General features: G+C 37.7%; 3 protein-coding genes across 8 annotated transcripts; 2 read left to right on the top strand and 1 right to left on the bottom strand.

Moving 5' to 3' along the window:
- Positions 1-14,846: 14,846 nt before the first annotated feature.
- Positions 14,847-24,959, top strand: shha (sonic hedgehog signaling molecule a). Its single transcript, XM_006634437.3, has 3 exons — positions 14,847-15,462; positions 20,192-20,453; positions 23,267-24,959. Exons 1-3 carry the CDS (start codon positions 15,154-15,156, stop codon positions 23,959-23,961), a joined length of 1,266 nt encoding a protein of 421 aa, XP_006634500.2. The 5' UTR covers positions 14,847-15,153; the 3' UTR covers positions 23,962-24,959.
- Positions 24,960-40,813: 15,854 nt separating this feature from the next.
- Positions 40,814-102,032, bottom strand: rbm33a (RNA binding motif protein 33a). 5 transcript variants are annotated; one of them, XM_069190982.1, is made up of 19 exons: positions 101,875-102,032; positions 95,462-95,540; positions 88,068-88,116; positions 87,488-87,561; positions 86,518-86,824; positions 84,737-84,859; positions 82,527-82,695; positions 81,294-81,517; positions 77,238-77,520; positions 75,997-76,055; positions 72,413-72,533; positions 71,577-71,890; positions 70,522-70,794; positions 68,434-68,790; positions 66,273-66,956; positions 61,638-61,877; positions 59,970-60,152; positions 49,889-49,977; positions 40,814-49,731 (listed from the first exon to the last, which is right to left on the bottom strand). In XM_069190982.1, the coding sequence occupies exons 1-19, from the start codon at positions 101,891-101,893 to the stop codon at positions 49,683-49,685; spliced, it is 3,696 nt and encodes a 1,231-aa protein (XP_069047083.1). In that variant the 5' UTR covers positions 101,894-102,032; the 3' UTR covers positions 40,814-49,682. The 5 variants fall into 5 exon arrangements, with proteins under 5 accessions (XP_069047083.1, XP_069047087.1, XP_069047085.1 ...); XM_069190986.1 differs by having other exon boundaries at positions 61,749-61,877; XM_069190984.1 differs by having other exon boundaries at positions 71,589-71,890.
- A 15,650-nt stretch (positions 102,033-117,682) lies between these two features.
- cnpy1 (canopy FGF signaling regulator 1) lies at positions 117,683-140,437 on the top strand. Of its 2 annotated transcripts, none has more exons than XM_015354625.2 (6): positions 117,683-117,882; positions 121,182-121,290; positions 132,018-132,133; positions 137,326-137,538; positions 138,824-138,920; positions 140,241-140,437. In XM_015354625.2, exons 2-6 carry the CDS (start codon positions 121,191-121,193, stop codon positions 140,279-140,281), a joined length of 567 nt encoding a protein of 188 aa, XP_015210111.1. In that variant the 5' UTR covers positions 117,683-117,882; positions 121,182-121,190; the 3' UTR covers positions 140,282-140,437. The 2 variants fall into 2 exon arrangements, with proteins under 2 accessions (XP_015210111.1, XP_015210112.1); XM_015354626.2 differs by lacking the exon at positions 117,683-117,882 and adding an exon at positions 118,256-118,383.
- Positions 140,438-144,179: the final 3,742 nt, after the last annotated feature.

Below are 144,179 nucleotides of genomic sequence, written 5' to 3'. Positions count from 1 at the left end.
GCGAGGTGCAGACTTCATGCAGTTATTGTCTCAAAGGGTTTTGTGACCAAACTATGTGAAATTTACCAGAAGTGAATCCAAGTATCCAATACCTATGATCAGTTGAAATCAGTGGACTGAACACAAAGTGTGTGTTTGTTTTAATACAATGAAGTGATTATCGTTCACATTAGTCACATGACCACATATACAAATTGCTTGACTGTAAAGGAAAAAAAGTGCCCCAGTGTTTTTGTCCCAGTACCTAAGGGGGGCGCTGTATGTTATTCTAGTGTGTGTCACGGTGGACCGGACTTCGGAGGATTGGGATCCTATGCGAGGCTCTTCAGAGAGGAAGGTGTGGAGTAGAGATGGGATACGAAGACGTGGTCGAGTAGAAAAGCAGGGTCCAAAATCCAGGAAGGCGTCTAGGGTGCGTCGGTACCAAATCGGGAGGCGAAGGCGTAATCGGAGTGAAGCGTTGAGTCAAATTGCCGGGGATCAAACACTAGTAAACGTGTGTTGGGAATGTACAAGTACGGAGCTCAGGGAGAAGACCTCAATTGTGAGCAAGGAAAGGAAGACTAGTGAGGGTTTAAATAGTGCTGAGAAGATTGGTGCGTGAACATCTGGGGAGAGAAGAGCTCGAGGAATGCAGGAGCGCTTGCATGCGCGAGTGCGATTCGTGACAGTGTGTTTGTTTCCCCATTACATGTTCATGCTTATGTTAGTGATATTTTTCAAGAATTTTGCAACTACTTTTACAATAAAGAAACCAAAATGGTATGATATGGTATGATATGACCTACTTTAAAGATCATAGCAAATATCTTGGATATACAGTATATAGTTTTAGCTAAAGTAAGATTTGAGGAAAACATGTAGATGATATGAAGAACTTGTGTATTTCTACTAGTTATTTTGTATTTAAATTGATAAATAAGAGTACATTATTTATTATATATAGTACATTCATACATCAAAGTCTTCTTATGTGCTAAGAACTTTTAAGGGGCTTTGAAGTTTGCGAACAGATGTATACAGTCTGTTAATGTCAATGTCTTACTGACTGCTAACATTATACAAATAATATAAAAGGTGTTGTGATCTCTGCTCACTAAACAAATAACTTTAAAAGGTTTTGTTCTGGAGACAGGAGTTTTTATTAACCATCATAAAAGGGATTTGGGAACTGGCCTCCTTGTTTGAAGTGTTTTGGAGAAGTCTAAAAGTTGAAAGCCTGTAAAAATGTTAGTAAAGGATAATCCACATGCTAGCGCACTTTGCCGTTGTAATCTTTGTGGATACTCTTCGTAAGGGAAAACATTGTATTCACTGGAGGGTGATTACTGATGAGGGTACCATAGAGGAGAGCCCTCCACATCAATATGTGACACCTTTCTACCCAACTCACTCACAGTCACCCCTCTTTTCATCTTTTAACTGAAATGGAGCAAGCCCTTCTACGGGACTGCTTCCACAAACCAATATGCAAGCAATCAGTGAGTTTGCTAGGCTCTTTTTTTGGTGCTCATTTTTAAAATAGCTACATCCAGACACAGTTCACACAGGGACATCCCTTTCACCAACTTGCTAAATAAAAAAATCTCCTTTCCTGCACTAATGTAAAGTCTGAATAATGACAGAAAAGATTCATTCCCTGCGACGCAATGCCATTCCATTCAGGATCCATTCCCTTGTGAACCTCTAACCTGTACACAGTATGTACTTGCATTTCCGCACACTTTTGGCAGGCTTCATCGTATTGCAGACTCTGGCCACAGATGTTAGGCCCAGAAATGAGCAGGATTGTGTCAGGGCCGAGTGTCCTACACTTGCCTTCTCTGCTGAGTGTTTGGACCACACAGCAGTGAACAAGGAATCCTTATCTCTTGCTGCTGAGTCACCTTGAACCCAGGCAGGGGGCAAGACATCCAGCATCCTGCAGACTGCAAATGCTGATCAGCTCTAGTCTGCATCAGCTAAGTGAACCTGTAGTGCGTCTGAAGCACGAGACTCACAATCCTGAACTGCCAGCACACACACATAAACAGCGTACCTCACTAGGACCCCATTCTGGACTGACCTTTCTCATTTTTGAGCGGTGCAAACCACTAAACCATTTCAAAAGCAAGATTGCTTGTCAAGATTGCTCGAGCGGCCTAGGTTGCAGTATGTATTAGGCAAGAACGACATAGGAGTGTGTTATCTGCAGAGGAATCAAAATGAACCTATAGATGTGGATGTATCAAAAAATAAAACCGTCACGACCGAGGATTAGTTTCACTATGATTCAATAAGAAAATGGGTCTGGAAAGTCGAGGTCATGAAGTTACTAGTAAACTGGATGTAGACACAGCTTGCTAGGGAAAATAGCCCCCGTTTTGTAATCTTTCTAAAACAGTAAGAAAACATGACTTTCTGCTATAAGCAGAAATTCATGCGTGTTTTTCTTGTTATTGATTAGCTGTAAATGTAATTAATATAGAAAATATACATTAATTACACATTAGTTATATAATATTAAAATTTTATGATATTGACAAGTTTACAGATCAGTTATGGTACATTAAATTAATGATATCCCTATCAACAAAGTTTAAAATACATTGTAAAAAATCAAGTTTCTGCTGTACTATTTCACTTAGGTCATCTAGGTGGGGAATTATAAACTTCTGAATACAGCAATTATTTGTAAAACCTTGCAGTTACCTTTTAATGTAACAGTTAGGCCTAGGTTGATTTTTCAGTGTTCTGTCTAGATCACATTTCACACATTTATTATTTGTATTTCGTTTGAATACGGAAATGCCTTCATTGTCCAAGCACAGAAAAGGATTTTAAATGTAAATTTTCACAAATGGCTTGTGTTTGAAAAAAGCCCTTCTTGCATAGTTACACGTCATCATGGAATGATATTGCAATGCATATTATTTCTCACTGTGATGATGCAGAGACACGGGCGTGTGCTTCTTCGTGCAAAGACCTGGATTTGTGGCTACACAATACTCTTTGCCTGCTGGGAACATAAAAAAAAGATGCAACAGCTTTTCTCCTTCTGTCTGGGTCGCTCTGTGTCAAGTGGGAGTACAGCTGAATGTTTTCAAAGAGCCCTGGGAGGACTGCAGTAGCACTTTATATAGGCAGCTGTGTTCTGCAAATGAAGGAAATGCTGGATGAGCACGGCTTTGATGAAGGAAGATCTGACCAAATTCTCAAAAACCCAGGAACTGTGGTTCGGCTGCCGTATCAGAGAATGGGTTTCAAAACATTCTGGGACAGAAAGTGATTTTGTTGTTACCTAAAGCAGCCCACAAGCTGTTGTTTTAAGGATGGGAACAGATGCATACTGGACAGGCCAAGTGCAAGATTGCCTTGTCAGATCAAGCTAAGAAAAGCCAGGTACTCTATGTCATCTGAAGCTGCTGAGAAACCAAAGCCTGCATCTTCCATACTAATCCATCAAGGAAGAAATACAGACAAGACCACTGTTTCTCATCCAGAGATGCAACCTCTCTTCCCACTTCCATACACCTGTCACTGAATGCAGATGCTCCCTCCTTCCACAGAGAAACCCAAACATACAGATGACACGTTTGCTGGTGACTCTGTTGACTCTGTCCACTAGCATAATCGTGGAATTCAACAACACCTCTTTCCTGTGCTTAATCTAACTGTTGTCTCATAACAAGGCAGCGTTAAAAGTGCCGGGAAAAGACACAGTCATTACCATCATGGATATCAGTAAGAGGTAGCATTAATTTAAAGTTCACTAGGAATCAAAACACCCCAAACGTACGCATATTGAAGGTTTATGAAGTGTTTCAGTCAAATTTGACTTAACACGCTTAAACACAGGCAAATGTGGTTAAACTCACCTGGCTGAGGGCTAACGTCCTGGCCATAGGACCCCCATCCAGAGTGAGGAGTAACCAAGGGGTAGTTGCAAAGGAGGAGATGGGTGGAAGTGGGATGCAAGGGAGAGAAGCACATTATGTATAGTATGAATAATGTTTCAGGAGTGATTACAAATTACTGACAGGTCTGAATGATTGAACTTGTTGTCATCCGTCTCAAACTTTATGATCACTTGATTAGCCCTATACAATCTCTTGCATTAGGAATTTGTCTTTTCACAGACCCCAGCTTGCTCTCCATAAGACACACAGACAGGGAGAGAAGCTTGGGGTCAGAGCGCAGGGTCAGCCATTTATACGGCTATATTTTATTATTTACATGATACACAGAGGTTTAAATAAAGTAACTGAGATAAAATAACTTTTATATTGATGGTAGACTGGAAGAGCCAATCTGCAGGTTACCTAAACTTCATTTGGCGGGACAGTCAGTACGATATATCAGTTGTCTGTTTTACATGTAAAATGGCGGAATATAACATGTAAAACCCAAAAAAAACTAGAAATGAATTTCTGAATTCAAATCATTTACAGATGTTGCCCTAATTCTTGCAGTGTACCCATTGTTTCCCAGGATAAAGTCATGTTCACCACAAACCTGTTTTGGAGGAAGTGCTTATGGAAACGTAGAAAATAGAACTGTTCAGATGGATGTGATTATCTGATTAATCCCAATTATTACGTGGCATCCCAAATGTATTCACTGGGACCACTGTGTCTTCTGTTACTTCTGAAGCCACAGTTGTTTAATTTTGCCCAACTGTGTTAATTTGCATTTACGCCATTTAAAGTTCAATTAATCACTCAAGAACAAAATCATGTAATACCGTACCTGGAGAACAGGTTGTCAAGTCTTTTAATAATATTTCCTCTTTTTGGACAGTAAGATAGGGTCCATCTGGCACACCACACGGCAGTGGCGTATATTGTTCAACAATTCCATGTGCTTTGGGTGACAGCAATTACAAAAAAGCCCATAAGGCTTTGGGGTACATCAAAGCCTTTCCCCTCCAGCTGACTCATTTGGAGTTTGCAACAGTGAGGTGACATTTGCAGGGGTGTGTATATTACTGTCTGTAAAGACTCTAGCTTAGTCAACTATGAGACAGAGCGAGGCATTCATTAAAGTGTCACTCTGACTGGTTATGAGATCAGTTTATCAGTCTGACGGTGCTGTGTTGATATCAAAGTTCAACTGGCAGTAAAAGGCAACTTTGCCTTGTCTGGCCTGGCTTAAAAAAGGGCTGCAGAGTGTTTAAATAATGGGAGCGGTCTCAAGGAACAAATAAAACATCTTTGTAGACATTGGGTGACACGGTTTAGCACCGGCTGCTATCACAAGAAATAACACTTCGGTTCTTCAGAATGGAGCAGTATAAAGGAAAGCTGAGCAATAACACATAAAAAAACAAAAACCAGCCCTGTTGGAAAATCTTTGCCACGCCATATTTGTCTAATGACAGAAAAATGGTACGGTATCTAATCTGTTATAACATCCTGGATATAAAATCTCCGTAATACGAATTTGAGAGCTAGTGTTCCGAATTATATTATACATTCTAAACACATAGACAAAAACTAAAAAAAAACACTTCTGATCCTGTATTGTTTGTTTTCTGGGTTCTGAGAGTACCACATTGAAGTGTAAATATGTTGACTATGAGAAGCAGGAAGTAGTGTTTAAGGTTCACGCATTTAACAGAAACAGAGTTGGAGGACTCCAGTTAAGACTTTAAAGAAAACTGAATGGAAGTTCCTACTGTTTGGCATGAATTTTAATGTGTACAAAATACAATATATTTCACGAATTACCTCCAATAAATCTATCCTTCTTTTTCAGGGTAAAGCTGTTAAAAATAGTTCCAGGTTTAAGTGTTTTTCTTGCCAATGTTATTAGCACACAACCAACAAATGAATGATAAAATACGTTGCAATCAAATCAATCTCTGAAGATAGATTTTCAGTTATATACAGTACATCGAATGGGTTAAACTAAAAAACGAGGCACAAAAAGTGCCTAAAAAATAAGTTGAGTTAGGAAAACATACACCCAGGCACAACTTACAAATAATCATTCAGCAAGTGAAAAGCAGTGTTAGGCTCTTCGCTGGTGTTACTGATATATGGACAGGAATGAGTACAACAGAGTGAGGCAGATGACAAATCATGTACAAATAACCTCACTGGGCAGAATGTGGACATATAAATGAAAACTGATTCATGGCAATAGAATACAATGCAAAGCAGTTTGCTGACCCATGTGCATTAGTTGAATACACTTTCTTTTACTACTAAATACTTCACTTCTGTGCTGGAATCACTAAGATTATAAGTTAACATATATATTCTCAATTCGTCCACCCAAAAAATCTTCAGGTGTATCGGCAGTTTCTGAAGTTTCTAAACATCTGCATATCTTAAATTAGCATTAGATTAAACCTAATGCTAATAATAACAATCAATTTAAGCCCAATTCTAATCATAACCTTAAAACAGTGTTGGTTTAGACATACTATACAGTATATACAGATTTATGATTCTACAGAGGGTTTGAGTGCTTGGATAGGCTACACATCCTTTTCAAATACTGAGCTGTTTCTGTGTTTATCTAATTTTGCTATCAACAGCAACAACAGATTACAGAGATTCTACAGGGTTTTTGCTAGCTTGGTTTTGCATTAAATCATAATAAAAGCCATTCACCAGGTGAACACCTAATGGAAAATACTCAAAAACAAGCGTTCTTTGCAAGGTTAAAGATTTGTATGTAATCATAAGACATTGGCCCTTGTCAATTTTGGACACTTTTGCTGTTGGTCTAAATCGTGTCTAAATTAGCCTGCTCTGTCTGCGGCTCAAGTCTGCATTGTCCTGTAACTGGCCAACATGAGGTCCAAATGCTTTTGACGAAAGGAGTTTGTTTTCTTATTGCAGCAGGTTTTTTTTTTCAATGGTAGAAAAACAGCAGTCCTTTTCAAACCCTATCAAAGGATGCCTTTACCTTACATGAAGGCACAAGGCGCGAGTGCCACGAAACAGTATTTTTTTTAAGATTCAGACATCGTCCTTTCCCAAGGAACTTACAGCCCAACAGTCTTTCTCACAGGTACTGAATCCTCTGCTTCATATGCCCGCAGCTTCAAGAGATTCCTAGCATGCTTTCAATGTACAAGCAATGGACTTCAATGAACGTCAGGAACTGTGGATGATGATATGCTTTTAAACACTAATAGCCCCGTGACTACGTGTGTGGAAATTGGCTGGGGGTTGTCACAGGTTAATATCCATCACTTCATGTGACACTGTGTGAGGAGAGGACAGCTACCACACTGTACAGATGAGGCAGATGGGAAGGGCAGGGGTGGAGGTGAAAGCAGGAGCTGGTTTGACAGTTCAAGCTGTGAAGGGAGATTCTGGAAAAGAAAATGGAATTTTAATTCATGACAAATCACAGTGCTACCACTCGCCAGAAAGCAAACAAAATGCAGCACAAACATGCTATGATGTAGAACTGGCAGTATTTCACCAGGAAGGTATTTCACCCTCAAATAATTCGAGATAGCAAGGAAAAGTTTAGAAAATGCTATCTTCCTATTGACATTGTTTTTAGGACTTGTGACATTATTTATTTCTGCACAAATTGTGAATATTCGTATAAAATCAAATTCAATCTCTTTTTACGACCTTAGAGCCTATAGAAAACATGATGACTTTCAAAGACATTTTAAAAGCTTTGTGCTCAGGGTCTTCTGGTGTTTTTTGTCCACAAAGATGATTAGGGCATGACATGTCAGAGGAAAGCTTAAGGAGCAGTGCTAGAGGTTCACATTTACATGATTACTTCACAAACCACGTAGCAGCAGTAGTAAAAGTAAAACTATAAGTATATATGTATGTATATGTTATTTTTGAATACAGTCAGAAAACATAACAAAAGACCACCAAGACTGGCAAAAACAAAGAACCTTTATTTTGGTGCACAGAAGCTGGTGCTGCCAACAGCTGGTGACAGATGATTTATTTTCTTAAAGTGGATCAGATATTAAAAGCAATAAAGTATTACCATCACTGCATGAAACCCATTCCATGCTTAGTCCAGAACACTTGTGCACTGAAACCATGGTCTTACCTTTATTACTGGAGTGAGTCTACAGAATGGGAGCCTGCAAGTCTGGCCAAAGCAGATCCTACCACTTTAATGATAAAGGAGAACAGAGACTCAGGGTCAGATTAAATCATAGTTATCACACTGTCACAGCCAGTATAAAGTAGGGTTATTCTTGCGTAATTAGGTTTTTGCTCTTATAGGAGGCCTAGGTCAGGACAACCACATTTTCTTTGGTCTCAACATGGTCTCATTATCGCCCCCTCATGGTACTTATCTGTGCTGGAAGAGGAGTGATGAAGCAGCCACAGTCAGCTGTAGGCTGGTCCTCTAAAAAGAGAGAATGTAGTCAGAGATAATAAAGAGCAAAGACCAGGCTGTGGGAGAGAGCACTTTTTCACAACACATTTGTTTCGGAGGAGTCATTTTTCCATTTTTCTTATTTTACGACCCCGTCACTTCGCATCAGTATTTAATTTCTGTACCCCAAAGTCAACTTGCTCATTAGTGGGTGTGTACTCTGAACTTTCCAGAAATTTTAACTAATAAGAGTAAGGGTGCTCACAATTGATAAATTTTGTTTTACACAACTGCAATAATAATAATAATAATAATGCAACTCTTCTCTGTCTCTCCAAGAACCAGCTGTTTCCTATTTCCTCCATCTATTAAACATAATAATTGTCAAATTCTAGTGTGTAAATGGTATGGGAATATTAAATATTACTAGTAGTGGTCTCTGAAAAATGTACAGTTCATGAGAACATGCATTTACTTAATTAAATTATCATTCGTGCACAACATGTGGTACTATTCACATTTTACAGCAATCCTAATGTATTCAGACTCTCAAATAACGAAATAGTCCTGTAGTGTCTATTCCTTGATCAGACATGCACAGAAGTGAAATGGAATAGGTATAGCTCAGGGCACTACTGCTTCACTACTGAAATTAAATGCAAATAATTTTGTCTTTCCTCAAATTAGTTAAGAGATGGAGAGCAGAACTTAAAGATGAGAAAATAAAGTGGACACATATTAGCCACTTAGCATGAGCAGCACATATTAGCACTTTTAAGGTTATGCATCAACCTACCTCTGCTCATGGGCTGCAAATCAAATTTGTGATGTTGATTCTACAGATAATCTTCAGACATAACAGTGTACGTTGTCATTGTCAACAAACATCATACTTAACATGATAACACTAAAAAATGTGACCTTTGGATGTCTGCTATATAAACACAGAGAACAACATGCAATGTTATTTAAATGTTATTGTAATATGTTCTTTGGAATTTGATAATATAGCATATTCTTTAGTGTGTAAAAATATTGTAGAAGAGCATTTTCCCTTTAAAGTACACTATATGGAGTTTTTGTTATTAAAAACAGGTTTATTTAAATTTTATATACATTATTAAAACCATACTGCAGAGACAGATCATATAAAAGGATATCTGAAGTATTCTGGGCATAAATCTACAAACAATGGCTGTTTAATGAGCAGATAGGGTCACAAGTGACCAAACACTAAGTATCCACTGAATTTTCAAACAAATTCAGAGCATCACAGTTTTAATTATTAAGTCCAATATGATTCTGCAAACAACTACATAATTACTTAGAGGGGAAAACATTATAATTCATAAGGATAAAAAAGAAGAAATAGCATTATATGAAGGCGAAACAAACATCTGTTACTCCTAAAAGGCTACAAAAACAGTACCAATAGGTACACATCCATCAATTTTCTAACCAATTTATCCAATTCAGGGTCACAGGGCAGCCAAAGTCTATCCTGGCAAACAACAGGTGTAAGGCAAATACACCCTGGAAGAGATTCCAGTCCATCACAGGACACACTTGGACATAAATAATAATAATAATAATTACACTTATATAGTGCTTTTCTGGACACTCCACTCAAAGCGCTTTACAGGTAATGGGGACTCACCTCCACCACCACCAATGTGCAGCCCCACCTGGATGATGCGACAGCAGCCATAATGCGCCAGAACCCTCACCACACACCAGCTATCAGTGGGGAGGAGAGCAGAGTAATGAAGCCAGTTCACAGGTGGGTTTTATTAGGATGCCATGATTGGTAAGGGCCAATGAGAAAACCCTGAACACCCTGGGATTTTTAATGACCACGGGGAGTCAGCACCTCAGTTTTACGTCTCATCTGAAGGACGGCGCCTGTTTACAGTATAGTGTCCCCGTCACTATACTGGGGCATTAGGACCCACATGGATTGCAGGGTGAGCGCCCCCTGCTGGCCCCACTAACACCTCTTCCATGCACACACTCACACCATGGGTAGTTTTCCCAGAAGCCAATGAACCTACCAGTATGTGTTTTAGGAAACCGGAGCACCTGGAGGATATCCACAGGGACACAGGGAGAACGTACAAACTCATCACAGATAGCACCCCAGGTCTGGAATTGAACACAGGGCCCCAGCTCTGCAAGGCAGCAATGCTAACTACTGAGCCACCATGATGTCTGTAAGTACACTTTCACAGTGAAAATCAGGAACAAACAGAGATGTCAAAGGCCCAGAAAAACATTTCTAAAAGCAAGTATGATAATTATCTACTAAAACCCAACAGATACCTAATGATTTTGGGTAATCGTAAGCTTTTCTGCAATACCACTTAGTATAGAAGTGTACAAGTAACAGAGCAGGCAGTTCTGTTCTTAAAACTACACAAATGTACACACACAGTATAACACATTTTACATAGGAAAGTCTGATACGTTGATTTGTCATTCAAAAATACAATTATTTCCACAGTAGCTACCAAAGGCCATACTGAAACAAAAAAGCTGCATTTTGTGTCTAGCATGTCGGTGGTTCTCCTTAGGGTGCAGGCCTGTTTGATATCTTCTGGAAACTGGAAATTTCCTTGTGACAAAAGAAACAAACTCAGCAAGCTAACAATACATAATAAAGACTACAATGATATCTTATGGATGCAGACATCACATTTCAGCAACACATTGATAGAACACACACAAACACAATTTGTATACAAAATAAAATACTGAAGACATTATGAAGGCCATCACCTTAATTGAGAGATTTAAACTTAAATATTAGAATTAATTAAAAAAGTGAGTGAATTATTCCGTTATTACTTGTTTTGTACAATAGATTTTTTTTAAATAGGTAATCTTGTGTTTTATTTTTGCATTTTACTTTTTTTTTCAAATAGGAATGTGATTGTTATTGATTTGCAGTAGGTCTGAGCTCAAATCATTTTGTCTTTGACTGTAAATTTGTCTGACGGTTTCTTTGAAAATGACCTAAACTTTTATGATCCTGATTGCTCTCTCATTCACAGGCTGTGTTGCTAACCTTTTCTCCGACTAACCATAAAATACTATCGTTAAAGCCAACAAAGGTATCAGGTTGAAGATAAGATAGCATTCAAAGGGTGCTAAAAATATTGGAAAACAAAAAAGGAAATGATTATTAGTCAAAAAAATTTTACAGCCATATAATAATTCTGAGGTTCCAGAAGGGTTCCTTTGACAATTGCGGTTTGATTAAAAGCTAAAAAAAAATTCAAGTCTGTAGTCAGAAGCAGTAGAGAAAGTAAACGAAACACAACCTGAGTATTAATCAGTCAAAAAAAAACAGGAAAAAGGCAACTACCATGTTTAAAAATACTCCGCAAATGTATGAAAACAAGAGAAAGTAAGACAATTGTGCACATACCTAGCCTGCTGCTATGGGTTAGTGAATACGGTGGTTACCATGGATAAATCTGACTATGAAGTGTACTTTGGAAGCAGGCTTTGTGTCTGATCTTTCCCCAAACAGAAAGCTGTGATCCAGGCAGTAGGTTTGTGTACACTGGGCAAGCCAGTTCCAGTATTCAGCTTCCTAGGAGCCATCTCTTCGCATAAGTACATGACTTAACTGACGTTCATCCTATAGCTACTGTGTTGGACGCCGGCAGTCGCATTTCAATTTGGTCCTTACAAATTTTAACTTGTTAAGAGTTGCTTCTGATAAGGTGGTTTGGGATGCATACGTATAGTATGTTGCTTCTATCACTTTATGGATGTTAGGTGTTAAGATTGCAATGTTGTCTGTTTTGTGTTTCCAACAGGCAAACTAGTCCCTGCAAATAACCATGAATGTAGAAGGCTCAAAAACTGTAAAAAAACTACAGAAGCCAAAAATGTTGACCATTGGCTCCTTCAAAGGTTTCTGTAAGAATTGTCAGAGGAGTTAAAAGTTTAATAAAGAAGTATAATATAGAGAATTAGCCTTAAAAAAAGAGAGGAGGAGGCAGTGGAACCAGTACAGTCGCACAAAAAGTATTGGCACCTTCCATCGCCTGCAATCTTATTAATGTTTGTTTCAGTGCATTTGCTTGTCAAAGTACTATTATATCTCCTCTTAGATCACTGAGCTTTCATTCATCCTAGCAAGCTGTAATTAAAGGCTTTTTGACCGAGTTAAATTATTGAAGATATGGAGACTGAATTTTTAATTCTCTAACTCCACAGAAGTCTATGGAATGGTAGAAAAAGAGACCAGACTGGGCTTATATAACATCTAAAGTCACCTCTAAAATACTTAGAAATGGCATTTTTTTCCATGAGGGAGAAAAGAAGCAAGATTGAGATTTTTTTTTTTGTGTCTTTACATCTTCATAGCTCCTGGACTTTGTTGTGTGCTCTGATTTAAATGTTCACAGTCATTTTGCTAGGATGGCACTACAGAGAGGACGGACACAATGTAGCACATTGTAAATAGTATATCTCTATTCATGTAACATTAGCCTGTCAGTATACTGTACATTGAGGGCACAGAGTGGATTTTGATCATTTCCATGGATTGTAGCCTACATTCAAAAAAGCAATCAGGGATATTCTTTAAGCACTATTTTATATAGGTTTCATTTATTTGAGTGAATATTTAAATAAAATTAGCATTAACAGGAAGCTTGCCAATGCAAATAAGAAATTAAAGACAGCAAAAGAAGGCTTTACTTTTTAGTATAGGGTACACATCAGGAAATTAGTCATTATGTGGAGTCTAATGTTAGAACTGATTAGAAGCCACCAAGTCTCTCAATATTACAGATTTCCCATGATCTTACCTCAGCACAACCTTCATTGGAAATTTAAATGATGGATAATTATAAGTAAATCAAGGCATTTGTTCACATGTGTTGGTGGCTCCATGGCAACCAGTACGGGGTCTTAGTTAAATACTGGTGGAGAACTTCTGAAGACCGCTGTAATAATGGGTTTTATAGGTACCGTCTCCAACATAAGAAATTGATATTCGTTTACACAGTTTTGTGATATAAATGTATGAAATCAATTATATTTAAACGAGATAAAATGTTTCCAACTTTTTAAAAATTTATTGGCAGACAGAGCAAAGTTTCCCACTTAACGGATTTTTACATTCAAAATCGTCTACTATGTATGTTATTCAAATATAATTTGCGATGATGTTTTTTTTTCTTCAGATTTATCCGTGGAAGTCATTAGGAGCTTATGGTTCAAAAGTTTGTGTCGGTACGGAAAGAATATTTTCTATTTTGCCTTTCTCGTTTTTTATCCTAAACTCCCTGTAACAGAGTATTTTTTCTTACACTAAAAAAGTTTGTTTCGCAATTTAAGGAGTTAACGGGTCCCATTTTAACCATTACCGAAAACGTGTTAAAATAGGTTATCTTGGGATAGTTGGTGATTTAAAGTACAAAGAAAAGTTGAAAAATGAAGAGCATTACTCCTCATTAGCTAAACAGCTGCTGTATCCTGTTCAGTAGCGATGTCATTTTGTTAGAAATCGTTTATGGCTGTCTTGTTTTCTGTCATCTAGCAAGTCTTAAAGTTTTACACGATTTTTTAGGAGTCCTACAAATTTAATTGCTTCATTGCCTTTATACCCTGACCACTGTAGCAATAAGCAAATGAAATGATTACTGGCTATGAAACACCTTAAAACCATTAGTCTTGCGTTCTGTTGCCTGCCATAGTCTGTAAGCGTTTGGCTAAACAGTACAATAGTATTTTTTTTAATTAATTAGTTTTTGCTCTCTCCTTCACACAGTCTTAAAATTCAAATCCATAACGGTGTGCATCCCACCCTTCTAAAAATTCAAAACACTACTTAACTTCTATGTCAAGCTAATAACTGGCATCTCTCACGATTCCATGTAAATGTTCCGTTTAAAGCTTTTATCTCCGTCCGTTAGATGGTCTCCGATGATTATTATTATATTAGAGCTCCTTATCGGATTAGGTAACAATAAAGTGTAGTGATACTAACTCGTGGTACTAATTCTTAGGTGTAATGCAGATCAATAGAGAACATCGTACAATCCCTGACACAAAGTCAGGATGATTAGCTAGTAAGTGCACTGTCAACTGTCAACAATTAATTAAACTTTATATGCATACTTTTACTCACAATACCCATTTTATATATAAAATATTTCCGCTTTCCCACCCTCTTCTTGTTCTTAATAGCTATGTATTTGTATTGTACATGTACTTTAGAGCACATGAGGAATCCGGATAACAAAATGTGCCATGCTTGGTTATCGGTTTTTACATATCAGTGAAGATAATCTTATTATTTCTCTGACTGACAAATGTATATTTACGCTAAAGCAAGCTTTGAGAAAGAAAAAAAAACTTGTAATTGATGTTTTCCCTTAGACGCCAACCCCTCCCCTCAAACCCACCCTTCAGGTGAAAAAAAAAATCTTTAAAGATTTTTTGTCTTTTGTGGGATAACATCAGAAAGGGTTCGTCTGCTTGAGCCAATCAGCTCCTTCCCGCATGCTATCGCATGCTATAATACATAGCACTAAAGGCAGACTCTTCTCACAAGCGTCTGTAGCCTGCCTACCATTAAATTCAAACCCTGTTTTAGTCTCTTTTTTTTTCCTGCAACGGCCCAACTCCGATGTATTCCGTTATCAACGACCAGAAGGCTGACATTTCCGCACCTGCCTCAGTAGGGATCGGTGGATAGTATCACAACGAGAAAAAGAAACAAGGGCATAGGAACACAGTGAACGAAAGAGAGCGAGAGGGAGAGAGAGACATAGAGGTTGATCTGGACACGACCAGAGATAGATACACAGAAGCTTCAAGTAATTAGAATCGATGGACGAAATGCTGCTGTTGACAAGAATCGTGCTGGTGGGCTTGACCTGCCTTGCTTTCGTATCCTCTGGGTTGGCTTGTGGACCAGGCAGGGGCTATGGAAGAAGAAGACACCCGAAGAAATTGACACCTTTAGCTTATAAGCAGTTTATTCCCAATGTTGCAGAGAAGACCCTGGGGGCCAGTGGCAGATATGAAGGGAAGATCACAAGGAACTCTGAGAGATTTAAGGAGCTGACTCCCAATTACAATCCTGACATTATCTTTAAGGATGAAGAAAACACTGGCGCTGACAGGCTTATGACACAGGTAGAGTGAACATCTTTTTACTCCTATGCATGATCAATATCAGTACATTGGGGATTAGTATTGTGGCAACATATTTTGAGCAACAAGCTGATAAAGTTTAAAGTCTCCGTGCTGTTTTTAATTTTCAATTTGCTTTGCCTGGGGTGTTGTTTTATGAGTCCTGGTTGTGTGAATTTTGTTTGCTGAAGTCCCCAAGGCTCCAGTCAGATCAATTAAAGTGGATACTGTAAGGAAAGGGACACCCAAGTGAATGCAGACAGCCGGGACAGTCAGACGTTACTATGAACTGCAGTTTACTTGTGCTATCGATCTAAGTTCATGCTCCATTTTATTGTGTGCCAATTCACCCGTTTTTAGAGGACATCCTGTACTTAATCACACAATCTGTAAGTCGGAATACATTTAAAAATAAGAAGAAATAAATCTTCCAGCCCCTTGCAGAAGTCTCGAGGTTACAGTAGCCAGCTGCACGCATTAAAATATAACATTTCGCAGTGTTGCTCATTGGGGCATGAAAATATTGACATTTCTTTAAGCATGTTCTGTACACCATTACTACTTCATTGCTGGGCGGGACTTTGTCAATTAGTCGCGCTACTAGCATAGAACTCAAGACTTCTTTAAATTATTATCTTTGTGACCGGCTTTTGCAAGACGATAAAGGGGGAAGCGGCATAATAAGCATCCGTTTTGAACCTCGGCTACGGTGTCTTTTATTTGCTGTTTGGGGAACAAATCTGTGATCTCTGCTTTTGAATAGACTTCATCTGCATGACCTGCTTGCATAGCTGAGTTCAGATTAAATATGGGTCAGAAATGATCATTGCAGATACTGTGTTTCGTAGACTCATTGGGTGAAACCCTTGCTATTAATAAGACCCGGTTATTTTTACATGCTTCCTCGGACTATGGCTATTATATTTTTAAAAAGAGATGCTCAGGGAATTTATTCGAGTCCAGCCTCCTTAAATATCGCAGGATCCGGAGTGGAGTGATGAGGCGCGCGCCTGCTTTACTGAACCGTAGAAGCACGAGCCCCAATTAAATATTCACCCTGTACTGTAGGAGTGCGTGCAGCCAGGAAAGAATACGTTTCTACTACGCACCTCCTTCATTCTACATCTTCGTAACATTGTAATTCAAAATACCGTCTTGCTAGAGACATAACCTTCCATTCTAGCATTAAAGGAGTCGGCTCAGTCCCACATAGCCCTCGGTCATTGAGACTCTAAGCTGCAAGGCAGTGATCTGCACCAAGTCAGACACATCTTGCATTTTCAGCTCCACTTACTCCTCTTTTATCGATCGGAGCGGCTAGGATTTCAGTTTGTATTTTTATATAACCAATGGCAACCATAAAGCGCCAGCTCCCCGGTGCCTGCGTTTTATAATCTGTCTATAATCTAGCCTTTAGACTCGGTCGCAAAAATAAAGACAGGAGCAGAAAATGTACAGTATGGTGGGGGTTTTTTTGGTGGTGGTAATTCTATTTTGCGAAAGGCCGGGCATCCGCGTTCCCTTTATTTTAGCACGAAGACACATTTCAATTGCCCTGCTTTTAAGAAACGCTACTGTACAAGACAAGCACTTCCTTGGGAATAAGGCAGTCTTTTCTTCTCGGCTTGTCGCTCTGGCTGCATTCGCTGGGAGCATTTGAACTTATGACCTTCTGTCAATTTCTTTCAATTGTATGTCACAAAAACAAATTCGTATTAGTTCTATATGTTGTAGGATAACAGTTTTTAGAACAGTTTGAGTTCAGAATGCTTTGTTTCTTAAACCACTGACATCAGTACCACTGTGGCTGAATAGACTACATCTTCAAATGCCGTCACGTCGAACTCCAGTACAGTATAGCTCTTTAAAGACCGCAAGGTTACTTCATGAACTGATGTATATATGCAAAGGGTTTGAGGGGATTCTAAATAATTTATTTTTGAAATGCACCAGGAAAGACCTTTCTGAGGAATTGCGGACTATCTTTAATTAGGTTAGCCAAATTAAGTTGGCGCAGTTACGAGCGCTTCCAGTGAGTGCTCCAATGTTAGAGTCTGGACACACAGGTGCATGTTTAAATAATTAAGGGATCAAAAGCTACCTTTTTCGTAAAGGGGGAAAAAAAGGATAAGGTATATTTTTGTATAAACGGGTACCCCGCGGGACCTTTTAAAGAAGATGAAGCTTAGTTCTGGTGTGGTTTCCTAAAATGTAAATCATATACCAGTTAAAGTTATTATGGCAATAAACGCGAAGTTGCTCGAGGGCGTGCACATAACAATTTGGATGAGCTTCGTGTTAATCAGGCAACCTTTCAACTACAAAGACACATCTCGTAAGCTTCTGTGAAACTAGCGAGATCACCTCAAAGAAGAAGAAAAAACTTCTTGTGTAACCCAGATGTGTGGATTTAAAAAAAAACAAACAGCGCTAAACTGAATCTAGACTAACATAACTGATGAGCATATTAAAACCGTGCTTGAATTTAAAGAGTTCATCGGGTTGTTTACACTGACAGGTACCTGATAAGTGTTTCCTTTAAGCAATTCATTTGTGAAGAGATTAGGGACTGGCAGCGAGGGCTTGTTGAACAACTTTGTCTAAGCACAAAGCGTAAGCACGGCGAGTCCTGCTGGGTTTCACGGTGACTGAACAGAATTTGGCTTGATTTGCGACACACGACCCAATGAATTAATAAATAGTTTGGGCTTCACGGCTTTTGACTCTGACAATCCTGCTCAGAATAGGAAGGGAGAGCTTTTGGCATGGCCCTTTTTACCCCTTCTGAGCGCTACAAGTGCTTAGGATGATCTGTATATGCATTTATTTGATCTTAATGTTTCATAATCTCTGCAGCAGGTTGATTTTAGATAAGTACTGACGCTTGAGGTTCTGTGATCAATAGGACTTCTGCGTTGTTTCTAGTCACAGAAATACTGTCTGATGTAGAAGGTGTGTGGAAAACACTTGAATGCTCATATAAAAGATTAAAAGCTCCGTTTTGCTTGGTTTTTTTTGGGGGGGGCTTGTCAAAAACGAAACATATGTTGTGCATTTTATGAAGATCGACCTGCGACGCAACTGGTACTCTTAATTTAGCGTGTTAACTGAAACATTTAGTTTTCTGTTTAAACCGCTTGTATTCCTCTTCTATATCGCAATAAATATGATTTTGTATTAAAGCACTTGAGGCGTTCTGATAAGATAAATTATTGCTTTTATTAATTGACATATTGTGAGAATAGTTGTTTATGATCTCCAGACATTGATGTCTTGTTAAGCAATCTCGTCACGTCTCTAAAAAGTAGTACTGCAAGAGTAATGAAAGTGTCTTTCACCCTCCGGGCGCTGTGAAAAGAGTCTTTTGTGATGTTTTACTTGACATATTGGTAAAGTGTTGGGAAGAGTTGTCCTGGAGAAGGCCAAGCATCTCTGTTCTGGGTCTCGGGAAAGATTAGTAAGCGTAGTATCCTAATTATTCGCCAACTATTTTGTGTGTATAATTATTCTTAAACGCCGTCAGTGATACTCAAGCACCAAAAATGAATGAATGTGAAAAAAGTCCGTAAAACGATCGTAATTAAACGATCGCATCTGGTAACTGCATAGTCTTCTAAATCATAGGACTGCTTCTTCTTTCAGTGCATTCATTCAACATCAGTTCTTGTCTAGACAGCCAGACAGATAGATCCAGAGAACAGTGTTCATTCAAAATGATGGATCTATATGTTTCAAGCAAGTGAAGCAGATGAAAAATTATAAAGTATTAATTGCCCTCTTCCTTATCCTGGTATTCATTTTTGAAAATCAAATGTTTCAGACAGCACCCTCTCCTGTCTCTTTTACTAGTCTCTATTCTGTCCAATTCTAATGAATGAGATGATGAGGGACTTGCACCATAAACTGGGCATCACAAAACAGGACTGTAAAGCAAAATAAGGTCTATGGACATGTCCTGGAAGATGGACTGTTCAGAAAAGGACATACAATTTTCATTTTTTTTATCTATAGCTAATGCCAAGAAGAATCTTTGGGGCCTCAGCAGGTTCATTGCAAATATCTGCAAAGTTAAGCACTTTACTGAGTGATTTGTAAAACTAAAGCTTCTAAGAGCAAATAAATCCATTTGTGAGGGGAAAGAAGAAAAAAAACAAAAGTCTCCCCTCCACGTGACGTACTTTAAATCCCCAGAGTTAAAAGTGTTGCTTTCAAACTCGAAGCTTGACAGATGCCTTTGTTGCCTTTTGATGCATTACTGTCCCCTCGTTTTCCTTGAGAACTTTGATTTCTCAAGACAATTCGCTAAAAGCTATACACCATTTGACTACTTTTGCCTGAAAAGTGATTTTCGTTCAGTTTGGTTGCTCCAAAATTCGCCTTTCTTCCAAAGCTTAGTTGGCCTATTTGTGACTTCTACAAAATGGACACTTTCCCTAATTTCCTGAAACTAGGTGTTGGTGATGTTTTTATTTCTCGAGATAACACTTTTACTGGAATCAAGAAATACAGCTCATTAATCGCATTCAAATAGGCAATACTAATCTATATCTGGAATAAAGTGATTTCTCATTATGTCTGCCACATTCAAATGAGACTCTAGAAGAATAATTGCACACGGGTCCAAACACTATACTCTATTTTGCGGCAAAACGGTTCTAAAAGTCACAAACTCATTGGTTTTTTTTTTTATTAATTGATGCCACTGAGTACATCTCTCTCTTTTTCTTATCAGAGATGTAAGGACAAGCTGAATTCCCTGGCTATTTCAGTGATGAACCAGTGGCCAGGAGTTAAACTGCGCGTGACAGAAGGCTGGGATGAAGATGGACACCATTTTGAAGAATCGTTACACTACGAGGGAAGGGCAGTGGACATCACTACTTCTGACCGGGACAAAAGCAAATATGGTACTCTGTCCAGGCTAGCTGTGGAGGCAGGATTTGATTGGGTGTATTATGAGTCTAAAGCCCACATCCACTGCTCCGTCAAAGCAGGTGAGAACACTTATACAAGCTCTTTAAAATCATACATGGATGGAATAAACTTGTGGTTCCTACTGACAGCTCTCAAATTGAATCCCATTAGCTGTATGCCACCAACACAATACAAACTATGACCAGATAGGAGGGCTGAAGCTGCTCTTAGTTTTCTCCAAGCCTTGATGATTCTGATTCTTTATACTCCTCTTTTTGTCATATGTCAAAGGAGAGAGAGTTGATTTTACAAATAAAATGTATTCTGAGGACAAAAGTTATACTCAGTATTAAAAACTGCTTTGCAGAATACAGTGTGACTCTGTAACGAATACTGCTGTCCGTCCAATGCAAGGAAAAAGCTCTGTGGTTCTTATTGTTGTTACTGTTGCGATATGTTGGACTATGTTCTCCCCTATGAAAAGCCTGTAACCATTTGAATCTGGTCAGTCCTCATAAAAGGCTAATACCAACATGTTTCAGACTGGCTTGAGGCATCTTTAATGGCATTACATTGATGGAATTCACATAAAACCAGGATTGGTGTAAACTTTAAAGTGAATATATATTCTTATCCAGCTATGTTAAATCAAAATGAAATGTAGAGTAATGAAAATACAACTAGGCTGAAGGACTATAAATAGGTTCCATTCAAATAGAATTAGATTAATACTTATGTAATTGTGTGGGAGGCATATTTTGCCACAAACTCTTTTAATTAACGCTATTGCTACTGATATTTTATCAGGTTTTTAAGAAAAGTAAACTTAATGTTCGAATCTCGCTTCAGTGGCCGATATTCTGATTTCATAACGTTATGTGTTGAGGGAAACACAATCTCTAGTTAACTCGCCCCTTCTTAGTCACCAACAAGTTACAGAGGAATCGTGTTAGAGCCCACGATTAAGTTGTTGAAATCTGCACAAAATTATCCGCGATCTTACATCGCCCCATACTGTTTTCATAATGAAATCACTCAGCCTGTCATTCCGTATTTAAACAGGGAAGGCTTTAACGTCACCTTTTAAATATTTATGGCACACTGGGTTATAAAAGTGTGCTGTGGCCAGTTTAATATTTCAGAAATCTTTGCGATGTTCTCGGTAAAAGGCTAGTAGATAGTGGAATGGGTATGGATTTTAAGTAGAGTACACACATTTTACAAATACTTAAATCCTTAATAAAAAAATATTATTTGGCAAAATGTAATTGACCTTTGAGGAGATGTTTTAGTTGGTTTTAATCAAACCAGACGTTTGTTGGTATTACAAAGTCAATTTTGATATAAAAGTCAGGATTGTATAAATTATCTTTGCTTATTGAATTGTTTTCCCTTGCCACAATGTTATAGAATTCGACGAGTATTAATAATTACGATGTTTTAGAAGAAACCAACACATTTAACTCAGACTTAGCTTGGTGAATTATCAATAGTGCACGAAGCTTTTCCTTAACACGGTGTTCCTAAAATGAAATATTCTGTGGGCTTTTGCGAGAATACAAAACCACGGTTTAAACCACCACACAAAAGGATAATTGTAAAGGTATACGTTTCGGTTTCAGAATCTCATTTGCCTTTTTTTTTTTGTAAATTACCTCATTGTTTGCATTTTGGTCAACTATGTTAGCACCAGATGAATGTTTTAATCCCACCCCACGCGTATTGTATTTAGTATTAAGTGGCAAATCTGCTATTTAAAATTCAAAACACATTTTGGGCTTTTTAGGTCATATTTAGTCCATGTCATGCAGGGTCGTGTGACTGTACCGAATGGATTTGGACAGCGCAATGCTGAATTCGGTCAACTAAAGCTGGTTTTCTGTTGTCACCGCCTAGTTTCATGCCAGAGAATCTTATGAGAAGATTAAATACTAAAATTCCAAGCAGGAAGAATCCATTCTCTCGATCTCTGTTTGCTGAAAGTATATTCCTGGAGATTGGAATGTAAAGAAGAGTTCTCCCAAGGCTTGAATTATTGTCATCAGGATAGACAACAGAGAGGCAGCGGTGGTAAAGGGGACATTGATGAGGGGATGTTGGGAGCATTTAGAGTCTCTGCCTTCATTTAAAATTCAAATACACATCTTGAGTGCCTTGGAAAAGTGGCTGCGCTGTGCAAATACTGTTTGCAGTGCCTTGGGTTTGGAGAGTATGTGTGTGAATTGGCACATAGGTTTCTGCACCTGAGCAAATACGGGAAAGGAGCTGGGAAAGGCGTAAGTGTCCTTTTCCAAGAGTGAGTCCATCTACAATCTGAATTAGAATGACAATGTCCGCTCTTTATTGGTTTTTAATTAGAGGGCCCAAGCTGGCACTTCTCGGGACAGTGTGTTTTTTTTTACTATTCGCACTTTTCAGTAATCTATTTGTAAAGTTCCTTAACCAATCATTTTATTATACGAGAACGGCAATTGCAAAAGCCGTTTCAACCTGCTATTTTTAAACTTTAGAACTGTGCAGTTGGTGTCCCCGCCTCAATTTCTCACAGAAATCGTCTGTAACGTGCACACTGTTCGACATTTTGTAGTAGAAAAAAACAAAAGAATTAAAATCCGTTTTGCTTCAGAAGAGAAAGGGACTAGTAAATGAATCAGTCAGTACTTCATTGGATATACAATTAGAAAGCAATTTCCCGGTGGATGGTGCAATAATGCAGTGTTTGCAAACTGGCCACCGGCGGAAATCTGTACCTAAAATGATTATTAAGTACTTCTCACGGAAAATAAAAAGGGATGATTTGGAAAGGGAGTTCAAATATCATCATCCCTTACTTGCTAAGGTGGTTAAGGTGTGTTTGGTTTTCTTTTCATTTTTATATTTCTTTTTTTCACAGAAAATTCGGTTGCTGCTAAATCGGGAGGATGCTTTCCCGGCTCAGCTTCGGTGATTCTCGAGGGAGACAGAAGAAAACTGATCAGGGATCTCAGACCAGGAGATAAGGTCCTGGCCGCAGACGAGGAGGGTAACCTCGTCTACAGCGACTTCATCATGTTCATGGACAGAGACACGGAAAACAGGAGAGAGTTCTACGTGATAGAAACCAAAGAGCCCCGAAGGCAGATCAAACTGACGCCTGCGCACCTCCTCTTCGTGTCCGACAACACGACGGATAACCCGCACTCCCTGAAAGCTACCTTTGCGAGCCATGTCAGACCCGGACAAAAGGTGTTCATCGTCGACGACGTACGTCAGCAGCTGAGGTCCGTGACCGTGGAAAGGATTTATATTGAAGAAGACGAAAGCTCCTTCGCTCCCGTAACCGCCCAGGGAACCATTGTAGTTGACCAAGTGTTGGCTTCATGTTACGCAGTTATAGAAGACCACAAATGGGCACACCTGGCCTTTGCGCCGGTGAGACTCGTTTATGGTCTGTCATCGCTACTGTTTCGCAAAGATTATTTACTGTCGAACGGCACCTTTCAAGAGGAAGGTGTTCATTGGTACTCAAATGTGCTATATCAAATAGGAACGTGGGTCTTGGACAGTAACTCCATTCATCCAATGGGGATGCCAATAAACTCCAGTTGAAACAACTAACAGCAAAGCAAAATAGGATTAATGTAGGATAATAAACGATAGTAGAAATAAAGAGACAGAGACCCCGGAGGAGTTGTGGGATATTTATTGCATTGAACATTTATGCTTTCTTTTTCAAAGAATAAATGGACCTCCAAGAGCCTTAAAACTTTTCTTTGAATAATTTATTCTCATGAGAACTCTAGCTGGTACCACTTGAACGGATTCTCATACTGTGTGACCAGCCAAACGTGCAGAATCTATTTTTGTATATCACAAGCCAACAGCAAAGAAAACTGGAAAAAGGAAAAAAATGAAACCTTCTAGACAGTTTGTAATGTTCTGTGCATATGTGCAACTGACTGTTATCATATTTTGGGGGTTGAACATACTTCTTGGGGTCCATAAATTATATTTTTATACGCAGAATTGTAAATTAGATTTTTGACAGATCGTTACTTACTGAATCACATTTCGTTATTTGAAATAGTGTAAGATATGAGAATATATTATTTTAATTTAAATAGTTGCAGAAATATAAAGTCTTGGCAATCTTGTACTGTTTTGTGTTTATTAAGATTGTGTTTTTTTTAATTATTATTTCTATTTTGTAAACTGGCCACGTTACTGTAAAACAGACAGCCGCCACGAGCTGTCTCTTATAGGCTACACGGTACATTTTTTTTCTTTTTTTACAATTTGTTTCAGAAAAGACTTATAAGTGCACAACATGACGACTTCATTATATGATAAAGTAGTAGTACAAAACCAAGATGTTTCTTTTAATAAATTAAAAATAACTGCTGTAAATTTACTAAAATGTATTTTTTGCATATTTTGTAATAGTTAAATAGTTTTATAGAAATAAAATGCGCCAGATGCACAGTTTGAATAGTATATAAAACATAAGGTGTTCGTGCCATCTAACTTTCATAACAGGGCAATATGTCTAAAGAAATGTTTAGAGATTATTATTTATATGTTTATTACAAAATGAGATAAAGAAAATATTCAAACTTACAACTGTTACATGTTTTTGTTTTCTGAGCAACGCAATCGCATAAGTAGGAAAGTCAGTCATTTCCTGGTCCATATGCGTTTTCTTCCCAAATTTCTTGTATCCTGGGTGTTCGTTTTCACAAAAATGGGTTTAAATCATTTCTATTGGTGACAGAACTTCGGTTACTATTAACAACAAATTGAAATTAATTGAGAACTGTGGGTGCATTACATGTTAGAGGGTAACGACATCTTGGTAAGATTATCAGTCTTTATATTTAAACAAATTGATCGTAAGAGGATGCATTACATTCGAGTGCCTTAAGTTTGATTCTCCTTCTAAAGAGAGTTGAAGGTCGAGTCTTACATTTTTCATTCTCATCCAGTAAAACCAGTGGATTATATTTTGTCATCCTAAACTACTGTAAATGTGACTCATTAGTATCTTTTATAACTATTTGTATTTTCTGGTCGTGTGAAAACTCAGTTTCACGGAGGAAGCTACTTGAAATTCTATTAACACACGTAAGGTTACGGGATTCCATCAGACTTTGAACTCTTTGATGCTCCCCTGCGAAATGTCAAGACTTCGTGTTAAAATGAAGGTTCACGGCCTCCTAGCAAATTCTTTTTCCAAAAACGCAGACGGGTTAAACAAACGTGCGCTTTCTCATAAGAGCATTATATAAACCATTAAAGGCATGAGGAGAAATGAGTTTAAAATTTAGAAAAGCCATGTGCGCTACTGTCTGGCTTCGGTGTTTTTACATTTCTGTTTATTTTTATTGTTAAAGCTTAATCTCCAACAATAGTATTTCAGTATAATGAAAGTCTAAACTGTGAACAATCAAACCCGGTAAACTATAGAAACTATGAGGAAAACATTTTACTATTAAACTGAGATGATGATGAGTGAGAATGTACCGTCAGTCTAGGTGGAGAAAGAAACAAACTGTACTACGCAGCCTATCCCTTTACCTTAATCAAGACAGTTGTATCACCCACCACAATCAAAGACATATAACCTATAATTACCATTGATCTTTCATTTCATTTACGTTTATACCGTTCTGTACTGTTTATCTATCGGTGCATCTACTTATGATTAATTGCATTTGTACAGCGGTTTTCGTTGATCCCAAAACGCTTTACACACATAGGAAAGGACATCTTTCACTACTGAAGTGCAGAACAAGCCTGGATGACATTGGACAGCTTTTATACAGCAATCCACGTGAAATCAAAATACTGTAGGTGAGAAAACCTCACCAACTGAATTAAGGGTGGGTAATACTTCAATCGTTCAATAATTTGCGCGGTTCTAAATGCTTTGATATCTTTTACTCCTACAGAAAAGTTCGTAACCTTTTTGACCTAACTTTTCTACTAGGCTATGCTTTTTTATTAATAGTGATAAAATAAGAATAGGGATTTTTAAAGGGGTAGTATTCGTGCTTAAGAATTGCCGTTAACAACCATGTTTGCCTTAATATGGCTTCAGGGCAATGCGTTAACGATTTAACAATCATCAACCATTATAATTAATAATTTCAGGAAACCCCAATTGGTAATCTCATTACACAATATAATTTGTTTTTGGAACTTTTGGATAATGATCAGAAATTTCCACAGATTACAAATATATTTCTCTTTCTTCACAGAATAAAATGATGCCTATATATCTGACTTTAAGGATTATGGATCACACATTTGAATTAAAAAAGATGTGAGCCCGCTGCGTTTGTCCAGTAACTATAGATATATACGGTATATAACTATAGATATAACTATATGTTCAATTTTATTACATATAGCCTCATTTCACAGCTTACTGATTTTTTTAATAAAGCACTTGAGTATAAACTTGTAGAATCCGTAACATAAATTGGACACTGTAGTTGATATATTATTTTAGAATGAGAAAGTGAAAAAGTGATAAAAACTGATATTTTGGGACAAACCAACGGAACACAAAAGGATACATGATGCAAGCGCGACATCTAGTGTTTTCGTCAATACATGAGCAAAATATTTTATTTTTAATGCTCTATTTAACTAGACAGCCAGTTGAGAACAAATAGGCATTAACGATGACGACCTAGCCAAGGTCTAATTACCGGCACATAAAACAAAGCATTTAGAGGAAGAAAATGGCAATCTGTAAATTCTAGGCTACATGAAACACCTACAAGATTCTTAAATATCAATAAATATAAAAAACAATTAACTGAGTATTGATAAATAGACAACAAAGTCTCGAAGAACATCTGTTTTTTCCAGAACCATACAAAGCAATAGTAAAATGTAATGGGATTATATTTTTTGCATTGATCTTTGCCTTATGTAAGGTAGCATCGTATTTAGGTGCTTTTTAGATGGACAAGGTCATACATTTTTATCTGAGTGACACCAACCTATTGCCTTACAGAATCTGAAAGGTCACGGAAACAAGCTTCTGAAACGTTTTCTTCCAGGTATTAATTGGGCATAACTCAGTCTGTGATTGGTGCTTGGCCAAAGCTACAGCATTTATGATCCAGCTCTTTGCTCATCTCTTTATGACATCAGTTGACTCACCATTTTTCACATAAATGCTTGACAGACAACCCTCCAGACAGAAGAGTTAAACTTTTCGGATCTAATCTGGATGTATTGAGCACAGTTCATAGTCTTGGCCAGCGCCATCTTGTCTAATGACCCAAATTGCACCTCAAAAAACTATGAAAGACCAATCGTCAGAATTGGCACACAGCTGAGTGAACATTTCCTACAAAATATCTATAGGCCAACACAGTCAAAGAACATGGAAAACATGAAGATCTGGAAATGCAGTTTTAAAATAAATAACAGATGTGGAAAGGCAACATACCTGTTGGAAGAAATGTGCACAGAAAGTGCAGACCACATGTGATTATTAAAAATATCATGGCAGGCATGGTTGGTTTTCTGGGACAATGGTTGGTTTGGCAAGTTTGGCATCACTAGATGTTTTCTGGGCAATATTTGACTGCTCCGCGTTTCCTACTGCATAGCAAATGCCCTACTGTATTCCACAACACAGTATAGTACTCAAAGTTAGGGGTAAGAAGATAAGAGTGTCTGCAAATAAGATGAGGCCACTTGGGCTGTTTGGCTATTAGTAGCTACTGTAAATGGCATAAAGATCTCATCCAGCAATTTTGTGAAGGAAGCATTGATTTTGGCTTCAAAACCATGCTGAGGTAGACTCCCACAACCCTTTGTGTAAAGAGGTGTCTTCTGTTCCGTTTTAAAATACAGCTTCCATTTTTGCACAGCATCTTCTTATTGAACTTCAGAAGAATGAGCATCTTGAGTCAAACCAGGGATCTTTATTGTTTAATAAAAATCAGAGTTTTGTTGTGCTGGGCAATACCTAATGCACTCAGAAGGCAAGAGTTTTCAAATCCAACTTTTCAGTGCAGCTATAGAATAGATAACAGACCTTAACGTACAGTTCTAAGAGTGAGAAATCAACAAATTTGTGACCCAATACTGAGCCTTGATTGGTGGTCTAATATGCGATCAACAAATTCTGGATATCACCAACACCACCTGTAGTATAATGACACATTCATAATAAAATAATGCTGCTGAGAAGCCCAAAATAAAGCATAGTACACAGAATAGCAATGGAACTTCACTGCAGATGGTAAAAATGATAAATCTGTAGTTCAGCACACAGCAAATTCAGAAGAAGTTCTTCCAGAAAGTTCAGGACTTCCTACCTCAAATGAACAATTGAGTCCGAAAGTCCGAGTCGGAAACTCTCCTGTTTCGGTGATCCTAGACGGCCAGTGTCTACAATGTCCGTTCGTAGGAATGACACGATGGCTCATGTTTAAAAACACAAGAAACTTGGTGCACCAACAAATGTCAGTGTCAATAATTACAAACCATCTTCTGTTAGGATCATTGCTAAAGAAAAAACTGACAAACAGAGGAAGGCTGAAGGGGCCAACAAATAGTGTTTCTCTTTCTTTGAAGTGGTTGAAAGAATATGTCCTCATGTATTAAGCCTGACAGGCTACTAGCAAACTCAGACTTTCACATCTGAGAACGCTAGAGGTGAAAACTGAATCCCTGGTCAGGAATTACATTAGAAAAGAAAGTCCAGTTACATCCTGAAAAGTCTATGTTATGCCATGACTCTATATAAAAGCTACTTAGGAAAATTGCAGACTGATTTTTTTAGACATTTCTCTGTAAATTTTAGAGAACACGAGTTAAGAAAAAGAATATATCTTTAATTTTCTCTCATTCGATAACTTAATAGTCCAGTAATAAAGGCCTGCAAAACACATGGGTTCATTACCCTCAGATTTCAGTTACAAATAGCTCAATGGCTACATATATATATATACTGAAGTTACAGAACAGTCCAGTGAAGGTCTGAAATGAGTTCTGCTACAAAAAAAAGCAATTTTCCAGAGAACTCCCAAAATGACATGGTGCTCTGACTCCTGGCAGTTTTGCAGGAGGCTTTATAGTCTGAGTACAGCTCTCGTAACCCTCTGTTACTATTACGTATGGGTGTTTAGACGTAACCATTGCACTATACTGTATGTATTAGAACTACACAAAATGCTTCCACACAGGACACAATGGCTATTTCTGATCATGTTAACCCAGCCTTTCAGTTCTTTCAGGAAAATTACATCTTCAGCCTGGGTCAGGAATGAACCCATGTCAGGGTTACGCCATACCCTATCTCCAAATATAAATATTACAATGTCGATTTTTATTTTGCTGATGCATTTAAATATAATTGCTTAACAACAAGCAGACCCTCAAATTCAAATACAAATGTCTGGAGATGCACCATTCTCACATACAAAAGGAGTAGCAAAAACAGAACGTGAAAGAGTCTTTCTCTGTTTAATAGAAGCATTTTCTAATTAGCCAGTCAAAAATGAACATTTTCTAATGTACAAATGCAAAACTGTCTCTTTTATTTTTCAAGTCAGCTTTATTGAGTGACTTAATCTAAATATCGAAGTTTCAGACAGAAAAAAGTAACACATTTTGCTCTACTTTACCTATACTCAAAGAGATCCAACAAGGCCAGGATCAAACTGTTGTTTTATTGAAGCATTGAAGTGTGTAAAAATACAATTGACAGCACTGAATTTTTGAAGCATTCCAAAAAGTAAAGACTCATATGAAATTTTACACTAGATTTCAGATACTCAAATTCAGAACTGCTCAGATAACAATTCCAAAGAATATCTGCTGCCTTTGGCATTCATCAATCTACTTGTTTAGATAATTTAACGTTTTCATTAATTTTCTCAGACAAACCTGTCGTTTCTTTTTTTTTAAACAAAAAACACAGGTGTTCTTTTCAATAAAAAACATTATTTGTGGAATAATTGTTCCATGAACTGAATGGCACTGATGAAGTGTTTCTTCAAGGTCAGAGAGAAACGAACAATTTGTAGTGAACGCAGTAAGCAAACACAAAAGTCATTTTATGCAGGAAAAGAGCTGTGTTTTTATGACAAATGATTATTTTTCTAGCCTTAGTAGACGTAGATTATTTACAACTCCAATCACTTCACTCCCCTTTGCAACTTGAAACTCGGTTTTAGTAAAAGCAGAAAAGTAGATGTCCACATAAAAGAAACCATTGTTATTCCACATTCATAAGTGCTGGATCAATATTCAGAGATTCAGTTCTAAATTTTGTGATGCTGTTGAAGAGGTACTTAAACATACTAAAACGGGAAATTTAGCTCTGCAAGTCACGTAACAACTTGTTAAGTGTTTGATTTTTGTATCATATGTGCTATCCTATTCTCTTCAGACCATTTGTGACACAATTATACCGCAGTACACTCTCAAGCAATTTCTCAGTGCTGACTCATGGCCTGTGCTGAATTCAAATGCCTCGGTGAAACTGATTTTCTTCTCTTTACAGCCTAATGAAGCCTATGTGTCAGATGTTACTTCAGATCATAGCTGAAATTGATCTAACATTACATTCCCACGTTTTAAAAATGGATATCACTAGGGAAACACCCCTAGAGGAAGTTGTCTGTGAGAAATAAAAGCATACTGGCCCTCGACTGACTGAACCAGCAAGAACTACCTGCTCAGAGTGTAGGCTGGACCCTACTGTCTAGACGCCACTGGTTTATTATCATTGCGTGGGTGTGATTTAGCCAGTGTCTTTGGCTTCCCGGACAGCAGTGACACCTGCCAGGTGCCTGCAAGATTACAGCACAGACTGTGGCACTGACAGTACATCCCTCCAGCTTACGACACCTGTGCTCTCTCACAGAGGGGGAAAAAAAGAAGACAGGGGACCTGATATTCCCGAAGATGCCCCCGGGGCTTCTTCATCTCTACTGGGCTGGTTAACATGGGAGGTGGAGCAGCATGCTGAATGGGTTACGATTTTGCATTTCAACAGCGGTGGAGGAAAACGTTTTTAAAAAAAAAACACAACAATTTAGGAGTAAAACTGTAGATACATAGTGATGAAATGCTGTTAATTCTCTTGTTCGTCCTGTGTGAAGATTCCACCCCAAGCACATTAACATTTGAATGTTTTCTTATTTCTTTTCATTCCAGTGAATTACTTAATTTAATCTTGCATAACGAACCCTAAATAGGAGCCCGTACTTCTCAGCATCACTGAACATGAATTCATGTGTCTTTGGCTCCTTCTTTTAAAACCAACATATGTGTATTTGGTGGCAGTTGGCCCAACAGATGCAAAGGAAGGACTGAATCTATACATCACATGATTAAATCAATAAGTTTGTAGTAGCCTTCCATTTTTTTTTTTGCGTTTTCCTAATCTCTTCCAGCAATGGTTGTTTCTCTCATAGAGTGTGACAAATCTGAGAACACCATTCAGGCTAGACAAAATGCTAAATTAAACATTAACAATGTTAAATTCATCAGAGGTTGGAAAGCATGTACAGTACATGCACATACTGATAAGGCATTAAAATGAGCTCCAACTTAATGTTGGAATTAAAAGCATAGCATGTGCTATATATTGAATGCTTACCTGTATATATACTGTACACATATATGCAAAGGAACAAGTAATAGGTTTATTCCATGCTGAAAAAAAAGAAGAAAGAAAACACGTTTCATCCGTGGAGCCTTCTTCAGGTGTGAATATACTGTACACATATATGATTATAATATGCTTTTTTAAAGTGGGTGAATGTAATTCAGGAATTGTTTAAGTATCCGCAGTCCTTGCAATCCCATTTAGTCTCCTATTCCTGCCCCATCTTCTGATGTTATTGAAATATAACAGAGGACATCAGAGAATGATTGGCAATTGTCTTCTGCATTTCTTTCCATTATATAACCAAAATTCTAAATCTTTTCATTTCCAAGTCACTGACCCACTTTTTATTTAATTGCTAAAAAAACTGCCTACAAAAAGGTCAGGGGTCACAGACATGACAGAAGTTGTCTCCGTTAATAAAGTGTGTAGCCCCTTTCATCTGTGTGTACAGTACAGTTGCTTCACACAATGTAATCTTGCGGTTGTATCAGAGTTTGGGGTATAGGACTCAATACTACCCCAACTTTAAATTTAAGCTGGATTTTTACGCACAATTCACATGACAGTGAAAGTAAATAGCACATCAACTTTTGAGTTTTGTAAGACACAATATTGTGCTAAGACCCGGAATGATTTCTGATGCAAAGCCTGAAAAAAGAGTTGACCATAAAATTAATCTAAAAGCACCTATGGATTTAATTCAGTTCGGCATCTAATGAAACGAATCCTGCAACTTCTATAAAGACAGCTACCGCGACCTAGTGTTTTCTCAGTCATTCACAAGAAAAAAAAAACATTTATGTAAGGTAAGAAAAAGCTATTGGCCAGTGTTTTGAGCTACATATTAATGATAATGTATGGAGCTGGTTCAATCAAGTACTGCAACCTCTGTGATACGATTTTTACGAATAGGAACCAGTATTGGGCCGATTAAGTATACAGAAAGGTTGAGAATATCTGGAAAAAGAGTGATACTGGTGTCCACTCTCAAATCACAGTGGTTAAAAACCATCATCTGTGCCCTGCAAACATAAATGCCATTTAAAGACAAAATAAGATGTTCACGGATTTCATTTAATTTAAAATCTAGCCATTTGCTTCTCTGTCATTTCTGCTATTTTAGGCTTGTCTTCCTGTTACTTAACCTGCCAATATGAAAACAACTTTCTTTTGGGTCGATATATGAACAGACTTTATCTCTGCATTTAGCACTTTTCATCTCTGGGTCACTTAACTTTCAATCCTGTCTTGAAATGTTTACAACTACAAATAAATATATGTTGTATGCTGTAAAAAGTGATCAAAGCAGGCTTTGTATTTCAGAAACAACTGTAATGACAGCTGAGGTGGTGCCAAACACAAAACAAAGAAATCCAACCCTTATTTTAAATACTTTGAGCGCAGTGATTAAATATAAATTTACTGATTTTACAATAGTGGAAGAATGTGACTTTCTTTTGATACAACTAATAAAACTTTGAAGTCATTTTAAAAAGTGTTGCTCAAAATGACAATAATGAATTTAATGGCTTCTTATGAGACTAAAATCTCAAATTCCCTTTTTATAGTGTCACAATATAATTATATGGTTCCATGAGACTCAAGTGCGTTTGATTTGCCTGAAAAAATTAAGATATTTAAAAACACAAAAAAATTCCATGCCACTACTCTCTTGAACAAACATGATCAATGATCCCAACATCTTGGGATTCTAAAATAAAAAAGCTGATATTAAGAAAAACAGCAAAGTCATGTCACTTTCCCGGTTGGTATTTTTCCCTGAGAATACTGTGTGTGAAAACAAACCATATTTTCACTCTTTCCATCTCTCCTCTCACTCTTGGTTTTGTGTAAAAGTATTTATACTGTGATGACTGATCCACAAAAGGGCTAACTCCACACCTTCGCTCCCAAGCTGTTTATCCAACAAATCATCCTGACTGTGAACATAAGGACACACAATTTTCAATGATTAAAGAGAAACCATTGCCTAATGACTGGGGCATTCTTGAAAGAGTGTTTATTCTCTCCCAAGGTGTGGAACATTCAAGCTTTTTTCTACCAACATCCCGATTTTAATTATTTAGAAATCACAACCTCTGTCTGAAAAAGACCAACGGAGTGTGCAGCCAGCAATCACAGTGAAACCATGGGGTGTCTGATCTTCCCTGCAAACTGCCCATCTAATTCATATACTGAGGAGGGAACAGTCACAGGTAAATTATCACCCTATTTTACGCAATGCTGTCGCTAAAGCAATCCACAAATTTAACAACATATCTAAAACGGAATCCATTGTGAGATTATCAGATGTGTGATTTCAGTCAGACTTAGTTCATTTAAACATTTTCTACGGAATGTTAAAGGGAAAAAATATTTTGCTTGCAAGACTTTCCAAAGAATGTCTTTTGAACAATATGAAATGGATAGGATACCCGCACAATAAAACTGTTGTATTCAATGGCAAATTGCAGATCAAGGCTGTTTGTTACAACTTTTTACCTCTGAGGTAGAGCTGATGACTTCATGACTTCATCATTCTGGTTTTGGGAGACTCAAGGAAGTTATTATCTTATTATCTCTTAGTAAAAATGCCACACGAACCCTATACACAAATCCGTAGACATTTAATAGAAATGTCAACTAGTTAAACTAGTAGTTATATATTTTAGATCAAGAATATAGATTGAATGTGTCACTGTGTGTCATTATCACACATTCTCACAAACAGTAAACAAAATAATGCAATACTGGAGGTTTAAGATTAAGCATCACAAATTCAAAACATGACCTGTTCAAGGCAGTTATCCAGCAAGACATTTGAACTCGATCATTTCACTCCAAAGGACACGTTGTTCTGAAAAAAAAATTAAGAAGTGGCGGAGACAGAGAGCAGCTACGTACACAACAAAGACGCAGAGCTCTGTCTTGGAAGAGTGACACTAAAAGCAAACTTAAAAAGACACAGTGAAATGCAAAATAAAATAGGATGCAAAAATAAAATACAATAATTGCTGGAGTGGTAATAACCCCATGTCACTTATGTTTCCGACACATTCCTAGACTTCTCATCATGCATTGCCACTAATCCATGAGCTCATAAAACATACAAACATATAACAAACACGAACATAAAACAAAGGAGAATGACCAAATATTGATGGATCATCTGGCAGGCAGGTGTACACAAACATTGGAATGCCAAATTGCAAGCCTAAAAAAAAATGTTTTCACAAACTGAGCAGAAAACCCTTCAAAATTAAAGCAAAATACCTCTAACTACTTGATGGAAAAAGAAAGGTTCTGCTGTTTTTTTTAAAAAAAAACTGTTGCAACACGAATCAAAATTCCAGTCGCATTTTTGAGCGGACTACAATCTGTTGATATTGTAGTCCCTGGAACCTGAAGGAGACAAAGCACTAAAACTCAAGCATGGCTCTGACCTTGGACTATCAAAGATACAAAAGCACTGCAACAAGAGCATTCCTGGGGACCTGTAAAATAAACTTCTTAATCCCTTTGGGCCCCAGTGTCTGCTGGATTAGAAACCAGTTTCAACAAAATGTTGACATTAGCAAACACCAACAGTCTGCTGTTTCAAAGAACTTTTCAACCGGAGGCTGGCAAAAATACGCTCCCTGAAAACAATTAAAAAGGGGCTACTTTGAGACTAAAACTACGGCAAACACAGCTACAAATTAAAAATTCCCATCCCAAAATAAATCCTCCACTTTCTCCTCCGTTTAATGAGAGATTTTAAAATTTAAAAGCCTTTTTTTTCTCACTTTGTACAACCCTTTGAAATTAAACTGACACATAGTGGCCCGTTTTATCCGTTGCTTCTTTCACACAAAGCCACTAGGTGTCACCTGAAAACCAGGAGATGTCTATGACTGACTATCAGAAAACATTTTATACTGTAGAGCAGGGGGTTTTGAACCTTTTTGACATGCGGCCCCCAACCCAAAACCCATTGAGAAAACAATGCAAACAGCCTCGTCACACTCACTCACACAATATAATTGAGATTATGGATACATGCATGCATGCATTTCAGCGCCTTTCATTAATTTGCTTTAACAGTTTCACGTTCACCGCTGTTGTTAATCTCAACAGCAAGCCACCGGTCCATCTTTAAGTTTGTAATCGTGGCATAATGCGAAGTCTCAATTCTGCCGCAGCCTTCGCCAACGAGAATAGACGGCAGGCAGCCTGCTTAGCCGGGGAAACGAGCCATATTGCAACACCCCCCTCTAGTGGACGAATAATGAATTGCTATTAACGACTGAAACAACACGTTCGCTGCAGTTGTTTTCATTCTTTTTCATTTTACTAGTTTACGTGTTTGCACCTAAATGTCTCGTAATCGGAGGGCGCGCCCACAGGTTGAAAACCCCTGCTGTAGAGGACCTGTACACACATTGTATGGTATTCACCATGCCCCCCGTGGATTTTTATAAAATATCCTATATCACTCTGCTGTCAGCCTTGAAAGGTGACTGAAGTATGAAACCTTCTGTCTTATAAATACCTGGTTACATATCCATAATGAGTGTTCCCATTCTTAACTGAACATTGCTGCCTGGCTCACTGAAAAGTTTTTACTTTTACTGCGGTATTTTTCAGGAGCATGCAGTTGTTCAGTTCTTTTTCTTTCATTATTTTTTACAACAAAACAATTGTCCAACCCCATCCCACCCTCAACTAACAACAAACAGATATTTTCCAACTGAATTAGAAACCAAATATGGGTTCCCCAAGAATCCCACACTGCAAACCATCATAGATTTGTCCAACTTTAAGTTTTTTACAATGTTTATACTGATGTTTAGCAAAATACTAATGCAAAGGCCTTTGATGATAACATTAGACCATTTTCACACACATGCTTTAACACAGACTGAAAAATGCATGCATATCCAACTTTCTTTTGTTTTTGGAGAACAGAAATAACCATGGTCTTATTTGTTTTGTTTTTTAAAAAACTAACCCAGAATTTCAAAAAATCAACTCAAATTTCAGAAAGACATTCATGGCTCTCTACTGACTTGATCCTGTAACTCAGCTTTCGAGCTGTGGAAAAGTGCTAGTGTAATTCACTCTGTCTGTCCTGTTCATTTTGTATTCCAGGTAACCAGTACAAATCCATCTCCATCCTCACAAAAAGAAAAACGCTTTTGAATTTAGATTCGAACTCTATTGCCACCTAGTGGTACAATAATGGAATCACTGTAAGTTCAAAGTGAAGCTCAATTAAATTACCTAAATCATAAGGCTAAATTGCAAATGACCATATCCACACAGACCTTCTGAGATGTTTACTCATAATTAAGAATCATAGTAGAAGGGTTTATTTTGATTGCAAGGATATTATTGCACCTCAGTGTTGCAACCTTGAAAAAAGGCACAGTATACCATATAACAAAGATCTGGATGTAACCCTGGGGGTTTGAAAGAGAAGACACTGAAAGTAAAGGAAGACTGCTGTCTGCCGGGCCTTTGTATCAAAACTACCAGAGTGTGGCACCAGACATGGCATCTCATCTACCTCTTGTCTTGGGGATGAATACTGGTCTGATGCTACTTCCTTTCTTATAGGAAGCAGCAGGTATTCCTTAGTCAGTCCACAACATTTACTGCATTTCAAGGAAACCAGGGCTACACCCACAAGCTAGACAGATCTACTAAGGGCAAGCACATCAGATACCTGAATCTATCGATTGTGCAGCTCGTACCCTGCGTCATCACAGCATGTATGTCTTACAAGGAAGCATTCCACATGAGTGATGCAACCAAGTCTTATAGAGCAAGCTGTAACCTTGGCTGGGAGACCTGGGTCACTGTGATTACAACCCAATGAGAATCTCAAAGAGGGGCAGTCAGGTGCCAAGTGTGCATCCTATCTGTTTTACACGCAACGTCCTCAAGGAGCCAAGCATACAAATCCACCTATTGTCTTCAATAGAGAAGAGAGAGGGATGAAATGACTCCACGTCTCTTCACTGGCGCATGTGGAGAGGCAAAATGACTCTGGCAACAAACGGAATTAGTTCTGTTAGCCATCAGCATGTATCCAGCCAAAATACCACCTTCATGGACAGAAATCATAGCCCTTTGGAAAGCCTCAAGTTAGGGGTTTTGGGAGGAGTCCCAATACCACATCCATCCACTATTCTGAAGGAGTCTCCTCTGGCGTGACAAAGCCTTGAGCTCCCAGAGACACACAATCCACTTCAATATAACAGACAGCGATTTCTGCAAAGCAAACCTTTAACATGAGACGCTTGTTCTTCTCCAGGACGTCTTACGTACCCTGCCTGACACAGGTCAAGGGACCACGTTATAGCATCTTACCAGACTTCAGTAACGAAAGATTGTCAATTTACCCAGAGCTGACACTTCCTAGGATAACTAGTCCCAGCTGTGCTAAACTGTGTGCCACCATTTGGAAAATCCCACTTAGAATCATGTGTGACGGACCCGTTCTTGAACTGCAACACTTTATAAACTTACATAGTTATGTATTTTACTCATCTGGATGGTCCACATACCAACTTAATTTTCATCAAAAGCAAGTTTCAGAAATTCATTTTACATTACTTATGTTCTGGACTGATAAATTATTCATGTGTCATCACATTGATCATATTAACATGCATTAATGGTTTCAAAATTCAGCAGTGAGTATGTTTTAGTATCTAAACTTTATTTTTGTGAAAAGAGACAAACCCTCTCTTCTCTCACTAGCAAACGAGAAATGTTTCATATTTCATGGAGTGAAAGTAATAGAAAAAAAATTATATATGGAAAAAAGTAGGTTCTCTTTAGATTAATGATTATATCAGATTAAATTGTACAGAATGAATGCACTAACAAAAAGCTCCTCAACAAAATATCTGCAAGCTCAGAGTCAAAATTATCACATCACCAGGTAACCCAATTCAAATATAACTACAATAAAAAGATCTATGATGAAATATACTTTCGTACAAGTTTTTATCATCCTCTTAAAAAGGTGACGTTTTACTACACTCTAAATAAAATCATTTCTTCCTCATGCAATATAGTATATACATAATATATGCAAGTGTGACAGATAACAGAACCCGTGAATTCAGTCACACAACTGCGGAACAGTTTATCTTCAGCTCAATCCTTACACCGCCCAAAACCTTATTACTTCAATTTCTCCATTCTCTACAGGAGTACAGTTCTACAGGAAGGTAGTTCTGCCAAAACAAGTTTTAATTTCTACTGTTTTGTTTTTTTCCTAACACTTCAGTATCTTGGAGTTTACTTCAAGGAAGTCTGGACTTTCCATTTAGACTTCAGGTCTCCTGCAGTCAGCAAGTCCCAGAACATATTTCCCACTTTCCAATTGTCCATTATCATAAACTAAAATTCGCCTTTCTCACCTTCACTTTGAAAAAATATTCACTCTCATAAATGAGGATGCTCTCCACTTGTTCTAGGATTTGCAATCTCAATACCTTGTTCTTGTATGTCTCCATTTTGCAGTGTGTGCCCATGGTGCCCCCTGGAGGGGATGAGGTAGTCAATACACCCAGCGCATAATCTGCTGGTTTTAAGCAGCAAACCAACTGTAATAATAAAAGTAATAACTGCTTATACTTATATAGCATTTTTCTGGAAACTCCCCTCAAAGCTCTTTACAGGTAATGGGGACTCCCCTCCACCACCACCAATGTGAAGCCCCACCTGGATGATGCAACGGCAGCCATAGTGCACCAGTACTCTCCCCACAGTGGGGAGGAGAGGAGAGAAAAGGAAGCAAATTCATAGATGGGGATTATAAGGAAGCCATGATTGGTAAGGGCCAATGGGAAATTTGGCCAGGACACCAGTGTTACACCCCTAATCTATTTGAGAAACACCCTGGGATTTTTAATGACCCCATCACTATACTGGGGCATTAGAACCCATATAGACCGCAAGTTTGAGCACCCCCTGCTGGCCCCACTAACACCTCTTCAAGCAGCAACCTTAGTTTTTCCCAGGTTTCCATCCAGGTACTGACCAGGCTCACACCTGAAATGGTTCAATAATGCCATTTTGAAAAAAACCTGTTTAGTTTCTCCACTGAATAATCAGCTCAATCAGTTTAATCTCTTACTTGAACAATGCTAATACTGTTACCTCTACAGCTAGTTTTCTAAATGAAGCAGTCTAGGTCTAGTTAGGCTGTAAAAAATTATCAGGATAAATAAAAAACCCTTCACCTGTAAGTCACCTACCTGTGGTTATTTCACTACTGTGAAAACTGGAATTACTTTGAGCAAAACATTCTGATTTTATCATTTCCCTTGCTTATATACTGGCAAATCTCTAAACGTTGTACTGTGAATAATGCACAGGACTGCAATCAAGTAAAAAAAAAAGTAAAATATAATGATCACTTACCATAACTTTCTCAAACAAGTATATTCAATGGGAGAAACTGAAGAAAAAAAGTTTTGTATAGTAGAATAAGGAACTCGATAGACAAATTAATAAAAAAACTCAAAGCTTTAAATGTACATCTTTTTGATCAAAACCAAGCACTGAAGAAAATGTAAGACATACAATTCATGATGAAATGCATTAGGTTTAATTTTAAAGCTTACAGAACTCAAATGCTTATGGAAAACTGTACAGTGCTGTATACATACAATTCTCACCTGGCTGTGAATTATTTGGATTAAGGTTCCAGTTAACCTTAAGTTTTGTAAGTTCTGCATGGTGTTTACATGTTACAGGTAGTGTATGTGTGTGCAGACAAATACACATATACAAAAAATGGCAACAAACATAATATTTGAAAAAATACAAAGTCCTTTTATTTTTTACGTTTACACATTCACACAGGATGTGATACAGAATACAAATTGTTACAGAGATATTGTTTTGTACAAAAATAGATAAACAGTGCAATTATAATTCTAAATGATTCAGTCTTTGTTGAGATCTTTGAATGCTCTGTTCAATTGTCATAGGACCTGTTAACTCATATCATCCAACTGAAGACAAGTGCAGAGTCTTTTTCCATTCAAGTTTTTTTTTTCTTTAGAGTTCCAGATTCAGCGCATCAATCCACTTTGAATGCACTGGAAGAATGTTAAGGAGACTGAACAGCTGAGACTGAGAATGGGTCAGGGCTTTTCTACACCGGTGCAGTCTGTTAATGCAAACCTCCATGATTTGGTCTAACAAACAACGGAAATCCAGGCACCTATTTAACACACAATGGTTTAGTTTATTTACGGACAGCACAAATCTGTTGCAGTTCTGACACCCCAGGTGTGAACCCCCCCTCCCAACACAATTAGCTCTGGTTAAGAAGGACCACATCGGGAACATGAAGATCTGTACATAATCCACCTGTCAAGAAAAGCTTTGCAGTTTAATTCTTCTTTCTCCTGGTAGGAGGAAAGACCTGCAAAGAGATATCAGACAACATGACTAAGTCCACTTCCCTAGGGACACTATAACCTGTAAAAGAATGAGGTGAATTTACTCAGTATCCACAACAAAGTTGGGAGGTTGACGTTAAATGTCCCCTGCATAGCAGCGGAAGTTATTTTCTCAGAAAGAAAACACGTTAACAGCATGCTCTTCCTCCACTGAAACTAAAAAAAGAAACGCATAACCGATTAATCAAGTTCTGAAACGGGATTACAGGACCTCTTCCGTACTGCACTCCACCACCTGTAGAAGTTACAAAACAACCAGATCAATTATCAAATTACGGTGAACTGCCTGATCTTTTGCCTAAAAAGAGGAAAAAAAAGAATGGGCAGATTTTAGAGTAGGACAAGAGCTGCATGTCTTATATATATATGCCTAAAAAACAACTGTTTTCATGAAAGAAAAGGATATTTTCAGAAACACAAACCAAAATACAGATCAAGACCTTATACCATATTTTAGCCAAAAAATGTTTTAGAACCTATGTCCACCATTAAGAAGGTCTTAGATATCACACAGCTCTATGAGAATGTCTATAATCCCTTGATAGTCTAAGAACATGCACACTTTTTAATATTTGAGCCCAAGCCATCTTGCTGTTATATTCACAAGGCAAGCTAAATGTCTAAGACACTTCTGAAGACGTATTCATGCCTGCTGTTGACAATACTGAGTATTTTCTATACCAAAAGAGAGAAAATGAACTTCAAATATAATTGGACTTCAGGAAAATCATTTAACACTTCAACTATTGCAAGCAATTTCTAGAAATCCAGAAGCAAACAAAATACCCATTTCTGTTTCTCAGATATTTCAGACCCATAGTCCTGTATCATTCATCATTTTGCAACGAATGTTTCCCACATACATAAATAGTACAATAATACCAATTCTTCATAACTTAAATGTGCTAAGTTGCTTTAAAACCAGCTACAGAAAGATTCAATATGAACCTGTTATAGATAAGCACCAGCTTATAATAACCTTGCGCTGTAATGTAACATTAATGTAATGCAACATTACTGTGAGACCTTTTAAAATTTATGAATGACCTTGTTTAAATTCATAGAATTGAGATTATTTCCCCCAAATAACACAAAATGTGTTTTGGAAGGTACTCTGTTTTTGGAATTATGAATACCATAACCGATTTTCTTTTCCTCATTAAGATAGGGACTTTAGAAAATGACGAAGCAGAAATAACCCATCTAGAAAAGTAACTGAGCTTTACAGTTACCCAAAGATTTATAGCTTTAAGTAAACAACTGAAAATAAAACACTTATGTAAAATAATGACACCTCATGGCTTATATACAGCACATAAAACCACAACATTACAGTTCAAATGGAAGACAATGTAGACACACTAAAACGGTTACTAGTGCTGAATTTAAAGGAATGCATGAACAAACATACCTTCTTGCCACTGACCTGAGAGTGTACCGGATGCATCTCTTAAACATAATGAAACACCTTATTTGAGGAGAAACAATGCTGATGTTGACTATACGGAAAAATGTGACAAAAAGATAAAATAACCGATTTAATTTGTATTACTTCCTTCTGAAATTCATACGGTTGAATGAAGACTTAAAAGGACTTTTCCTTTGGTCATCTTCTAGGAAACAGACTGAACTAATCAAATTACACTAAGAATTTGAACTGATCAAAATAACCCATTATTACAGTATGCACAATCTCAAAATCTTATCAAAACCTTACCAAATAGAAAACGTAAAGCTCACGAAGACTTATAAAAAAAGTTAAAAATGTCCTTTCTATTTCTAAGATACTCTTTAAAGATTAAGAAAACCCTTAATGTAAGTGTTCGTAAAATATCTTAAATCCAGAATTTGTTTCAACTCTGTTTTATCAGCCATGCTTTAAACTTGGAACTTTAAGATTTTAAGATGTTTTCCTATAAACTAAATTTATATCTTATTTCATGGGTAATATAATGTGACTTGCTTATTCAAAAACAGGAGTAAATAAAAATAGTGTTTATGAAATCAATGGTTAATGGACAGAAGTGTTCTTACTGTATAAAGGAAACAGTATGACCAAGCTAAGGCTTTAGTTATCCTTATCTTTTGGAAATCGGAAAGGTGTTGTTTCTGTACTATATACATAAAGACAGAGAAGGAAACAAATGAAATGCACAATCAATGCAACTGAAACAGGCTGATCAGAATGTACCCTTCAAAAAAAAACCAAAACCACACAAACAAAAGGAATTAAAAATATAAACTGGAAAACAAAATGATGTGCACAAAATGGGGTTATCGGGCTCCACATCTTGTGATTAAACGTATTTTAAAACCTCAATTTCAATACAAATAATACACAAATAACATTTACTTATAGACACAACCTTTATAAAATGTTTTTCTTGATACATACAAGTCTAAGAAGAACTGATCCAAAACTTTAAATGTACATTGAAGTCTACTGTAGTCCAAAACAATGATCAAGAAACAAAAATAAAAACCTAAACATTAAATGTAAATGAGATGCAATTTCTTGCACTTTAACTACATGATAAAGAACAAACTGATAATGGTTGCCCAACACCTTCCACAATAAATTTTACAGTGCGTGACATTTTCCCTCAACTAAGAACAGGAGGGAATAAAGTTAGTATTACATCCCCTGAAAACCTTACAGCCCTACTTGAAAAAGGTAAAAATCTTACCCTTTTGCATTGTGTAAAACAATGAGTTCTCAAAAAATGCATTTAAAAAAGACAGTATGCTTTCACAGGATAAAAAGAGAGGTTAAGAGCATTAAACCCCTAATGCAGCTTTCTTTGTGCATTTCACCTTCAATGAGAAACCCAAATCTAGAGTATGACTGAAAACAACAGCATGACATTTAAGAGGTCTTTTAAGTCACTTACATTTTTTCTGGATCTTGATAAAAAGATCATCACACACCACCAAGAAAAGGTGAGCAAAAAAAACAACAGCCTTACAACACTCAGCGAGAAAAGACTGGGGTTTCTGAAAAGGCTAAATAATGTTACTTATCTTCAGCTTTATACAGATGTTTCCATTTGAGAGAAACTAAAGTGGCAGAAAGCACAACAGCAACTTATTTTAAGACAACTGTAGCCCTTCCTGCAGTGATACACAGATATCTTACAAGCAGAAGTGTAAGAAAATGTAATTTGCTGCACAATGTGACGACAGTTCTTTTAAGACTTTTGAATTCTAGTTATTTTGGACAGAGATAGGCAACTTCACCTCTTCAAATATTCCCTTTGGTCCTTACATGCTCCTCCCTAATGGAGGTAAATAATGATTAACGATTACATGAAAAACATTGGATGTAATGGAATAGAAGAGTGAAGTATGCCTAACCCACATGTAATAACTGCTAAGGGCTACAGCTTTAAAATACTCAAGAAGAGCATGTCTGACTCTATAACTACCTACATTACTGATCGTTTTCTCTTATAAGGGAATCAAGATAGAGTTCTTTTTAAAGTGCATAGCACCTTCATACCTTAACCCTTGGTTAAGCAGAAAATACATTGAGGAAGCACCATACAACCCTCCTTTGTGGAACTGATCAGTTTGAAATGACAATTTTAGCAAAATGATATATGAAGTAATGTTACAACTGAGCATCTGAAAGATTAGTGAATCTATTTACTTGAGTGTCTTTTCTACATTACTAGAAATGCAAACTGACTACTGCAGTAAACATTGTTTTGAAACCAAGACCATTAAAGGAATTCAAAGTACAGTCATACCACTAATCCCCCCTAATCTGAACACAGGTATTTAAATTTAGCAATTCAAGAGAAATGGACACTTTATACTAGTATCCACATCTGATATAAACCTCCAAAGTAGGGTATAATCCCCTGAGTATTTAAACTTGAATTCTGGCATCGTTCTGCAAGGATTCTGTTACATTCTGTTCCAAAACTGTCATATATACTTGTGTGACAGCAGCAGGTCATATTTCTGCCTGGAGAAGATCTTAAATGAGTTATGAGAAGGCAGAAATATAATATTGCTTACTGGCATGCAATGCACCCTGGAAATTGTATATACTGGTACTGCAGTATGTTGTTCACGATAAGAATGCATTTAGAAACCCATTAGGGAATATATCCTGGCCTTGTTCTAAAAACGTTTTTGCCAGTGTAACCACACCTAACGGTCTTCAAACCTGTGCAATACAAAAAAAACAGTTTTCAAAATTCCTTTGAGCTTTCTGCATTTTATGCCCTACATGAACTCTGCAATCTACCAGAAATAAAAGCACGATAAATTATGTTATCAAGAACTGGAAAAACTGACATTCAAATTGTTTTTGAGAATGTTTCAGCTCTTTGCCGCTGTTAGATGTTCACCAGTCTATTACAAATTCTTACACAGAGGACACTGAACTGAGCACACAAACTGGTGCTTGTGTAAAAGTTACTGATTAAGTTACACATTCATCTTCCTTTGTTGCAAATTTGAAACTGTCTTAAATGTACAAATTATGCTTTAAGTCAGAATGATCAGCATAGCCTGATAATGGTAATTATGATAATTATGTTTCTACACTAAATAAAAATCACCCATCTTCAGTATAAGCATACCTTAGACACTAAAATATCAACTGATAGCTGTCTGCTTATTATATAACGCTCTGATTGGCACATTTGTACCAAAGTAAACCTGTCTTTTAGCAACTGAGGAGCAAGCACTGCTTTCCTATTCATCTATGCATGTATATTAACAAAACGAGGACCTAAACTTAGACTACAAGGTAGATACATAATCAGATATTACCAGAATTTTGAATAAAGTGGTTCAGCCTTCAATAGTGGGGAAGACTTATTTTCCCCAATATCGTACATCGCAACACACCTGCCATTGATTCACGAGCTTATGGGTATTTATCACTAAAGTTCCTATCTCTGAGAGTTTTGTGGCTGAACAGTGCAAGAACTGGACTGAAAGGTGGCAGTGTTAAGAATTCCAACCTAGATCTTCAATGCACTGCACTGTAGCCCTCATAGTAAGACAGACTTCACACTGTCATCCTACAGAATGACACCTGTGACGACTGTCCCGTGACGCACTGTACACATTAGTGGTTACAGTTGAGTTTGCACAAATGCAGACTATGTTGCACTTATTTGTTCAAATTTCCACATTGGACTGGGCAGATATCACTCTTCTGGTTCCAGAATACTGTCATCGCTTTCCTGACAGCTGGATTCATCAGACTTTCATCACTTTGACCAAGTGAAGGAAGCTTTCCAAGGCTGAAACTTGTGATGTGAAGATAATTATAATCTTCTAAGGCAGTACAGGAACGGGTAGTGACAAAAAGATTGTTTTCACTTCATGGGCATCCATAAAAATGTGAGGTGGCATCAAAAGTGTGGATGCAGAAGCAGTCAACGCTGACAAACAAGTCTTCGCACATTGTATCTGGTAAATAATCCACTTTACTGAACACTCTCTCAAATATTTACACGCACATATAGGTGCATGCACATGTTGCCTGATCCTATTTGTTTTCTACAAAAATCACTAATTTCTTATAATCAGACATTACAAGTTGAATAAATTGTCAACCGTAACTTCTTCTTGGTACCAAAAGAGATGACAAATCTAAAAGGAATCAACCCCAGGAGATCCACAGAAGCAGCACAGTAAAGGTATTCAATGAAGAAACAGGTGGGAGTCCTATAATCAAGACGTCACTGACTCATGCCTGGGCCACGTCATGAACAGACCGTGACTGCGATTCCTCAAGATGTGGAACACCACTGCTTACGCGGTTGGTCAGTCAGCCACCATCGCCTTGGAGTTTGGTACAACAGGCTCTTGGGGGTCTGAAGAGAGCCTGCAAGCACCCAGCGCAGTGTGGAGCGCATGGCATATCACATGTTGAATGGGTCCCAAGGGTCAGATTGTCACAGGAGTATGTCTACAGCTTTTCATTTTCCTTGTATGACACAAGGAAGCCAATTTCCAAACTGACTTTTCCAGATATGGGGGTTTAAAATAAAATCACAAAAATTTCATACACAATTTCCAGTTCCTATCACCAACAGAACTGAGAGCTCCTAAAATGCAATTACACTAACATTAACTGAACGACTAGAAGATTTCGAAAGAGGTATGCTCATGGAGAGATTGAGCGTCATGGGCACAGCAATTGCCTCTTGGGTATTGTGTACTGCTCTGAAAATGGTGATACTATACAGATTCGTCACACAGTTTTTTTTTATTTTTCTCATTTGTCCATAGCAAATATTTAGAACTTCTGAAAAGGTGTTATGAAAAATATGATAAATTACATATTTTTGTAATATAGTATACAATATATTTATTCTTTATGAGTGGAAATGCTCTCTGGAGAGATCATTGGCCTTAATCAGTATATGACAATGTATGTGAAAACTTGCACGGTCCTCAAAACATTTTAAATTCACCCTGGGTAAGGGTATCCTGTATGCAAATAATGTGCTTGTTACAGGTAATGATTAGACATTATCTACACTGAATACAGTATTATTTTGCCTAGGTTGTATTAACTTACACAACTTTTTACTGTATATATGAATACATACTGTACATATAAACACTATTTATGCCAACAGAAAGACTGCCTGAATTAAGGTATTTGTTGAAAATAAACATTGTAATAGGCTGCAGGAAGGAAGGCGTTGGCAAAATATTTCCATGAAGCCTAAGAGCAACCACATTAATTAGGATTTTATCCTGCAAATGAAAAATGTAAAATGAATCTCTATATGGATGCAGAGATTAAAACCACCAACTTTATTTTGATTGAATTCTAAATTTGAACTTGTCAATCCTTACGAAGACCAGACTATAACTGAGGAACTATATTTGTTCTATAGAAAGAGATGATTTAAAAAAAAAAACATGAAAACTACATATGATAACTGAAATGCAATAGGGCGTCACAGAGTCAAAGTCATTTTCTACCGAAAATGCAGCTCAGACCATGGAACAGTAGAAATTTGGAAATTTAAGTAAAAATGTCAGACTGCTCTGTTGGGAAGCAAAGAATATCTTCTCATTACTTGCTATGAGTTTATCAACCTAGTTACAGTTAAGAGAATGCCAGATGAGATATGCAGCTCTCAATTATAAGCAACTCAAAACTAGACCTTCACCTATTATGTCAAGAGAAACTTTTCATACCTTTGTTGAGAGAACTTATGTTACAAAAGGGAAAAGTATAAGTTACATATACACAGAAAGCTTATCCTGAAACTCAGTTTAGCAGTAACCGAAACAAATAAATCCTCTGCTGAGAAGGCATACTGTCTTTTTTAAAACCACACTGTCTGTCTCATGTTTCAAATGAAACAAAAGCAATTAAACTTAGTCAAATTTTAAAATGTCAGGAGAGAAAATCCGTCATTGAACACGATGGCTTACATTCACCCATTTACGTCCACAAGGTGGCGATATTGACAAAACTAAGGAGGCTTTCATCTGGAACGGTCACATACTGCAAATCAAAATGCAGAAAGTGACCGCTTCGGTTTGATTTGTACTGTCAAATGCTGCCATCTAAAGCCTCTCTACGGCACTGCATGGAAGAGAAAATTTAAACGGGCAGGCCAAATTGTCTTTCCAGAGTAACAGCAGCACCTACATAAAAATCAAAACTTGTTTCTTGTACAAACACAATTAAGCTGATCAATTATCCAGAAGAAACCACCTACAGAGAGATGTCCAAGCTTTCTGACCATGAATTTTCCAGATACATAGACTGAGTTTGTGAGACTGAGCTGAGTTTCTGAGAAAAAGTGTTTTAAAGATGAGAACAACCATTATCAAGTGTTATTCACTACTAATGTCTTTCTTATGCACAGGAAAAGCAAATCTTCACCAGCTTCCCTTGTAAAGTCATCACTGGTAAAGCGAGCACGTGCTGTGATTCTACGTCTGGAGTGAGCATTCATGGATGACCAGAAAATAGTCACAAGTTGTGAGTTAAAGCACAAAATCCTCAGGTAGCAGTGCACATCTTCCTGTGTCGCTGGGCCCGTTTCATCCCGTGAGTCTGCAGATTCCACTGTTCCACAAGGCTGTGTCAGGACTTGAAGCTAGATTTGCCCGTGCGTCTGTGTGCGCTGACATGAGTCTCACAGCGACCTCCCCATCATTCCCCTCCACCTCTACATCGTCATGTCACCCGGCGCTCAGTGCGAACACACAGCATCTTAGTCAGCGATCAGTGACACATTTATATGTGACAAATCTATCATGTGCCTGCAGAACGTGAAAAGAAAAGGTTTAAATGAGTGAACATACCACTACTCGATTTCAGTTTTTTTTTAAATTAAAGGGGAGTCTGTTTTTAGCTACACGGTGAAATGTTTAATTTCAAGGTAGATGGCAGTAGAAATTAATAAGCAAAAAGTTGTACCTGTGGAACCTCTGCTGAAAACTTGACGCATGCTGTGGATTACAAAATTTTGCAATGGCTTTCCTTTGTTCTGGCAGCATTTCAAACATCTGGAACAAAAAAATTAAAAAAAAACAATCAGACTACTAGGTGTGTGAAATGGGAAGCTGTGCTGAACACTGAGAAAAGATCAAAGTCAAAAGGATTTGCATATCAGAACCACAAAGTAATGCAATACCGCACCCAATCACATCTGGTTAGCTATTTAAATGTCAGAAATAAAGCTCAGAAAACAGGGCAATACTTTCATGTCACAATTTCATCTAATTCTGGCCTATCTAAACACACTAAGATGGCAACACTTCTGTTTTCATTGTTGATTTATCAGAAAATTAAAATCAGAAAATATCAAACCTACACCTGCAATAATTTTGGGCAAACCTGGATTTTATCCAGAGAACATAAACCATTTTAGAGGTACTCTAGAAGGTGCATGCCATGCTAAGAAAGCAAATAGCACAGTCACAAAGCAAAAGCTGATCCAATAGATTCCCCCATTTTATATTTTTCTCATTATATCTGATTTATCTTTAATTGATGTAAACAATTAAGAAAGACCACAGGTCAAAAGCTCACAACCTGTTTTAGACTACAGGGAATGAAGAGTTAGGCGAGATGTGGATAAAAACAGGGATTCCACTTTTCATTCAGCATCCCTATGTAACCCACCTTCTTAAAAATATATCACCATGCAGGCGATCCGAAACTCCTACACTGTCAAGAGATTAATGTTAATTGCACCCACTGCAAGGTAAGGGTAGTGATTTTAATTTACATTAATTGCTTGTCAGTGTGGCTAATTGAAACTGAACACAACCTTAGTGTTAATTGGAAAGATTAACAGCAATTAATTGCCACGAATTACTTCTTCAGACAATGACCTGGTTGCAAATAGGGCCCCGAATGGATTGAAACTGAAAGTTGCATTTGGCAGGTAGTAGAAGTTTTAATTAAATCCAGGCCAAGGTCTTTATTTCTTAAACAGGTCTGAGATCAAGTATATGATCTGGACAGAAGAGAGCGGTACTCTATTTGGCAGGAGCTAAATATAGATCACATTGTGCCTGTTGACCTAAGACACTTCAAAAAATGTTCTTTAATTTAGGTTACAATAAATGACAGGACAGTTACAAAATAAACTTGACATACTACAAGTGGGTCATAAATCTGCAGGCACTGAAAATAAGAGACTGTACACGTGAAGGAGGGAAAGAATCTCTCTCTAACACTGCCACTGACAAATAGAGGTGTCACATTTATCATTTATAACGAAGGTTACAAAACCTGATATTATGGTCAAAAATAGCATCTCCTTAAGGATTTTATAGTTAGTACTTCCCATTTTCAAAGGCATGTTCATTTGAATAAAAAAACAAAGGTTAAAAAATAAGCAAAGACCACTCAACATGTATAGCTCATTTAATTGCCCACATTAATCCTAGGATTATATCCAGTCTTTTCTTGAAAAAAGGCAGGCCACCAAAATCTTCAACAAGGCTATCTGGGTAGTATCCCTGCTACGCCCATGACTCGTGAAACAAAATGCTCACTATTACTTTGTAAAAGAACTTCTCTGTAGTTCCCACTTGCTCCCTGTAGTTTTTCTTTCAATGCTGATTTGAAAAGTCCACTGGGTTGGCCTTACTTTCACATTTCGATTTTCTATTTTGTCTGAATAATATGACATTTTAATTTAATATTGGGCACTAAAGTCGCTTCTCCAAAGTATGCTAAAGGATATGACATGAAACATTAAAGCAGCAGTTTGCTACTTCACCCTTAAGATCAGTAACTTCAGTCATTCAGGAAGAGAAAAATCACCATATGAACATGTATTCCCATGAGAATTACCCAAGGTAAATTTTCTGAGCTCTTCTGCCTTTTTACAAAATATTTCAAAAACTGAAATCCCCTGCCTCTTTTATAGCATGCAAGTTGTTTGTTAGACGTGACTATATCTGTGATTTCTATCATGAAGACACTACTACAACAAAAGCCGTGTGACATCCTGACACACCTTAATTCCAACACTGCCTGCTTTTCACCTTAGTTTTTTGGCTTTTGAGGTTGTCTGTCTTTATGTTTCGTACCCTTCTGGGATCCTGGGTCTGCCACGATGTTCCCCTTGTGGGGAACAATGTGCTGTCCTCTTCCTCTTGGACTGGAAATCAATATGGACACATTCTGAAGTAAGGAACCTATATCTTTACCCCTTAATGGTACACTGCCCTATAAGTACAGGAAATACTTCATGAATTATGAATTACAATAATGCTTAAAAGCATTAAAAGTAACTTGTAACTGCCACAAATATACAAGGTTATTAATGGGAAAATAACCTTTTACGAAGCAGGTGGACTATATTATATTCTCTTGAGCAGCCATTATAAAGGTAAATTAATTACGGTGATTAAAATTTGTCATAAACAGGGGTCATCAACAAGGACAATTGAAAGTCACAGGCATATGTAGCCAACATTAGAAGAAAACCCAGCATGATTTACAATATGTTAATATGTTAAAGATGCTGTCTTGTGGGATTCTGTCCCATTCCTTTTGTGCAACCTGGACAGGCACGTGCCTGTTTACTGGTCTCTGACTTCTAAAGGCCACACACCATTGCAGCATGTTCCACAATTTTTCAACAGGTCTGAGAAAGGACTTCAAAGCATAACTACCCCTTTCTCACCTCACAAGAATTCCGCTGTTATACAGGCAACAATGCTGTCATCTCATGATGTGCCCACATAGTGCAGCTTTAGCACTTGACTAATGTAGTGCTTTTGAGTGACATCAATTACTCCAAGAGGAGTTTTATAATACACACTGCTGCCGCCTGCCTGATGCACACCTAGACTTGTCCATTGATTGGTCAACAATTAGTGCATATTTCTGCATGTCTGCACTAAACTCATGGATGTGCATCAAAGTGATGCACAGTATATCTTCATTCACTGCACAAGAGAACCTGTCTCCAGTGATGGCAACTTCGCCCAAGATTTAGTTTTTTCACGGCATTCTGTTACAATGGTGAACTGTTGAGCCCTGTGAGGTTATCGGCCCTGAAAACGCCTTCGCACAACTGAACATCTAATGTACAAGTGTCTCTTTTGCAGTTGAACTGGTTGCAGGAAAATTACAAATCTTGAGCTTGACATTAAACAGGTTAAATAACTATCATATGTAAATAATCAACCCTCTCTCCAAAGAAGTGATTCAGTGCTTCTACAACAAAGTCATTGCAGTGTATCACCATCAGTCGAGAATGACTGATGCCAAATGTTACGTTTTGTAACGTGCTTTTTTTGGAATGGGACGGTATAGGAATAATACAGAGAGGACAGGGAAAGAAAAAAACGGTTCTCGGTAATAACAGGACACTTGCTTCCAATAGTAGAGGTAAACAGAATTTTAGCAAAAAGTGTTGAAAAAGCTGGTCTTAGAGTAACTTATATATTGCTGCAGTGTAAAAGCAATGTTCAGGCAGTCTTTTGTAGGTGCAAAGGAAACAGTATGCTTCTGCAGCACATGTAAGTCTGTACTTAAAAATTTCAACCCAGGATGGGACCAAATGGCCTTAAGGGGTATAAATGCTGTACACTGACAAGCAGAAACAAAAGCAAACTAAGATCACATCCTAAGATCTGACATACAATTAACATTTTGAAAATGTATACATTTCAAATCATACAGCTTCTTATCATTTATAGAAATCATTGATTAAATGAAATTATCTATCATTTCTCTTGCATATCTTATTGCATGAGGCAGTGGACACTGCTTGCTGAACATGGTGATTTACCTTTCAACCTCATATTTAGAGCACACTGCTCAAGCACCAAAAACAAAAGCTAAAGAAAGATTTACTTCATTAATGAGATCAAGGGTTGTGATTCCTAAATAATTTAGGCCAGATAATATTTACTTAGGTAATGTGTGTTTCAAATGAGACACTACAGTGAACTATAAGTTAGATTTTAGTATTTCTCAAAAATTTATTTTTCAAAAATTCACACAGGAGTGAGGTAGCCAAACATTTGATATCAACTTATAAAGCAAGAATAACAGCAGAAATGTACAACTTATGTGGTGGGATTGCAATTCAAGTTCATTAACAAAATGTTTAATAAAAGCTCTTGAAAATGCTTGCCTTCTAGAGATCATAAAAAGAAGAATATACACTATAAATGACCCTTATCTTTCACCTTACCCATGAAAGGCAAGTGCAGTGACCTACAAACCTGGTATAATGCCAATTTAAGGCTGCAGGCAGCAACATGTATCAATAAGCAAAAGAAAAAATAACTATACCCCTGCTGTAATCCATCTCTTTACAGACCCTTTTTTATGCAACAAACAAAATGCACAGGCCACCACTAAACATAAATGGAATCATCTTCATTAAGTACAATTTGCTCCTCTAAGAACTCTATTAGAAAACAAAAGCCAGTTTCTAAGAAAATAAAGTACATTCATTAAGTACCAGAAGGGAAAAAATAATACCCATTAGAAACTTGTGATTCTATGGACTGAAATAATGATAAATAATTTAAAGAAAATCACTTTTAGCATTAAAGTGCAATTTGGAAAAAGATTTCGCCAAAAGGGTGAGATCTTTCAGATGGGATTATGTGGTTTAGATTTTCGAAGGTAACAGAGGTAAGTAAAACTCAGAAGGCTAACTAGAAAACAGAACACAGGATGTGGTTCAGGGTCTCATGGCCTAACAAATGACACAATATGTTCAAATTGGAGCTTCTCTGGCACTCTTCCTTTTCATTAAAAAAGGCACATTGTCACACTAACACAAGCAGAAAAACTCAGAAATTAAATTTCGAGACCACGGAACTTGCACAAACCCCCCTTTTTAAATTAGACCTAGAAACAGAAGGCGTCAAATTTTAAAAATGCCAAGTAATGTTAATATATGCCTGCATCGTTCTCAGAGGTGAACCGAATGTTTGCACACCTCACTTCAGACAAAAAGTACTAGCATTAAATTTATCCTAAAACGCACAGCACAACTGATATGATACCCTTGTGAAACACTCCCTGGTGTAATACCACAGCTGAACGTTCTTACAGCACAGCTTGGGCACATAATCTACATGGACCCAAAGTTACAGCAGTAGCTCACAGACATGGCAAGGAACAGGATTCGGTGACAAGAGAAATAAACCAGAGAAAGGTGATAATGGAACAAGGTGTATCTGATCTTCACATTGTCTTCATCTTTTGGAAAGTTATCACAATGAAGAACATACTGCACAGAGCCTATCATGCCAGGGTTCAAAAAGAGGAGAGCTGGCTGCTACTTTTCTACTGTGACAATCTTCACCGCTTGGGGTTAATAATTGATCCTCACAACAAGGTCAGGCTTCCACCTCTCAACTAGGCCAGGGGACTCTCTCCAGGTCAAAGATTCCCGACTCCTGTCACGGCCAATTCAAAAAGACTCGTTTTAGACGCGACGCAGTACCACACAAAAAGAATATGCCTATACAGTGCCTTGCAAATACTTTCACCTCCAGCCCACATCATAAAAAGTTGTATTTTCACAAATGTTTATTCAAAACTGCATCAAGCTCAACAGTTACATATGAAGTAGGTTAAACCAGCAAATATTCAACCTGAATTGTGAAAGTGAATTGAATATTAAAATCACAAATCGCTGACTGAATAAGTATTCAACCCCAATGTTCAGGAGTTAGTGATTTTGGCGTCAATAAGGGCTGAGTCTTTTTCAGTAGGTCTCCACGTGTTTTGCACAGCGGGAAGGTGCAATTTTTTGTCTAATGTTCCTGGGAAAATAGTGTTCTGTTAAAATGTGAATCTTTCTCTTAGTTTTAGATTCTTGGCTGACTCAAGCAAGTTTTCCTCTAGGATCCACTTATTCTCAGCACCACCTATTTTCCCCTCAACACTGACAAGCTTCCTAGTCCCTGATGACGAGGGGCATTCCCATAACATGCCATTTCCACACCACTGTAGTCTGACAGCTAGAATGGTACTGAATGGGAAATGTGCTGCATTGATCTTACTCTGCATATGACATTGTCTTTAGATGAAAACGTTCAATGCCCATCTCCCCTGAACACGCAATCGTTTATAATGTCTGTCGTTCTTTAATTTGTCAAATATTTCAAATAATGGCATCTTTATTGCCACTCGCCAATATGCATCTTTAGATGTAGAGATAACACGGATATCATCCAGGATATGCATCAGCACTGACTTCAGTCTCAGACACGGAACTTGGTAAACGTGGCCTCATGGTGGCACCTCTAAACAGTTTCCTGCTAGTCAGGCTGGAAAGGTGGTCTGATGCAGGTTGTGACAGGATAGTATAATGGATATTCCACTTCTTAAAGATTGTCTATGAACTTTAAAATTCAGCAAAAGAAGTTCTTCTCTGCTACTTTATCCCCGATTTTTTCCAAAATAGCTTTGATCTTCGTGGCTGGTTTGTCATCTCACTATGCGAGTTGTCGCTTAAAGGTCAATACCTAACAACAGGCTAGATGTGCTGAATGGCTTCTTTTTAATCTGGAATCTCTTATGTTCTTAAAAGGGGAACGAAGAGACAGATGCAATCTGTAGTCATCTTTGGTTACTCAAAGGGAGATAAATAATTTTGCAACTTTTTAAACTAATCTTTTGCACCTGAACCTAATGTAGGATTGCTATAACAGAGGGGTTCAATACAACTGAGAGACTTTGTAGTAATTTTCTACAAAATTCCGACTTCTATACATAATACATTTCTAAACTATCCGTTTGATACAGATTCACATTATAAAGTCCTATTTAAAAGTGTCCTTATTACAAGCTAAGGAGGAAATCAAATGTGGGAAAATGGGGTGAAAATTTCTGAAAGGCACTATATAGTGAACTATTTATGAACTTGCAAGATACCAAAATCAGTGATTAGAATGTATTCTCTTAATACAATTAAGTATTTCATGTAAATGTTTTGTTTCTAATAACCCATTTTATTCAAAGTTAAAGTAATTAGAGCTGCTTTATGCATCTCTCTCTTCCATTAATGAATGAATGAGAAAATCTCACTAAAATGCAAAAATACCATGAAATCTGGTGATCAACAAGGAGAACATAACATAAAAGTAGCGATCCCTTAGAGCAAAGATTCCCAAAACCCCCATTCAAAACTCTGAACTGTAACAGTAACTATAAACAAGAAAAAATAACCCATGAGTGATTAGATCCCAGCGGTTTCGACAACTGTAGGCAATTTCATTGTCTCATACTGCACATCTGAATGAAATATGGGTCTTTGTACTGAAACAATTCAGAAGTTCAGGTTTTAAATCACTATTGATTTCGTATGCTAAGGTCCCCAACAGCCAGGAGGTAATCTTCCACAAAAAAGCAATAACAGAAAGCTTTTATCTTTGTCTTTTTAAATCTAATGTCTATGCTTTATACAAGACAGTGAGTCATTTTATGGGCCCTTAAACACTTACTTTATATGGATCTGTCCTTGCTCTCCAATAATATTGTGCTATGAGGGAAAGAGCAGACATACATGATATAGACCCCAATTTAGTCCAGAAAAAAAAACATTTAACCAAAGTATTTATCTACCATGAACATTTCAACGCTTAAGAAATATTAGGACAGTGATTTTTTCAAGAACAAATGTGTCCACTTTTAATAAATGTCTGCAAAAATACATCTAGGAACTTTACCTCAATGCTTACAGAACTACGTTAAAAATTGATCATAATATTATACATTCCTAATAAAATTAATCTGTGACAAAAGGTCAGATAATTAATTCTTCAATACTATAATACTTTTCAGCAAATCTGAAAGTTTCTTTAATAGTAATTCTCATTTGTATCAGTCCATTAGTCCTTTCCTGGGATGCATATCAGACTTATTAACTGACAAGACTAATTAGAGTTGTATCTTTTCAATCATTTGCCGCCCACAAATTACTTTAATGAAATGATCACCTATTATTTTTTATGGGAGGGAGTCAATTGTTCCCATTTTCTGAAAATATTTAGGGGCTTATTCTCAAGAGCATTTATCTATTGCCAAGACTAGGCTATACACACTTCTGACATGTTCTTGGGTGTTTGCATGGACTACTGCTTGGTCTAGACAATCAGAAAAGTGACGTAAGATTCTGAGGTACCTGCGCATGAACAAGTTTCTCCTATTGGAAACTACTTACAGAAGAGCTGACATTGCTTGAAATGATCCTAGCATTTATAAGAATGTCTCCTCAGAAGCCGGTTTTTGAAAGCACGCATTTTGAAATTACACATCGTATTAGAAGTGGTTGGGCTTTTTGAATTTGCAGCTAAATTAATCAACAGTGCAGTTTTGCAGTCACTAGCTAGCTGCTAGCAAAGTTTAAATTTCTTAAGATAACCTGTATTCTTTTTAAAGACTTAAGCCTTGGTTTAACCTCTGGCATCTAGGCAGCAGGTTGGTCTACACTTCAAACATTCCAGAATAACTAAAATAGTCAAGATGTTCAGGATGCATAAGTATCTCCAAAACATGTACACATCACTGATCAGTACTTTCAGAAACAGAACATATCACCTATAGAAGTCCTGAGAATGAAGATATTTGATAAAGTGCTTAGATGGTTTAGCTAAATTATATGTTTCATATATACCAGATGAATTTTTAGAGCAATAAATAACAAATGCAAGGAAATTATTCACAATACAGAAAAACAATGATAATACCATTAAGCATTTGGGAATACTCGGGACCCTTTATTTGTATTTATTATTGGGATTAATTTAACACTGGGTTTTATTTTTTATTCAAATCCATTAAAATAGTTTTCTCTCTCAGGGATGATTTAAACATTCCATAATGAGAAATATGTTTGTCACACACAATCAGCAGAAATGGACGGAAAGAGTATACTGCCTTTAAACCATGAAAATAAAAATATTAAGAGCCACATATACATAGAACATTACTATTAAGGCCAAACTTTTCTTTAGGTGATTCCAACAGCACAGTCAAGATAGATCTCAATATTTTATGTCTGAATATATCAGGTATAATAAAAAGTACACATTTTTCATAGTTTCTGAAGCTCCTGAAGGTGCATGCTATTCCTTATCCCCAAATCAAACAGAAACGGAAGTGACAATGAAACTGAAACCTCAGAATAGCAAAGATATTACCCTTCTCTTCCGTGCCACAATAATTTCAATAGTGACAATCAGCATTTAAGTTTTAACTATGAAAGTAAAGACTGAGTCCATCATTGTGGGAAAAACTGCTGTTTTATAACTCCAATACTTCTCATTTTTGAATGTGTTAGTATAGAATGTTTAGCTGAATAAACAAGTATTGTTGTTCTGATGCGCGGTTAAGGTTTTAAAGTGACTACCAATTTCAGCAAAACACGCAGCCCATGCATACTTCATAAAAACAAAAATGGAACGACTTCTCGCTTTATTTTATTTCCATCACAAAACATTCAAATATAAAACCTATGAACTTATTTATTTTATGGTGAAAGATTGTTTACCATAGTAAGCAAAATTGTTCCTTAGAGTTCAAGTGTGGATTAACAATGTGGTATACTGCTAATCCAAGAACTTTACTACACAATGGCCAATGCCATTCTTCCATTTAATTAAAATTGAATTTAATTTCCAATTAGCAAATTGTTGCTGAATGCAAATAGTCCTGCTTTACTAGTTTGCAACTGTGCAATGCGTAAAACCATCAACCCTGTTATTTCAGATATTCAAAAAACCTCAAACATATTTGCTACTCAAGTAGCAAAGAATTAATACAACAGATCGAATTTCTTTACCCCTTCTCTGTCTCCTTACAAATGAAGCAGTTGTATAAACATGAAGCCCAATCAGACTGCATGCACTTTCAAAAAGTTAATATTAGCAGCTCACGATGCTCATGATAAAGAGCTGCTAGAAAAGGGTTAATCAGTTTCACAGTAAATTGCACTGATAATATCAACCTTCGAGGGTGAAAAGACTTCTGACAGCGAAGAGCATAAAGAAGGGTGACCTACCTGAATGGGTCCTACTGACATCAGCAGGTTTTTCAGTTGGACATCAGTGGTTGACGAAGAAAGCCCTTCAATTGACACGATGCATGGCTGAGTCTCCACCACTCGCATGTTCTGTTTGTTTGGCATCAAGCGGCCCCGGCCCATCTGGCCTGCTCCCACTCTGCCTCGCCCCTGCATAACAACCTGCCGAGAGCACAAGGTGTGGAGTGAGCCAACCAATTTAGTTTGCCCTTCTGCCGCCTGCTGATGTTTTAATAGTTGGAATTAAAATTCAGGAAAAAATACAAAAATATCGGTGTCTAAATCTACTGTTTGAGACATCTCATCCTTATAAAATTAGCCATCATTCGTATTATGGCTGACACTTTAAATGCAGTATTATACTTGAGTATTATAGTTGTGATTTTGCTCTGTTTTTTTGCAAACCATTAAAATACACTTTATGACATGGATGCAGACGTAAGTTGTCTGAGACATCTGCACACACACGATTATAAAGAACTTCAACACCATCAGAGAAAGCAATCAATTAAATCAAGCAGGTGCCTTAAACTTCCAATTTTAAATATGTTCAAACACAAAAGATGCAAATACGAACATGTATGCTTAAATCTGCCCATGTGTAAACTGTAAACATCCCTTCTCACTCTTCCCGGTCTCATATATTAAGTTCTAAGAAGCACATTTGTGTGTAATTTGTTACTTTGTTTTTAGTACAATACCAAAAATATACAAAATTCCACAGTAACCATCAGACGCCATTCCAAAATGTGTCAAAATGGCAACATAAATGTTATTCACACACCACAAAATGAAAAATTATGAATGCAAAAAATGGTAAGACAATTGCCAACTTTTAATTTATGTATCGGTCACTCTTTCAACGTCTCCATGTGATTCCTCTCCTAGGAAGCAAGTACAATACTGTAGGCCAAATGTAAGAAAGACAAACTGCATGTGTCAACACCAACTAAAAAAGCCTCAGCAGCTGGGTCCAGAAACCAGTATTCACTGGCAACTTTTCATAGCTGCTTTACATGCTTATCTTTACAAGCGGATTTGTACTAAAAGAAAAATCGCTGTGGATCTTTGCTGAAACAGCAACGTACTCCAGTCTTCATCTCAAGGCTGAAACTGAATCCAACACACAAACTGCAAATCTAACAGAGTAACATTCCACATGTCTACTGAAACCAGAAACACATGAAACTCCCTAAATGTGGACCTTTGAAAGTTTTTTTGGTTTTACAAACACGCCACTAAAAATAGACAAACAAGATGTAGGTAATTTCTTCAAGCAGAACGCAAACAACTGCAAATGAGTCATGAACATCTAACCAAAACAGTCAAGTTTGAGGAATCAGATCTGTGGAGTTAAGCTGCTTTCTCCAACATCATGGAACGGGCCAAGTGGTGCTTGTCAAGTGTCCCTGCGTGGAGACCATCGCCATTTACAGTCTATGGCAAGAATCTTTTCCCCCCCCCGATCAAATAAAATTCCCATTGTTATAAATAATTATGTGAAATAAACAGTTAAATTGTTACTTTCTTCATACACCCAGCATATATGTTCTTTTTTTTAGAAAAGGTCTGATTTTCTCAGGACCCAACTAATGATCAGAGAAAGGACTACTGTACTGGGGGAGGGAGGCTGTGTGGGTAACTCACCCTGTTTTGAGACTGAATGCCAAAAGTGCCTCTCCCTCCCTGCAGGCCTGCTTGCTGCTGGTTCTGCTTTTGTTGCTGCAGGTGCTGGACTGGTGCCCTGCCCATGGTTACCTTCCGCAGAGGCACCTGCCTCTGCTGCTGCACTGGCTGCCTCTGTTGCTGAGGTGGAGGCTGGATCCTCTGTTGCTGCTGCTGCTGCTGCTGCTGCACTGGATCAGTGTAGTCAGGTTCTTCTTCCCCCTGTAGATTAAACACCTTGGGACTTAACAGTCTCCCCTTGCTCTGTCATCTACCATCAGGACAATGGCACACGGTTAATGGTTAATCAATACAAGTCAAGAAGTAAGGCACAAAACCGTAATATCAAAGTAATAACCTCAAGTGATGATTCCTGTTGATGGAGAAACGTGTATGAATTTTGTTTTATTAATGTTAAGTACTACATTTCGTATTTGTGGTGCTTAGAAGCTTTTGCTTTGAGGCAATCAAAGTAGGCATGAAGCTATGATAACTCTCTGAATGAGTACCCTGAGTGCGAAGATTTCTTAAGGACAGAAAAGTTCAGGATTGCTTGCTTCTTCTTGGCCTGTGTAACAAGAGGTCAAAAATGCTCAGGAAAACAAGTTACACTTTGCTGATGCTCTGCAGGGAGACTCTCATGGGAAGTGCTTATTAAAATCTGGACTGCGAGAACTTTAAAAATTATATTCTCTAGCACAAATGTACCCTGGTAAATACCTAGGTTACAAAACATGCAGCACTGAACCTCTAGATATACCCTTAACTTTTATGCCAGTGAATTAACCTTTTTTGATTTACAACCATTTCTCTTTTTCTTTGAACGCCTATTGATAGCTCAGCAAACTATGTGAAAGTTTTGTCTACTACCTTTAAACCAGGAAAAGGTACAGTTTCACCAATCCCAGCTTAAAATATGTAACACAAAATGCACCCAGATGTCACTTCTTCCAGATGGAGAGAGAACATTTTTCCAATCTTGCTGCTGCTTAAAATATACTACTATGAATTCCACTCTGATGTATAAAATTTGTAAGATGTCTCTGTGCCTTAATTACTAAACAACAAAAAACAGATTATTTTTTGTGCGACTTCAAACAAGTTTTAAAAGCTTTCTGATGCTAGTGGTAATGTGACTTTAAACAAAATAAATCTAAAATTGGATATACAATGGTTAAAACAGAGGAAAAATAGAGAGCTGTCATATTAAAAGGCATACGTTCCAAAATATACAAACCGCCCATTTTCCAATTAGGAACAGCCAAGGTATAAATATCAACCTTCAACACGAAAATCAGGGTCATGGTTATGAATACTCAATCATGAGCTCTCTTATAGTAGTATTACCTAAGTGTTGAGACTGCTCATTTAAATATGCTAGGGCTCAGTACAGAATATAAAACAGCATTTCATTAGACCACTTGACCACTGAGAAAAACGAATGTGGCTAACCCAGCTACTCCATGTTACAGCACACTCCCTAGTTCAGATCTACACAAGACCTGCCCATAAAGTGTGCACTGATTTTTCTAATTATGTTGTGCTATTTTTGGTATGTTATTCTGAGTGCCTACTGATAGTCAGTGACAGTGTAGCTGTTGCACATTTAATAAATGATTCTAGCACTGGAGAAGTCAGTAAACATGCTAAATGCACGAAAGTTTTTGCTCAACATTTTTCTAGTTCTGCCAGGAATTATGTTCTCTTGATAATGAATCCAAATGCTGCACAACCTGCCTGGAAATAAAAATACTCTGAGCTGATTCCTCAATTAGGTTTTTATAATTGAGTGCAAATTCCTAAGACTTCAACAGAGCAATTTATATTTTTAAACAGCCAACCAAATCTTTAATCATACGATAATAGATAACTGTGAGGGAATCTGATTCAAAATGTTTATGACAGAATTATTGTTCAAGGTTTTTTGCAGTTTTGTGCAAAAGATGGAAGCATTTAATAAAATCAGTGAAAACTACTTTCTGCTGACACTGCTTCAAATCAAAGATGGGAAACCAAACAGAGGTATCAGTAAAAGTAAAAATCTAAATTTCTATACTTTTACAACCAATATTCTTCAATTGCACCGTTCAGGGATCATGCCTGAAGTTAAAATGTTCCGAGAGTTTTGTAGTTGAACGAATGTAAATTTAATGTTTACAATAACTAACTATAGCAAAGGCAACAGGACATAAAATAATCAAGTTTAAATGACAGAAACTTGTTTACAGAATAGCTTATGAACACTGATCTCATCTTGTGTGTATTAAAGAAAAGCTGGGAAGCTCACCCTTAATCAAAAATAAACCAGAGCTGTTAGGATTCTAAAGCTTAATTTATAAAAAAACAACCAAGAAATGTAACATTATGTTTCTTATAGTCTTGTTTAAACCTCAACAGCAACACAAATCCACTATTTCCCAAGAAACACTGGAAACTTTTAGCAGTGCCATGCTCTCCTCACAGTCTACCGCAACATGCTTCTGTCCTTGTGACCTTCCCAGGCTGCATATGGCCTCTCACCTTCCTACTGTGAAGCCTCCCACTGTAAAACCTTAATGAGAACCTTGTAAGCATAAACAACTTACAGGGCTCAGAATAACTAATATGATACTCCATAACAGCAGAACTCCATAATAACAGAGATGACAGCATAAAAGACAGGATGCTTAATTACGCTACAGGAATGGAAATTGAAGACTGCAACAATACTTTTCTAAACAATTTAGCTGTATTTCAATTACTATGATTATATATGTGGGATTCTGATGTGTTCCCTTTTGCACGGTGAAGTTTTTCTTTCTCAATAGAAGACTTTGAGTGTTAAATGAAAGCATCTGTCAGCGATACATTTTCATTTACAATTGCGTAGGAATTCATTTTGATGTCGTCTGAGAAAGAGTCTTCCCAAAGTCCTCTCGGAATCTGACAGATCAAATCTTATTTTCATTCTTCAGCCCCAGCAAGAAGCGCTATCACCAACCTGCATTCAGCAGAGTGCAAATTGATTAATCCCTCTCCATAGAAATCACAACCCTTGATTACACCTATCAAATGCTAAGCAGCATTATATTGGAGTGACAACACTTGACAAATTCCCCCATCCGTTTTCCCTCAGGCTTTGTGGTCCTGTTAGCCTGTATTATTCTTGATGAAAAATTAATTTCCCTTATCTATGGCTAAGCTCCAAAATCCAAATCCGCCAAACTGGCAACTCTTTCTTCACAGGTATTATAGAGTCTCCGTAAAAGATTAATTGCATGTCGTCGGATGACATTAATTTCTGTACACCTGAAAGATGTTTGATGCTCAAAACTGAAAGGAAAGATAACATTGTCAGGCTGCTGAGAAGGACAGCAGAACAACGTCCCAGGGCAGCATCCTGTGAATCTGCCTTTCAGCAGGGCTATTCCTCACTGTCAAAGGTGCTGCCACTGATTCCACTGCCTACAAATATTTCCGCGCAAGTTTCTATTACCACTGACACCAAGTTATCTTTATTGACAGCATAATTCTGGCTTTACAGCATTTGTGCAAGATGATTATAAAAAGGATTTTTATGACAAAAACTTATCACAATACCATCATTAAGTCTAAACAAAACTTGGCTACACCCGTCCCATTTTAATTACAAGAATTGAGGTTGTTAAAACATTCAGTACTCAAATTGCTCAATTCAATAAATCGCATTAGCATACAGGATTGTTTTCATCGCAACATGTGGATGTTCCCCGAGTTTAGCGTTTGAAGTACAGTAGATCAATCTGTGAACAGAGTGGATCTGCAATATCAAAATCTAGATTCCTGTCACCCTGCTCTTTTAAAGCAACACATGGCCTTGGCAAACAGAGACCAAGTTGAAAAATACTTTTACATTGAACACAAAGTCCTACAGGTTTTCATTGAAAAGCTTCATGCTTGAACCTTCAAAAAAGCACTGATTTTCAAAATTTCAACCTCCTGCTTCAGACGTGAAGAGAAGAACAGCAGCACATTATGTAATCACGAACATAAGCGTTAGAACAGACGGAAAAGTCCAATTTGCACCAGACCAGAACAAATTGAAAAAACACTCAAAGCTAAACTGATTTCACATGTCTTATGTTATTTTCTCATGTACTACAAGAATTCAAGGAAGCTTACACTGGAAAGTCTGATGAAGCATAGCACTAATCCTTCCTGCAAAATCAGCACTGTCTGAGCCACCCACCATTTTTCACACAGCTCACCTACACAACACACTGCAGGTGGAGGAACCATCAATTTGAGGACTTCCGCAGGTCCTGATACCACTGCTCTGTCACAGCAGTGACAGCAAGCCACAAGGGTCGTGGTGGGGAAACCCTGGCCGACTTCAGCCTACCCACACCGCTATGTGCCTGGCCCTGGCTATAAGCTTGTGGAATCTAAGCTGCCTAATTGCACAGCCCAGGTTGGCTCAGAACATTAGGGTAATAAATCAGGATTAAACACAAATTAAGATCCCAGGAGAGCAGCGCATTTAACTATTCAAGTTACAAAAAAATCCTGTACAACATCCCATGTTTTAAAATCCCTCAGCATATTACCGTTTCGAAACCTGAACACAGTGGCAACCACCTCAAATAAAAATGTACTTACCCCTCCTAATATCTTGACTACCCTGACTTTTGTGACACCATGTGGCCCATCTCTCCCCCCACTGTTGGATCTCTGCATTACAGTCCTTTTCACACCAGGCTTCAGCTCCTGCGGCCTGCCTTGTCCAAACGCCTCCCTCCCAGCACTCTGCTGCTGCTGCCCGGGCACAGCTGACACGGCCGCAGGTTTGGGCTGAGCCTGCGGGGTCGGGAATTGGGGTCCTTGCCTGGCCTGATTGAACTGGTTTACATTTTTCCGGGTCGGCCACTGAGTCTGCAAGTTTAGCCCAGACTGCTGGGGCCTCACGTTCTGCTGGGGCACACCAGGCCACCCCTGTGCCGGGGGCTTTTTCAGCAGCAGGCGGTTCTTCACATTCTGTCGCGGCACGGCTCCGGGCTGGGGCGCCTGCTGAACGCCGTTAGAAGGGGGCAGCGGCGTGTTTTGGGTCTGAGATGGCTGCTGCTGTTGCAGCTGTACAGGGGGCTGAGGTTGCAGAGGTGGCTGTTGTTGCTGCTGCTGCTGTGGCTGATACTGGCTCGTGATTCGTTCCAGCAGTTCTTTCTTTCTCATGCCAGCTTGCAGCTGCCTTCTCAGCTCTTTTTGTTTCAGGATCTCTTCTCTCAGACGCTTCTGCTCCTCTATTTTTAACCGATAGAGCCTGGTTTCTTCATCCTCGTCCGGAATCTACAAGGATACGGAAAATGGATGAGACTAGAGGCCTGACAATGAGGCGAATTCAGTTCCCCACTACCGGACGGTCAAAGCTCAGACCTTCATATCTGTTCCAATTCACAGTTCTATGTAAAATGAAATCTTTAATAACAGAACTGAATTTTGTTGGAAAAAAGTATAAGGTCTTCCAAACTCCTGCAATGGAAAAAAAAAATGAACAACTTCGGTATTTGACTACACCTGAATTACAGTTTGGACAGCTTATGCAATTTCAAATTTAAAACATTCGCTGTAAGTATTATGATGATGTTTTGACATCATAGTTCGGCGTCTTTGTCTTCCTCGTTTCACTTTTTGATTAGAAAACCTACAGACACTGTACGTTACTTACTCTCTTAAGGCTCTGGGGGAAAGATGTATTTTAACCACTTCCTGTATTGCATTGTAATATCTTTAGATTCCCATTTTCACATATTATTAGATTACTGAAAGTACATGTTCAATTATATCATTAAATATAAACTCTTCAGTTGCAGCAGTTTACCAAGGGTTAAAATTACAAAGTATAATGAACATGACAAAAAAAATACCTATTTTCATGCATACAGTGTCCACTAAATTAAAGGTTTTCATATTATTGAAAGGTACAGTGGTAAACATTCATTGCAAAATGATTTTACGTTGAACAAAACATGTAAAATTAAAACATTACGTAAATTTTCATAAATCAATATTTCAGTTATCTACACAAAAGTAGGACCACCTGCTTTAAAATGAAAAAGAAGAGATGCTTAAATGCAAATCCCATGAACATCAATGGTCCACAACAGCAGAGAAGAGAGAAACCTCTAAAAGAACTCTGACCAGAGGTATTGATTTTTCTAACTGCATTTTCAGAGATCCATCTCATTTGTGACCTAATAATTGGGTCTAATGAACAGCTCTCACTCAATCTACCTGACCTTGAACTTTATTTGTTGAGTGTAGGAGTCTCCATTACTGACAGTTAAAGAGGGTATTAAAATTCTAGAAAGACTACACTGGTAAATATCGTTCTTTTATCTTTAAGTCACCTCTATATATCCCCTATAAAACACACCCATTTCCCAAGGGATGGAACGTCTCACAAAGCTGCATTCAACAAAAAGGGAAAAATGGGCAACTGACATTTGTCATTATAACGATTTAAAGGCTACAGGAATTTTTAAGTTGCTGCACGGACTGAACTGTAATACAAACGCATAGACGTACATAAATCATATCGTAAAAGATATACAATATTAGATGAAATTCAGTCATTTCAACAAGTGACTTACGGTATAAAATTGGACTTTTACAGTTTCTTATTCTTTACTGAATTCTGAATAAACAACCGTACACTTAATCTCAAATTAAAAATCACTTTCTAAGGCATTAACAATATGCGCTTGTAACTAAAAGTACCTCCTTGTTTGCACAAACAATATAAAAGCGACAAAGCCACACTAACCTCTGCTTCACATTTCTGCGGAGGGGTAGGCTGCACAACCGGCGGCTCCTTTTTGACCTTCTGAACCGTGTTCTTCACCGCCGCTCTGAGAGCTGCCTCGGCCTTGACCGCGGGCTGGGGCCGGGCAGGGGGCTGGGGCCGGGCGGCGGGCGGCCCTCTGGCGTCGGGCTGGGGCCGGGCAGTCTGCGCCGGCCTGGCAACAGGCCTCACCTGCGCGGCAGGGGCCGACGTCGGGCGGCTGCTGTTGACGTTCACGTTGGCGGGTGCGACGGGGAGTTCGCGCAGGTTACTATTGCGCTGGGGAAGAACCTGTACTTGCTGGATAGGAGGCTTGATCACGTTTGGAGGTGGTGCATTCTGGGAAGAAAGGACAAAGATTCTTGAGCTGGACAAGAGCGATCCCCAGGAGAACCTTTCCTATGACTTCACCAGTCATCAGTCATCCTGCCTAGTCTGGATGCGTATCGCCCTCAGAAGTCATTTCTTTTCGTAATACAATGAAACACTTGAAAACTTGTAAAGGTAAACCCAGACACAAGATTGAGATCAGACAGGACAAGATGAGGGTTCGGTTTTGGTTATGTGAAGAATCTGAAGTGATCCTGTGCAGTGAGATTGCCTTGGCAATAAGTGCACTCCCAAAACTGCTCTAAATAGCCCAAAAGTTATGATGCACTATTACCCAGAAAGATGTTCCCTTACAGCAATTTCAACCAATATCTTAACGTCTCTCCTATAAACACATGCTGAACCATACCACCGTTTGTCTACTTCCAGGGACTTGCCATAATACATATGACCAAAATAGCAGTGCAGCCCATGTTACTGGCTCATGATGAAACAAATGTCACTATACAGCTCCCAGGAACTCAGGCATAAGAAACTTTAACAGTACCCAACTGTGTTAACACCTACAGTTGTTGTGTGGTACCAGTCCCTCAGGTGGTCAATCTTGGGACTTTACATGAGATTGACTAGGTGTAGTTTCAGGTATCCTACAAGTGAGTAGCACTACTCCTTGAGTCTAGCAATGGGGGAAAAAAAACTGAAAGCCATGTTGCAACATAGCTGCATTAAAAAAATGAAGAATCTGTGTATTTGTGATGGATTCAAACATTACTTTTTGACATGTAAACTCAGTTCTAACTGAACTGTTAACACTCTTTTATATGCAGGGGGTAAAATAGTGTAACAGTAAAACAGTTACTTTTTAACGACAGGAAATTGATTCCAGTTGTCAGAGCACGTATACGCATACCTTAGCTTTGTGCAACAACCTGAAACTTTCAGGTACCATAAATAATATTATTGCTAAACATATGCCATTCTAATCTGCAAGCGACCAGAATATAGAATACGAATTTTTGTATAAAAATGCATTAAGTCCTGTTCTACACCTGCATGCTTTGGAAGCACTGGCCTACCTGTATACAAAATATACAAAATGCTTTTAAATCTAGCATTACCACACACATTATATATATAAAAAGTATTGATCTAGGATGGTAAAACAGACGAAACTTTGTGTTTGCTTTCTTCTCTTTTCAGCATGGAATAAACTTATTACTTGATCATTCTGTGCAGGCAAACTGATCACTCATGAAATTCTTACACAATTGCATAGCACTGCATAATTTAGAGTGACTTATGCATTGTGGTCCTGGAGTGTTTCTGTACATTTTCAGAATTCAGCTGAAGCTATGAAACCAAAAATAAGCAATATAATTGGTTGACCACGTCTGCTGTCCAAACCATCGGGATCTAATGACAGCAGATGCCAAGATGTCTCAGAGATGCTCACAAATTTTACAACCCCTCATGTTTACAGCCACTCATGAAGTACCGAGGTCTAAATTAGACTATTTTATTAACGTGCTTCACATTGTGGTTTAATAGGTTGATTGCTTCTGCTTACTTAACAGGGAACAACAATTGCTTTTCCCCATAGTGTTGCAGTATCTTTTGAAAAATTCAAGCAGTGTATCGTTAAAGTAAGGAAAATTGGAGCAAGGAGTAAAAAACAGGAGCAAACATTCAAATAATGTTCTGTGCATAGTCAAGAGACCCATGGACCACCCTGCTACTTACCATTCTTGGTTTAATGGGCGCTGTACGTAACTGGGGATGTTGCATTCTGGGATTGATCTGGGGCTGTATATTGTGCAGCTGTTGTCTGAAGGGCGGCTGCTGTCCGTGCAGCAGGGGGCGCTGTGCCACAGGGTGGTGCTGGTGCTGATGCTGATGCTGATGCTGGTGCTGATGCTGATGCTGGTGCTGGTGCTGGAGAGACTGGTGCAGATGGTGCTGTGGCTGCTGCTCGTGGTGAGGAGGCTGGGAATGCAGTGGGGGATGCATCAACCCCTTTAATGGAAAAAGGAAGCAGAGCTGCATGACACGGGCGAACCAGTCACTCAGAAAACGGCTCATTTAAAATGTACCACTTTTGATTTTGGACCCCCTGGTAAAAGGGGCTTTAATTATTAGCTTTGTTAGTATCTTCTATTCACATCTCTATGATCAGAGCATGCTAAAATTCAACCAAGTAAGGATGATAGTGATGTAAACCTATCCAGAAAAACAGAATCCTTGAAACTCAAATACAGTAAATCACTTTGAGTCTTTGAATAAAGCAAAACAAAAAACTAAGAAGACTTCTCCATATTTTCGTAACTCTTAGAAGTTACTAATTATGCAAAATAAGCATCCATTTCAAAGATATGAGTGCTAAGAAGAGAGCTAAGAAATATTTAGAATGCTTTCGAAGACTACTTTTTAATCTGGGACAAGAACATAGTCCGCGTGTTTAAATCTGTTCTTGTGGCTTTAGGATGAATCGCATCTAAAGCAGCCTCGGCACAGTGAAACTGAAACTGACCTCTTTGGTAAATATTAAACACTAGAGGGCAGTCTAGGCTACCACTAGGTCCAAAAACCTTCACAGATGAACAGAAGAAGAATATGACCTCTAGCCTTGACATACACCCCCACCAAATCTCATTGTGAATGGATTTCTAATAAAGGAAATAAGGGAAAAAACTACCAAAAAAATTCAACAGCAAATTGATTCTGAAGACAGATTAGGATAGTGGATTAAAAATACATTTAGTAACCATATTTCATAAAAAGCTAGCGGCTTCACTTACTCTCGGTCGTACCTGCATACCAAACTGATGTTGAAAAGGCGGCCCTGGTTGAGGAAACTGCTGTCGCTGAGGCATAAAAGGTCTAGGATTGGCAGGTCCAGGCTGGTTTAAGTTGGACATGCCCAAGGGACCCTGAGGAAGGAGGTTTGGTCTCATGGGATCCCGCTGGAACATCGGTTGCTGTCCTTGTGGGTTAAACCCTGGCCCTGGCTGGTTGAAAGCCATGGGATTCTGGCCAGGAAGAGGGTGGTTATTATTCATGAGCGGAGCTGGGCTCTGTTGATCAAACATATGCTGTCCTGGGAACCTTGGCTCTGTGAACGAGGAAAAAAACAAAGAGGAGAATCAACGTGTGGTGCCATATTGCTGTGCATCCATTGATCAAATGTGACATCTCTACTTCTGTCACACCTTAAAACTGCAAAGCAATTTACAGTACCAGCACCTTGTACGAATCTGAACAAATGAGGAACAGAACGTAACGGATTTATTTGATTAAAAGGCTAAGAGAAGCCTGAAGAAATAAAAACATTTTCAAAGAAGTGTTTAACGGTTTTACATGTACACATTTTGAAAAGACTGGATTAAAATGCACAGACGTTTATTATACATAGAGAAATGCGTAGTTTTGAAAATTTGAAAATTGATGGCAATTTCTGAAATGTGTTCTATAGTCTGATCAAATCTCCAAAATAAAAGCAAGCACAAGGCATAATTTATAGCTTAATTTCCTGTAATAATTGGATCCAAACATATCGTTCGACCAATAATTTAGTTACACAAACAATACAAGTAGAACGATGTTTCCTTGGATTTCCTTGGTTAGTCTAGCTTACCGCCAATGAAGAAAGGGTCTCTCTCCTGAGGAGGTGGGGGTCCTCTCCAGGGCTCAGGGTGGTGAGGCCTCGGAGGGTGGTTAAAATTTCCAGGGACATGCTGCTGAAACTCAGGTGGTCCCTGAGTGAAACAAAAATTAAACCTCAGCTGACGTTCTGTCCCAACTGGAATTTGGATCTTTAATTGTTACTGAATAAGGGCCTTTATATATAAAAATAATTTATAAGAATAAGGAATGTTCTATGCTATTGCATCACAACATTTGACATGAAGAGGGTTACCAATCAGATGGTCTTTGATCTCATAAGGGGAGAACTTTACCAAATACGAACACAAGTACTGCAGGCCCCCTTAAATCTGATTTGCAAAATTCAGATACTGAAATTAAATTAGGAACCGAAAACATCTTAAAATCTTAAATCCAGAATCACACAGTTGTCCAATACTGTATATTTTAATTGGAAGACTACTAATAAACCGCCCTTCCCTCATATTAATAAAAATCTTTAATTTTTAGAAAAGAATCTTGTGCTTTCATTATTTGTACCATTTTATGCTCTTATGATCAGATTTCTACATTACATTCACAGTTCAAAGTGTACACTCACAATCACACCTTCAAAGGTAAAAAAAGATACCTTATTCACAAATCCAGATAGAAATTTCCCCAAAAATCTAAAAATTAAGTTGAAGCAAAATAATTGAGGGACCGACATCTACTGAATATTCCTGCCCAGGCAACATTTAAAACAAACAGATGATCAGTTACCTAAAAGGACATTAAGTACATACAGCAAAGTACTTCAATACTAATGGAAACATTTTTGTAAATAGTAATGTACTCTGATGTGAAGCAGAGGTTATTTTAGGTATAACTTTGTAATGAGGACATTTGTAAAGGAAGGAATTTGTAAGGAAAAGATAAAAAAATAGTTATGAACTGATCATGAATAAGAACATTTCTGCATATTTCTTTCTACAATTTAGAATGAACTGGTAAACAAAAAAAGACTGAGCATTACAGATCTACACAATGTACTCATTCTGAGGTACTTTTTTGTTTCACAGACATTTTCCTAACTTTTCCTGTGGAAGATGACAGAACATTATACTTTACAACCAAAAGACAACTGCATTTTTTGCTTCTGGCAATCGCTATTTGCTAATTTAATGCCTTACATGCATTCATTTTATAGCCTGAATGCCTTATTGGACATGATGTTCACATCCACAAGGAGCAATCCCATCTACCTCTCAAAGAAAAAAAGATAACAATCCTCTAATCCTTTCATGGAATAAGAAGCCACTTTGCTTTCCTCTTTATCCTCTTAAATATCCCTCTCAGTTAAGAAATTAACCTTCCTTCACCATATGATCCTTACGCAAATGGTGCTCTTACTTCTTCCCACCTTTTGTTAATTACTTGATGTTATCAACCATAATCCACCTTTTCAAACAGAATTGATGACTCTTGCACAGCAATGAAATATATAGCTAAAACTTTACATAAGTTGCTTAACAGAAAGTTAATCAGCTACTTTATGTGCCAGACAAGTAAGAGGATCAAACCGCTATTGTGCATCTTATCATTCAATTCAAAAGGTCAGCTGCAATCATACAATAGACTTTAATTAAATACTACAACAATACCTCAGAAATGTTACAAATTTGATAACCAAGTCTGTCTTCTCATTACTAATCCTTCATAAAAGTAAAAATATTCAGAATGTATCTGACACTATAGCACACAAAGACGGCTCCAAGACTAAAGTCAAAAACATGGTTTCGAAGCTGGGGTTAGGGTTGGGTAATTATATACGTTTTTCAGGGGAGAAGAGAAAAACAATACGTTGACAGACTTGCTCATGTTGCTCTGTAATGACAGTAGTACATTACACAGCTGGAGAAAAGGATAGTACTTTTCTAAAGATAATGTGACCAAATATTTCCTTTCAAAGAAAAGTTGCCAGTTTAATAGCTCTAATTGTTCTGTCTCATTATTCCAGCCTCTTCTAAGCACTTTAAGAAAAAGTGGATATTATTCACACAGTAATTGATCTTGAAAAGTCTTTTAATGACCTCCTACATGCATTTATACTGATGTTGTGGATTACACCAAATGTGATTCAAGTTGGGGATAGTAGCAGATCATACAACTAATGTGTTTGTTTTTACAGGAACATGGTCTACATGTAAAATCTACCTGAGTTATGGTGTATGGGAAATGTTTTTCATAACATTAAAGCAAAGGCTCGTTTATAATGCAACAGAATCCTACAAAAGTACCGATGCTTTTAGACAAATCTGAATCCATTAGTGGACTACCAAAAAATGTAGCTGCCAAATTTCTTCTCTTCAGCACAGCAATATGTAGGGAACTATAAGTAGTACAGTTAATTTTGGTAGCTTCTATGACAACTGCAGTTGTAACACCAGTAGGACTCTGAAATTAAGCTTAAGATGATAGGTGGGATTAATATTTCAACACTTCTTCCAAGAAAATATTCACTACAGTCATACTGCAGATGGGAACCTCCTTATACGATTAAATTTGATAGTATGATAATGTATGATAATCATGATTAATCAGATGCCCACTGGCAAATGGAAGTTGCTGGGTATTTTGTCACCTGCATTTTAAATTGTATTCTCCCTATGCCAGCTTGACAGCATTTGACAGCTGGGGGATCTAATGCTACATCTGCTCTCCTCTGCCGAAAGATCTGATCAGAGAAAATGCCCGTCATTCCTTTGCTATCTGCTATCTGCCATAATTACTGGGCTTTGCAAACATGTTGTGAAAACAGAAAACATTCAAAAATGAAAGAGCAGTACTATGTACAAGGCTCAGGCTCATTTCTGCAAGGTCTATAACCTGAATAAAATGCAATTTGCTGCAGACTCCCCTTCTAACCTGATTTGCATAAATCACTATAAAAAGCTCTACCCAGGATGTGTCAATCAACACCACCTGATGCCTCGCATCATTAGCTAGTAAGAGCACTTGAAACGCATTCGGCAATCTATTTCCAATACAGTAATCACTTTACAGACCTAGTGTCACTGCAGTAATAGTTTCTCTCTCATCATTAAACTGCCATTCCTTCTAAGCCCTCCACTGATTTGTGATACTTTGCAATGAGAACTTCTATTTAATGCAATGTTCTGCCGAGAGAAAAAAGATAATTAGATGCTGCTGCAGATATTCTCTATGCTACGCCAGGGCTTAAAATTTTAAAAGCTTTTTTTTTGGCATTTGAAAGATACAATGAGAAACAAATAAGTAAAGCAAAATCTGATGTACGATATGCCCGTATTTCTTTGTTCTCCATGGTTGACTTTTTAGGTTGCTTTATGTGCCAGCCCATGACTTTAGATCCAAGCAGCAATACCTAAGCCAACCAAAACCCATCAGCGCCTAAAGCTCATATCAAACATTTCCAGTTGTGCAGGCGCATATCAATGTTTACAGATTCTCAAACAGTATTTAGCCAGGGCAGTCAATTAATTGCTATAATAATATTTCTCTACAAAGACACATGCAATCCATATCATTGTAGAAAACGAAGCAGCTGCTACTCACCGGGAATCTCTGGGGAACCACAGCAGGCCTGGGCTGGTTTTGCGCAGGCATCAAGGGCACTGCAATGAGACGAAACAGCCCATTAGATACCTTTCTGGGAAAGGGTTTTATACACACGGGGATCTTAAGTTTCACTTCACATAAATTGTTCAAGTTTAATGCAAAAGTGCAAAAGAAGGTTACTTATCCATTTAACCAGAAACACCAGCTCAGATTTCAATTATACCCGAGTATATGTTTTCAAATTAACTTGATGGGTATTTGCAGTTATAAAGAAAATGTATATTGTAAACGCTAAATGTGTAGATCAATTAAGCTATGATTTAATGCAGGATTTGTTTATTAAAACATGAACAATGATTTTACTAAATGTAACTTATCCTGGATTTAGTTTTAAATTCATGCATGTAAGAAAAGGGCAAAAAAGATTAACCCCCCCCCCCACCCCACTGCAAAAACAAAAAAATAAAAATAAAACCATTAATTGTGACTCGAGGCACAACGTTCTCACCATCCATAACGAGGCAGTGCCCCTCTCCCTGCCCTAAAGGGACCACCCACTCATCTCTCAGAGAGATGCATTTTCATTTCGACCTCAACAGGACACCCAAATGCACCTCCAAGCTAGTAACAAGCTCACAGAAAGAGTACAGTTCAATTTCACCTGGGCACCAGTTCTTTCAGCAATTCCTGCATTTGGTAAGCTAGGGTCTCTTAAGAAGGCAGACTAGACAAGCCATAGAGAGATGTCTGCTTTGCTTCAAGGCGTGTGAAGCAGTGATTAGGGCTCTCAAGAGTTAAAATCTCAGGTGGGATTCTACTCTTATACCCATGAGCAAGGGACTTCACTCAAAATACTCCAGTAAATGCTCTGCTGTATAAACGAGTCTCCAGGTTGTCATTGCAAATGAAAATTTGCTGTCAATTCACTCAACTGGTTGAAATAAAGGAATCAAAAGGTCTCTGTTGTTTTAGACTTATGTTTGTTGCTACTGAATTCTAATGTACACTGGCTCTCATGAGACAGGATATAATATTTATTTGACCTATTGGTAACAACAATTTACTGTGAAAGCCGAAACCTAGAATAAAAGGTCATACAGGGAAATGAAAAAGAGGAGTTACTTATTTGGACTTGATGCAACTTCAAGGAGATCATATGAATTTCATAAACCGTACATTAAACACGTGGTCAGGTAAAAACCGGGTACAAAAACAGGAGAAAAAAAAACAATGGAAACCTTGCACATGAGAGGACACCGGTCCCCTGAAGTGGGGGTTAATGTGAATGTTCTTGGGCTGCTGCGGAGAATGGGCAGGCGGGGGAGGGCTGGTCAATCTCGGCCCCTCGATCTGGGGGCGAACGGGTGTCCCCTGCGGCGGGGAGGAGCGATGAGCCTGGTGGGGAGGGATGAGAGGCTGAGGGGCTGAGCTCCGCTGTGGACCTGGCTCCTGGAAATGACTCCGCTGGGGCGGGGGCGGCAGCTGCTGCTGCTGCTGGGGAGGCACCCTAGAATGCTGCTGCTACAACAACAACAAAAAAAGAAATAGGGAATGGCTTTGCAAACACTCAAAAAACAGGCAATTAAAAATCACTGTGTTGCAAATCTAGAGGCACGACCGGAAAACTGTGGCGCATGCCCTCATACCCCAGGGGTCTGCTTGGAAAGTTAGCAGGATTACATCAATTAAACTGAACAACAGAAATCTGAAATCAAGTTTCAAAACCTTTCATACCAATATTACAATTATTTAGCAATCCAATACGAACACGAGTAAATACACTGCAAATATAAAGGGTTTTGCGTCATAATACCGAGTAATTTTGTACAAACTAAAGAAAAGATTTCCCACTGAAGGCACAGAGATCCCACAGTTTTTTCTGGGCATTGTTTTTGGACTGTCCCAAAACACGGCACCTTGTTGTTGACTGGAACTGAAGTCTAAAGTTGGTAAAATGAGTTCAAAAGTTATCTTGTCGTGTTCCTGCTCAAACTATGTACGGTTTTGCCAAATGACTTGCTGAAACAGAGATTTGGAACATGATGCATAACAGCCATCCATGAGTCTATGCAAATATGACTCAAGGGACCATAATACAGACAGTTTGCTTTTACATTTTCTGTTTCTGAGAACACGTTAGAGGTGTGAGGATTAAACATGATAACAGTGACCCCATATAGCCTCTTCCATATAGCTTACGGTGATCCTTCCCAAATACTTTCAAAGTGTTTCACAGACTCTCAGACTAGCAAGACGTCAGAAAGCAAAAATATTACTACATTAGGCTCACACCTCCCCCATCACTCAATGACAAATGACTTCTCAACCTTTTCCTTCATTTACAGATCATTGCCTTCCACACTTCCACTGGAACCTGTCACTTTCCCATCTCTACAACCACCCTTTTCCTCACTCTCCTGTTCTTGTTCTTCTCTTTATCCCAACCCCCCGCCTCTTAATCCTGCTGTCTCCCATATCCTCCAACACACCTCAAGAGGTGTGCAAGTCTTAATAAACCTGGTCAATTTTCATAGAACTGTCTGAAGCCTCCTGTTAACACAGTGATTTCTAATATTTCTGGTCCTGGGCTGAACAGGACTTTCTTGTCCACTAAATCTTAGACACTATTTGTCTCTAGCTAAACAAACTACTTGATTGATACCAACTCATGATGGTCACCCCTTCAGATTCTGAGTTTTTAACTGTGCCATGTGCCATTTTAAAAGGTGGATATTTTTTAAAGGTGAGGTAGGGGGGGATAATACTATCAGGAGGCAAATAAAAATACATGTTCAGAAATGGACACAAAATCTAAAAAGTTTATACAATGCTGTTTAAGCCACAGGATCTGAACTTTCTACCAACTGGCACCATAAAAGTCTAAAATTTTAAGTGCATGGGCTCTAAAAACTTAAACATTCCATTAGATTAATCATTGAATAAGGAAAGATTTCAGTACTTGTTTTCCAAGTTACTTAAACATCAAAATTTGCTATACACAATCAGTGGGTTTTCCATCACCAATACACAAACAAAAATCAAGCCCTGCAATACATACTTTTGGAGACTTGATCTAAAAATAGGAAGCTCACATTTTAAGCACATATATATGCATACAATAACAGTAAAAGGCATTCTTCAGTACAACAGACAAATACACTTACTGTATGACTGCAAGGAAAAAAACAGTTCTTAATTTAAGAAGGGCCAGCTTTGGTTTAACCTGGAAATGACTTTTCTCTTCGCTGTCTGTGTGCATTAATATTAGACTCCAGATGAGGCCCATACACAGTGCACAAGAGGGCACATGAAAAGAGCAGTTAATAATGTCCATGACTCATCGACAGCCAGTGTCAGCTTGTCTCAAAGACCGTAAATACTGTTAGGTAAAGAAGACAAGACAAGGAGGGCAACCTACTGCATACTAATTTGTTTTATATAATGCCCTGCCAATTCATTAGAACGGCCAACTAACATCTGCCATCAAGGTGATTCCTTGCCAAACTACTCATTGGTTAAAACAAAAGAACTTAAGGAAAAAGCACAGTATACTTAAACTTCCAAGTGTGCGGTTTGTATTTCGAAAGCAATGTTTCATTACATTTCATTGTTGGTCAACACCAACAACAAAGTGACATACAGATTAGTCTGCACTCAAGTTGAAACTATTTTGGTAAAACACTATCATCCTTACCTGAAAACCCTAAATACGTTAATGAAAATTGGTTCTCCTCCTAACCACATCCCAAAAAAGCAACAAACCCCAGAACATTCCATGTCAAACAAGAAAAAATGTTTTGCACTGTAGTTCACATTACCATTTCTCTAAAACACTCCACACTGGAAAAGGTGATACTCTTTTTCAGCTTCAATCATTCAAAGTAAAATAAAATACTTCTGATTAACTTTATTTGATCTTCAAATGACCTGTTAAAGCCACAAACCTGACTCAGCATTTTGTGGATTTGTCATGAACTTAAAAACTCCCTTTAAAAAATATTTTCTGAAATACAGGTATGGTTTAAGTTATTAAATAAGACTACTTTGTGGTATTATTATATTGAAACCACTTCACAAGATCTTTAAGCCATTTTTTCTGAAGTATTAGACTCAAGAGTACATTAAGTATTTTACTGGGTGCACTTTTCAAATATGCTATTGGACAGTCACTATGAGAGCAATAATCTCTTCTTTTGTTAACAGTATACCTCTGAAATGGCTTTCCCTGTCAGTTTGCAAAAATTCTCTTCAAAAGGCATTGCTTGAGTGCATGAACAGTCTAAACGAACGGATTATATGCTCCAATAGATATTTAATAATAAAAAATGGCACAAGAAACTAAATCCTGGGCAAAGTACAAATTTAATTTCATGTAATGCTTTCTGAATGGACTACTGCCAAGTTATTTAGTATAATCCATATATCAACATGGATAAGAGGGCCAAAGAACTTGTTTAATTGACTTTTTCAAAAGCAAACGAACACTACTGTTCCAAAAGGACATGCCAAAAGAAGGACAAAAGCCAACAGATAAACATACATATTCACAAAGGGTAGCAAACATTCCAATTCTGCAGTCATACCGCAGCTAATATTAAAGGTAAATATCACAAAAGATTACCTTAGCGGTTTCTGCCTTGGTTATTAAATGGCAAAATATTAAATTCTTTCACATTTTAACAAAGGTACATATCTCAAGATACACTGCTGATTTATATAAAGCTTGTAAAGGGCAACATTGCTATTCAAAATGTAACCTTTTTAAATTCCGCTTTAAAAAATAATCTGAAAACATTTCCGGGAGGAACAAACAGACCTCTTTATATTCTCAAAATCATACTTTTCACTTAGACAAATGAACAGAAACTAGACAAAGTATTTTAGCAAATAAACAAGATAAATGCAGGTTTAATGCCTAGAACAACTGTTGCAGACAACTAAGGGGTTTTAAGCATTTTGGGAAAGATACGTTTTCTTAACTAAATTATTTAATACAATGCAAAACACCATGAGTGAAATATACATCCTCTTCTAAACAGATCCCACGATAGTCACTTTTCCAGGGCATAGAATTCTTCAGGCCACCGACAGTAGAGAGGTGTATTTAAAAATGTAAACACGAGTAAGCATGATGACACATTCAGATTATGTGCAATTTTAAGAGAATGACCAATCTGCCTGTTATAGAAAACCTTGTGTCTGTCCCCCCCGCACGTATACAAACCCATGTAGACAAATTTAAATGAAGCTGACATAGAACTGTCATAAACCAGTCCATCACTGCCCTTCCTCACCTGCATGGCCATTGGCATGTGCAGGAGCGGAGGTCTTTGTTCATTCATTCTTCCTTTATCCGGACCATCATTCCTGAAGTCTCCCAGTCCGAAACCGGAAAAGTTCCCTCCTCTCCCTCTTCCTCTCCCTCGCACCCTGCCCCGGCCCCCGAAGCGGCCCATCTTCCGCTGGCGCTCCTTCTCCTCAAACTCTAAGAGGGCTGCTTTCGCTTCTTCTGAAAGCTCTGCAATCAGAACCGGTAGTGACAGGGCCCATTTTAAGATCTTTTTAAGAGCTGTTTCACGAGATGATTGAAAATGGAATGGAGTAAATGCAACCCCTTGGTCTGCCTGTAGGTGGCGTACACGCTGTGCCTGGATTATCTTTTCTCCATCTCTCAACTCAACAAGACTTTGTTCCAAAGGAGAAGATAAAATCATAAAGCTTATCACCCATCAATATTTATATCAAAAGCACAGTTTTTCAGTGACAATGAAATCTTTGAAAAAAAGAATATGTTAGGGAAATAAAACAGCCTTTTATATTCTAACCATGTCATCAAGCACTTCTCCTCACGCACTGTTAATACTGTGAATCAGCAATTATTTTCCCGGCACTAAATGTCGAGATTAATTTTACTATCCTCAGTAACAGAATGGTTTCAGACGACATCTTTAATCAGTAAGTAAGAAGTGCTTTCTTCCAATAGAAATAAGCTGTCACATAAGGTCACCAAAATGTGACAAAATGGAAATTGCATTTGTAACTTTAGCTGAAATGTCAATTGGCTTGTTAAATGTTTTTCTTCAGCTATTTCAAGATTTCACACTTGGGAGATGTTGAACTTGAGTCGCCTTTTTTTTTTAAACTGGATAATTCCTTCTATTCAGAATGAGTTGGAGAGGTTCTTGGGTATACAAAATAACTTAAAGGATATGTAGCTGTTAAATACTTAATGAAGAGCTGTAACAAATGTAAAAAAACACTGAATCACTGTAAGCAAATAATGCTATAACCTATTACCTTAAAAATATTTTTAGAGCTAGTAAAAAAATGTAATACTGACAGAAATGTATAAAGAGAGAATTCTAATTGACAGAGACGTAATCTTAAAATGTAACTGCTTCCTTATGTCATTAATATAAAAATTGTGCTATGAAACATGCGGATAGCCATGTCTAAACCCTACTGTTTTCAGAAGACAAGTCAAGACACTACCCATCATTCAGGTTATAAAATGCATACAAACGTACCTAAGGTTTCTGGAATGTTTCTTCGTTTACTTGCTGCATCGGACAGGCGTATGACGGTGACGTCCTTTCGTTCAGTTTTAAAACGCTGTCGACCTGATTCTTCATCCTCCTCCTCCTCCTCATCGGACTCTTCCCTGAGCTGCTGTTCCTGCTCAGTTTCATTCTCCATCTGAGAGTAATTGTATGTTAAGATTCAAAATAAGTTTGACACATTAAGATAAATACTAAGGACTAAAAGTATCTAACACCTACGAACAGAAACCCACCATATTGGCTAAAGAGAAAAATAATGGCATGAGTACATTCTGACCACTTGCATAAATGATTTCAGAAAGCAAAAGGGCACTAACTGACTTTTGTGGTGAATTAAAAGCACATAAAACATCTTGGATGACTCAAATTTCACCTGGTCACCACGCACCACTCAGAAGAATTCTAGACTGTAACATTACTTTGAAGAAATGTTAAAAGGGAACATGTTTTACCTGTCTGATTTTTATTACCCAGGAGGACAACAAGTTCTCCCACCTCTTTTTAAAGTAATCTTATCCATGAAAGATATGTTTCAATTTTGTATGGTCTTAAATACACGGGAACAAGACTCAACAAAGTCTTCAGTACTTTTTTAAGGTTACATTCACTTAACTCCAAAAAGTTCAAAGCACACCTTAACAAATTTACTGTTTAAACAAGCTAGGGAACTAGTGCAAGAAAACATTAACATTGCTGCTTATATCATCATACATGGTCTTTCAGCAACCAGTTTATGATGTATTTCTTATGAAATTATGAAGATAATTTAAAGACTATTTCCAATAAATTAGTCTATGCCACACGTCTGAAAATGAGAAAAACATCACCGCTGAAGACTATGTGCAGTGTGTTTCTTTACCAGTTATATTTGACTATAACATTTTAGTTGACTTACAACTTCTTCCTAATTCTACAAAGTGAGAGATAACATTTTTCTGGACATAACCAAATCCTATACTCTTCTGCAGCCATACTAAGCTAAAGAAGCCATCTTCTGCCTTGCCTTCTCTCCTGGGTCCTGACACAGACAATGCAGCTCACAGTCACAGACAGGCAAAGACAAAGTAGGTCAGCAAAGCTCTGAATGCTTGACTAGAAAACAAGCCTTGCAGTTCAGGTCATTTCTTATGTGTTCATTAGGCTTGAAAACATTTAGAATTATATAAAAAGCACCAAGTACTCCACTAAGGCTATGGCTGGCATCAGTGTTTATGTGTAGGTTAGGCAGTATAAAACCATAATCAAGACTGAGCAAACAGCTAATATTTTAATCACTAAATTTTCTTTTAATTTCAAACTATATTTTAAATGCTGCATTTAAATGGAGCTCAAAATGCTTCAGAACTAAATTCAATCTGCTTGTTTTACATGAAGATACCCTTAATGGAATTGGTCCACTGAAGATGTTTAAACTAGACACTGTTGAATTTTCGGCAGCAGCAGTTGGGAACAGCTCCAGACTGACCTACACACAACTGTGTGCTATTTAAGAGCATCCACTTACTGATTTGCTCATGCAAAGGGAATTCTTTTTAAAACATCTAAAGTTGGCCATCTATGTCATTCCCATCAATGCTAAGGATAAATCAAACACGGAAAAGGTATTAAATATCTGAATGGCGATAATTTACAGTCTACTACACTTCTCCACCAAATTATATTAAAAACACTCTAATTACAATCACAAATGAATTAGCTTCCTACATTTGCTGCTTATATCAATATCAATACATGAGTCTGATAAAAATGATTTCCAAAGCTGGGAAATATCTTTAAAGAACAGCACTCTGTGATATGATTACCCAATTGCTATTCCCAGCTTTCCTACTTATACCTTTCAAATACAAATTTATACCGGCACTTGGTTCCTCATCACATACCCAGTCATTGTAAAATCTAAAGAAAAAAATGCCCATACAGAAACATGGCTATTTTACATGTTAAGCACTACAATAACTACAAACATTAGTTACAGATAACAGAGATTCGGGAAACTACATGCTTCTTATAGCCATTAAGACTTATTAAAACAAACCCAAATAATTTCAGATTCAAAAGAAACTATCAGGTCAGGCTACACTAAGGGTTACTGTATAAATGGTAATACCTGTATGTCCAAGCAGCTTTGGTGAGAGAAGATCATCGATTTGTAGCGGCTCGCAGTTCTGATTTCTTACCTCTTCTGGATCAACGGCCTGCGTGCTTGGGGTGGCTTGCTCATCCTCAGCTTCGTTCGGCGTCTCCACCTGAACCTGCAGCACAGTTTGCTGACTGTGGTAATCCTGGGAGTACTCATCATCCTTCAGATGCAAACACACACAACACGCAACTGTTTTACAGACTGCACACTGACCTAATCCTTTTCTATCATTTCCCCCCAAAGTTAAATCCTCCTCACGCGTTTCGCACAGGTTTCTGTAATGTCTACAGTTAGGAGTATGAATTTCAGAGAGTAAAATATTACTGATAGCATCCAAAACAAAATCCATTCCGAAAAAAAAAGACTTCTCATAAGGTATTTTGAAGTGCATTTTTATCATACCCTTTCTTCAACAAGCTGTATTGTAGCTTATATATGTTAAATTTGTCACATATTTAAAGTTTAATTATGGAAGCAAAAACAAGGTTTTTCACAAACAGCTTCAAATGCAGTGAAGAAACATGTAAAGGGGCTAAGTGAGCCATAAATTACCATAACAGTAGCAGCCAGCCTCATTATTATTCTTTGCAGTATTTGAAATTCAATGAGATGTAAATATTTGACACGATATACAAAAATACAAGATAAACACTCTAGTTCAGTGATGTTGAAAATATCACCTACCAACTTTGCCGTGCATGTTCCTGATTTTGTATGGGACTCATTGCCAAGAATGTTGTACACAGTGAAATAATACCTTATTGCCACATCAATGGATTAAGGCAATATTATTAGCTGCATGAAAAACTACTTTAATTTCCAAGCTAAGGAACCATGTTCCTCATTACGGTTCCTAAACATTAAATGGAAAAAGAAATGTACTCCAACAGTAAACTTCAAACTTTAATTTAATTTATAAAAAGATCAAGTTTTTAAATTGCAAGGTTAGTTTAGAGAGTGTCAGGATAGAGCAAGGTGCTATCCAGAGTAATTAACTTGCTAATACTGCATTATTAAAGACAAATACTCATTAACACCACCGCAGTAGATGGACAGTTCCCCCCTAGGAAAATGACTTAATCCCTTAAACTGTTCCAGATATTACCTCCAAATACCAGCAAACAGAAATGTTAAGCCTGAGCAGTTCAGTGCCCTTGTAAACAGAGATATAACACACAACAGATACTTTTCAAAATTACTTTTAAGTAGTGTTGTGTATTGCTGGTGAAAAGGTCAAATGCTTATCTTTAAATAGCAAAGAGAGCCATACATCTTTGTCAAAAAGGAGTCTTGGCATTATTTCTTTGTAAATAATGATAAATGGACCATGCCAGATATCCCTTCAACATCTATGGGTTAATCTCTTTATTCAGCTTGTTATGAGGTTATAAAAAATGGAAAAGAGCATCAATCATTTCAACCATATTTAAACCTTATAGGTGTCTTTAAAGAGGTCAATAATCTTTTCACCTATGCCGCACTTTATCAGATCTTGTCTAAAGCCCAGATAAAAGCTTTGCATTAACCACCTCTGACAATTGGCAGCATATCTCCACCACACAAAGCAGCTTTTTTCCACAAGGATACAGCCCTCAAGGTCACAATTCCACACCGGCTCAGAGCCGACAGAAGAGTATTACCTACCGCCAAACAAGCTGTCAACACAAACTTTGTCAGAGAGCAGATAAATAAACTGGCAGAGAGTGATAATAGATCTAATTTCCCCCCCTCCCATGGGACGGAAATAGATTTCAAATCAGCCCTAAACCAAGGGAGGAAAGCAATGTTATCTTTTGAGATACAATAGAGAGGACTTACTTGAAATTCATCATCTAGTGGGTCATTGATTTCAATGTCTAACACTTCACCGTTGTAAATTTCTTCCTCAGCCTGCTCTCCTGTGTATTCTATTTGGTCCTCTGCCAGCTCAGCATCAGTGGCTTCATACTGTTCTGCATACTCTTCTTGTGAATAACCCTCCACCCCCTCTCCACCTTCGTAGTCCTCAGCTTCCAAATTTTCGTTGCCGTCTGTGTAGTCTGCATCTTCCAAGGACTGCTCGTTAAGGTCGAACGAAGAAACCAGAGTAGCTGTAGTGTTGAGGCTTACGGTCATTCCTTGGGCACTGCATGATATGAAGAGTACACTTTTAGTTTTGTCCCTTTCTTTTCAATTTCCTATGTTACAATGTTAAAGGAATGCAGGTCACGTTTTGCACAGATAACTGGTATCTTATTCGGCACATTAAGATTACAACCATACAGAAATGTGCAGAACATTGCACTGCACACAGAAGGAACGAGGCAAAATACTCAAATATACAAGGACTGTAAATTGAAATTGCTGCTCAAATACTTTGATAAATTTTAAGCAGAGCTAATCAAACTTGAGAGGAGGAAGTTACGATAACCTCAGAGGTTTCCAGTCCCATACGTGTTTTTCATAATTTACATAATCATAATAATTTTTCATAAGAGTATCTGCTTGGACAGTTCAAAACAATTTTCACTCTTCCACAGAGAACAGTACACCAGCTAAAACTTTTTATATCTGCACAAAACACTCTTTTGGTGGTTACAGATGAAAGCTGCTTCTGATTTTCTCCATCACAAATACACTGAGGGTGTACCCCATACTGATCTACGCACCTGTAAGGAATCTAACTTAAAGTGGTTTTGAGTATATGTGGCGTAAAGTGAGCATAAAATATAACTAGATATGTTTCACAATATGCCGTTTTAGACCATACCACCTCACTCCCAGTACTAGCTGAAAATGACTACTATACCTAATATTTTGATCTTCTTCATCACTCTGTAGCAAGTCATCATTCAGCTCTTCATCTGACATATCAGAAGGATTCTAAAACAAATCAAAACCAGAAAGATAATTGAGTTGCCAGAAAATACTTGAAACATCAACCAAAACAGGATACAGATTTATTTTGCATTTATTTGCATATGTGAATCTAACAGGAAAGAGAAGAAAGTTATTTTTTCTGATATGGAAGATTTCCACCAGATCTCAGGACTGACACCAAAAGAATAAAAAATGGACTATATATTTATGAATGCCTACTTATTAATGTCAGCCTTGAATGGTTCACTAATGCCCCACAACAATTAATGTATGGCATTTGGATGGAAACTGTTCCTACTTGATACACAGAGTGCTGAAACTCATAATATGCGGTAATGTAAAAGGGCTACTACATACTTATTCTATGAACACTATAGCAAAAGTAATTTGTCTCCAAATAAATCAACATTTTAATTTAATCAGTATAGTATGCTAGATATTTTGATATGCATATTTCAGACACCGTCAGTGACAGGTAAAAACTATGAGCATGAGAAAGCGAGCCTTACCTTTTTGGCCGTAAGCCAATCATCATCAAGTAAGTCGTATTCCAAATCACTGTGGGTTGGGAGAGAAAGGACATTATAACGGAAGCTGTAAACAGGTACTGAACTGATTAGATTAGAACTAGGTATTTCATTGTGAATTTGTATTCGATTTCAACATTTTACTTTAACAGTAAGACTATTTTCTACATTAACAACCAGGTTTGAAAAGAAGCATAGTAGTGAGAACCTGTATTTTATCTCATCCTCTTAAGGAAAATAATGGGTTTATGTTACTGTTTAGTGTTTATGTAAATAAAGTCTAAGTTCTAAAACCTATATAAAATCCGGTAGATGTTATTTCAGAACAGGTGCACATTGTACAAAATGCATGCAAGTTATTAAAACTAACAAGGAAATTGGCTCAAGTACTCTCAGAATGCTGATCTTTAATTGTTTTTATACTGAACATGGTCACAAATCTGATACAGATGGTAACAAAAATACATTAACATCTACCCAGTACTTAAGTTCAGTGGCAGACGATTCAGTTGCAAAAAAAAATGAAAATGAAAAGGCTAATGTAGCAAATTGGAAATTTACGCATCTTAAAGGGGTTCAAGTTTATTTGTTGGTATATACTTCAGTTAATGCAGAATGTCAGTCACAGAGGCACCTGCAAACTACAAACATGACATCCACCTATGTCTTTCACAGAATGTCCTATAGATTGAGGTATGGAATCCAGAAGTGAGCCTTCCCTGCCCAGTCATTAAATAAGGCTTGGGTTCAAAACACTGACAGCTAAATAATACTGCACACGCCTGCCAGTACTGCTAGACAGCGTGTTATCTAGTGTAAAGTACTGTTTAATTTTCTACCCCAGAAGCTCCAGAGATGTTTTTGCATTTTAATTACTTGCAGGGTACAGTTGGCAGTCAGATAGGAAGACACCGGTGTGACACACCAATCGGGGAGCTCACATCAGAATTTTGCTACAGACTGGGTGACAGTTGCTGGCAACACAACACATTTCACCCTGGTTTTCATATTCCATCTTGACACATCATGAAAATACAAATTTTCAAGGTTTTTCCTGACTTTTGCATTGCAGTGTGGCTTACTTGTGATAAAACTGGATGCCTAGTCATACTCCTATTCCATTATCAAACGCCATGTGTTCGCCAACACGTTTCAAACAATAAAAGTTAACTGGCATTGCTAATACAGCACTGTATTAACCTCTGGCTCAACCTGTAAACTGAGCACAGGCCGAACTCAAGAATCATGGGCTTGTGTCTGGGTTATGTCACTAGCCGACTTTGACCAGGATTGCTCAAGTGGTGGCTCAGCGACCCAGCCACCTCTTTGCGCCTTCTGTTAATACTTCTATTAAACTCCACAGAGCCCCACGAATTAAAAAAACTGTCCCCGTGACAGATATATCTCAAAGATCACAAAATTCTATTGCTGACATTTAACTAAACAAATATTTTTCTGTGAACGCTGAAATCTACAGATCACTTTCAGTTTACGACAGCCAGTCAGTCATATTCTATCTTTTCTTGTTTCACCAATTTTTTTTGCAGCAGTCCCAAAAGTACTTAGAACATGTACAGATGGTCACCACACTAATTTGTGTTGAATCAAAAGCAGATTTTTAATACTATTACTTTAAGTGATCACTGACAGCTGATTTTGCTTTTATGCTCTGACGCAACACGGCATGAACTACAGAACAGTGCCCTTCCGGAGAACAGTTTGCTCAACATTTTGTATCTTTAACATTACTGAGCACTTTTTCAAGAAATTCAAAAATCTCACTTAAAATGTTCTCATCATAATTTTAATTCCCTTTTTATTAATAATCAAGTATTAAAGAGAGCAAACAGAGTGGAGATCCCTACACAACTGAACTGAACTACAGCTTTGGGAAGACGGTGCAGTCAGTCATGAGCAATATTACAGCCCTTTGGTGAATACATAACATCACTTTATTGGCCCTATACAATTTCTTGCATTAGGAATTCGTCTTTTCGCAGACCCCAGCTTGCTCTCCATGAGACACAGGCACACAGACGGGGAGAGAGAATCTTGGGGTCAGAGCGCAGGGTCAGCCATTGTACAGCGCCCCTGGAGCAGTTGGGGTTAAGGGCCTTGCTCAGGGGCCCAACGGAGTAGGATTCCTCTGCCAGCTGCGGGATTTGAACCGGCAACCTTCCAGTCACAGGCGCAGATCCTTAGCCACAGAGCCACCGCTCCGCTCCGAATACGGACAGCACAGGGACAAGGTAGCACTTCTATCGCAGCTAGAGGCATTACAGACTAAACTGCAGCCACAGTCCTCGCAGATACAGATGTCTCAGCAGAATTCCCAACCAGTGTAGTGACCGTACAACCAGTTTACTCCGTCTCAAGACGGGGTAAGCGATCACGATTACCGAACCCGAGACTAGATTGCAGTATCTGTTGCCCTGTTGCCAGTCCGATGTAAGCACAATAACTTTCACCATCAACCAGCGTCCTCCCACAAGGTGTGTCACTAAAGAGGCACATTGCAGACAGAGCCCGAGCAGGATCAGAAAGTGGCCAACCATGTTTTAATTTACTATGGGGCAAAAAAAAAAGATGTACAATAAAGAAATAATTAGAATATGGCAGGTGCTCTTTGGTGAGCCTGGGGCTTTATTACAACGGTTACCTCAGTCCTCCTTTAGTTTGCTACGCTGAATGTTTAGACTGTACATTTCGGCGTTTCGGTCGGCTTCTCCTGAAGGTGTCCGTTTCTCAAAAGCACTGCAAAGGCACCCTCACGTTTTCTCCATCAGTGCTCATGTAGCACAGCCAGAGGCTACCTAATTAACACGCACAGTCATCTGCTCAACCAAGTTACTGTCTTATTCAGCCAAACCAGTAAATAAAAAGTTGGGGGGAAAAAACGGCAGCATGATGTTCTTCTTTTCGGCCCTGAGACGCAGAGACAATACCAACTGAATGTCATGGATTGTACAACACACCTTAATACCTGTAGTTTGCAACAAATGGCTGCTGTGAAACCCAGGAGAGACAGGAATCCAGATCTCCAGGACACCAGCACTGCTCTGCCAAGACAGCTGGTTTGTCTAGAACACCTAATGATAAATGCTTATGCCGAATTCTAATCAAAAGCTGAATGCAAAGCCTTTTATTTCACGTGTCTATAAAGATTTGGACATAATTCGTTCATCTATTAGGTTAACAATAATGCAAAAATGTCAGTATAAAATACGTATATCCCAATAATGCACTTTTTTCCTAGTCTGATCGCATTGTTAATATGTATGTTCACACAGTTTCGCTCCTTTTGTTATTTTGATTCATCATCCCATTAATCAATGAATGATGACTGAATTGTGCAACACACTTCCATAGCAAACAAATTTAAAATGGATATGTACAGAAACCAATGTACTATGTACACAATGTACAGAAACGAAGCAGCTGTACACAGCAGCTCATGATTCAGTTGCTGAGAGCATCATCCCCTGTTGAAGTCAAACCAAGCAAGCAGGCAGGTCATGCTAGGATCACAAAACCAATTTTAGAACATGAACCCAACCACAGAGTATCGTCCACTGGGCCGTAATTCTCTTCACAGCTATCTGTAAAGAGGAAAACAGTACTAATGTAAGTATCCCCAAGGATGCCAAAGCACTTCATACACAGGAGGGGAACAACCTCATCTACCACTGAAGTACAGCAGCTGCTTAGTTGACATGTGGCAGCATATTATGGTGCCAGCATATGAGAGAGGATCAAAGAAAGAAGACTCCTGCAAGTAGTCTCATAGCTGTCATGTTCACAACCTGTTGAAAACCTCCCCTGGAACAAGCGAATGTACTAGGAAAGCAAGTACTAGTTAATCATTGTTATAAATGGCTAGTTTTATCCACACAAATATAAAGTTGTTAAAAGCAACAGGGCTAGTTTCATAACTCATTAAGTAATTCTGAACAATGAAACAACAAAATAAAAAATAAAAATTGCAAAAGGAGCACTAAAAAACAAATAACTCACTAAGAAAAGATTGTGATTTTGACAGACACAGAGTGGACTATAGCATTTAGGATTATAATTAGAAGTGATAAAAGGGTTCAGTTGGGACAGCCCAAATACTGTAATTTAACACTATACCATTTGTTAATAAACCGAAGGATGCTTAGCTTGACTGGTATTTTAATTTATTTTCCTCAGGCCAGCTCAAATTTAATTCTCATATGGTACCACCTAGCTTGTTCATTGACTATTATTTCATCTGCCTAGGGGTTTCGCCTTCACAGAGATTTTTAAGGACAAAATATTAAAGATCTTAGCTTGGACAGCATACTCAAATTATACTGCATAGTTAGACTTACTTAGATTCCTAATTTTATTTACTTTTTTTTTAATCTAAAGCAAATTCACTGTCAAAGCTCCAAAACTAAAGAAAAGAATTCTACAGCCGACGCCAGTCACTACTTTCAGAGTTGATGCTTTACTTTCAGAGTTCAATGCTGACCTTCACATAAGCAAAGATATTTTCATTTTAGGTTGACTACTTTAAAATTTACTTTGTACTGTTCTCATGGTTACATAGTTAAAAGCCGAAATCTTGGTGACTCTTTTAGAGTAATAAAACTATCACTGAGTATCAATACTCTGGGTATATAGTGAATACTTAGTGAACTACCACTGGCTTTATCACAGACAGATCTAACCTCTCCATCTGGCCCACGGCTGCACCACAGGGGTGTGCTGCAGTCTGGCAGATCCTCATGGAATCTATCATTCTTTGGGGTCACAGCTGCTGCAGTGGGCAGGGCCTCAGACTGACAGATTAAAGTCACCACTTTCCCTTTAAATGTTTCTCAAAAGCTTGTTCCCACATTTCCGCTTCAAGTGTTTGCTCTCGACTGCTATAATTTAAAACAAACTTTTTACTGTGATCGTATCCAGGATTGGCACCAGAGACAAACCATCTTTTTGATGGCCTGAACTAAGTTCCCTGCCTGCTATTCGGCAGATTGACATTGTATGTGACTGAGAAAATTGAATTTTCACAGCAATTTGAATTGTATAATTTAAGATATAATTTACGGTCTTTTTAAATGCAGGAGAATTTTAACATTTTCCACCGTTTGGAAAAATCACTAAGCAGAATATATGCGTAATAAGAGTAATATGCGTAATAAAAAGCCACTGATTCGGACTTCTAGGTCTGGAACCAAGGAACTAACCATGGTTAGAGTCCCTAAGACTATTTGTGTCAAGTTATAGAGTCCTGGAAACGAGATGGAAAACTAAGTTACTTTTAATGGCAAGGGGTTTCAACAAAATGCATATGTAGGCAGCACCTTTGTTACATTCAGGACCTTTCTGTCATTCAAGGATTTATTTTAGTAGCTCAAACTACAAAAAGGCAGATGAGAAGGTTTTTTTGTGATAATTTTATTTAAAGATATTAAGTTGGATTTTGTATACCTAATAAATATGTAAAGGATCTCACTCTGATTTAATTGTAAGCACTGCTTTGCATTTCAGAAGGGAAGACACCTAAATTATTTTTCACATTCACAGACACTGAAAGTAATTTGATTTGAAGTACAAACCTACAGGTGCTCCTGACTCAAGTCCAATATTAAAGAATGGCTGAAGTCGAGATATGAGAAGATAGCAGAAATGTAAAAATACTGTCTTTATACTGGGTGTTGTTGACCATATGCTCCTTACACAGATAAAAGCCAGGATCCAGCTGTTTCCTTGCTTTTCTCAAGTGGCATTTTTAAATTAAAAATTGAAAGTGGAAATGCCTCGATTGTTAATGGCACACTTAAACTTACTAATCCTATTTAATACAGGGCACACCTGACATGCATAAGTCTCCTCTACTCCCTTGCATTTGTATTAAGTCTAACAAGTGAAAAAATTGGTGGCCTGCAGCTTGTGAAGGTATGACCTAGAGCAGTGTTTCCAAACCTTTGTGCTATCAGAAATGAATATGTGATGGTGAGCTTTGGATGGTGAGCACAGATAAGAAATAGTCATTTCCAGGGCAGCAGGAACCAGTAAAACTGATACCATGGTCGGTACCACTGTTTTTTTTAGTTTCGAGACCCAGTCTTTAACATCTGTCCAACCTCTTCATTGCCACTAATCATTTACGGTTAACCCTTTCTATTAACCTATTTACCTGTCCAGCAGACTGCAACTACTTTGGAAATGAGTGAGTGAATAAATCTGAGATTTTATAATCCCTTTTTATTAGGGAAACACTTAAGCAGTGCATGCAATTCAAGAAACTGATCAATGCATGTATTTTTTCCTCCTTAACATTATCAGCAACAAATGGAAGACTGAACTTGTATATTATGAATCTGACACTTCAATAATTTTCTTGGACATCAGCAGATGCCTTGTGAATGGAACCTAAGAACACACTGGTGGTTTCTGTCTGTAACCTGTCGCCACAAGTCTGTGAAAGTCCAGAATGTGAACATCTGCTGCAGATCCTCCTACATGGCACCTAAAACTCAAGAATCAAAGAAAAGGTTGAAGGGTCAGCCATGAAAATGGTTGTCAGGGCCTGCTTGATCTGTCTGACTTCTCTCTCAATGTTAAATTCAAATAGTTCAATCTGACAAATGTACAGATCCTCTAACAGTTTAAATGAGGAAAAAGGGGGACAAGGTCTCGTCCTAACTTTTGTAATACGAGAATACATAAGTTTCCTAAATATGCAACACCCAAGCCATGAACCAGAAAACAAAAAACTAACATACACTGCTCTTATCTGTAAGCAACGTTCTGTACACAGTCCAAATACGCAGTGAAATACAAAATCACTGTCACAATCAAACATAAGGAAAAAACATAAATGAGTTCCAGAAAACAGGCTCAATTAGCAATGAAGTGGCTGTAATAGCTCACTGGCTCTATTGACAATGTGGTTCTGCCCATTTTATTAACGCATCAGGCTGTGTGGAACCATTTAACAGAGAGGAATCTCAAGCAAGAGGTATACTCTATTACTGCAGTGTTAGGCTCAGACACCTCCTTGGGTAAAATATGGATGGAGTTACCCAACGTGGAGCACTTTCTTGACCTTCCACACGCAGTATAAAAACATCCTCCCTCTTTATTATTCACTCATACCATATGAGAGGATAAACAGAGTAAAACAATTACTTCAGAATCAACACAAGCTAAGAAACTGGACAAAAAACACTCCACAGCAATTAAGTTAAACTAACATCAGTAATCCCTCAACTATAATTTAAACTCTATATCTGAAGCAGTGGCAAAGGTTAATCCCGATTGCCTGAAGTAAAATTAATGTGCCAGTCATAATAATGCACACGTTCCCATGATGGCTATTTTGAACAAGGAATCTGCAGACATACCTGTCCAAGTCATCATCTCCAGTTCTTCTTCTTCTTGACCTCTCGGCGCCTGGCTTGTCAAACTGATCAAACTCGTCATCTGGAAACATAAAAACAGCAATGACATTAAGATGTTGTGCTGCACACCACCGTGATGTGGAAAACCTAAGGACAATACACAAGTCAGGTACATTACAGTTGTCCTACTGAAAAGGTCTTAGCTCAAAGTAAATAAGACAATCACTTTAGACTTTTCAAAGTACATAGGTACTGAGAATTAGGTAACACAAAAAACAGTACAACATGAAATACGTAATAAAACTTGTTCATATGCGGTTCATATAGTTTTTTTCTGATACAAAAAGACTTTTCAAGGAAGTCTGTGGACCATTTTACCAGGACTCAACTCAGAGTATATGATTTAATCTCTAATGTGCAGTAAACTACCACTGTGACCGGAGGATCCAGAATTCCACCTGTATCTGAGGCATTTGTTAACAAGCTATTTCACAAAGTTCCAGGATTCGTGCATGTTTAAACTTTGTACTTTCAGGTTGTTTAATTTTTTCCAAAGTTTTTTTTTATACCAAGATAAACAAAGAGCATGGTTAATAGCTGAATAACACACTGGTTTCATTATGAATAACATGAGTCTGCTCCGCTTGTGGAATTAAATCCCAAACACATAATGTAGCATGTGGCCTGGTGTACCGCTTTACACTTAAAAAAAAGCTTAATGTTAAGGTTTCCCCATGAACGTACAAGGTTGTATTTTTAAATGTTTTCTTCAGTGCAGATAACCCTGCTGAAGTATTTTCTCCCCTTTCGTTACTCCTTGTGGTTTACCAGGTTTGTTACATATCAATGCAGAGTATGTCAAAATACTGTTCCTCTTCATTTTATACAACTTCAAATGCGTCACAAACCTTAAAATTCTGCTACTGTAAAACCGAAATTAAAGCCTGATTAGCATTCATAATAGTATGACTAGTATAGTATAAGAAGAACAGAACTAACAAAAAAAAATCACATAACTCTTCAAAATGGTATCCTTTAAAGGTAGCAGGTTCTCTTCTATAATGGCATTGTGACCTGTTGAATGGTTCCATGACCATGGTAGTTAGCAGTGCTTCCTCCAAGCTCAAAGATGGAGTCCCAAGTACAATTCCAGCCTTCCATTCCAGAGGGCACTTTCTGTTATCCCTCATGTCCCACATAGCCAAGATCTACAGACCTTACTTCATTGGCCAACCTGATGACTCATGCCTTTGTGTCTCATTACCACAGCCTAGTATGACGAGGGCAAACCATTCACAAAAGGAAAACTGCCACATAACCACATCAAAGAATGTAGACTGCCTAAGACATGGAGATAACTGTGGCCATCGTGACAATTCCACCACCCGCATGCTAACATTCTCCCACGTCTAGTGTATCTTTCACAGACCAGAGCTTGAAGATGACAATACTTCACTCATCGGACAACTGCAACATTGCTGAACTAAAAGGACAAAAACCCAATTGTTCAAAGGTGTGGACAGCACATCACTCATGACTCCATAACTGCCTTGACTGAAAACATCTAGTGGTTAAACAATCCAATACACAGACGTTTTGGAGCACACAGTAGTGATCTGCTGCTGCTGTTGTCCTACAGCTTGAGAATCCAAAATCACATGGGATGAAGCTCAGGGGTCAATCTCTCTCAAAGTTGAATAGTGTTAATTCCGTCAGTATTCCAATGAATATCAAATCTTTTGTAGAATCGTCCACCGTGGACTTTTTTCAATGAACCTTTGATCAGACTGAATGATTGTAGAACTACAAGGTCACATTCTTAGAAACAATTTTACATTTCAATCAGCAGTTCATTTCTATTGCTAGAATTACAATACGCTTTAATGTAGCCTTGTAATTACTACATTATATTAGCATTTCCCTTACAACAGCTTTCTGAAATTTATGCTCATCATTAATCTCTTTGCTGATCACATCAAGCGTGACAGAAATGCAGAATTTTGCTGCACTCCTCTACAGCTCCTGCACATTTCAGCGTGTCAATACCCAATTACAACAGAAAATAAAAGTTGCTGGGGGTGGGCAAGGCAAAGTTGAATGTTTCCAATGATCATTTTGACTGAAAGTTATGCAATAACTGATTGGTTTACAGGGCTGACTATGTCCCACAGATTCTGATGACCTACACATTCTGAGATGTATTCTGAGCCTTTTTTATTATTTCACAATTGGTTCACCCGAAATGTCAGTTGGTTTTGTAACATTCTTCCAGACTAGACTAACCCAATGACCATCTATGAGAATACTTAAAAATTAAAGTTTCTTAAATATTTCCAGACAATAAGATGTTAAGACAAAAAAGGAATTAAAGAGTAAAGAAATAAAGGAATAAAGGAATTTTAATTGAATAATAAAAATTAAAGTTCCAAGCATGATGACTTACTGTGATTGCAAGGATATTTCTTTTTATTAGCTTTTAAAGAATTAGATTGTCTTCTTCCATCTTGAGAACTGCTGTACCACCTAAACTGCAGACCTTCAAAAACAACTTTGTCATTTATAATTGATTAGAAATTAGAACTAATACATTTATAATTTGCTTATTTGGGGGAATCTGAAAATGATCATAAATTCTTAGGCTTCAGAAATCCCAGGGCCATGTACATTCTGATAACACTCTCAAAACAGCTCAGAACAAGAACACTTTTTATTTAGTAATCATATAACTACAGTGGCAAAATAAGGGCCACTACTTTAGTCTTCAAGAAGCTAGATACAATGGTTAACACCTGGATAGGGTATATGTCTGAAGTTCACAAAAAGAAAAAAACAATAGTGTTTAGTTGTGCTGGGTGTGAAATTGATCAAAGGAATCCTCTGGTTTACCTTGGTTTATTTAAGTTCTGTGTAAATGATGAAGTGTTAATCAACAGTTCAGAAACACAGCATAAAACAGGCAGATAGAGACTAAAGAGAGAGAAAACGGAAACGGACAAAGACGGAATATGATACTTAACATCATGTAACATTCTTTTACTGTATAAGAAAAAAAATACATACACTAATTTTCCTGATTATTATGTAACCGTGACCTGTCCATGACCATGACTTTTATGTACAGGTATTATGAACAACCATGCCCACATTACAGCCCCATACATGACAGAGGAGCAGGAGATCTCTTGCTTTTCTCACATCCCTTCAACTGGCAAGCAAGGACTCCGTACAGAAGTCCATTTCACATAGTGATGTAGTGATCACTTACACCATCTGCAGAAAAATTTACCCCAAAAACAGAGCGAGCCAGTTGCTGTAAAACGTCATGCAAGACATGCTGGAACTTCACATTCTTAATGCCGCAGTCGCTGTAAGATCAGCTCAGAGGTCTGCTCTATGTGCTCAAGTGTCAATCGTTCACAGCTTCGACATCTCAGCAACAGGATTTCCTAGACGTATTTGTGTCTGCTGCTTTGAGGAGAATACCAGAGCTGCGTACACCGATCAAGCATCAATATCATTCCCTCAGCACTTGCTGTTAAAGGATATTATAGCACTGTTATATAGTGTTACAAATACTCTTCTGAATACCGAAAGGAGCTTTAGCAATCTGCACATCCTGGGCCTGTGCATATGAAAATATAGGAAGGATCACAAAAACATGAGGAGTCATTTGCCCTGTAAAGCACATTTGACTGCTAGACGCTAACTGAACCAAGGATCTATTATTGGCGATACGAAACCATCGTGCAAAGTCCAGATTCAAGACATCCAATGTCAAATGGAACAAGTAAAGGTTTATTCCATGTTGAAAAGAGAAGAAAAAACATTTTGGCTGTGGAGCCTTCTTCAGATGAGTATGCACTCAATTGTAAGAACAGTAAGACAGAACTACAATGTGGGCTATAGAGATGGGAAAAACAGCCTAATGGACATGAAAGTATGTTAGGACAAAGCTTGTCTTTAAACAGTACACATAGAATTTAATTACAGCATGCAGTTACAACAAAAGAACAAGCCCTTAACAGAAACCATGCTTTCCCAATGACAGAACAACAGGCAGATCCACCACTCTAGTGGTCTCAAGAGTGATGCTGATTAACCTTGTTAACCCTATAAAACTGGCAAGAAAAGTATATGTAGTATACCTTCCTTGATTCTTGTACTGCAAACACTTATTTATAGTAGTTGCTGGCATCAACACAAACAGAAATCAACCAAGCCCACAATATTTAGATAAACTATCCTTTCTACAACACAGCTTGCTCAAAGTTTATGCTGACATTTTAAATTTACAAAATCAAAGTTTATGTATGTTGCCAGAGTCTTCATAGAACTCATGAAGAAGCTTATTGTTATGTTTCTTTCATTAGCATCTGGTAAATTAGCAGCCAGTCTGGTGATTTTTACAGTGCTGATTTACTGTCCCAGTCAACACACATGTTTTGGCACAATCCTAGAACTTCATGCAGAAGAGCCATTTTAAACGTTTAAGCAAAATGAATATTCAACTTATTGTTTTCTGACATTTAATACTGGTCTGGCATCAGTCAGAATGTGTTTACACATTTCATGTACAGATATCAAAGGAAAACCAAACACTATTCAATTATTAATTTACAGAGATTTACATATTGATTTGCATTTGATGTCTGGATTCTTTGACTTGAAGACGAAAAAATCTTTTCATATTTTTTCCTCTCACACAAGTATTTGTTTGTTTTACAGCATGGAACCAGAGACTCGTGCCAGAAGATACACATCATAACACATTACTGCACTACTGGCAATAAGTGATGGCTTTACCCAAGGTGACATTTAAGAATGAGTGCTACACTTAAAAATATATTGTGATGTTTTTAGCTATTACATATTTATACAATACTGTACCATGTTGCTCACGTTTATTGTGTGCATGGTACAGAGAATGAACTTGTTCCATGGAGTTAATCAGCAGTTTGTGAGGATACAATATGTCTGAATATTCCTAAGGAAATGTGGATTCATTAGGTCTCTTTCAGTACTCTAACAAGCTGGAGTTGTATTATGAAGAGGGAAGTACTGAAAGGGACACCTACGTATCAGAGCAAAACCATAACAAAGGAAAGACTGGCATTTTAGGCAGACTAAGGCTTAGTTTCCAAGTCTTGACATCAAGCTACAAAGTCATGCAGATGCTGCAATTAAGATTTTACCAGGAGGTACTAGAATAACAACATAGTAGTTCAGGTGGGTAGCTGCGTCAGCATGCATAGGCTGCAAAGGAACAAGTAAGAGGTTTATTCCATGCTGAAAAGAGAAGAAAGAAAACACGTTTCAGCTGTGAAGCCTTCTTCTTCAAACCCGAAACGTTGTGTTTTCTTTCTTCTCTTTTCAGCATGGAATAAACCTTTCACTTTTTCCTAGAAAAACAAATAGTTCCTTGCAAAGACAAAACAAACTCAACTTTACATGGGGCCTTGTCAGGTACAAATTCACACCGCAAAGGCACCTCAGAAAGAAGAAGAAAAACATGGATGCACAATTTAATATGATAAACTGAACAGAAGAAAAGGCTTGTATAAACCAATTCTAAGAGGAATTTAAAGTGCTGACGTGCAAGGTCTAATATGAGCTGGGAGTTCATTCCATACCGCCTGCGAGCAACACAACAGACGCCATGGGTCTCCCGGGGTTTGTAAGAAACATTTGACAAAAACCTACACGCATGCAAAAAAAGCAGACAAGGACGCTTAGAAAAAAAACGTGCTTTTGCTCTATTGCCACCACAGTTACTGCAGTAACTTACCGCCTCAAACCAGTGGTAATCGCTTTTCTTTGTATCAGAATATATTACAATAAACTACAATCTTTAAAACACTTAAACAGTCAGTAAAGAGTCACTGAGTGATACCAGGAGATTATAAAGTTAAACGTAACGCACGCAACACAAATACTGTTTTTCAACACAACATGACGTTACTGTATTCACCATTACGATACCTTTTTTTTCTTAAATCCGATTTCAACGCTCCTCTGCACAAATAATATTGCTCTAATATGCGCAACAACAGGCCTAAACGCCGGAATGCAGAATAACTTTCTAAAATTAATTTATCGTTCACTGCAATGGGAATCTCAAACGCTATATACATATATAACCTTGAAGGATTTTCTTATATTTTCAGGATACCTTCACAAGACCTCACTTTAGGCAACAGATCCTCGATTTAGAGAAAACATCTTTAACTGCATAAATGTGCACATCAAATGAAAGATAAGGCGCTCTTAAACGGTAAATTAGAGAGAATTAGCGGCAAGACGTTGCCTGCTTACTGTGGGTTAGGCCCAAAACCTACAGGAAAATACATCTCCTCACAATATTGCACACAATAAACTAACTTTTTATTGCTTATTACCGCACTGGATAATCGACTCACCTCGGGCGTTCGCAGCCATTGTACAGAAATATTTCTTAAAAGTGGGAAAACATGAATGTAGTTTTCAAACACACTGATATGCTCAGAAAAACAATTCTACCGAAAGGCTTTTGTGTATGTTTTTCTCCAGCAGTTTCTGCAGATAATCTCAACATGGCCGCCTGTGTCTAGTGCATTCTGGGATAAAGGGAAGTACACAGGAGTACAGTGAGAGTGCGCAGCCGCAGACTGGAGGAGGTAAAGCCCTGTTCAGATTATGTTTTGATCTAATGATTTCTTGAGACAAATGAAACATGAACGAAAAAAGACAAAACAATGAAAACGCGATGCAGAGACGTCCTATTTCTGTATGTCGAACATCTATATGTATATAAAACCCTTTTGGTTTGTAATACTCTTCATTATTCTCAGTTCAGTAATTATTTTGAATGTATTGTCACCTAGGATAACATAATATAAAACAGGAATACCAGAAAATAATAATAATAAAAACCAGAAAACCTCAGAAACAACCAAAGTAAGAAGATCACCATGTTTTTCCTAACGTTTTTTTAAATTAAAATAAAGTTCAAAACAGGAGCCTACTGCAGGTGTAAAATATTCCAGTTCCAAATACTGGGTTTATAATTGGGGGGTAACTTGATCTTAACTTTGACTTTCATTTTCATTTTAACCAGTATAAATAAACAGATATGTACTTATCAGTGGGCAGATTAAGTACTCAGTCTCTATAATCCCAAAAGCAGGATATCATACAGTGCTTTAATTGTCACTAATCATGGAATTCTGTTAATTTGGGAAAGTAAATCTGGGAATATTGTTAAGCAGGGTCTGTAAAGCTACATCAATCCATGAGTGCTTTTTATTCAATTACTCAAAATCCTGATTCAGCTCAACCCAGGAGGTAATAATACCAAAAATGAAACAACAATACATGGCATATGAGAACATTTTATGCAGGACAAGAAACACTTATTTTCACAGAAAGTCATAGACATTTTTAACTTAACGTAATTCCTCATACTGATGAAGCAGATCCCTTCAAGCAATGACTAGATTGTTGTTCTTAATGCCTCATCATGCTATCACTCATATGTAACTTTTCTTATGTTCCTAAAATCTACTAAAAAGAACAAGTAAAGTTTTATGCCATGCTGAAAAGAGAAGAACAGAAACACAACATTTTGGGGCGTCACACCTGAAGAAGGCTGCACAGCCGAAAGGTTGTGTTGCTCTTCTTCTGTTTTCGGCACGGAATATACTTTTACTTGTTCCTTTGCAGCCTACACAGCTACCTACTTGAACTACTACTAAAATCTTCAGACATTTTTAGTGGAAAACATGTGAGATCATTAAAAAAAACATCCTATTTTAAGATTTAGTGAGGTGTGTTCACTACCAGTGCACCAAGAATACCTCTGAAAAGGAATAGTACATGAAGTTGATGTTGCCCTGAAAAAAAACATCCAGCACAAGTGTTATTTACATATTCTTCAAGCGCCCAGAATGGTCAGAGACCTTCTGATGAGTCCTCTTTCAAATCTAATACAAATTCATTACTCATTACAGAGCCCTTTTAATGCTTTGGTGGGGAAGGCTTTATAAATAATCAATGTTGGTAGTATTAATGTTTTATAAGTGAGGCCCTGCCTTAAATTTGTTCCGGTTAAAAGTGCAAAATCTACAAATGTTCAAATAATTTTACTTGAGAGCAGCAACAGCTTATTTCTGATGGTTTTTGAATAAAGGTCACCTGATAAAGATGGCAATAAACTGAGCTGAATGAGGTGATATCAGAAAACAACATTAGCTGAGAACCGCCTACTGAATGTATCCTGACATGCAGGTGTATGTATTATATATATAAAGCATATACGAATGCATGTGTATTATATATGCACCTACACAGCAGAGTGTTTCATATAAAAATTAAATCAAGTAAAGGAACAAATTCAGTGCACATGTATTATTTTAGCAGGAAAAACATTTCAAGCTTTAGTGGCTAAAATTGGACATGGAACTATTTGACGTCTGGCCAAGGAGTTCTCCAGCAACGTGTCCTTTGATGATCACAGGATATCGTTTTGGGGTGTAAAGGTCGTTAAGTCTACCAAGTCATATGGAGCCATACAATATAGAGGTTCAGCACTGATTGGAGGAGACATACCTCACTGATAGCACCTCCATGATTGCAAGCACAGGGCTCAGCGTGAGATGAGAGAGCCCTGGTCAGTTAAACCTGCCCCATCCTCAGTGGCTTCTAGCCAATCGTCCTAATTCACTGAGGGAAGCTCTGTCACAGAGAGTTTGTGACTTGGCCTAGTCCTGCACCTGAAAACACAGAGCTCAACGGACACTCAAGCAAGCACCTCGGCCAGGTAAGCCACTCGCCCCCAACCCCCCCCCCGAGAGCTCGGATGAGGCCCGGGCCATTTCACATTGTGAGCCCCCTTAACAGTTTGGGAAGAGAGGTATTCTAATGAAAAGAATAGCATGATGGGAAGATTAAGGCGGGCATTTTGAAACTCCTGAAGATTCAGCACCGAAAGGGGGACGCTTTTCCACAGCCATGGACTTTAGTCGAGAATCACAGTATTCTCAAGTCGACTCAAGTCGAGAAACATAGCCAAAGGTTAAAGTGGAGGACCCTGCACCCTTGGCTGAGGTGAGGCCCCGCTGTGAGGTGAGGCCCTGCTGGCGCCCCCTCTCACAGGGCCTGAAGCCAATCCACTCAGGAGACTTTATTGTCAAACACATTGACGGTAAAAATAATTATACTGTACTTAATCCAATGTCATTCTTGACGGTGATAAAAAGCAGTCTTATTTTTATTCTCTATACGTTTTCAAGGTGACTCCAACAAAAAGAGTAGTAAGATATTTAGTCACGGAAAAATAACATTTTTAAGCATTCGCAGACAGGTACAGATTGCAATTAGGCACAATAAAATACTTTGGAGCCTTCAAATGTAAACTGAATCTTTATTACAACACCATAACGAGAGTTTGGCCACACTGGTTGTGCTGCAATGCTTCTGTCGTCCTTAGTTAATTTGCTTCATTTGTAATTTGAAAAAATCTAGTAAAAGCTATGTGGCCACTTGAAGCAAGAAAATATGTGGAGTAAATTAAACCCAAGTTACTAATTAGGCACCAAAGACCTCTTGCCACTGATATTTTTTCTTTTTTTTTTCCTACAGTCTCATAGCCAAAGTGACAGATCACTTTGAGCCACTCAGACTGCAGTTTTTGTAAACTCTTTGAATCTTGAATGTGTCAGATTGCTCTTTTGATTGTGTCGTACAAGATGTGGAAATCCACATCAGGCACGGCTGAAGACATTAAGTCTACCATACCAGCGAGCATCACACGGTAGACATGATTAATTTCTAAGTGAGAAAATGGGTTGGACTTTGCAATACACACTGGGATCAGCCTTATTTTGTATGGCATTAGAAGTGTATTCAAATTAGCTTTGACAAATAAATCTGCTTGTCATATAAGATAAGCCACTTCTATACGTTTGTTTATAATGAATCTGTCCTTTGATTTATTCATATGCTGGCACCTTTTAGGAGCTAAGATATAAAGGGAGTGTCTTCTGGTACAAAATCCATTCTTAATCTCAAATTTGTATTATCTGATATTGTGTTGTTTTATGTCTTTGAGGGGCAGAATTGCTCAAAGAACTATACTGCCTTGATGGACTATGCCCTGGTATGAGCTATACTGCCGTGATAGAAGTGGAATCTAGTTTCCGCTCCATACCTGCTAAATTTGCTACTGTATGTTCTTTGAATGAGGATCCTTGCACATTAAATACATTGGGGTTAATTAATTGTTTGACTTCATTGATTAGTATAATTAGCTCAAATTAACACTAGATTAGATTATTCTCTATTGCCACACGAATTTGGTTTCGGTACAGCACAGAACACAGATGAGACATACATACAACATATAGGGTACAAATCTAAATAGGACAGACGACAAACAAACATCGTCACGTACACATGTAAACAACTATCCATGTAGCAGCATAATTCTACAATGGAATTCAGAGTTCAACGTGAATTCAGAGCTCGAATGGCTGTGGGAATGAAGCTGAGGTTGAAGTGGGCAGTGCTTGAGAGGAAGGATTTCCAGAAGGGAGTGTAAGGTACTGGAAGTCTCAGCAAAGGGGACTGGTCCCTATGCTGTGCTTAGTAAAGTACTTAGCCAAGTCACGTAGCCAATATTCGTGGTCAAGAGGAAGCGTGGGTCTAGAATCCGGGATTGCTCAAGACGAAGGGTTTGTCAGGCGAAGAAGGTTAGCGAAGGGAGCTCTGTGAGGATTAACTCAATACTGAGCATGGAGGTGCAGGTGAGGATTCCTTAAGTAGTGGGTTGCCTGGAGGTGTGGTGCGGGACGAGGGACGTGGTTGGGTAATTAGGATGTGCACTGGCGTTTGTGGGAAGTAGCAGGGGCTTGTGTCTGATCAGTGCATTTGCGTGAAGCAGAAGGGGCTCGTATCTGATCAGTGGAGGCCATGACACTACCTTCCCCCCCACATTGGGCGGCTCCTGAGGCCTTTACTGGGTGATCTGGGAAAGCGCGATGAAAGTCCTGGATGAGGCTGGGGTCCAGAAGTTTTGGGGACCCAAGATCGTTCCTCCTAGCCGTATCCTTCCCAGTCGACTAGATGTTGTAGGGAGCTTCTGTGCCAGCGAGCCTCCACAATCGTATCGACGGTGACGGCTGGGAGGCCAGCAACAAGCCAGGAGGAGGGGGGCGTGGTTGTGGTCTGGAGAGGGAGGATCTGTGGAAGAGCTTGAGGAGAGAGACATGGAAAGTGGGGTGAATGTTCAGGGTCGAAGGGAGAGCAAGGCGATCGGAGACGGGCGTAACCTGGGTGAGTACTTGAAATGGTGTCACGCCCTCTGCAGCCAGAGGGCGCTCCTTCTCTGTCCTGTCCCTAGTTTCCGGTCTGCTGTCCTTCCTGTCCCTCTCTTTCCCTTGGGCTATATATTTCCGGGTCTTGCACTCTGTCCTCGCTCAGCATTGATGTTCGGATGTCCTGAGACCCACCTAGCACCAGGGCGCCCCACGTTCGCTCCCTGAGGGCATAGGTTTCTATACGGCATTCCTGAACTCTTTGCACTAATGAGCCCGGGCCTTTTTCCCATCTCACCGCTACGCATATGGGTCTTTTTCCGCTCTCCTGCTCCCCACGGTTAGTCCCTTTGGACGTCCGTGACAAATGGGCCAATATAGCGAGGTCCCAACCTGTGTGAGGGTAGCCGCAGTGGTACACTCCTAGTGGACAGCCAGACGAATTGTCCCCGTCCGAGCCTGGGAAATGGCCACCCGTGCCGATCGCCTGCTGTCTTCTGTCGTTGTGCCGTTTTCTGAAGTGCTAGTCTGGCCGGTTTTCCAAAGTTTCTGGAGGGAGGTGATGTATTCTTGAACACATGGGACCTTGGTATCTATATATCATCACATAACTTTATCCTAAACAGTACCTACTGGACAATTTATGACAAATTCCAATAATATTCCTCTTAAAAATGAAAGCTATAACAAAAACAAAAACTACACAGGTGAACAGCATGCCGTCAATCTTTTGGTTGTTGAAAAATTATCTCTCTCAAGATAAGTTTTCTGGTATAAAAGTGCCTAACAACTGTCAAGCAGAAATAAAATCCTGATTTAGAGTTACATATTAAGAAAATTACAAGTCAAGTACTGTCAAAACACCCAAAATGACATTTACCTTTTATTATTATTCCTATCATTATTTAGGATTATTATTCTCATCCAAGTATGACAGTGGTACATGATTTTGTAAAGAAAAGGCTGAAACGTTTAGCTGTACACTTACAGATGTCATCTGAACCTATATTTATTCCCAGCCTTTATCCTGGATTATGCTGATTGAGATGCAAATGTCTTATTTCTAAAGGAGTCCTGCAGAGCAGCTTAGAATTCATAGAGAGGCTATAAGGTTGATGCATAATTTTATTCACTTGATTTTAATGCAGGGAAAGAAATAATAAAACGGATCAGTAAAATAATATATTTTCTTCAAGATTATGAAATAATATGCATGTGTAGTTTTCCATCAGTTGCGATTTTATTTTACATAGAATTTCAATAATTACATGTGTTTTTAGGAGGAATCTATGTATCAGAAAATAGAAATAGAAAGATATTAAAATGTTCACTGTCTTGCCTGCTGACAAGTTTTGTTTTTTTAGGACAAGGAGTACATCGTTAAATCTGATTCAGATTTCTAGGTCTTTATTCTAATTCCCATTTAACAAAACTATTCTGGAATTAATTAATGAACACTCAGAAAACCCAGGCAACCACTTGTAGGATATGTTTTACACAGAAAACATTTATCACAGGCTGGAGTCAAAACCTAGACTGAAGAGCTGTGAGTTTCAACTCTTTACATTGCAACATTTAAAATGCAACAAATTGTTTTAGAAAGAACTTTACTAAACGGGAATAAAGCATATGCATTAATATTCCAGGTAAAACACAGGTGGACAGCTCACAATGCTGGGGCATTTATTGCCATATACTAAACACACGCAATCCAATGTGTCCCAGAACTGTTCTGCTGGGTTCATGGCCAACACATAAATATTGTGTCCCACTAGGAAAGTTTGACAACACAGAGCCGACCATCGGCATGCATACATTTTGAGGTCGCCAAATGGTATAGTCTTTCTTGGGTGAGCATATTGTCTGTGTAGCATTATTCTCACCTCCATATCATCACACCTCCTCCCTGTCTGAGCCAGTTCACTTCTGCAACCTAACCAGGACCGCATCGCTGCCCGCGTCGGCGATAAACTGACTACTGCAGTTCACGAACAGACAGAAGCGTGGCTTGTCACTCAGAACAGACAGTGTTGTTGAGGACTTTGGCAATTTGGCCCCAAGGTTTGGCTACACTGTGTCGCGGTGTCTCTGAGGCATTGCCATGTGGCTTTTCATTAGCACCCAACCAGAAGGCTGCGGTACATTTTACTCGCGTGACGCAGTCTTACTGTACTCGAACTGATCTCGCCAGTACAATTTCCGGGTGTCTCTGCGGGTGTTTGGGATGCTAAACAACGTTAAACCTGAAGATACATCTATGGGCAATAGAGGTCTTATGCAGTGGTGGTGAAGTATAGCTGTAGGTTAATAGTTAAACCCTTTTGAGTGTATCGCGACTGCAGAAATGATCATGACGACGTGTGAGCATCGGTCTGGACCTCCTGGACATGGATTTTTCTGAACTCATGATTTCTATTTTGTTTCAATCGTTTTATTGTTGTTCTACCTTGAGTAACGTCCGGACATCTAATGTCAATGTACTGTGCCTCGTCATCCTAAACCTTTGCACAGTATTGTAATTGTAAAAGTAAAAAAACAAGACACGCTTCCCCTAGCTTTTTCAAATATTTTTTATAGGTGCTTCATCACGACAACACACACCTTTGCATGGCAGCATAATATGTGTACCACATATTGGGTGTGACTAACACCCAGGTAACTTTTGAATAACTGGTTGTTTAGAAATTGAATTAAGTTATACATACTAATAATGTGATTACATATATTATTTTTAGTTTATGTCATCTATAACAACTATGAAACAGGTGATTCCTTCTGACTAATGTCACCCTCACTTAACCAATTGTGTAACATTTCTTGGGGTCCTCGGTTACAATTAGCTAATGATATAATCCAGGCTAAAATGCATTACAGTTTAGCTCAATCTAATCTCAGGTACCAACTGAGCCACTCGAGAAACCCATAACTTTTTAATTTTAGTACCATTTCTGCATGTGAGTAAAGTCATTCAGATTCACGAGACAACGTGAACTGAGTAAACAGTCATTTTCAGTTTTTTTTCTCTTGAACAAAACCTGCTTCTCATTTGGAGTTAATTGTTAAAATGCAGAAGTGTTTATATAGCAAGACAAATGAAGACGTGATAAACACAAAAGTAATTAATTTGAAGTGTATTTTATCAATAGAGGGGTGTCAGCTTTGTACCTGGGTGCGCTGTTAATTTACCACAAATAGGTTTAAAAAAAAAAGTGGAACAATGTTCCAACATAACAACCTTGAAAATGAATTGTAAAACTGTAAGGGTGACTCTTAATCAATCCCAGGATTTATTCCAGACTATTCTATAATTTCATTGTTTTGTTTTCCTTTTGAGAAAATTGTGAGATTAGCATTGCGGAACAGTACGATATGAGACACAACACCAAATGGAGCATACACAAAAAGCTTGGTCAAGAGTATCATAATCACCTGAAACAGATGAAAAAGGCTGCTCACCCAGAAGAGAGATAGTGTTGTTGAGGAGTTTGACAATAGCACAATTGGTGTTCGGTGGCACTCATTTTAAAATAGCAGCATTCCCAAATATTGAATAAAGACACAACAAAAACAACGTAAACAGTGTTACCCAGCTAACACACAGTATAATAATCATACATTAGTAAAATGAGTCTAATATCGAATGGAGAACAATCTATAAAAAGAGACATCTTGGATAAAAAAGGTCAGCCAGGCAAAGATGTATGACAAAAACCTCTTAATCAAACAAGACACTACGGGAACTAACTTGACCCCTTGTCATTCACAAAGAGGTAAAAGGTTATGTGTTGTAAAATAAACCGGTACTTCATCTGTAATTCATTTAATTCTGAAGCAATTGCCTGTTCTGAAACTCCACTGTGTTTAAAAGACAGAGGATTCCATGTGCGATCTCTAGCTTTCTGGAGCATTCTGTCCAATTGTGTAAAGCTGCAGACTAGTGACAGTTGCATAAAAGCTTTTAATACATATAGTAAGACAAGAAGGGGCCATGTTGTATGCCAAGAATATAACTCTTTATCTGGAGCTTCATTTTTAGACGATACCAGTAAATAACAGATTTTTTTATAGACAAGAGATTGTGCAAATAAGTCTTTCTGTGGCCTCTGAGTCACTCATGACTCTTTCATTTTTTTTAATGCTGCACACTAGGCTAATCGTATAATACACTCTTGTACCAAGATAAATGCTTAAAATATTTAAAATAACAGCCTAAGAGTTTATCAATAACATAGTAAAGGGGAAAGATATCCCCATCAACCACATTTAAAACTTAAGGTGATGTTTACAAAGAGACTAAGACTATTTAAATGAGATTAGTGTCAAAATCTCTAGTGTAAAAACAGACTTGCCGTCTTCTAACGTTACCTAAAATATTCTTTACACTGCTTCAAAGTTAATTCCCATTTGTTTACAGACCTATAGCTTATCTTTGAAACTCCCTAAGTGGTATTGACTGCTCTTCAGGAAGCCAGTAATTTGAAAATAAAGCCTGCCGAAACCTTAAAAAACAGTTGCCATACTGAAGCACAAAGGTACCGTCAAGTCTGATGCTTAATGCCAGATCTTCTCCTCCTGGATGCTCGTTTTGTGGTTTCTGGGTCAAAGCCAAAGATGGCTCCAGGTAACGTTTAGGAAGACAGTGAAGGTTATTGTGTTGAAATGTTGATTGCTGGAGTCCAGCAAACTCCAGCCAGGGAGCTGAGAGTTGGCAAGACTGCATAAAACCAGTGAAGTGAGACAAGAAAGTCCTCTGGGCCTGACAAACATCAACAAGGACTTCAGGAAGAACCAAAAAATAGCTGAGCAGTAATCTGGAGTCTCGTTATATCACCTCATTATGTGATCTGTGGCCTGGAAGAGGCCATCGTGCTAACCATTCAAGGTCAATACCTGAAAGCCAAAAGGATAAAGAGGATCAGATGTAAGACTTTTAATTTAAGAAAGTATATAGGGACTTTACTGGCACAAGACAACCGGTGAATCCTGATTGACTTGAGAGATTCATTTCTTCAAATACAGAGTGTGCTTACCTGACCATTTCTACCCACACTTGTAGCTGATCTCTTTGTAAGAAGGCCTATAGAATGTTTAAAAAGTGTAATCTATTTTCACTTATGCAGGTAAAGAAAATCATCTTAGAATTTCAATTTGTTTTTTTTGTTTTTTTTATTTTCTTTAAAACTGTTAAGTGAAATAAAATGCCACGATAAAAATACATCACACATTCAATTTTCGTCTGATGACACAACCAGTCTGCATCATTACCTCCTTTGATCTGTGCAATGTCAGCAATAATAGAGCTCACCATTTAACATAGATAAAACATCTTAAACTTCAGCTGACATCCCCTTTGTTTTCAATAAACAGCCTGATCTCCAATGCAAAGAGGGATTCTACATGAAACCAAATAGCACATAATCCCAAATTCTCACAGATATTGTGAAAGAAACAACAAATGTTATAAAACATTTAAAGAAACATAAGTAACAACAGGAATTGAACCTTTGATGACTTGATCATTGGTTAGGTCAAAGAATTTCCCATGGGGGAAAGAATCATTTGTGCAGGGAAACTATCACTCATGCACAAACTGTCTTCTTTGTTTTTTAACGGGAACTCCTAAACAGAGGTGCACAACTGGCCTAAATTATTTCAATGTCCATGTTGCATGAGCATGCAGTCTACGTACTGCAGTGCATTGTTATTATCGCATCTCAGGAATTTTGCCAATCCTTTAAAACATTATTGTTACGTGCTAATGTGTTTTTACTTAATATATACGTATACACACAGTATATAAATGTATTGCTGCTTGGTGAACTGCCCAATAATCACCATTGCGACAAGAAGTGGCTTGTTTAAAAAGGGTGTTCTTGTGGGTCTACAGCAGAGAACACAAGGTGAGGAAGTGAGTATGTGGTAAATACCACAGAGGCCACACCATTTAACAACAGCATTTAGTTCCCAGCACTTTGTGTGGCACACTTGTTTACTTACATAAGGTAAAAGGATCAAATACCTGAATGGCGAGCTTGATTTATCCGAAATATATCAGCTTGCGATAAGAGGAGGGGTAAAAGATAAAAAATAATATGGCAGAACAGGGGTTGGATGCACATCTGTAACTTTATTTTGATTTGACAAAAGAATAATATTGTGCTATTGCTGTTCGGCCCTGTGTATCTCCTTAATAATACATAATAAAAGAATTAAGGAATTGTTTCTGCAGTCAAGGGGAAATGAAAGAATTCTAGGTGTAGATAATATTACACCAAACATGCTGAATTCCTATTGTTTGGTTGCATGCCTGACTCTCTGTGTGATGGGGAAGGTTGGACCACTTCCTTTGATGTCATTGAAAATGCACAGATGGCTCCCTAAAGCATTGAAACTCCCCGAAAAACACACTCGACTCTTTCCAGGCCTTTATTTAGCCTTATTCCAAAGAAGGGAATGCAAAATTGAAACCTGCCACATTCTTTTATCCAATAATACAGTGTCATTCGCTAGTTTAAACTAGAACTCAGCAGCAATAGTTTAGTTTTTTTTTAACATATTTTAGAAAAACATATGTTCTGCATTTATAATTATAAATTACAAGTCAAGTCCTACTGTCTTTAATGGTTTCACGGACCTACAGAAGGCTGGTTCTCTTTACTGCTATTTCTAAGGTAATATAATTTTGTAAGTTAAAGTGTAGGATCAGTAGAAATCAAAATAAAAATGTGTAACCTTTCGTTGCTCCTGCTGAAATATTTTAGACTTTCACAAAAATGACAGAACGACTAGCAGACATGGGCAGTGACTGTATTTTTTCTTTTATATTTAAATACCTTTACACTTGTGTGTATCAAGAACAAAACGGAGTCTCCTGTATATGTCTAATGCACAGCTGATGCAATTTTTCATCAAAGTTGTAGCAACACACGAGTGTGTGTTTCTCCCCATACAGAAAGGCAAAATACTGAAATGGAAACAAATTTAGAATGAAGCAAATCTAAGAAATATATTTCTTTATACTTAAAAATGGTGTAAGGACAAAGTAACATACATTTCAAAGAAACATATACATATTTGTATAAAGTATATATTTCCAAAGATGCAATGAGGTGTAAGAAGTAGCATGTTATTTTGGAATGTACTATTAAAGGTATTTCATGTATAATGAAATATGAATGGCATTACATGGATAAACTATAATGTTGGAAGTTATTTATTTAAATATACGTCTTTTCTCTTTCAGTTCAGAGAAATGTTTGCTGAAGTAGGTGGTTAAAAGTATGAAGAATGTAACAGGGTGTTTGTAACAAATTTATCGCTTAAGAATGCAGTCCACTACCTATAACCCCGTATGCAACATTAAATCAGTTTGTTACTGTTTTAAATCATGAGGTCAGACTAAAAAAAACACTGTGGTGATAGTGACAACATCGAACAACTTAAGAATACAATGAGTCGCTCGTGTATTGCCCTGTTAAGATCCAAACCCTACTTATTCTATATTATTTAACAAAAAATGGTTTTCTGAATTCTCAATGTGTTTTTACTACAGCTACATCAATAATTCCTTTACTGTATATCGCAATTTATTTTTCGATTTGTTATATTTCAGGTATTGTGCTTGTTTCTTGTGGTTAATGTACAATTATGATTCATGTGGACACAACATAACATGCTGCAAATGGGTTTAGATTATCTTTTTGAACTATAGCCTGCAGATGTTGGACAGCATCATTTACATCCTGGGGACATCCAAATCTGTCATCCGGATAACACATTTCATTGAATGTTATTTTGTATTTTTGGTGTATTTTATTTAAAAAAAAACCTTTGACTAAAACAGTGTTTATTTTCCAATTATTGAAGTTACTCCCACCTCAGGATAGTGCTGAAATAAAAAATGTGGCATCAAAAGACACTTTAAGATACACATTCCAATAGTCTGGGAAAATCCAAAGGTTTGTCAGCAAACGTTCCTTAAATAGATCAGGTAAGTAGGCTTGGTCTCTGTTCCCCAGTCAATTTATAAGATTAAATATAAACAGACATAATTAAGAAGGATATCATATTTCAGAACTACATACAGTGAAATGAAGTTGACAACAACAGCAAATAGGTTTGATTATAGTGTATACCATTGTGTGCTCTATAAATTAAAATATAAAATGTAGATAGTTGGCAAAACCTGAATAACATCAGGAAAATCAATACGCACATCCACATATGCAAGCAATGATGCAGGAATATAATGGCAGGAAAAGCAGACAGCACAGGCAGCCCTTTCAATCAAAGGTCATCACGCCTTGTGTGATTAATAACCATTATAAGGGCCAGTGCGTGTTTGGAAACTGTTTCTATTTTCTAAAAGCTGCCAGCACATGGAAGTGGTCTTCAAACCACAAACATCACAAACAGCTTTAAAAATGTCAAAAATGATACGGGACAACTTAAAGGCAGACATACAGTTTTCATTTCATTTCTTATGACTCAATTAGTTTATCTACACATTGATGTCTTCTTATTGTGTACCAGCTGTAACTTTCCTGTGACAGAAGAGCTGTTTACATGCCTTACTACAGTATTCTGGGGATACCTATTAACATAATGCTTATTAATATTCATTAAGATAAAAGACAGGAGAAAAGATTGGGTTATAAAATATTAACAACTTAACAGCTGGTTCTTTAGTAGAATTTGCAGTTAGCAGCTGGAAGGCAGTTTTTTTTTCTTTTAAATCCAAGCCTGCATGGAACGGGCTCGTTTTACTTCCAAGAACTCGTGGAGAGGAATGCGGCACAATTTCCGGAAGAGGCTACCGATTCCGTGTTGATTCCTCAAATGAAATAATGATTTGGGGGCAACGCCGATGAAAATGGTGGATCTTTTAGGGCATTTGTAGAATCCTTTTTTTTGTTGTTTAACCTGTGCCAGCCGGTGTTGAAGTGAGAATGCAGAAGACATGAATGAGTAGAACAGCTCCATCGACGTATGATTTGACATGACATGATCAAAACATTTTCTGCTTGTAATTGCATGGGCCTTTGTCACAAGATGTTACGCATTTTTCCAAATACTGTGCTGTTCATGAAGGAAAGTATTTTTCTCCTATCTTTGATGTGGCATTCACTTCTACTTTTTACTGTCTTTTCTGTGACTCTTTGAAAATGTATTATTTAAACACTGATATTGCCAAATATTGTTGCAACAGTAGCAAATCTTTGAAAACAACGTCTTAGAATACAACAATCCCTGTCTAATGCTCTTATTATCACAAACTATCACGCATCATTCAAGGATGGATGGTGATCAAACACACTGTAGCATTGTTATAAATCAATATCATACAGATGCCACTGCAGTTCAGCTTTAATGGGTTTTTCAGGTCTCTAAATGAGGTGAAGTTTGCATTCCTGCTGCAAAAGTAACCTCGAACTTTCAGGTGCTTTAATCTTCTCATTGATTTCCTGCCGGTGAACAAAAGGGAGATCAAATGCTTGAACAAACAGACCCTGATCTCAGACAAGTAGATACCCTCCACGATCCTTATCTCCACACCTAAAAGAAGCTAGCCCATGGAAACATGCACTGCGTGTTACCACACAAACAAAACACACCGTACAGTTTGATTTCTTTTTCATTTAATTTCATCATTACAGGAATTAAGGAGAAACCTAGACACAAAGTATTTGTGGAAAAGAAAGTTGTGCATCTAAATAACTTTAGATCCTAGACTAGAGACAGAGGTACAGCAACAGCACTAGGAATGCAATCGAGGTGACAATGAAAGACAGCTGTGCATTGTCCGCCCTTTAGTTCTTGGCCTTGAAGAAGCAGCAGTTTAAAGGCCTTCTCATTTGCTAGACCTCACTGTTCAAAAAAACTATTTCCCAATTACACTGCCTGGCTATACCTGAGATGGTTATTCAGCAAAATTGAGGGAAATATTAAGGGGATTTTTCCTCAATTAAAATAATAAAAAAGTGATCCTCCCGTATTCCCAAAATGGGTATTTAAAATAATGTTGCTTGTGGACACTGAATTAAATCTATAGTTAATAGATTTATATTAGTGAAGACATCAATTTTCTTACAGGTTCTGCTGAAAAGGTTTCAACATAGTGTGGGTTCAATCTCATAGATGTCTAGCTCTTTCTGCAAAAGAATTGAGAAAATTGTATAAATATGCTTATTTATTCTGCTCACATGAATTAAATATGAACTATGAATTAAAACTATTTCTTTTTCCAGTACTGAACTAGCAAACATCATTACGCCACTCCATACCGTTAAGGCAGGAAGTTCTCTTCGGCTTGAGAACAGCAAGGCCAGGGTTCACGTTTTTCATACATATCCGGCACCTTTTCTTGTATAAGCGGTTGTAAATCAAAGTCACGTTTAAGAAACTGTAGGGAAAAAAATGTTTGCTCTTTAGCCCAATGTAGATAATAAGGCAATTCAATCCACTGTAACATGATTACGTGTGTATCATATTGTACAATTGTGGATACACAACGCGGGGTACATTAGTACACGTTACCGACTTTTTAACAATTAAATTGGACAACCTAATGCATGTCTTTGCTCTTTGGTTTTGCACAACGGGGGGGGGGGGGGACAAAACGCTTTGCGCCACCGACGGGCATATTTCCCTTCATGACTTCCAACACGAACGAAGCGACCACGACTGCGCTCGATCTCTAACCTGCAGCGCCAGTAGGAATTGAAGCCGCTCACTGCCGCATCCGGGCCTTCGGCGTGCTCCGCTGCTCCCGGTCATTGGTCCGCTGCCCCCCCCGCTCTTACAGTCCTATTGGCTCAGGGGGCTGTCAGTCTCGCCTGCCACTGGCTTCCTCGCGCATCGTGGCAACGCGACAGCCAAGCACGTAGTGGTCACTGTCTCTCTGTTGAGTGATATGCCACTGATGCAAGAGTTAATATCTCCCTCCAAACATATAAAAAGGAAGGAGGCGGAAAAGAAACACTGTTCGCCTCTCTCTCTGTGTGGTGTGTCTGAAAAACAAACAAAAAAACTGCCTTTGTTTATCCTGTTCGCAAACATTTTTTTTTTCCACGCAGTGAAAAGTTTTTGTGTCCTTATTCTTCTTGTTCAGACTCAAGACAGTTGTTCATAAGACAGGTAAGATGAACACCTGTGTGCTCACAGAATCCACGTTTCTTTGGAGGGGGGGATACAGCAAATACCAGCCGAATCATGTGTAGCTACTGCAGGATTATGCTCAGAACTAGTGTCCGAAGTGGGCTCTTGTTGAACAGCAAAAGATAATTCAGTAACATTACATATAAAATGGCAACCCAGGTTTAGACGGACACTTACAATTATTTGGCAGCTCTAACCCACTGTACAGTATAAAATTACTTCCACTGCGTTGTTCTTTAATAGGGATTGTTGAATGAAGTGTCAAGTTTAGATCAGGTAGTGGCTTTTCCAGGTGCCAGCTAATCGCCTTTCTACACGCATTCATACCCGCAGAACAAGACGAGCAGGTGTAGTTGCCTTTTTTTTAACACCCAGTCACTTTCTAGAAGAAGCCTCTCCGTTTTCACTCGGAACTGGTGTGCGGCAGTGTTAGGCTGATATCGTCGATAAGCGTAAATTCACACAAACGGCATTTTCCGGGTAAGTACGGAGAAGCTTGCTTTCTAACAAAGTGCAAGTAGGTAAATGCGCGCATATGCAAGGGGAGCTGTGCAGTGAACCGAAAAACACCTTTTTTTTGAAGAGCTGTAGACTGGGGGGTGGCTTTCATGAAGTTTCTTTAGCACAAAGTGATTATATAGGGATATTCGTATTTAAAAAAAAAAACGGATAAGAAGAATATAGTTTGAGAAGCCATGCTATTTCCGCATCAGATACTACTGGAAGCCAGGTGTAATGGAATCCGAACGCGATGGCTGGAACGTGCCATTGTTTGGGATCCCGAACTTCTGCTGGTTCGCGTACCTAGGAATCCCGCTCAGTACAGTGCCTCCAGCCCGTATTAACTCTGACAGTAATGAGACACGACCTACAAGGTGATTTGGAAACTTACACGGGGGGTGTGGGAAAGCAGCAGCAGCCGGCGCTTAATTAGCAGGCAAGAAAGGAACGACCTCCACTCCCGGAGACGGCAGATCTGGCGTGCTTGTGTTGTGTGCGCTCAATTGGTGGCGCCAGTGTATCCGTCTGTGCTAATGGGGAGGCTGGCGTGCAGTGCACCTGTGGACCCTTGCCCTAAAACGACTGCTAAGTCAGCCCGGTGGCAGATTTGTCTGAACTTGAATCAACCAGCTGCCTCCCCAGCAGACACATACCAAATACTCTGATACTTGGTAATTGCGAAGGGCATCAGGGCTATAGTGACACCTGACTGTTGAAGGTCTCGCATTTGAAAACATCCCGTAAAAGAACTTTTTTTTTCCCCATTCGTCAGATTTTAGGTGGATATTATATGGGTTTTTATTTTATTTATTTTTTTGCACAATTTTACTCCAGCCAAGTTTAAGGATATCCTTGATATGGAAATGTTATACACTGAAGTTTTTGGTAGATGGCAGGAAACTTGAGGTCTCAGTTTCCTCAGGAAGAGAGCAAAGATGCTGTTGATAATGGAGGCATTGGGGCTGAGAGGTGGCAGAGATCGAGCAACATGGTTGTCATACTCTGTCTTAGTTCTGAGATACAAATCAAAGTATCAAAAGAAATGTTTGCTGACGCTAGACAGACATTTTGGAAAGTGCAATGTGAGGCATTGTTGTAGGTTATGAAAGCTCGAAACAAGATTTGTTGAATAGTCCGTTTATAAAATTGACATAAGTTGGTTTTCTGTTTTTATTTGTGGTCTCCGCCTCTGCTAACAATTTCTGTTTCTAGGGTTTAACTAAACTCTCCCTAACCTTTAAAATTACCCATATACATTTCACACGCAGAAGCCCTAGAGCATGACTGACCATTTCAGTGTGCCCAAATTTAGTTTGAATGTACCCTGTCAGTGCAAATCATTTTCACTTGGTTGCACTGATGTATTTATCTGTATGTCTATCAATGACTAGCCTTAACAGTTCACTTCATACTTTATTTGAATATTTTATTTTTCCTTCACCTGTTTTTTTCTTCTTCTCTAATTCTTCTCTTCCGTGGCTGAGAATGACCCTGTTGGGGATGGCTCATTTTTAAAAGAAATGTCAAGAAAAACTTGATAACTATAAATAAAATAAATGCTGTATTATTAAACCTTGTCCTGTGCTGTAGCAGGCATTCCAGTAGAACAGAATTTGAAACGGGGAATATATACTGTTACAAAATGCTTACTTCTCTTCATTTAAATGGATATTGGGACTGAGGAGGTTAGATAGCATTGCCTTTTCTATGAGTTTGGAGGTGTTCAGGAGTTTCGTCCAGGTTGCCGGTGATGCAATTTAATTTGTCGTTTTAAAAGCCTGCGTCAGTGTTCTTGCATTTGTTCCAAAAAAACGAATGCCAAATGTGGATTGGATATTATTTGTTTTTTTTTTGTTTATTTGCATGTAAAAAATTAAACTTATGCACCACAATGCCTATGGGGTCTAGTTTTTCTGTTGGCTAACCCCTTGATCCTATGTGCTTTTTGCATTGCACTGCTTTGTACATTGCAGTTTGTATCATGAAAGCTCCAGTTAGCTTGCAGTTTAAAATGGCTTTTTTTGACCTTCTGTTTGAAGATGGGCGGGGGGGGTGAAAATCAAAGCCTCACTGTGAGGAACTCTCCCAACAACATAATAGCAGTCTCAGCCGTGGGCTTGAAATGTGCACTTGTCAAGACTGTAAGGCCTTTGCCTTTCGTGGGAATCTATTAATTATGAGTGGTCAAAAGTGTAAAAAAATAAGGCGTTATTGACTCATTAAAAAAAATTACCCCTCTTAATTACAGAGCTCTGCTGTATTAAAATGAGTGACGCACAAAGTGGTCACACTCTCCAGTCATTTTTCTGTGAGTAGTTCTGTGTCTGTGTGGTATCTCCTTCCTGCAACTGATCTGTATGAGGCCCTGTATGATGTTCAAGACCAAGTTAGTACTGGAGTTGGTGGTATGCTTGATTTTGAGCTTGGTGGTTTTTTTCCATTTGCACTTCACTTGACGTTTCCAAAGAAATCGTGGAGCTCCAGAACAGGTGGCATCACCTATGTTTGATTTCTCTCTCTGATTTCTGTTGTGAATAAAGTGGAATTTAATATGACATTGTATTTCCCGCCTTTGAGCTAATCAGAAGGAAAAGATGCTTGTCAGATTTGCGTTTCTGGATGTGTGAAACCACATAATTCGCACAAAGTGGATCACATTAAACAAATTCCGTTCTTTATAGCTGTAAATGCAGCTTCATTTTTAGTAGAAACTGGGTGTATGCTAAATGATTAGAAGTGTTTTTTCTGCTAAGCTGTGCAACTCTTATTGTCCACAGGAAACCGTTATGGCATTGTCTCTTATTCGGCGTAGCATTCTGCTTGCATTGATATCCGTGGTCTCTGAGACAATAGAAGGGAAAAAAGATGAAGTGCTGTATTGTTCAGGTAAGTTAAAATGTTCATTTGTCAGTGAAGCACATTTGGGCATGTTGAGGTGGGGGAAATGCAAGGAATGTTTAAAGAAGTTGGAAAGCCTGAATGTGAAGGCCTCTGGGAGAAAAATGTGCACCGCAGGGTCTGCTGTTAACAGCAGTAAGTTGCATTGTAGAAGCTGACAGAATTGCTTTGGGAGATGGTGAGTTTTGACAGCTCTCAGACCAGCCGTTTGCTGCAATCACATTTCATAAAAGCTTATTTCAGATCGCTGTGTCAACCAGTTAAGTCTGAGGGGGGGGGAGAAAAAAGCTCTTTATGACTTTAATTCCCTGTTTGCATTTCATGTTTGCAGTCTTCATTTTTTTTTTTCTGCTGTTGTGGATTTGCTTAGGTTTGAATTTAGTGCAGCGCAAAATTGTCAGGGTATTTGCTCTGAGCAGAGAAGCCTGTTTTGAAATTCTGATCACTGATGTTTATTCTAAAACACTACCGTAACAGGATGTCAAAATACCTGGCCTATTCAGTCTTCTACAGCTTGATGTCTGCAAAGGTTATTTTCCTTGTGTTCATACAAAACTGCTATATGTGCGACAGACTGCTGTGTATTAGGAAAGGAACAGCAGAGTAGAAGGGTTAGAAAATAGCTCCTTTTCTGCCTCTTGGAACCTCTGATTTGGCCTTCTGACAATTCAGTAAGAAACTGTAAGGAAATCTGTAGTTTACTCTTTTTTTTTTCCCAGTAAAACCGTCTTCGTCCCAGCTTTCATCTGTGCAAAACCTACCCCTCAACCCAAGAAGATAAATTGCCGAAAAGAGTGTTGTCATTTGCTGCTGGATGCTTTGATTTCCTCCCACCTCTCAAATGCATTGGCATCTGTGACTTGTCCTTGTATCTGTGCTGTACTGGGATCCTGATATTCTGGTACCCCATCCAGGCCATGGTCCTGCCTGCGCCCCATGTTTTCGGGATCAGTGCTGGGTTGCTGGGACCCTTCTCAGGAATAGGAACCTTTCTGACCATGGGATAGATAGATCTTCTGATGACGGTAAAAACCGTTACAGTGGTACAATATTGTATCCAGCAATGTAAAAATCTCATCAGATTAGTATGTCTTACTTGACAGGTATTCAGGTATTGGGTTCCTTCAGCTTAAGTCAGTGCATGTCTTCGGAGAACATGACACAGCTGGTCAGTAAGAAATAACAGGGGAGAGAAGGCATCTGGCCTTTACTGCTGTCCTTTGTCCAGTGGTAAAACGATTTGCACCCATCACATCCATTCTAAGTCACAGTAGCTACAGTACGTGGCTGTGAGGCCTTTTTGATGACTAATTGTGACACTAGTGTAATGGGTACATACTGACTTGTATTCTAAATTTTCACGAAAATTGTGTTAGAAGGATAATGCGCTATATCAATCCATGAGGAGCCTCTACTTTCCGTCTTGCCTAGGGCTCTCATGATTTATGAAGTCTTTTTGTTGGGGAGTAAATTTATCCCCCAGGACTCCATTAGGTAATATGAATATGCATTTCTCTTCCCTTGTAATACATTAATTTCTTTAATGATTTTTATCTGATTTATATTGAGTTAGCAGCACAAGAAATTTAAAGAAATGTAGTTTGTTACTTTTGTCTGCAGCATCAACAAAGCTAGGAAAAATTTCAGAGCTGTTTTGCTCTTATCTGCAAAATAGAAATAAAGGTGAGAAATGATGTGCTCTGCAGGTGGCTGTATGGAAATAGTCCATAAATATGACACTATTTTAGCACTTGATCAGCCCTTCACAATTGGTCCCTATATCGGTTACTTTAATGCAAGATGTGTTTAATTGGATTGTAAACTGATACCATCATTATTAACAGGATTAGTTCAAAGGAAAAATGCTAAAACAACTGTTATGATCAGGCATAGATCTGTGAATATTCACTGTTGCATTTGCTTATGAAGAGACTTGATTAAGAATTTAACTTTACATCAGAAATAGTTTCTTAAAGCTAAGGTAGACATCAGGAATTCTGTTTTTGTAACAAATATGGGCTAAATATATTATGTCCAGAATATTTATTGTATCTGGACCAATTTAAGCATAACTAAACAATAGCTGGCTATGTCTGCATAACAGATAAATTGGAAAATCCCATAATATAATTTTCTTAATAAAAGTAAAATCTGTAAGATCGTGCATTGTATCTTTTTTTTACAAAATGAGTAAATGGAATGTCTAAAACTTTGAATATTAGCCATGGCTAAAAACTGTTTAAATGATGTAAAAACATATCTCCCACTTTGATCAAATGGAGTTAAAATTATTTTGTGCAAAACCAACCTTTTTTTATTTTTGCTCAACATTGGAAGCTGGTTACATTCTGGTTACAAAGAGTATTTGGGGGGAAAACGGAAAACAAAGAAATACAAGCTTATTACCCTGTTACAAAATTTTTCATGCATAGGCATTATTAATATTGAACTTTTTTCTTTTCGGTAGACAAGTTTTTTTTTTTTGGCATTGTCAGTTGTCAATTCCCAGGCCAAATGACATCTTAATGATATTCTCTATTTGGCCGTTTTTTCCCTTTGTAGTGTACAACAGCGACACCACAACTGCAGTTTATCCAACCACAGACTGTTGCAGGAGTCGCACACTGACATTGATGTGGCAGACTGTGGATTTCGATTGCAATGACATTTTAAGAAAGCCACTGGCAGCCTTCCAAGAGTGCAGAATGGCATTCCTGACGGTTGTGTAATTGCACACCGTTCTGCATACAGCTGTATCCACAGCAGGCCTATGATGTCAATCCAACAGGGCGGTACCCTCCATTTTGAAGTAGTCAAAACCTACCCGTGAAAGTTCGCTCCCTGCATCGTTGCCAATTAACAAAAAAAAAAGACAAGGAAGAAAACCGAACCTGCAGTTTTTGAAGGCCTCTCATTATCATTCATGATTTCCTCAGCAGGCACCCCTGAGCGATGCATCAGATTGCTTGATTCCGGTCCGAACATAATTAAAGCCATCCCCAACCTTTTATGCATGTCAGAATTTCCAGATGACATTCCAGTACGATTCCAAAGCCAAGGCACTCGGTTATTGGAAATGCGCTCGATGATGATTAAAAAAAAAAATCTTGAGAGGAACTTAACTTCCATTCGTTCAGAAGGCAGCCCTGGCAGCTAAGCTGCTTGCTTGTTGAGGTACGTTCAATGAGGCAGCTCTATGAAAATGAATGTGCTGCTCCCAATTTACGAAAAGACTGGTATTGCATTTTTTAGCCAGCGCTTTTACTGAGCAGGTAGTGGGTTTTGCACTCGAAAGGTAGGAGTGCATGCGGTGTATTGATTCAGTATTTCACAATGAATATTTTCTGTTTTTCTCACAAATACTAGACTACTGAAGCTCCCATTTTGTATATCCAGTAACAGCAAAAGATACCAACTCCAAAGTGTTGTGTTTTTCTATCCATGAGAGGCAGGTGCTGATATTGTTTTGCGTGAACTTTGTAGTACCTCAGCCTGAAGCTCTGAAATCACATCGGTTTTTAAATCAGTTTTATGTTCACAAAGGTATTTCAATTGGCAAGATACCTTTGTGTGGATGAAACCATTAAAATTCTAATCTGTGTGAAAGTGCTGAAGGTGTAATTTTATCAACCTGATTTGAATATTAGTTCCATAATTGTTTTTTTTTACAAATCTAGTGAAATCATTCCTAGGATTTGATACTTTCCATGGTGATGCAGTGTAATCTTTCATAGAGATTAAAACGGGTGGGAACAGGTAAATATAAACCATGTTAAAACATTTTTTATCTTTTTTTTTTCTGATCCCTAAAAACAGTTGCAAGCTCATCAATGTTCAATTACACAACCTAAATAGAATAAGAAATATATGTTAATAATAGGAAGCTCCAATAGTTCTTATATCATCATGCGTCATAGAAGAAAGGCTCGTCACCTAAAAAATCTTATTGAACAGATGCAAATTAGTAGTGAAAAAATATTACCCATCAATATTTGCAATGCTTAGTCAAGTTAGTGGTAAAATGTAACTATAAAATGAAAGTGTTGTACCAGTACTTCATTCTTATAATGCAGTCATAGATTACAAAATGCTGGCCTAATTATTCCATTCTCACCATAAGGTTCTGTGGATTCAAGTGATCCTCTGATGCTATTTTTTTTTAAATGTCCTGCTGTTATATTTGACTTGTGGAACATCTTCGACATTGGAACACTCAACTTGTTGCATATAAGCTGGCTATATTGTAGCAAAGTAAGAAAACAAAAATGTTTGGACTTCCTTCTCTTAATTATAGAACAGTTTTCAGTTACAGATTACGACACGGTGTATTCGGGGAAATATGAAAACAAAATGACAAATAGTTTTTTAGTGTGAATAAAGGGTTTGGTTTACCACGTTTGAGTTTTGCATCTTTAAGACAAATGGATTAAATCAAACCATGTTGTATCTGTACTTCCGGTTTACTGATTGCTCCTTTTTTTTACCCATTTGCTCTGTGTCCCTGTTCCCAGATTCCAGTTGATTTCCATTTCCCAGTCAGTTCCTGTTTCATAGTGAAAGCAAACCTAATTGCAGATCATTTGGCCATGATTGTGTGCTTTTTTTTTTCTAGCAAGCTGTTTGACACCCAAAAAAATGACTAACATGCAACAAATAGCCTTTTATCTATGCATTAATTGAAGGGGCATTAATTTAAAAAATAAAACGATTCCTACTGCAGATAAAACTCTTCAGCATTCAGAAATATTTCGCTCATGTACAAAAAATTAATTACATGTAAGTCAAAAAGCTAGCATTTGGTTCAAATTGATTTCTGTCACATTGGAATGTCACAACAGCGGGGAAAAAATATTTTTTTAATTTTGGATCAGGTAATGATATTTCCCAATTTGTGCGCTGGCTGTAAATTTAAATAAAGGAAGCTCACTTTGTCCTTGCTAGTGAAATAGGTACAATTCTTTGTGTAAAGAGTGGTGATTTTAAAATGAAAAGGTATGTTTATGCCATGAAACTTATCAGTTGCTGTGCTTGTTGATTTTCATAAATGTCTGCGGTAGTAGACTTTTGGTGGTTTAATAGTGAACACGTTGCAACTTTGGGTTTTGATTTCGTAGATTACTAGTCTTGACAGTAAGTATATCTAACTTCAAATAAGTCGGTTAGCTTCAGTCCGAGGAGTTTAAAATGAGTTTTCAGTCCACTGCTCTCACTTTCTGCTCATCTTGGGTCTAACACAAGTAATATTTAAGAAATTGAGAAAACATCCGCTGTACTCCTGCCCTTAAGGGTCAGGTTTGTTCGCTATACCTTAAAGCTGAATGAGGGATGCAGCCTGCTGGTCTCGTATCCTCTCTTAGACACTCCTGTACTTTACTGCTCCCTCTCAGGCCAGACCTCGCTGACCACATGATAGCTCTATCTATGCAATCTCCCAGCTCAGCTTCTTCTGTGATTAATATATTAAGGGTCAGTCCATTTTGATCAGTTTGACATTTCTTTTCCATAATTTTCACCCTCAAGAAATATGAGACCTCAAATAAAATGTCTATACAGTCGGAGTGCTTTTTTTAAATCCACGTTCCTGCTTTTAAAATAAAACCAGTTATTACAATATGTTAACTGTAAACGTTTGTCCTTTTATTAGCTCCTGGACCGTCTAAGGCCATAAACTGAAATGTGACCATTCCTGTGAATGTCCACTCCTCTATTGTCAGAGGTGTCCAACATTTTGAAATTTGAAGTTTGAAATTTCCATGATGGCTAATTTGTCATTTGTTTCCACCACATTTGTCACTTGTTGAATCCTTACATTAGGCAAGTAAGATCAGTCAAAACACAGATGATAATACAATAAAACATTTCAGTGGGAGACCAAATGTCTTCCTGGCATGAAGTGAAACAACTAACTTATATTTCTCACGTGGCTCCTGTGCGTTTGGTGGGGGAGAAAAAACTCATGGGAACCCCTTTACCAGGGAAGCTGTGTGTTCCTATCGCTGTATCCCTGACACATCATGCCATTCAAAGAAAAAGCACCAGAACAATAAAGCACCTCAGGTGCTGTGGAAGGCTGATAAGGCACCCAAGACCAAAAGATTCACACAAGAGGACAGACTGGCTGACACTCATCCTTGGATATTTGAAGGATGTAGACCTAAACATGGAATATCTTCCTATAGGTATGAGAGGTTTGGACCCACGAACTGAGGGTTTCATAGTTACTGTGGTTACTTCCTGGAAGAAACTAATTTTATACAAAGTGCCCATACAGTAAATCCTATATCTTCAATACTGTATGTATTGACAAAACCATTGACGGTGCAAAGTAAGCAGTTGCCCTTAAATGACTAGTAAACATTAACTTGTATTTATTTGAGACGAGGCACTATTCTGAATAGCGATAGCTGTTCAACACGTGGATATCGTCGTCTGTGGGGGAAAATATACGCGATTGAACAGAGTATATATTAATGAATTGCAAGCCAAATTACATTTTCAGCAGTTGGTAACCTTTTTCTTCCAACATGGATTAACATTTGTAAAATATTTTGAATTCTTTTTTTTTGGGGTGGGGGAACTAGTTTTCTTTTGTACACAGGTGCACATGCATTTTGTTGGACTGGCATCCTATCCAGGTTGTACTCTGCTTTGTGCCTTGTGTCTGATGGGCTAGGCTCCAGCTTACCACAACACTGTATTGGTCTCCATAGTTGTTTTCTTTTAATTATTATTTTATTTAAAACCCAACCCCGGGGGGTGGAAACAGAGGCAATTACAGAACAAAACACCAGATATGCTTCTTCCGGAGAAAGGAGGGAGAAACCTACTTCAACAAGGAATATGAAACATCACATATCTAAGCTGCTTTGTTAATTGCAGTGTCCTGAGCTGTCAGTGTACTGGAGGCTGAGAGCAGAGAAGCCCTGCATCTTTCGAGAAGCAAAATATCATGTAAATATCCTAACCAAACAAGACTGAAGGAGATAGTGGGCTGTGTGGATTAAATTGTATCTGAAAATGGATAGATGATGGACTTTGTTTGTACTCATTTAAAAGCATTCCAAACAGGGGTCTGGATGACTTTAGATTAGACTAGTAAATGACTGCCACAATGCTTACAATTTAGTATTCGCTGAAGCACTGTTAAAAAACGAGTCATCAGTTTTTACCTGTGAATTGATTAGCCACAGTGTCTCAGACAAAAATAATGGAGAAATACCTTACCAGTTCTATTGCTAAAATTGTAACTTGCAAGGCATTGTCTGTGTACAGACTTGATGTGGCTTGATGTCTTAATGATGGGTAGCGTTCAACCACAAAGCACAGCAAGTGTCCTTCTTGTTTCCAGTGATTTACAGTAAATAGGGAGTTCTTTCATTTAGAGCCCACAGAGGGCCTGGCCCTGTAATCCAGGGATCGCTCGTTGGAGTGTGGCCGATGTTGAGGCCAGGAATCCCCTTGGTGGTCGGTAGACCAGGGTTGTGCTGGTTTTTCGGGTAGCTGCTGCGTTATAATCTGACACAAGGGTGCATAAAATAAATTGGCGATTGACAAGTGCGAGTTTAAAACAGAAAAGCGGAAGGGGGAGGAAAGGAGAGGAGGGATCAGTATCTTCTGTCCATTTGAATATTCACAGATGTGATTATTATATTAAATATAAGCTACAACTGAAAATGTATGCATAATGCTTAGGGTTTTGATTGTGTATGTTAGCGTTTCGTGCTCTTCTATTTTAGTAGACAAGTTATGGGTTCAGAGTGTTTATTGATAATGATTACTTTTGAATATTCACATAATTTTATACGCCCCACGTACTGGTGGTCAGTATATTCAAACGAATCGCAAATTGTTGCGGAAAATGCTGACAGAAGGTCTTTCAAATAAGCCTTCTGCTTTGTCATTATGCGGGTTTGTCAGGCCTAGCAACAGTAACTATGTGGGTGGAGCTCCGGTTCAGTGAGCACAAGAGTTATTTGCTACAGACTAAAAAAAGTTTCCAGTTTTAGAGGGTCGCGTTCCGTTTAATTTGACAAACCATAGTTGAACACAACATGGATGCAAAATAAGTTATTATTAGTTTTTTTTTTAATACACTAACTCCTGAATACTTTGTGTTAATCTGGATTCGAGGGTCCCTGCTCTTTATCGTAACTTTGCATGTTACTCCTTCACCAACACAGTTGTTGTACGGGTCTGAATATCATGGTAGCAGCACCAATCAGTGGAGAGGACTGTCTGGACGTTTTTCCCCCCAATGTATTTCCTTAAAACTTCTCAGGAAACGTAAGGGTTGGGTTTTATGAGCTCAGTGCAGTTTCTATAAGCGTAAAAATGCAGTGAAGGGACTCCAGCTACTTCTTAGTTAACCTTAAATAACATGATTAGACAGGCTATGTAGTATGTCTCAAGACCCCACCACCATCTCAATCCCTCAGATTTAAATTTTCTTTGCACCCCATTGGATCTGATGGAAAAATTTTAACCAGTTTTATTCATTCCCCCCGCAAATCCAATTTTGTTTTCACCTTCCTTTCCCACTGGTGCACAGTTTTTAAAACTGCCCGAATGCCTTTCACAGCCATGGTATTTTAGAGGGCGAAAGTGAAGACTGAAATAAGTGACAGGCTCGCCTACTGGGCTTTCAGGACCTGCCGGAGATCACAGAGAAGAACGTCGTTTTAGAAGGGAGGTGACAAAATCCCTCGAATGTTTAGACTGTAAGCATTGATTCTGTGTATATTAAATGTTTTGTGTTTCGGCACTTCAAAACTGTTTTGTTTTTTTTTTAAATGAAATTTGAAGTTGCATGCTCTGTTTTTCACATCCAAACAAATTGTTGGCTCATTGGCCTTTTGAAGAAACGCATTTGTCACAGTAGTTATGTATCTTGCGCCTTGACAGGGGTCTTTTTAATAAAGAATTCTTGTCTCTACTCTGTGGGGATTGTTTCTGACTACTGATGTAGTTTCCCAAAACATCCGGAAGGTTCAGAAGTGATTGATTAGACTTGCCTGCTGTGCTGCAGTTACCTATGTGCTAAGTGTGACCAAGCTTTAACTAAATGTCCTCTTCTGTTCAGGACATCGCAGCAGTTTTAATTGAGCTCTTTAGACCAAGAGCTCCTTTACAGAATACCTGTTCAATTAAATAGTTCCCACTGTCCTTTGCTATATGGATGGCCGGCTCACAGTTAAGAGTAAAAAAGGATGGAAAAACTCGATAAGGAATCTAAAATACAATAGACAGTCAGTTCACTATGGGCTTCTTTGGTGAGTAAGATGCACACCTCATGTTTCACTAGATTTAAGATGTTTATCATACCAGAATGAGCTATGAACCAATGTCCGCTTTGCATGAATCGACAGAGTGTACCATCGTCTTGGCTGTCCAGACTCGTCAACAAAATAAACAATCCTGGAGGTTCATCCTTGGAATTTATCCGACATGCAGAGAACCAATGTCAAAAGAAGCGGATCTGGATATTTAGGTGTCATCCTCACGACACTTCTCTTTGCCTTCCAGTCAATGGAAAGGCACATGACTGGGAAAAGAGCATTATTGTTAGTTTTGTTTGTGCTGGGGGTGATGAAGGCAAGGCTGTGCTTTCTTCTTGGATTTCACTCTATATGACAGAGAGAAACTTGTATGAAAACCAATGGTTCTGTCATCGTAGTACAGTGAACATAAAGGGAATGGAACACTGCAGAGTCGGCGTTCAGGAGGAGATGGTAAAATAAAATGAGAGTCCAACAATTCACAGATTACCGTTTGCTGTTGTAGCCTGTGGTAATTTTGGCCTTAAACTTTATTTGCCTTTATTTGTAGCAATCGAAGCTTGATTGGTAAATTGTTTTTAAATCAAAGAGAAACCTCCAACACCTGAAAACTTTGTTTTTCAAGAAAATGGTGGACCTTTACTTTGTGAAGCCATTTCTTTGTGAAGCCAATTGTACACTCTTCCAGGGAAAAAAAAAATATCCTTGGTTGCCTGTGAATGCAAAGGATGACAAGTTATTTACTTGTTCATACATTGGTGTTTTAATGCCAGTCTTTTCATCATGAGTGTAAGAATAGTCCTCTCAAGGTGCCTTGTAATTACTTATTATAAGGAAGAATGTTTTGGCAACTTTCTTGCAAAACATTTGACAGTGTTGAAGTTTTTCCTGTCTATAGAGTGTGAATCGTTGTTTGCACCTCATTCCCTCTCAAATACTTTAAAAAAAAAAGTCTGAATTCTTGCTTTTACAGAAAAGATCAAAATTAAAGTACACAAATTATATCTTGTTAGAAATATGACTGATTAAAAAAACTGTATTCTGCAAAATATCTTGGGAGAATAAATTGGACATTTGAATGGTAGTATACGATTTTTCTAAATGTACTCACTTTTTCTAAAAGGTTCTAAATGTATGTGCTCAACTATAAAATAAACCAGCTGTTTCTACTCGCTGATTAAATTTCCATCAAGGCCCTTTGTATTGAATTCTCGGCAAATGCTTCTCGAGACTTGCATTGCATCCGTTTTCTCACTGTTTTGTCTAAATGGATTTAGAACTTTTTGAATTTTGAAGCAATTCTCAGACCCAGGAGTACATAAACGCATTCATGTTGGTATCTAAAAGTTTTAATGACAAATATGAAAGTGATGGGAGTTCCTGTACTTTTCCACTTCTTAGGCTCTACAGAACAAGGTAATAGTTTTTTTTTTCTTTTAGCTTGCAGGGCAGTTGTTGACGAGCTGAACTATTCAATCAAGAAAGTGGACCCAAAGAGGACCATCCATGTAGGAAGTTTCAGACTTAATCCTGATGGAAGCTTGAAAGATAAAAAGGTACAGTTTTCCCATATAGACTCATAACCTGTAGTGTTGCCTTGCAAAGCTTTTTACTAAAATCTTATGTGCTTTGATGTATGCATGCTTTAGTCTGTATAGAGACTCTGCTTCAAGGCAGACTGCATCTGTTGAATACAGTTTTGTGTACATTCTAGAATGCGTGTGTGTATATATATATAAAATAACCAAAAGTTTATTTTAAACTTGGATTGATATGCACTTTAAAAAGTCTAGTTTAACTTGAATTAACAGGTTGCAGTCACAAAATTATTTTGGACATGTTTCTTGTGTTCTCTTCCCTATTTAATTTTCAAAGTATACTATAAAAATGTGTAGTTAACTGCTGGTATTTTTACCATTAAGTTCTTAAAGTAAAAGTGAAGAAAATCTGGAGATAGTCTTGGTGGAATTTATTTATGCATCCAAAATGATCATAAGAAATTGCAGCAGATAAGCAAATGAGTCATCTAATTTTGTACATTGGTTTTAAATATTGCTTTGCTTCAGAAGCTTTAGTATAAACTTTGCATTTTTAATGCAGTATTATGTTACAGGTTAAAACTGATTATTTCTAAGCTGCTTTATATACTTCACTTTTAAGATGTTAATGAATTTATGATGTATTGTGTGTTAGCACAGATCTTAAAAATCAAGTTGCTTTGGGTAATTTTTCATTTCTTTAAAAACGTCTTACATTAATGTATCCCTGTAATGGTGTTAAACTTTTAATTTTTTTTTGTTTAAAATCTATTTGCCCAATTACTGAGTTTGCTAGTATCATGTACACATCTATCATATAAATGGAAAGCTACAGCATTAAAAATAAGTGTGAACTTCAACTGCAGTTGGTGAGGTAGTGTGCTCAACCTAAATTGGGATTGCACTTTATTGAATTGAGGTTTCTGCTGACCATATACCATGCAGAGATTAATGGCCAAAAAAACTTTGACATTTAAGTTATAAAATTGTTAGCTTCTGGCCAACATACTTTAAAGGTATCTTATAGGATACCACTTGTGTAAAACTTTTTTTTTAATACTGTGTAAATTTGTTCACAGTTTTGTGTAATCCACAGTATTTCGATCCTGGGTCTCCTTTGTAATGTACTAAAATGGGTTCTCATTTGTAGTGCTGTGTATGCTTCATCATTTAAGCATTAATAGCAGGTATGTGTAATAACTGACCATTTTGCAGCATTCTTAATTGCAAAGGACATATGCAGACTGAATGAGGGACAATAATTTTTAGGCATCCATTGTGTACAGTAGTTGTTTGTACGTACTGCATTTAAGAGTTATCACTGAAGAACACTGCAATTGATTTGCTCTACTTTTGTGGCACGCTGTGGAGGAAATGTATTTAAAGTGACCCCCTAGCCCATAAAACACATATACTAAACAAAATGTATTATATCTCAGGAATTTTTAATCCGATAACGTTTCATGTTCTAGTTGGATGTGGATTTCAGAAATTAGCATTTGGCGTTGGGGAGGAGAGTGATTGGTGGTGGAACAACAATGTGTTTCGGAGCACATTTAAGATTTTGAGTGTTGTCACCTGGTGAAGGGTAATCGTATTTCTTCTCTACTGAGAAGATGCAAGGGCAAAATTCACATCAAGATCTTAACACGTTTGCCCTGGCTTGCAGCAAAATAAATGCTGGCTATATTAACTAGAAGCTCGATTTGCTCTTAATCAAACCATTCGATGGTCTCAAAGGGTCAGGGCAGATAAAGTAAGAAGCATGACCCCTGATATCCTGTGAATGTAGTAAAGCATTGCTCTTTTCTGTCAGCTTTGGGGGTTAATCCTTTTTTGATTCTAATTGATAGATGATAACATGGTATTCACTCAGTCTGCGGGAGTTCATTGTTTAATAGTACAAGGAGAGCATCTGAAGTAGTTCAAAAGACCGTTTAAAATAGTTTTTTTTAAAATATACCTTTCCTTTTACTTCAGTTTCACCTTTCTCACACTTACATGAATGTTTTAGGCAAACAATGTATAGGCTTTACCAGACTTTAAGATATTTACAGGGTTAATTTTTCAGTCTAGAGATGCTGCATGTTTCTAATGAATGCAATGTTTTTACTATGCCATTGTGTACTGCAGTTAAAAACGTGTTTGACATTTTTACTTTGCAAAAATGTTTTTCCTGTTTTGAAAACTTAAGAAGAAACCCATCCTCGATGCCAGATTTATTTTTAAAGCATTATAATATACCTATTTTATGAAGACAAAGATGTGGAAGTCACTACATTAAAACTGGCTATTTCATGTAATGGAAAGATACTTTTTTTTTTTGTACTGTTTGCAGTATTCTCCACAGGATTTTGTTTTTCACACTTTGTTTAAAAAGACTTCAGGGGGTTTCATTAAATAAGGGCTGGAGGCAGTGACTGACACTTTAGAAACCACAGGCAATATGTTCTGATTTGCTTGGGACTACATTGCTATTTACATTACCAAACGCTGACAAAATTGTTTGCCAGAATAGAACACCTCCTCTTATGCTTTATTGTTTGAATATCTGATTGTCCCTTTCTGCTGACCTTTTTATGTTGCATGTTGATTTTTCTACTAATTAAATGCTTGGCACATGGAATGGAAACAGAACATTAGTTTTAGGTCCTGACATACAGCAGTGTTCTCCTATTCTATAGAGGTATTGGTTTAAAAAAAATCTTGTTTCGACCTAACAATGAAATTTAAATACATTCATTATTTATCTCTGCCACAGACACAATTAAGTTACATATTGTATCAATGTGTGCCGTGTGGTAGGTATAAACACATTTTGCTCTGTAGCACCAGGTGTTATGTCAGTTCTTGTTCATTTCACATACTGATTTAAATCTCTTTAAGTGTTACTTTAGGTCTCTTCGGAGTTAAATGTTATTTTCTGTTCCAGTCATTTTGTCCAATAAAATAAAACTTGAGATCTGATTTGCATATTATATGAAGAAATCTTATACGCAGTTCCTCAGAGTGGATTCATTTAAAATAAATGCAAATTATAGTTCCCTAAACCCCATAGTGAGACTCTGTATTCATATATTCCACATGGCTTGCCCTAAAGCAAAGTAGTTGTGCTTCAGCAATGCATCCCTAAATATCCTCATTGTTAACAAATGTGGTAAATATTCTTTCTATATTGCATGTATGATTAAAATATAAATATTAATGCTTTGTACATGTTTAATGAAAGTGTTTTGAATATTTTTCAGCTTTGTTGAAGTTTTTAAACACTGTGCCCAAACTCCCAGGATGTATTTTGTTTGTGCTACAAAAACCAATTGAACTGGAAAACAGCCGCGTGAAAAGATGTTTCTTTACAAATAGTGTTGTAAAAATAGACTTCTTCTCTCACCATTTGGGTTAAAATGAACCAAATTAAAATATGTAACAAACTGCAGTTTAGTTCTGTTTTACACGGTATAAAGCCACTTAAATGATAATCATAATACGTTATATAGTGGGTCAAATGTACCGGAGAAACAGAACATTTGGACATTAGACATATTGTAGTTTTTCTCTGTTCAGACATGAAGTATCTACTTTTCAAATGGTATACAAAATAAATGGAGAATTCTTTCATTAAGTTTCAATGATGGCTGTCTTTCCAATGGGAATTCAATTGAGGATGGTATCCCTGAGAAGTCTTTTCTGTGGAAGGGCAGCCTAACCCTTTTTTTATTCCTCTGGAAATTCTTTATTGACAGGTCCTATTCAAAACCTTCAGACTGTTAAGGAAAGGAATTTAATTCTCAACCATTTTTCAGGATTGCATGATAACAATTCAGCTGAGGATGCCCTATTAAAGCCTCAAAAAGAGATCTGAAGGAAAGATTTTGTATTTTACTCTAAGCTTGTAATTAAACCATTGTTTTCCGTTTAGAACCTTTTTCCCTATCAAATACAAAAGGTGTCCTTTTGTGCACAGTTGAAAAATGAACAAAAGACTTCAGCAGGATGGTGTTAAAAAAACAACAACAACACTTTATGGACTGGATGATATTTTGTGATGTTTGGTTCCAACTTCAGCTACCGCTGGTTTTGCACAAATCCTGCTCGCAACTTGGAGGGAAGCGCTTTTGTTTCTGCATTACAAAGTCGGCAACATTTCCACCTCTTCGGTTTGTGCTGGGAAGGGGGAACGGGCGTTTTGTCGTCGCGCCCCGTAGGAACAGTTTTGTTCGGGGGGGGGGGAGGGAATTAGAATTGGCGTTTTCAAGGTTGGTTTTGTTGCCGGGAGAACCTTTTATCCGAATCGTGACCAGATGGCAGCGATGCACGGCGCTGGCCCTCTTTGTGTCAAGGAAGCACACATGTGAAAATGGCTCCCATAATGTAAGCACTGAGACCGGAAGGGACCATACTGTGTCTAAAAGAAGACAATGGAGTCTGGATATATCTACATTGCCGAAATAGAGTTCATCTGCAATTCATCCCCTTTGACCACGGTTGACACGAAAACTTCCTACTTTGATCAGTGGAGGGTGGAGGAGAAGGAGCCCCTCAAAGGCCAGAGGATGCCTCTCTGCTGTTTACCCTGCACTTGGCTGTGGTTCACACCTCCTTCCGGAGGAAGCTGTAGGGGCAGGAGCATCTTGCACCTTGACCCGTCTAGACGCCAGAGCATTTTTTGTCCTGTTACCAAGGGGAAGGGGCGCACTTTGACCTTTCATGCAGTTGGTTCAGAGAGCCACAAAGATGGTATAGGGGATTTTTTTTTTTAGGGTGGAAAAAAGAAAGGAGGTGGTGGGGGCATAGTGGTGGCCCAGATGCTTTGCAGTCTGACAGAACCAGTAACTAAGAGAACCTCTTTTTTGTTTTGTTTTTTTGTTGGCGGGAGACCTTTGGGAGAGATGACACCACTTCGAGTTACATTGTATAAATTCTTCTTTTTTTTTTTTTTGCTTCGTTCGAATATCTGCATCATTTTACTACAGTGATTAGGCAAGCATTTGCTCTCATTGGCTCACTTACAGAAAAGCTCACCGATCCAGAGGAATACTACCCCCCCCCCACACCACCCCCCCAACACACACCCACACACACAAATTTTAATTTATTAAAATTTCTCCGGGACAAAATAATGGTTATGGTTGTTTGTTTGTTTTTTTTGCATAATACGCAATAATTTCTAGAACTTTTTGTTCATTTTTATTTATTTTTAAATTTGTTAGGTTCCACTCGCTAGATCAGAGACTCATTTAACTGAGCTGCTGGAAGATGTCTGCAACAACATGAGTGATTATGCTCTCTATGTGGACCCAGACACTAAAGAAAAGCGTTACAAAAGGTTTGCTCCAAGGGATGATGACAAAAGTGGTTTTGGAGATTTTCAGAATTTTCAGTTCGGTGAGGGTCCTGAGGCTTCAAATTCCTTAAAATTTGCTGTAAGTATGTTTTTATGTATTTCTTTCTTCCTTATCGGACAGAGATGTATATTCTCAGTTCTTTTTTTTATTAAATGCTGCTTTCTCAATTTTTATTTTTCAAATGAATTTGACATACTGCTAATTGACTTGTGTAGAAAAAGATATATGGAGAAGTGTTCGGGCCTTCAAGGCCAAATCTTATTTTAGATATTTATAAAATAAACAAAAACATCCAGAGTCCAGTTTATGTATGCAGTCTTAAATGTTATTGCATTTGTGTTTTAACTACTTGTTTTATGTGGAAAATTTGAAAAATATTTAATATTATAAGGTGAATTTATTTTAGCTGTACTCAAGTTAAACATAAATGTTCAAGATCAAAATGTTTTTTAGGAATTGGGCTTATTTGTGAGTTGTCACAATTGGTTATGAAAATTATCCAAGTATAACAACTTTAGTGAGCTGAGACCATCTTCTATGATAATGAAATTAAAACACCAGCCTGTCATCGTGAAGTGGTATTAAAATGTCCTGTGATTGAGGATTTATCAGTGTCCCTTTCAAAGATGTATATTTTTAATTGAACATGTCAGTAATCCATTTGGGCCAGTCTAATAACACTTTAAAAAATCTTTCAGTAAAGTTTTTTTTTCGCCCAGTCTAGCTCCATAGAGCATAAATGATAGAAGTCCTGGCTTTTAAATGATTCATATTGTAGGTCAAGTTGTCTATCCAGTAAGTGTTATGAGCTGGTAATTTCTGGAATTTTCAAAGATAAAAAATTATGTAAGAATTATGGAGCATTAAACTAGTCTTGGTGGACATTGTGCTTTAACTAAATAATTCAAGTTAAATGTTTACATAGAATAATTCTGTTCTGTTTTATTTTTTTCTTTATATAGCTGAGATAATATATTAAACATAGATTGTCAGAATACTAGTCATGCTGGAAAAAAAAACGACATACAGTGCTATGTTAAAAAAGGATCCATTCATTAACGTTGTAGGCTACATTTTCAACTCTTTACGTGTTGTCTGAAAAAGAACTTCTTGTGTAATATCAAGGTCATTTTTGTGTAACTGAACAAAAGGAATCCCAACAAGGATATGATGCAGACGGTGCTTTCTGCATAATGATGCTCCAGAATGGTTCAGCTGTAACGCAAAAATAAAATGGCACCGTGTTACAAAGACATGCCCACTGTTCTGTGCAATGGCGCACTTCAGATCAGCCCTGTGAAGATGATTCACTTCCAGGGCTTCGCAGTGTGTAAATCTGTCTATTTTCATTCTCCCCTCGCAGTGTGAAAGCGTGGTAGAAGAGTATGAAGATGATATAATTTCGCTGTTCGCCCAAGAGGCAGACCATGTGGCCGACAAGCTCTGCAGCGAAGTATCAGGTACTGTTTCAGATGTGATGTGGCTGTGCCTTCACTGAGCTCCGCAGTGCTTCCATGCTGTGGAACTGCTTATGAATAAAACTAGCAATTCTTTAACAGGGAACCCCATACTCTGTTTTTATCCTATATATATTCTTTTGTCTTTTTGTGTTTAAGAAAATCAGTCACTTTTGATCTCTGTTTACATGGCCAAGTGAAATAAATATAGGACTGAATGCCCCTTATGTTTGGAGTATGAATTATGAGTGCCACATCATGAATAAAACAAAATAGACCTTGATGGGATTTAGAAATTGAATCCAGGATGTGAAACCTTTTAATTTAATTGGAGCATTTATTAAGGTCACTGTTTTCAATACAACCAAAGCCTTTGTCGCAGATATTTGTTTTCTGTCCCGCTACTATGTCAGGCAGAGTAAAGGTTTAATAAAATGTAGTAAAACCTTATGTTTCAGACTCCAAATCGGTCTTAAAGTGCATTTGTAAAGCAGTGGAATTGCTAGATCTTTTTGTTTATCCCAACATGTATAGAGATGTTTTAGCTCTGAAACTACATGTATGTCTTAGTTATGTTTCTGAGGGTCAGAATCTCATTCAGAGCTTTCATTTCTAGAATCGGTGAACTGCACACAATCTTAATCGGAATGGTTACTGTTTGTGCAAAGGTGTCATAAGGATGTTTGCATCCTTTAGTGGAAAGCTGAATAAATGTTTGTAGATTTTGTAGGAGTGTACGCCTAAGTATCCCTTATTCACATAACACATTTTCTTGCATTACAGTAAACGGTCAAAGAATACGCAGCATTTTAGCAAGTGTACTATTTTACAAATGCTTATGACCCCATATTTAGATTAATTTCTAGACACAATGGATGCTTCCATAGCACGGTTTATTTTTCCACGATCTAGGAAATTGTAACTTTAAACAAAGAATATCCATCATTTAGATACCTGACAGGCAAATGTAAAGTTAATTATTTACAATACCTAAGCTCAACAGCATGGGTTTCTGTAGATTTTTAACAGCCATATTAATTTAATAAATATCCCATTTGCATTTTTAATGCAACTATTATGTAGCTTGTTGACATTCCCTTATTGGATTTAGTTTGTTCAAAGTCATAAATGACTTGATTTAACTTTAGATTACGCGTGCATTCAATACATTAGAATATGTATATTAAATAACTGTGTAGCCTATCCTGAAATGCATGCCATTCTTAAACTTCTGTACAGATTTAAATTTTATAGATCAAGGTTTAAGAGAAAGGAGGTATTTTTGTCAGTGTTTTTCCAATAATACTTTTTTTTCTTATTCAGGTCTGTGTAAAGGTGTCCCTGTCTCCCGTGGTGAACTATAATATGGTTTGGAGCTGAAGGAGATCAAGAACAAAGAAAAAAGGGGAGGAAAAGCACCATAATGGGGCAAATGCGTGTTGCATTATTGGCCAGAACAAACGGAGAGCTTTGTGTTTTAAATGTTTTTAACTGTTAATAAAGTTTGTTTTAATATTAAAGTTTTATCATTTTCTAATCATAAACTCCTTAAATGTAAATGTACTGTACCTGTTGGTCAAATGGGTTTGCGCAAATTGTCACTTATAATACATAGCTCACAATCATTTTACAATGGCTAAAAGTAGAGCCTTTAAATATCAACTGATTTTCAGTGACACTTCATAACAAAACACTGTTACATTCAGATTAAACTGGTAGTTTTGAATTTTTGACCTCTTTGAAAAGTAATTCCTCTTGTCATCTTCAGTAAATTCAAAGCTGATTTGAATTGCTTTTCTATACCACTAAAATCTACTGTACATTCTGATGCTTTTTTTTAAACTCTCGTGATAATGTGTAAACGAATAACTGCATACACGAGTTCAGGCGATACAGGTTGCGGTTTAAACTTCACTTTAAAACTGCGTGCTTGATTCGATGTCAAGAAGAAGAATTTTAGTTTGCACAGTACATGACAAATTTGTGCTAAAAGCGTACTTAAAAATCCATCACTTTAGTTTTAAAATGAAATCCCGTTTTATATTTAAAATGTGCCTTCATAAAACTGTATCATGTATCCAAAGACATGGAAGGGGTAAAAATATTTGCTACCATCATCACAAGAGACTTTTTATGAAGAACAAAATGGAGGGCTGAACAAGCATAAAAATAGGATTTTCTCTGGTGCTATACTAATTTTACTAAATGGACCAGATATGAAAAAGAAAATCATTGCAAACAAGCCAACATCTTAAATGCTCGGTGTGTATTCCTCTTAATAAAAATATTCTTAAAATCAATCCAGAATGAACATATTTCATTCTTATACTCCTGGATGTTCCTTTCAAACTCAAAATGTCACTTTAATGAATGTTTTCCATCCTAATTATGCCTAGGAAAATACAGTATATATTATAAACAATGTATTACATTTTTTCCAAAGGAATCTGAAAACAAATGTACTTAAAGGGTATTGCTGATGTGTAATGGAATGGTAAGTTTGATGGGTGTAGGTCATAATTATCATATTATTTTTGAACTTGACACAGTTCTGACTCATAAGGTCATACTCAAGTAAGAAAGGTCAAAATGGAAGAGATGTGAAGAATAATTACAATATAAAGGTTAACTTGCTCGCTGCTTTGTTTGTAGAACTGCCGTTTTTCCAATGACTTATAACTTTTGGAGACTTGGAATCGAAGCACATGGGTTGCAGAAAGCTAATGAACACTGATAAGCGCTGGTTCGTGCAATAATTAATTTTAACGATTTATAATTAACAACTGCGGTTTCGCTCAATTGCAGTCATTGTGACAGCAGGTGAGCATTTTCATTCTTTGCTGCATATGTCGTATATGTATCTGTTCCTGGAATAAAAAGAACAATTATGCAGAAGTGAGCTTAATTATTAACATAAAGAGTATAAGGAACATGTTTAATTAAGCTTAACTATTTTTTTGGTAAAATATTCCATTTGCTTTAAGCAAATGGGTCAAAACTATACCTCTTTTTATTAAAATATATTTGCAGTGAAAATTAGTTTATGAAGTAGGAAGGATATTTAGTACATGCTTCTTAAACATTTCTATTACATTTCCATTTAAAATATTTTTCAGAATTTAAATGCAACGTTATGCTCTCTGAATACAAAGCTGAATCCAAATACTGTAGTATATAGATTTATTCTATATGATTATTTTTAAATTTTCCTTTGAAATGTAGATGTTTTATGTTAAGTATATGTTATATTTTCTTTAATAACCACAGTCTAATCATAAATCTGTTATTGCTCATTTTTAAAATTGTACATAAACAGGCTACGTGAGAGTTGTTTTTTTGTTATTAAACTTGTAGGAGTTTTCCAAGGGATTTTGCTCTAATAAAAAAATCAGTTTAGTCTTGCATTATGTATAATGGAACTAAAACGGAAAATAATGTGCAAAACAAATTTCACACCAGATGTCCACTGTTAGCATTTTCTAATCTCACGTATTTGAAAATCACTTCATAGATCTTAAGATGTGTTTTGGTGAAAAATCATTCACTTTTAAGTTATAGGAATATGTTAATATCCTATAGCTTTTATTCGAAAAATGACCGTCAGACATTTTACTGAACATTTGTTATACAATAAATGTTACAAGTAAAATATTACAATGGATATTTTCCATAGTATTGTCCCTGCCTAATGTAGTTTAAAGTCTTCTGGTACTTTGCAAACTAAACAAAAAGCATCAGGGGTAAATAAAGTGCATTGGTCTGATATTCTTATTGTAAAAATATCCTGGAAATTTGTTTTCTTTTATCTGCCAAATGATTTGGCAACATTTTTGATTGATTTCACCAGTATTTTGTCAAAGCAACTTAAAACTGGTTTATTCAGTTGGAAAGCAAGTAATCACTTGATTTGAATTTATTCTTGCAGAGTAAAAATTTATATATCAAGCATATACTCTTAAACATACACATAACACAAATAATGAACTGTGTGTGTTTTAAGCATCAATTTAGCAATCTTTAGCGTAATACTGACAATGTAACAGAGGCATTAGAGTACGTAACTAAAAGATATTAGCTTTGACTTGTTCTTTATTGTGGAATACAGTTAAAGTTTGATATTCTGACAATATCAGCAAAGTTTGGCCAATGTATTTGAATATTGTATATTTAATAGCAGATTATGCTAAAAGTGCTTACAATTTACTTGTTTTTGAGTTTGGCAAATACGTTTAAAGTTACTTCAGAACTAAAATACAAAATATACTGCTTTACAAAAGTTAGTTGAGAACATGATTAAGTTAAAAAAGCTGTGTTTAAAGTCAAATATGACAGCTTTTTGAACACTGACAGGATTTTGTTGACTTTATTATCCTTTTTCAGAAAGGAACTGAGATCTAAGTGATATACAGCCTCGGACTACAAGTCAGACTGTGAGTATGTCGCATTTTCATAAATAAACATTTCAGTATGCTGTATTGGACATCTTCCTCCAATTGACTCTTTCCAAAATACTCATAATATTGCACAGTGACCAAATCCATATACCACATAAAATTATACTAATTCACCAAACCTGGTTGGTCCCTAGGCCTTTCTAAATAAGATTTTCCTTCCTTAAATTTTCTGTAAATTGATTTTTTTGCTAAACGTGTTTGTCTCCTCTCAGACAAATAGATTCAGATAATGCCTTGTAATGTGAAACATGTTAGGCTGTAGCGCTGAACTCCAGTTTCTCAGAAAACACTCCACAAAAATTAAGCAGTGATTCTAATTTTGCAGCCGTGCCAAAACCGATTAAATCAGATGTCACGTCAGAGCCTACCTTTCTTTGTAAAGTATTTTAGGCGTTCACAGTTAGATGTTTCAAGTATTTAAACACACTTTCACTCACGGTGAAATTAAAAGCACAGAGTGATCTGTAAAAGCTGAGTGGTGCACATGAGACAGTGCACAAAATATTCCTGTGGTGTCTGCTGTGTGCAAAGCCTTTCTCTAATAGTTCCTGGTGCAAGGAACATTAATTTTATTTTTCTGTAAACATTTGCTAAATTCGGGAGTTTTGCTTCTGGCTTCAGAATCGGTGTAATTAGAAGTAATTCTCTGTGTGCACAGCCGTCCCTCAAAGTCCAGGATTTGGCGATAATACATGACGGATCAAGGGTTACCAAGGTGCTGTTGGTAAGGAATCAATGTGACGCTACAAACTGGACCACTAAATACTCATTTCCTATGCATGTTAGGTGCCCTAGCGGGGTTTCAGGC

The sequence above is a fragment of the Lepisosteus oculatus genome, chromosome 6, assembly GCF_040954835.1.
Source record: "Lepisosteus oculatus isolate fLepOcu1 chromosome 6, fLepOcu1.hap2, whole genome shotgun sequence".
NCBI classification, from domain to species: domain Eukaryota; kingdom Metazoa; phylum Chordata; class Actinopteri; order Semionotiformes; family Lepisosteidae; genus Lepisosteus; species Lepisosteus oculatus.
Note: the sequence above shows the minus strand (reverse complement) of the source record. Positions and strands in the feature narration are given on the sequence as shown.

Excerpts from the sequence above, each read along its gene's own strand:
- cnpy1 (XM_015354625.2), top strand. The coding sequence starts at position 121,191 with ATGGCATTGTCTCTTATTCGGCGTAGCATTCTGCTTGCATTGATATCC. Across the intron at positions 132,134-137,325 it reads GAAGCTTGAAAGATAAAAAG|GTTCCACTCGCTAGATCAGA; the intron begins GTACAGTTTTCC and ends TAAATTTGTTAG. Across the intron at positions 138,921-140,240 it reads GCTCTGCAGCGAAGTATCAG|GTCTGTGTAAAGGTGTCCCT; the intron begins GTACTGTTTCAG and ends TTTCTTATTCAG.
- rbm33a (XM_069190982.1), bottom strand. Across the intron at positions 86,825-87,487 it reads GAAGAAGATCAAAATATTAG|TGCCCAAGGAATGACCGTAA; the intron begins GTATAGTAGTCA and ends CATATCATGCAG. Across the intron at positions 77,521-81,293 it reads ACATGCCAATGGCCATGCAG|CAGCAGCATTCTAGGGTGCC; the intron begins GTGAGGAAGGGC and ends TTGTTGTTGTAG.
- shha (XM_006634437.3), top strand. The coding sequence starts at position 15,154 with ATGGACGAAATGCTGCTGTTGACAAGAATCGTGCTGGTGGGCTTGACC. Across the intron at positions 15,463-20,191 it reads CTGACAGGCTTATGACACAG|AGATGTAAGGACAAGCTGAA; the intron begins GTAGAGTGAACA and ends TTTTCTTATCAG. Across the intron at positions 20,454-23,266 it reads CCACTGCTCCGTCAAAGCAG|AAAATTCGGTTGCTGCTAAA; the intron begins GTGAGAACACTT and ends TTTTTTTCACAG.